Genomic DNA, 143,464 nt, shown 5'->3' with positions numbered 1-143,464 from the left:
CCTGGCTGCAGAAAGCACTTCCCAGCTACACTTCATTTTCCCAAAGATTTTACGTGCCAGCTGTAAAGTGAGGATTATCCTTGCTTTGGTGAGGCAATAAGCTCCTGGAGGTCAGACTGTCCGTGCAGCACCTGTGGTGTGTGAGACCCGGGCCTTTGCAGGACTGCGGGGGAGGAGGCTTCCTCACCTCTGCCTGACATCACCACTTCCATGTGTTTTGTTCCCACCAGGTCTCTGGAAGTCCGTTACTTCACATATGGGATCCTCTTTGGCTGTGGCAGCTCCTTCGCCTTCCAGCCCTCGCTGGTCATCCTCGGTCACTACTTCAAGCGCCGCCTGGGTCTGGCCAACGGCATCGTGGCCGGGGGCAGCTGCCTCATCTCTGTGCCACTCCCCTTCTTCCTGAAGATGGTTGGGGGTGCCATCGGGCTGGCACACACTTTCCAAGTACTCAGTGCCTTAATGCTCATCCAGATCTTCTTGTCCATGACCTACCGGCCCATCCTGCCACCTTCTTGTGACTCTCAGCACGACGGGCAGGACAAGCTGGGCAGCCGGAGCATGAGGCAGCAGTGCTGGGCCCAGACCCGCAAGTATTTCAACCTGAGGGTTTTCCGGAGAAAGACCTATCGGATTTGGGCCTTTGGGATCGCTACTGCTGTCCTGGGATACCTCGTACCTTACATGAACCTGGTAAGGGCCGTGGCTGGGACTGGAAGGGAAGAGAGATCCTGGAGTGAGGAGGCGGGGATGGGCAGTAGGGACAGAGGCACCAAAAGCCTCAAAGCCAAGAAAGTGCTGCACATCCTGTAAATGGGAATAGTGGTGGATATGGTTTTGTGTGTCCTCTCTGTGCCAGGGTGGGCCAGGGTCACTTCCCAGCACTCCTAAGGACCAGCACTGGTAGCAGGAGAGGAAGGGCCTGTTGGGTTTGGGGTGGGTGGAGGGTGCAGGTCAGTGTGGTGTGGACACGAGGGTCACACAACCACCCCAAATCCACTCTGCAGGAAGTCTCGTCCCTTTTGGGGAGATGAGAGGGATCGACTTACTGTGGCTTCATGTCCTTGTGTCCTTCCGTGCATCCTAGGTCAAATACGTGGAGAAGCGATTTCAGGAAACCAAAAAGGACTGGATCCTCCTGGTTTGCCTCGGGGCCATGTCGGGGCTGGGGCGCTTGGTTTCGGGCCGCATTGGCGACTGCATTCCCGGGCTGAAGAAGATTTACCTGCAGGTACGGTGTGTCCAGCCCTCCGTGGAGGTGCTGGCCAACCACAGCAGGGCAGGGGTGGTGTCTCTGCATTGGTGTCCACACTCTGCTTAAAACTGTCAGTCACAAAGCCTTTACCAACCACTGTCTGCTGTGAGGGAAGATAATTTACTACAGAAATGTGTAAGAGGAGTTACACACATGACCTGAGGGATCGGTGTCCAGCAATCAAACTCCATAGTAGCAACCCTTCCCAAACTACCTACACCCTTTCACCTCCTTGTGGTTTTTGAAGAACAAACTGCTGAAATCTAGCAGCTAATCCAGCAGCTAATCCTTCTTAACCCTTCTTAAAAGGTTATTCTTAAGGGCCTCTCCGAGACAGGAGCAGCAGCTGGGTGGCTTTGCTGGGTCCAGAGCAGGGAGCAGTGACACTGACCTGTTCAGTGTCATCTCCATGACTCTGCCTGCTGCCCATCCCCACTCTCACGCCCACTTTTATCTCCCCAGGTTGCGTCCTTCATGCTGTTGGGCCTCCTGTGCATGATGATCCCCCAGTGCCGAGGCTTCGAGGGCGTCATTGTCATCTGCCTCTTCCTCGGCCTCTGCGACGGCTTCTTCACCACCATCATGGCCCCCATCGCCTTCGAGCTGGTGGGGCCCATGCAGGCGTCCCAGGCCATAGGGTACCTCATGGGGCTGATGGCCGTGCCCATGACCGCAGGCACGCCCATAGCAGGTTGGTAACACCACAGTGCTGGACCAGGACCCAGCGGTTGGGAGGGAGATGCTGGTGGCAGCTTTCACCCATGGTGGTGTTTTGGTGTGAGACCAGACGTGCTGGTTTGAGCTTTCTGCCTTATCAGGTCATGTGGGTGTTGAAGAGCAGGTGTGGCATCACCCCATGCTATGTCCTGTGGCATCTCAGGCCCTTTCTCCAGGCTGATGAAAGGTGACCATTGGGGGAACAGTGACCCAAGACCTTGTGAAGTGATTTCTGTTTGAAGCTGAGCTAAAAATTGGCAGACATTAATTTTCTAAAAGTCCTTTTAGATGGAATTGAAGTTGGAGGTGGAGGCACCTGAGCCTCCACAACACCTGGGCATGTGTTCCAGCACAGCAATAACCCCAACGTCCTTAACAGCGAGGGCTTGGCCAGAGCTGCCCCTGAGCTGCAGGACCTCTGCATCAGCAGCACTAAGCCAAAGCTGGATAAGCACCTCCGATCTCTCTGCTTCCGGCAGCAAAGTTCACTTTAACACCCTCAGGAAGGAGCATGGGGGTCACAGACCTCCCACTGGGAGGGTGCTGCCCCAGGACCCCCTGAGCGGGACTTGCTGGGTGAATTTGCACTGGCCTAATTCCCAGGGAAGTGTCCACGCAGGAGGCACTCAGAGGGATTTTCCAGTGCTGATCAATGGCCATGTGCTATTCTCCAAGGAGGCCTGGCTGTGTTGGAACTTGCCAGACAAATGCAGAACCTTGCTGGGTTTTAAGGGCTTGGCTATTGTTTGTAACTGGCAGCGTGTATTTCACAGCTGGAGATAAAACATCCATATGGGCAGGGCTTCCAAATGGAGACAATCAGTAGAGGGACAGCCCCATCCCACTTTTCCCATTGCCTCCTGGCTGGCAAGCCTCTGGGAAGAAGAGCTGGGTTTAACACGTCTCAGCTCGCATTTGGGATTGTCTGGGATGTGTCCGACTGTGTCCTGCTCTGGTGAAACAGGAAGGATGGCTGAGGCTTTCCTTCTCCGCTCCCTTGGTACACAATGTTGGCTGCACACATCCTTTAATCCAGGGCATAAAAACTCCAAGAAATTCAATGGAAAAAAAAAGATTATTTTAAAAACCCAAATCTCCCCAAATCTGGTAGGTGACGCAAGCTGCACTCGAAGGAGGGAACAAGCAGCTCATTAGACTAACGAGCTCATTAGACTGACTCAGCCCTAACCCCCATCGCTCTTCTCTTCCAGGATACCTCAATGATTATTTCGAGAATTACGACGCAGCCTTTTACTTTGCCGGGGTGCCCCCCATCATCGGCGGCCTGGTGCTCTCCGTGGTGCCGCTGGTCCATCAGAGGATGCTGAAGAAGCAGCGCCTGGATTCTGGCAAAGACAAGATGCTGGTGTCGGAGGCGGTGGTGAACGGGGAGCTGCTGCCGGGCTGCCCAGCCTCCGAAGCACACATGTGACGCCGCCGCCGGCTCTCCCCGGGACACCAGCAGCCTCTCCACAGTCCCAGCAAGGCCCTTCCCTAGACGGACCGTAATTCCCAGTGATTGCAGATGCACTATGTTTGTAAAGGAGAAAACACAAAAAGTTCTTCTGGTTAAAGGCTTTTAACTAGCAGAAACGCTCTTTTTTTGGGGGGGGGACAGTTTTGATTTCAAAGCCACCTGGTTCCCCCCCCCCACCCGTTTTTCTAAGGAGAACTTTCACCAGGATTCAAACTTGATCGAGCTCCCGCTCCTCTCCCCAGTTTTCTATACGTCACGACAGAGGTTTACAGCTAATAAATGCCTTTTCCAAGCAGGCCACGGATGGAACTTGTTGAACTTTGCAGCTGTTCATCCTTCTCCTTCTCCAGTGTCACTCGGGTGTCACATCCAAGTGAGACAGCCCCTTCCCCGTCCAGCACCTGGGGCTGTTTTGGAGCCAGAGATCCAAAGGAGGAAATGCTGCTTTAGTCTGATGCACAAACCAAATAAATGTCAGCGAGTCCCGCTTTCATCTTCTTCTTTCCTCCTTTCCCGCTGCTCTCCCACACCCCCAGGGAGCTGCAGCTGGGATGACTGGGAGCTCGGCTGGCTCCAGCCATCGGAGTCACGCAGGAGCACACCCTTCCTGCAAAATATGCCTTAAAAAATGCATGGATGAGACCAGCAGGTCCCTTGGCCACTTTCCACCTCCGTTTCCTCACCCAGCAATTAATGATTGGGCTTTTGAGCTGCAAAACAGAGGGGCAGCTCCTGGCACAGCCCACGGTGCCTGGCTCTGTGGGGCCAAATCCATGGGATCACCACCAAGACGAGCATTTTGGTGGCTTTGAGGCACACAGGGTTGGGACAGAGCCCCTGTGTCATGGAGCAGCTCTGTGCTGGGAGGTGGCTTGCCTGCTGGGCACAGGGGCACCCACGGGTGTGGGGATGCTGCTGGCTCAGGGCACAGGGTGCCACTGCTCGTTTTGGGGCCCAGTTGTGTATTATGCAGCAATAAGCACGAGTCAGCATTGGTGGGGAATCCTGATTTTCCAAAGGGTTTGACAGCCCCAGTAGCATTTAACTCGTAGCCTGTGTGTTGTCACTGAGCTGGTGCAGGGTCAGTGCTGATCCGGGGGGAGAGGGAGAGAGCGCAAGGAAGTCACGCAGCCAGTGGGTGCCCACCACGCTGAGTGGCAGGAATCTGTCACTGCCCACAGAAAATTGTAGAAATTCAAATTGCCCAGAGAAGCTGTGGCTACCTCTGGGTCCCTGGAAGTGTTCCAGGCCAGGCTGGACACGGCTGGGAGCAACTTGGGGTAGTGGAAGGTGTCCCTGCCCACAGCAAGGGGTTGGAATGAGATAAGCTTTAAGATCCATTCCAACCCAAACCATTCCATGATTGTATGATCATCTCCAGGGATTGCTAACAAGTGTGGCTAATGAGTGAGAAGGGAAGTTCTCCTGCCCTGGTGGGTCCCTGTGTGAACAAGGAGCCAGCTGGGACTGGGGTACCTTTTCCTGGGAGAGGGCAAGAAACAAAACTCACATTTATCCTGACTGCAAACCCATCCTTCATCAGATATTCATTATTTTCTCCTGCCATTTAAAAACTGAGATGTTCCAAGAGGGACGTGTGTCATGGGAACCATCCCTTGGTCTCTGGGCGAGTGTCGGGGTTTGTAACACCAGGATGTGTCTTTGCTGTGGAAATTTGGGTTCAGTGGAGGCCCCCTCCCACAGGCAGTGGTGGGATTTTTGTATATAATAGGCTCAGGACCCTGCATGTCCCTCTGGCCCTGTTTTTAACCCATGTTGGCTGATGCATTGTAAGGTCTTGTGGTCTTGTGGCCCTTCTGTCCCCATACGAGCTGGAAAATTACCTGGTGTGTTGTGACGTGTCTGTTTATGATATAAAATGAGATGTCTGCTTGTCTCTTTCTTGGATACGCTTTTCCATGACTGTTCTTACCCTTCATGGCCCTTACAGCATCGTCTGCTGTGGCTCTGCTGAGCCATCGCTGAGTTTTGGGAGCCATGGGAGGCAGATGAAGCTGCAGGAGGAGGCAGGGCTTGGACCACAGAACCCTGGCTCCAGCTGGGATCTACCAGACTTAGCCTAGGGCAGGGTGTTAATGTGATGCTTCTTGGGTGGGACCATTGGCAGTGGTGCAGCTTCAAAGCCCTCTGACAGCGGAAGAAAATAAAAAACTCCTCATTGGTACTCCCTCTGCAAGTTTTGGGGCATTAATTCACATCAGAGTTGGATGAAGTTCATTAAATCATATTTTGGACCTTAATGCCCCCAAAGGAGAGCTTATGAGGAATTTAAATTCCAGAAGTAGCTTCTTCAGAGCAAGCAGAGGGTGAGCAGAGCTGTCTCCAAACCCCATCTGGGCTGAGGGAGCGGCTGCACGGCAGAGCCCCACTGATGGCTGTGCCCAGACTTTGTGTGGCAAAGCCTCCCCGGCTCATAAGGTGATTTATGGTTCAAATCCCAAATTTCTACAGAATTCCTCTTGCTTTAACTGCTCCACATGCCTGCAAAGGTCCTTGCCCTGGGAGAAGCCTGCATTCATTGCAAGGGGTGCTTAGCACTGCACATCAGAGCAGCTGTGTCAGCCAGGAGCTCTGCCCAGGAGGGGTGCTGCTACCCACATCTGTCCCCCCTAAATTCTGATCGTCCCTCATGGCTTTTATTATTGACCCTCTAGGAGATTTGGAGAGATGAGGTGCTTCCTTGACCACCCCAGTTTGGTCAGAGGAAGCCACTCCTCATCCTATCCCAGACCCAAGTGTGGTACCAGCCTCCCAAAACCACACTCGGTGTGTTTGTCTGGTCCAAATCCTGCCCTTGGTGGACACAAGGGCAAATTCTGCAGCGGGGAAGGCAGCTTTGGCCAACAGCAATGAGGGGTCTCCTCATCAGCAAACACAGGTGGGAATGGGGAGGGCAAAGGTTGGAGCAGTGTCAACATACAGGGAGTATTTGGGGCTTGTTTGTCAGATTGCTGCTGCTGCTGCTGCAGCTCTCATTTGGCCCTTTTGAATACCAGGCAGTTTGCAAGAATTTCTGCGGACTGGTGGCGTGTGTGATTGTGTGATTGGAGCATCTGTGAACAGGGAGGAGTTGCACTGCTCTCTGAAAATCCGTTTAGCCTGTGGTGGTCTGGTGGTGTGATGCCAAATGGGTCCCTACCTGTTGCAAAAAGCTTCATCCCAAAGCCCCTCCTGTTCCATCAGGATCATCTTGTCCTAGCCCAGCACATCCCCATCCTCCTTGGGGCTGCCTTTTACTCAGCTTTCTAATTAAAAACCCAACCTTCTCCCTCCCCTGCGAGTGCCAGGCTGTGATTCCTGCCCCTCTCCCTTGCTCTGGGAAGGGAAGGGGGAGCCCAGCACTCCAGACTCGGCCAGCTTTGGGAGCCAGCAAGGGGAGGGAGGTGGGTTGAGCCCCTTGGGTGGGAAAAGGGTGGAAGGGAGTGGGGAGGGCCCCACTTCACCCTGTGGCCGGGGTGTTTGCAGAGCTGCAGAGCCTTATGTAAGTGTGCAGTGAGCCCAGGACGTGTCCCAGCAGCGCCTGCTCGGGGCTGGGCTGGGGCTGCCTCTTAAATCTTTACCTTGAGGGTGTTCAAAACCAACTTGTTGTCTTTTCTTCTTTTTTTTTTTTTTTTTTTTTTTTTTTTTTTTTTTTTTTTTGTTATTCTACTGCAGAGTGAGGCATCGGATTTAACTCCTCTCACTCTGGCTGAGAGATGGAGCGGGACAGCCAAGCTGGAAGGGCTGGAGGGCTGGTTGTATTTGTGATGGGAAGGGTAGCAGGGCTTTGGGAGCTGCCTGGGAAGTGCCATGATTCATGGCTTAGAGCTTTTTTTCAGTTCTGAAACAATATGCAGGAGCTGCTTCACTGCAGCTTGCCCTGCCCTGAGGTCCTGCAGCCAGGCAAACACAAGTTTGGAAGTCACAGAGCTTAAATTTAACAAATTCTGGCCTCTCTCCGGCTGGGGTTGAGGTTTCCTAACATTTCCCTGCTGTGGGAGCTGTGGGAAGGCCACATCCTAATTGCCAGCCAAGTCTGAGGGCTTTTTCAGATCTGCTGTGGTACCGTGGGGTTTGGGGACCCCCAATTTCAGGAGGTTTTGGCTCTGCCTCCCACCATGGTGGTGCTTTGGGGCTGCCACTTGAGGAGGAGTCTCATCACGCCCTGGGCTGAGCTGCCTGGAGGAGCCAGCAGGGAGGTGGTCAGCGGCTGGGCAAGGACATTGCTGCCCTTGCCTGGCAGTGCCATGGGAATGTTCTGCATGGCAGCAGAGGGTCTCTTTGGTACGTGGGTGCCAAGAGCAATTTGCTCTGGACAGCCTGATTTGGAGCTGAGGATCTCACCTGCTCTGGGTTTGAACCCTGGCTGACACTTGCCTCTATAAGTGGCCATATAATCCTCACCTGAGTAAAGGTGAACTTGGATCAAATCCTCTGCATGCAGGGGGACAGATCCAGCTGAGACCTTTGCTGTCCCTCCATCCTTCACTGCAAACCATTCCCGGCTTTTGTGTGCTCCTGCACCCCAGAGTTTTGTTTGGGGGCACCTAACTTTATTTAGTTATTTCCACGCTGGCAGAGTCTGCTTCTCCCTTTCCAGCTGGAAGCAGAAAATTGGAATGACTTTGAAAGCCAAGGCAAGCAGAGCAGCCCCCTGCCTCCACCTTTATGCCATGGACTTGAGCAGCTCTTTTGGGTGCTTACAAGCCACCCTTGTAACTTCTGGGGACGATGACGTGATTGACAAGTGCTCCTTAAATCCTCCTCCAGGGTGCTCTGAGTAACGCCAGGCGTGGAACTGGCACAGAGAGGGGTTCCGTGGGCAAGTAACAAACCAACATAAAGCTGTACCCCTTCTTTTGGAGAGCCCTTGGCAGGAAAGCAAACACAGGGGTGGATGGAGCTCTGAGAGGGCTTTGGAGCCCTGGGGGTGTCGCAGGGGTGACCCTGTGCTCCAGGTCCTTTATCTGCCTGGCACGGCCACTGCACGGACTTTAGCCCTGGTGACAGGGAGCTTATCGCTGGGCTTTGGTGGAACCACCTGCACAGCCCCTGCCGGGGGGTCTTTGTAGCTTTATTTCTGCAAATATTTTGCCATGCCCTCGGTGCTCCCCTCTCAAGGCCAGACACCGCGAGTGTCCCCGCGTCCCCTCTTCCCACGCACCGCGGTGGCGAAACCCTGCAGGTGCAGGGCTGGGATCCGCCTTCCCAGCAGAGAGGAAAGACACAAGAAACCCCCTCCTGTTCTCTGCAAAGCATGGCTTTGGGGGAGGATTTGTACCTCCAAAGTTTCTCCTCTTTTTGTACCCTATTCCCCAAGGCGTACCCTGCACCCTCCTCCGCCCAGCCCAGCAAGCGCAGGCCCTCCCGTGGCGTTAGAGACAAGATTTAGGCTCTGTTTTACCAAGGAATTCAGCTCTTTTTTTGTCCTTTTTGTACACTTTGAAGCGTGGTGTGTAAGATGAGCTGTTTACTGGAGCAGGTTTCAGCACCGAGGTGATGCTCCCCTTCCGGTGGGTGATGGCCAAATTGCCTGAACCCGGTTGGGATTTGGCTGCTGAGCGCGTTCAACCCAATCCTTTCGGGAAAGAGCTCGACTTCCCCAGGCCTGAACTTTCCCAGCATATCCTGTTTCAGCCATGTGAACCCGTTAGAGCCAGAGGCAGGATTTTTCTGGGGAGGCTGAGGGCAATTAGGAAATTACCCCGCTCCCCCTCGCCTGCCCTGAAATCCAGCAGGATGAAGCCAAATATTTGCTTTCGGATGGGTGGATTTTGGAGCTGGCTCCACATAAGAGCTTGAATTTTGGCCGTTTTGGGTAATTGTTTTTGAAGCAGGACCTCCAAGCTTGCTGCCATCACACTGCTCAGCAGATTCCAGTGCCATGGCCTGCCACAGCTGCCATTTGCTCTGCTGTTGATGGAAAACAGCCTGCCCGTGGATTTTGGGGGTGGATTGCACCCTCTCCATGTCTGTACCCACTAGAAAGGCTCAATAAAAAGCTGCAGCACTGTTGGTAGCTTTGAAAATCCCATTTTTTTTCCTCTGTGCTCCAGGCTCTGGCTCAGCAGGAGCTGTGTGTGGCTCCCAGATTGATCCTGGGAGGTGCCCAGGCCTGCTGGGCATCCTGGGCAGAGCAGCAGAGCCAGTGGTCCAAATGCAGCTGCTCAATTCAATGCTGAAATCAGATTCTGAAGCTTAAAATTATTCCTTTTTTTCTTTTTTTTTGCCATCTGCCCCTTGTAAGTGATTTATAACCCCTCAAAATTTTGTATCTGGAAGTAAAGTGAATGTGTCTCTTAAAAGTATGCCTATCCTTTCAAAATGTGAATTTCTGACTGTTGGAATAAAAAAAAAAAGAAAAAAAGAAAGAAACCTACCCCATATTAGCACATTTTTGTAATTAATGTTTTATGAATGTTGTTAAAAAGATTTGTGTAGAATAAACCAGTTAAAAAAGAAAAGGCATCTGTGCCTTGTGTTTTGCCAGGTGTCTCCTTATGGCTGGTCGTGGGCACTGGCTCTCAGCAGCTTTCCCAGATGCTGCCAACTCTCCAGAGGGGCTGGAGAGGCAAGGGTTTATCCTGGGAATTATTTTTATGAAGTGTTTGATGCACCTTGAGGAAAGGATGTTCCAAGGTCCTGAAAGCTATCAGGGAAGATGTTCCCACGAGCTGGTGAAGGGTGACAGCTGGAAGTGGATGGTCCTTGTCCCACTGAGGCATTCAGAAGTAAAAACGATTTAAAAATCCACCCATGAGAGCATCTGGGTGCCCAGAGGGGTGTCAGTGCTCAGGATGAGCTTCCTGGATGTTTTCCACTCCCCTGGGGGCAGCTTTGGGTCTGGATTTTACCCACCCAGCACCTTCAGGGACTGCAGCATCTTCACCCCGTGGGGGCTCTCCCACAGCCACAGCACCAGGGCTGGTTTTAGGCAGCATTACTATTATTTCTTTGACTTGGCAGTGGTTGAGGGGTACGACGAGGCCTTCCAGGTACCTCCTGGTCACAGGAGAATTCATCTTTTCTTGTCAATAAGAGCAGTTATGGGAGAGTTGGGAAAGATCAGGGATGGTAGTTCATGAGCAAGGTTACAGAGGCCGTGAGACACTGAAACACAGCTTTTATCCAGGGTTTTCTATTAATGTTTTGTTTATGTGAGGTGCTTTAATTGCCATTAGATGAAAGCTGACACGTGCATCAATTTGATATAACTCGGGCTTTTTTTTTTTTTAATGTGCACCTCAACCCTTTTTCAAGTTGGGGGTATTTACTGCAAATAGTGTTTAAAAAAAACCCCCATCAGGAGATAAGAGATGGTAAACAGAGATTCAAAGGGAATGAGAGTGCAGCAGTGAGCTCCTCCAGAGGACTCCGTGCTGTGCATGCAGGGAGAGAGCAAGGAGAGGGAAGCACAGCCCTTCACTTACAGGCAGCAAAAAAAATGGCAACTTTAGCTTGATACCAAAATGTCTTCTTGGCATGGCTGGAAAGTTGGGGGGGAATTGGGAGGGTGCTGGGGTGTAGGGTAAAAGTGGGCTGTGCATCCGTGGGGACACCCCGAGAGGTGATGGAGGGGACACCCTGCCCTGCTTCCCCAGCACCCCCAGGAGCAGCAGCTCATCACAGTCCATCCCCACAAATTCCATATAAATAAATAAATATATACATACGTACACATGTGTATTTATATATATAAATATATTTGTGTGTGTGTCTCCAAAGGTGTGTTTGTGCACGGGCCCGCTGGAAATCCCCTCTCAGCTTGGCTGAGCACAGGGCATGGAGCACCAGCCACCTCCTCCTGCTCTGCCAGGCTGCTGGATCTGGCCCCAATTCATGGAAAAAATGGGGCAAAAAGCATTTTACATCGGACAAAACTCTGGATTTTTCCACAAAAAGAGTGAGAAAAAAACGAACCAAACCACAACACATTAAAAGGATGTTTTCACTACTATAACACAGTGGTTCAGCATTTAGATATCTATTCGTACATTTAAATTGAAATATCATGGATTAAACCAAGTTAATTAGATATAATAGCTGATATTTGTGCTACAGAACGCATGTGTGTTTTATAATATGAAATATATATCATGACAAGTATGTTTTATATATCAAATATGAGCCACATGCCAATGGTTTGTATTAATTGAATCGTTTTAAATGACATATAATTTAGACCAATATGTGCAAACAGCATTTATCTATTGATTTTTTTTTAATTTACATATATATACACGCACAAATATGTCTGTCTACAGATGTGCAGTGTGTACACGAGCTGGGCACTGCTGCGCCCGGCCACTCCGCTCCTCTCCCCGCGGCCTCTGGGCTGGCCTTGTTTTCTTTCATTGTCTTCTTCTCCATCTGTTTTCTTTTTGCAGGACTTAAATATTATAATCCTTGAGGGGGAAAAAAAAAAAAAAAGGCAACAAAACCCCCATTTGCAAGCGCCTTTGAAGGACTTGAAGGATGCACTGAGGAGTGGCAGGAGATTTTCTTTTTAATCATCTCCGCGTTGAAATGCAAATCTTCCCTAGAGCCGTTGCCTCGCTGTCGTTATTTAAAGCAAAAATTTGGGAAAGATCTTTTCCCGGGGCTGTTCCAGCCGCACCCAGGCTCGGCAGGGTGGATGGGCTGGGGGTGTCGGGGTCCCTCTAGGCCGGGACGGGGGTACCCGGCCCCCGAAAGCATCGCCCGAGGGGGAGGAGAGCGCACGGGGAGCGCTGCGCTGAGCTCGGGATGCGCCGCTTTCCTTCGCCTTGGGACTGGGGGCTTTTTAAATGCCAGGGAAAAACCGCTTCGTCCCGGCAGCGGGGCAAAGCCAGGCAGGAAAAGGAGATACAGACTGAGATCTAAGGCAAACACGGCACAGGGGAGGGGAAAAGGAGGGGGGAATGAGAGCGAGGAGAGACACCCCAAAGCATCAGTAGCCCTGGGCTGGGGGCAGCCCCAGATCGTCCCGGAGCGGGAGCAGAAATCCCTTGGGATGCGAGGAGCTCGGACTGCCTTTGGAGTGGAGCGCTGTCCCTGCCGAGGCTCGGGGCTGTGCTGCCTTTAGCCGTGTGTCCTCTTCTGGCACAGGAGCCGCGCTGAGCTCCCCATCACCTGCAGCCCGCCCGGGAAAGGCGAGGAGCGTGGGGGGATTTTGGGCAGGGTTGTGCGAACAGCCCCTCCCGGGCCCCAGCGATTGTTCTGGCACGCACCTCTTCCGCCCGGCATCGGGATTCGGTGCTTCTAAATCTGTTCTCGTCTCATCTGGAGCATCGCTCAGCCCGCCCCGGCCCCGGTGTACGTGGCCGACTCTGCATCGCCCCAGCAGCGCCTGGCGCCCTCCTGCTCGGCCCCTCCTGCTCGGACCCAGACGGTGCCCCCGAGTCTCTCCTGGACCTGCTCTGCGTCCTCACAACCACCGGCATCTCCGTGGGTTTGCTCCCACCTGTTCTCTTCCATCAACACGTTACTGTGTTGATGTTTTAGTCCCACTCAGACGAGCACAGTTCAAAAGCCTTTTTATTTTACCCTTCAGTCTTCCTTCGGTTTAATTCCCCTCCTCTTTGCCTTCCCATCTTCTGTCCCTCACCCCTTTCCATCATTCTCCACTCCCACCTTTCCCTCCTGGCCATGTCACACGTGCAGGGAAGATGGACAACCAGCACTGCCGGACGCCAGCTGGCAGCGAGTGGCTCTCAGGGCATTTCCCAGCCTCTTCCTTCCCATAAATATTTCAATTTATTTAGATGCGTCTTTACAAATTAACACACAACCATCCCAAAGGTGCCAGCAGCAAAGGCTGAGTCATTTCCAAGTTTATTTAGGATTTATTTAGTTTAGTTTAGCAGTACCCAGAGAGATTAACCTATTTCTTCCATAGCATCTTTTCCAGCCCTTCACTTGCATGGTGAGCAGTGAATGATGCTCAGGACAGGCATGCACTGGTCCCACCTCCACTCCATAAATCCCTGCTCTGGAGAGGAACCTTATAGGCTCCTGAAATGAAGCCATTTCGAGTTGTTGCCCCTATAAACCCTCTGGTACCTCCAAACCCACTGGCCAGCCAAGGTCTGGCTCTGCAGACACAGGGCAAACCCTGGGGTGTGGGTCTGGGGCAGTGCCAGGGCTGTTCCACTGCTGTGAAAGGAAAGATTAGAGCAGGTATTAAAGCCAAGAAACCAAACCAGGCACTTTGTCCTTCATGGCATTTTCTGCAGGAAACAACGGGCAAAGCTGCTGCTCCAGAGCTAAAATCCACTGGCCTCAAACTTTCAACCTGGAGAAATCACATTCTGCAAATGCATCCTGAGAAGTTAAACCAGTGTAAACACATCCCTGCTGGACACCAGGAGCCTGGCTGGCTCCTCTCCTGGCTCTGCCAGAGCCACAGGGAGCGTGCTGCAGCCCAGCATCCCCAACACCAGCACGAGGGTACCACCTGGCAACCCTTTTCCTTGAAATCCCAGGACCCTGCTGGCACAGCGTGCCAGAGCTCAAGGAACCCTCAGCAAATGTGGGATGACTCCTGTTGGATGAAGTAATCATTGTTGAGGGGACCTGACGCCTGGATTTTCACATGCTCGGCTTAGCAGGGGATTTATTCAGGGGAACAGTTGGAGCATGTGGCAGCAGCATCTCATTAGTGTCACAGACAATGCCCCGCCAGTCTAAGGCTAAAAAGTGGGGTTAGTTTTCCCTATATAAATTTATTTTAAGAGTTTAGGGAGCCACAGCACAGCTGAGTTTAGATTTATTATGTTAAAAGTCCCAGAACAGGTTCAATCACACTTGAAACAGCTGGGGAGAGCAAGGTGGAGCAGCCAGCCTGTGCTGCTCTCCCCACCCCTCTCTTTCCAAACACTTCATCCCACTCCTCAGTGGTCAAAAAAGGGGAGGGGCCCCCAAAAGGATGGCTATTCCTGCCCCCCCCCATTGCTCTGGGATGCACAAGGTCACCAAACACAACCTTTCTCCTCCCAGCCAGCAGCAGGACCAGCAAAGCAGCCAAACACACTCCCCTGAGAAGGTCTGGATATGCCATGGAAATATATCCTGAAGGGAGGAGTAAGACAGAGTAAAAGGTTACAGAGTTTAAGCTCCAGGAGGGAGGAACAAGGTTATATAAAGTTTTACAGGTCAGGACAAAGACCTCAAATGTATTAAAGAAAATAAACAGAGGGATGAAGTCAGCCACACATGAGTGCCAAGGCTGGCTTGGGCTCTTCAAGCAATTCGGGGGTTGATCAGGAGTTTTTGAGGAACAAATCCAGGGTTACCCAAACTGAATTCCTACAGGGAGATGAGGGGCTGGAGACAGAGACCAGGCAAAGAGCTCCTGATACACAAAGTGTGGGAGTCACTTCATGAATAAAGACACTGAAATCAAAGCTAACACCTGTGTTAAACACCCAGTTTCAGACTGAACTGAACACTCGAAGAGCAAGAAGCATGTGGGAATGGGGAAAAAAACCCTTTCTCCAAGAGCTCTCCCTGTGGAGAGTGAAGCTGGAGCAGAATCCTGACCCCACGCATCCCTGGAGCAGCCCACAACCCCTCCTTGCTGGAGAGGAGCATCAGTGGCAGTGCTGAGGAGCTGTGACACAGAGCCCCTGCCCTGGCACCCAGAATGTCTCTTCAGGGACACAACCCCTTCCTGTCCCTCCTCTTGTACCGATGCCATCACCCTCCTCTCAGCGAGCAGCTCCCACTTCCCACCCAAGGAACAGGATTGAGGTGAGGGAAGCACAGATAATAAATACAGCTCCCCACACCCTAAAAAACTTCCTTCCCACTCAAGTGTTTGCACATACCTCAGCTGCTAATTTTAGGATGGAGCTTTTAGCCAGATGTGAGATTCTCCTGGAATCCTGACTGGATTTGCAGGGAGGTTCAGCCCTGACAGCCCTGCATGGAGCCCTGGTTCCTATGGGCACCTGGAGTCACAGCTGTTCCTTGGAAGACACCTTGGAGATTCTGCTTTTGTATCCTACATTATCCACTGCCAGATTTACAAAGTCTGGGACACAGCATGATTTATTGCTTCAGTTTTATGTCCTAATGCAATAAATTAAATAAATTCTTCCGAGAAGTTAATTCTGTACCATTCCAGCTCCCTCCTATCTGCCCAGCCTCAAGGGGAAAGGTGTATGGAGAAATAAATTCCTGCCACATCCACCACTGTGTATTCCAGTGCATTCCCACCGTAAGAACAAACCCGAGGAGTGATGATGCAGCACAAAATGAACACTTCATGCATTTTATTGAGTCTAGTTAAATTTGCATTATAACATCTTACATAGGGAACAAACTCCTCCTTAAGTGTTAGCTGGCAAACCTGGTCAAACTGTGTCCAACAACCTCCGAGTACCAGTTCGTATTAAACAAGTCCAGTATAAACAAATGTAAAGCACTGTACAAAAAAAAAAAAAAAAAAAAAAGGAAAAAATAATAAAGAAAAGTGTTACATTCACAGTGGAATTCAGGGCTTCCCAACCAACTGCCTTACCAGCAGAGTGAAATTCTGGAAAGGGGCTCAAATATTTTAGTTAAAGGGAATAAAGCCAGATATAAATCAAATAAAATTCAATGGTATTCTTTCCCCACAAGAAAAAGGAGATACAGTCTGAGAGGTTGGGAAGCCCTGGGATAACAGATGCAAACCTCTTTTTTTAACACACCACCACTTATTTGTACTTTGGGTACGTTACCATTGATTGTATCTTTTCAGCCTCCTGCTTCCCCCCCCCAGCCGAGGGTAAACAAAAAGCCTACTGTACAGAAGGGCTGGAAATATTTCTGAAGTTGTTATAAATCCCCTCCATGTGGCTCCAAGCCAACCTTCATCCAAAGCTCCTCCTCCTGGGAGAGGGCAGAGGAGCAGGCAGACATTTCCGCCAGCACTGGGCTCCTCACCTGCTCACACAGACCCTTTCCCAAACCAGGACAGTGCTTCCACGGACACAACGATCCCAAATTAGGGATGAGACGAGGGATGGAGGCTTGTACTGCAGTGTGAAGGGGAAGATCACTCCGGGAGGTTCAGAACCCCCCTGACCTTTACCTCCATCTCTTCTCACCCTCACATTCTCCATCCCCTCATTGTTAGGATGAGAGCACTGGGTTGTGCGGGCAACTGTTTATCCACTGCGGATCCACCCGGGAAAGGGGCCCTTGGACTCCCACATTTGCATAACCCAGACAAGTGACAGGAAACTGGGATGACAGTCATTATGGGCCATTGTGCCAGCTCTGGTGGGAAACCCCTTCGTCTGCAAGTCGACACAATGGACAATTACGGCTCCTTCAAACCCGGTGGGCGTCGTGTCCTGCAGCTGCTGTGCCTGCACGGCAGCGCTTCCTACAAAAGGCCTTTAAAATTCCCTGATTTCTATGCATGAAGTACCTACACAATCAAATCGTTTTTGAAACAACTCAACTGCCCCCAAGTTCTCTGCAAAAAACCCAACTTGTTCGAGGAAATAAAAAATATGCACGTGAAAGGGAAATCCAACCGGCACCAGGAATTCTGTCTTCTGACAGATAAAGCCCCAAATAAAAAAAAAAAAATTAAGTGAGCACCCACAAATCTGTGAATTAAACCAACAGTAACTCGTAACTGATGTAATTATTAAAAGTGTGCGCTTGTCACACGGGTTTGGCCCGGTGACCGCTGTCATTGCTGTGGGTAGGGGTCTCTGCTGTCTGAAAGGAAAGCTCACGCACCAGACACTCGCAGCAGGAATTTGGATGTTTGGAAAAAAAACCCCATGGTAACCACTGGGCTGGGCAATGACGAGGAGAATCCTTCGAAACCAAAATAAAAGCTGCTGGTCCCGCAAGGAATCCCGCTGGTGCTGAAGGCAGATCCCACACGGTGGCACTGTGACCCAGGCCACCGGCGCTCGGGGCTCTGCCTCTCCAAAGCCATCACTCCTGCAGATCAGGCCTGGGAACGTGCCAAAATTCGCCCTTTTAACCCTTCCTACCCCTCCAGGCACGAGTGAAGATGCTGTGTCCCTCCAAAAATACCAAAAAACTGAGCGAAGCGCTAAATACACATGTTCACTATCAAAATAATTCATTACATGTAAATTAGTCTAATTATTAAAGTGTTTCATATTTTGTAAGCAACTGAAATGTTAATATTGGCTTTTCCTAACTCCAATCTAAATTTAGATAAACAGAAATTCAATTACCCTAATTAACTGAGCTACATAAGGAAGTTTTTGCCGCAGACAATGAGCCCCCAGCCCCTTTAGCACACTCAGCGTTGTGAAAGGCAGAGAAACCACAGAGAACATTCATCGTCTCCCAAACTGAGATTAAATTATTTGTTCTTGGTACCGTTTGGGAAACCTCCAAGATTTTATTAGTTGCTCTTGCTACAGAAAGATAAAATGTTAAGACATGCTATAAGCTGTAACAGAACTGTGAGGGCAGTTCTACCAAGGTGGAAATTCCATGGAAAAGGTGGGGTGACAGGTACCAGAGCCATGCTTCGCGTGGGTTTGGGATAGTGGGCTCCCTTCCTGGTGGTCACCAGCTCTAGTCTGAGATGAACATCTCTGACTTCCAACATCTAACATGGTACTACTCATGTTTTTCCCTTCTAATTCTACGCTCTGTGAAATTCAGAAGTGTTATTTTGCTGTGAAATTTTGGCACAGAAAGCCCAGTACCCAGAATCAACAGCCAACTTCAATTTTACACTGATGCGTGTCCAAGGAAAAACCAAACCCATGAGCTTACTGATTGTTCTGTTCCCAAAGAACCCTCGTGTTCCCTCTGCCACAATGGCGTGTCCCACCAGGAGGAAAGCGAGCTCAACAGCCAGTCAGGGTTTCCCGCTGAACCAACAACACAAAATGCACATGGAGAAAAAAAAATAGAATTTTGGGATGCTGTGGAATCGTTAACTAGCTGTTGAGATGTTAAAATGGCTTAGAGCAGCAATTATAGTTTATGCACCCACCACTATAAAACACCAAAAATGTGTTTTAATTAGGAAAAAAGAGATAGGGCAGCTTTGGCTTTGTCATCTGAGGAACAAGCAACACTTCCCCTACAGCCAGCAAGAGCAGCTCATACCCCTTCAGAACTACTGCCCTGGAGTAATAAATAAAAACCACTTTCCCTTTGCACATGTAAACCAGGAAAAACCCAAAACCTTAGAGAATAAAACAAAGAAGGGGTCAGTGAGGGTGAAGGATGTTTCCCCACACACACACTCTGATGAGAGTTGAGGTACATTCTCCAATTCTCATTTGCAACACGTCATGTACAGAGTTTCAAAAGTAAATTCATTTTCATTCTGTGCAATAGGAATATAAAGAGCTTGTTGGGTTTTTACTGTTACTCTCAAGAATCTGCTGCACATTTAAGTGCACTCATTTTTAAATGGAACCCAATATTAACGATGTGCTTCCCAGTTAGTACAGTTAGTCCCTGTGGCACTTGCACCACAGGCTACCAACACTGGACCACTCAACACATCCAGAGGTCACCAATACAGTTGAAGCTCGTGAAGAACTGAAAACCAACCTATCCACAGTTGTTTGCTGAAGCTACAGCATTGCCTCAAAAATTGAGAGCAAAAGCTGATAGAAAAATTGGGCACAAACCTCAGTGAATGAGCCAGTACACACGGGTTTGTATTATTCCATATCTGCAACCATACCAAGAAATAACCAGCCATTAGAACAGTTTCTAATTTTTATCTTTTTTTTTTTTTTTGGTGGCATTACTGAGCCAAAACACTGCAATTATAACATTTAATTTCCTTTTTTTTTAATGCAATTAAATGTCTAATCCAACTGTTTTTATGTTACAGTAGCTGTTCACATAAATAGTACAGATATGCACTGCTCTTGACAGGTACACAGTCACAAAAGCAGCTCTCCCATGTTCAGTTTGCTCTCTGTGTGGTGGGGTCTGTATGAAAAGCATTCTTGATTTCTAAGCATGGTACAATTTTAATTCTTAATGCGTTAGTACAACAGTGCATTGGAAAAGTACTGAGCTTCTACAAAAAAGCTTTACAGTTTTAAAACAGATTTTTTTTTTTATTTAAACAAGCATAGGCAATTCTTATATTTCCACAACAAGATAAATATCCCAATTAAGCTAACAGCTCATCCTACAGCGTGCCATAGTGATGGGGAAAGGGCTAACATTAGTGTTATTTACACAGACATGTCCAATATTAACCCAGGAGAAAAATTAAAAGTATGTTCAAGTGTGCAATTAAATTCATGTTATTTTTTCAGAGAGCTGGATTTCTTGCAAAAATTCCTCTATGACTCATGGACATTGAGCTGGATAACTTCTCAAAGAACTCCTCAGAAGCACAATCTTGAGGAAAAACTGTTTATTGGACTGGGATGGCAAGGGCTGGGTAGGAGAAAGAACTTAATACTCTTCACAAAGAAAAAAATATTTTGAAGTGGGAAGATCTCTTTGGACAAGTGAAATTGAACACCCAAACTGACTAGAACTCGAAAAACCTAATTAAAGAAATTTTCCAATTCCCAAAGCTTGAATCCAGAGAGAATGCTTTAATGAGGGAAGATTCACTCCGAGTCATTACTATACATTGAGGTACCACTCAAAAAGTGGCCATAAAGGAAGTGACTTCTTTGCCCATCACTATCACACCGGCTGCCTGGCCATGGACTCAGCTCTCCTTTAGACAACGCTCTCTCTGTTCCCAGAAGCTAAGACTGCTCTGCGGCAGATGGGGCAGGTGGAGTTCTCCGACAGCCAGCGGTCGATGCAGTGCACGTGGTACTCGTGCGAGCACGGCAGCTTGCGGAGCTTGTTGCCCTCCGTGTACTCTGTGATGCACACGCTGCAGGTTTTCAGAGCGTCGCTCTCACCAAAATTCCTCATGGCTAGGTTGTCAATTTGTTCTTTGGTGAGTCCTCTTGGTTGGTCGTCATCATCTTCGTTGAGTAGGAAAAATTGTGCAAGGCTAAGGAATGGTAGAGAACCGCTTTCTTCAAAAGTGACCGATCCCCTCGTATTCCGGCCTTCCCGCCTGGCACCAGATGTTGAGCTAGCCTCGTGCCCACCCTCGTACACCTCCCCCGAGCTAACATCTGCATTCTCACTGCCCGAGGTGCCCCCACCTCCACTCTGCGGCTCAGAAGTCTCCACGTTCTGATTGGGAGCTGGCCCACTGGGATCTGCATCGCTATCACTGTACATGAAGTAACTGAGCTCCCCGAAGCCTGTCATGATCTGCCTCAGCATGGTCTGGATGGCGACTGACGTAGTCTCGCTCAGGCCTGTGTTTAAGATCCTGCGGATGGGAATCCTAATGGTGCTGACGTAAGTTCTCACTCCAGCCCGCTCCGAGCGGGAGAACGTGCGCCGGAAGCCTCCGCGCTCGCTCTCGTAGGTGACCGTGTTGTTGGGGGTCTGGGACCGGGAGCGGGTCCTGTTGGCTATGCTGTCCCTTTGCCGGTACTCTCCCGGGCGAACTCTTCTCACCTGGAGGTCAAGCACTATGGTGGGAGGCCTCTGCCCAGGAGCCGCGGACTCACTGGTGCCGGTACTTTCTGAAGAACCTGCTGCTTGAGGAGCAGGCCTCGTTTCAGGGGGGGAAAACAGAACTGCATTTTCACTTGGCACCTCAGTCCCCACTGTGTGCTGCCTTAACGTCACGTGCTGCCTAGTTCTAGAGCTGCCCTCAGCCTCGCTCGCTGAGGAGTGGTCAAGTGTTTGAGATGATGTGTTGTGATGAGACCTGCGAGGGGCCTCACTCACTGCATTGATAGGTGACCTACTTCTATCAGTCCTAGCCCGCGTCCGCCGCTGTTCTGGACTCCTACTCCTGGCTCTCCTCTGCCCTCTAGGAGGGGAAGCCTCCTCAGCCGTCAGCTCCTCCGCACTGCTCCTTTCTGATCCAGGCTGCCTTACAGATGGTGATTCAGACCTTGGAATTTCAGAGTCACTTTGGCTGTTTTCCAAATCCTCCCCATTGGAAGGCTCTACAGATGGCTCATTCTCAGTTTCTGGATTCGTGTTCCCATTATTACGGTTGACATTTATTTCCAAACTGAATCTGAAGTCGCCACTATTTGGGTTAGTCCGGCTCACTGCTCTCCAGGACTGGTTTCCTCGCTGCCCACTTCGTGTTGTATTTCCAGTCTGTCGGACTGAATTAAGCCAGTCTATTATAGAATCTCCATTTGAAACATCTTCTGCGGACTCTGCACCTGTGAAAAAGACAGGGAACTACCAAAATTAGAGTACTGAGCTAATTTTGGAGCCATCTTTTCCAAGAACATAATTGCTTAACAAGTGACAATTTAGAAGTGCTGAATCCTACCAAGTGCTACTGCAGTTTCATAGGCAGCGAGACAATTCTGTAACTACCAGAGCTCTTCTAAGGGAGCAGGAGTGGACATTGCTCTAATATGGACAGATAGGCTGCAGCCACCACAGAGCAAACAGGTCATCAAAAGAACACGTATTTTCTATCGTAAGTAAATGGAAAGTCACATGTCAGGCATCATAACACATCAATATTCTGTGTTTTCCTTTCCAAACAATTAAGTGATCTATCGACCATGAAACAGAGAATCAAGTTTGTCCTGAGCCTTCACCTGCAGAGCTTTATAGCAACTCTGTCTCACAGAAGAATGAACCCCACTGGTCAGCTCCGAGCATCCCCCACCAATTTCTACAGAAGGGTGACAACAAAAGCAATGCAGCATCTTTGGAAGAATGGTGAATTAAAAAAGAGGGATTGCCAAAAAGCATCCCAGAAGGGAGCAGACAGGAAGGTAATCTTTAAAAAAATGAAATAAAAAAAGAAATAAACCTAAATGAAACTTTGTTTTGATAGAAGTAAGAGATGTGTTATGAACGAAATCTGTCCCAAACTGACCTCTGCAGCAGATATCAGACATAAGGTTCACTGAGTTTTGAAACAAAGCTCACCTTGCACCTGCCTAGGCTTAACTTGTTCCACTCCTGCACTCAAGTTAAGGTCCGTACGGGGTGCTAAAGTTAAGAGTTTTCACAAATACTGTATATACCTCTATTCTCATCACTGTTTTGCTGTGGCGGACCTTCTTTAACTTGGTGTAGCCTTCTCAGCAACTCTTCTTCAGTAATTTCACCTTAGAAAATAAGCAAAATTTTCCAAAAATATTTCCAAATCATATGTATGGCAATCATTATCAAAAGCTTCTAAAGAAGGTACAAGCCACTGCTTGTGTTCTAATTAAATCCTGCCACAATGGCACTGCCAAGCAGGTTGCTAAGGGGAAGTTCAGACACTTTAGCACTGTTGTCCCAAGTTTTGCTGAAGCTGAAATATCCAACAGTTCCATCCTATTCAACAGAGATGTGCTCTCTGGTTCTGTAACCTCTACAACTGAGCAGCAATTTTTGTCATCCTACACCCATTAAACGGCTGTCCAGAGTGAAATATTTGAGGTTAACACTTCCACAAGCAGGAAAAGAAGGTTTAAATTAGTTGAGTCATGGTTTGAATTAGGTATGAACCTATAAAGAGGAAATTTAACAAGTTGATTGAGAACTGACATCAAAATGCCCATGCAAAATCTCATACCAGACTACTTACCCTGGTTACAAACTCTTAACCTCACCAGCACAAAATCTACGCACAGATGCTTAAAGGAGATTTTTTTTCCATCTAAGGGTTCATAAGTGGAACTGGGTCAAATCTGGGTGTTCCTGCCAAGCTGTGCAAACACCAGACTTTTAGATCTGATGAATCCACACCATCCTAACTATGTCTCCACAAGTCAAGGGACCACTCGAATTTGAGTGTGCACAAATCAACAAGAAGCTACTTCCTACCATGGAACACAACTGCAGCACACAAACTGGTGAAAGGGCTTCAGGAGAACAGAAAATGACACAAACTGCAAGCAACTCTAGCAGGATGGACATAGGCAAGCATTACCTACCTGGTGTTCCTAGCAAATTGTTATCTCTCATAAGCCTGTAGTCCTCTTCACTCAGGTTGTTCACAAACTGATAGAAAGCTTCTTCTCGATCTAACCGATCCAGCTGGCTCTGACGTTGGGCTTCTGATTGATCAATACTTCCTTTATCACTAGAATCTGAGCTTTCCATCTTGATGAGTGGAAGAGTACCTAAAAAAGGAGAGAACAAACCCTTCACAGAGAGCAGTGAAATACTGCATGAAATTTAGGCATGTTTACAATGGAGAGTGAAGCACAGGTTAAAGCAGTTTGCTAATGAAGCTTTAGCTAAGATCAGGTTCATCACCACGGGGATCAAAAACAAAGCATGAACCTCCTCAAGAAGTACAAACAAAACTGATGCCCATCATTACCAAATACTCAACAAAGCAGCAGGCATGAACACAAGGGATATCATCTGCCATAAGCCTTAGCCCATCTTTACACTCACATAGTTAACTAGGTGTCTGTGATTATCTGCTTTTTGCATAAAATATTCCTAATGTCACAACTGTCTCTCCAAGCAGCCTCACAGTAGTGTAGTACAAGGCACAAGCCATCCTTGAGCACGCTCTCTGAGCACAGGATTATATGTTCCTTGCTTTTTCCTGCCTGCTACAGAAACACCCTCTTCACCATCCAAGTGAATTTTAACAGAACGAAGTCGTTATGAAGAACTCAAATAAAGAAGATGCTGCAGAACACTGTGTGCACAAAAAAAAAAGAGGAAAGCTTCTCATTCCCTCAGAAAAGGAAAAGGGTTTGTAAAATCAACTTTATAGTCTTACATCAAGAAAGGAATTTGCTTTCAAGTTTCAGCATTTACTGAATTACTGATGTTGATGAGCAAAATTTCCAAGACAAAACTCCAGCATATACCAGGTACACCACTGCTTTAAAGAGCTGTCTTTCATGCTGCATATTTTTAAATATAACCTTCTCATATTGTTTTTCATATTTGGATGAAGTACTTGACAACGTCTCTCTTTCAAGGAAAATAATCGATGAATGCCGTGTCTGTATCTGATAAATATTATAAGGAACACATGCAAATGCAGGAGACATTCTGGCACTGGCTGTGCCATGCAAATACATCAAATGAAGATAAAATAACCAGTTTCCTTGATCACTCTGCCTCACTATTCACAGCATCAAGAATTTTCCTGTACAACTGGTAGAATCTAGTTACTCAGAGAGGTGATTAACAAGCTAATCCTCTGCATGCTAAAAAGCTCTGCAATACCATTCCCCATCAGAAAACATTCCTTTCATTTAAACCATACTTCATGTGACATGGAAATACTGGAAGAATAAAGCTTTTCTGCTTCTCACTGGAAAATTTCCAACACTTAGACATCTGTCTAGTGCAAAAACCATCTTTTTTTGGTTTGTCAGCACAGCTGTCAAGTCAAGACTGCCCACAGTTTACATTAGTGCTTCTCCAGAAGAGCAGCACTGCATGATCTCCACGGGCACTTTATTTCAGCTGCTATGGTGAAAATTAAAGTGCACCAACGACCTCAGTGTGTAGCACCAGAAAAACTCCACAGGACAGGATATCCCATCACTGCAGACCTGCCAATTATGGAATTGCTGTTCTGACCCTCTTTGTCTTCAGTTCTGATGCAGTGGAACTCGACTTTAAGTTAGTGATATTAACTAATAATAGCCACTCAGAGCTACGGGTGCTGTTGGGTTCTGTGAAGTTCTGCCATTTTACCAAAGCAATTACACCTTTTTTTTGGGTAATCAGGAAGCAGCAGCAATCACCAGGGTCACTACTGAGTCAGATGGAAGCCTATCAGCTTTCTCTGCATTTCTAAATCCCTGGTGCAATCTAAAGACTGCAGACTGGCATGTGACGTGCTGCGTTCTGTGACTGTGCTGTTAAACACCGATCAATGACCCCGTTCACAGGACAGTTGAGCAATAGTTTCTGCAGGTGTGTTCAGCTCTGACCCGGCTCACTTAGGAAATCTGTGCCCTTTACATGCTAGGCACGTATTTCTAATGAGAACACAGCTTCAATCAACTTTTTTTACGGGCTTTCTGTAGCAGAATTATTACTCCAAGTAGCATTACTTAAAGACATGTTGGAGAAGATACTTTTAAAAGCAGCTGTCGTTAGTTCTGGTAATATCTGAATAAAAGCCTCGAGTAGAACAAGAGACTTGCATCCTAAATAAAACCTTGAAAGATGCATTAGTTCTTTGGGAATACATATCAAACTCTAACCAGCATTCCCTTTTTCAGGATAACAATGAAACAAAGTCAACAACAGGATTAAAAAAGTAAAGACAAGTAATAAGATGCTAAAGGACAGGAGCAGCACAAGTTTTGTAAAATATTTTACCCGAAATGACTGCCATGGGATTTACTGACTTCAAAACACATGGAACGTCTTCAGAAAGATGGCAGTATTAACACCTTTGTAAGCATTAGACTAATTCTTCAACAGCTTCTAAAAAGAAAGCTGCACTACACATGCAAAACATAACATTTATTTACGACTTTCCTTTTAACTGAAAATTCCAGTGCTTGCAGGCATCTTGGCTATATAATGCCTACATATTTGCCTATTCCATTTCAGAAAATGAAGGGGCACCGTTCTTGGTCAGAGAAAAAGGGAGAGTCAAAACAAGTCAAATGGGGGGAAAATTTTTTTTAAATCTCTTCTTTACCAATAGGCTGATGTACAGTTCAAATGTTGATTCTTTAGGAAATGCTTGGAATAAGTCAGTACTACTTATTTCCAGGTTTGCTCCTCTTTTCTCCTCCATCACCTCTTATCTTCCCTCCTAAATTATAAAATAAGCTAATGGTCAAGGCTGAATAGTTTACTGCCAAGAAAAAAGCCACAGACGTGGGATCTTGAATGAAGAATTTAATTTACATGAGGACTATTTCTGCTAGTGACAAACTCGCTGTATTTTCCTATTGGAAGCTACTAACAGGTTACTTCAGTCCCCCGTATCCCAATTTCACGACCCCAGAAATGCTGTGAAATCTCTATTGGATGCTTACACTGATGGAAATACAGATGGCACAGAAACACAGCAACAACACATTCTCCCTACCTGACTGCTGACAGCATATGGGATGATACTCTTCAAACCAGAGCTCTGGTATTAAAACCAGCAAATGAAAACCAGGATTTCTACCCCAAGGCTTCTGCTACTTTCTGTCTCCTCCCTGTCCACATTGTGGACTCACTGTGCACATTGTCCAGCGTAAGCCTCACCTCCCAGCCTGCTGCAGAGCTCTCCATGGCCAGGCTGAACTTACTGGAATGTTTAGACTACTCCTGCCTTAGCACAGCTCCATAGGGCCCATCTGGCGGGACAGCAGGATTTCCATGGTAGGAGTTAGCACCACCTCGCGCTCCTGCCACGGCAGGGCAGAGAGGCAGAAATAACTTCAAAATCTGCCCTCAGGATGCTGCTCTCAGCTCACACCCCGCAGACAATTAAGACTGGCTTAAGGAAGCCAGTAATACAGGCAAACCTGATGAGGGAAAACCAACAGGTGTACTATTAACTCACAACAAAATAACCAACATTTGGTTATCTAATAAGCAGGTACGCTTCAACTCTGCTGCTTTCTTCCAGTGTAAAACTTTGCTCTTACCCAAGCTAAAAGATTCAGAATTTCCTCCTTTAGTGTCCTTCCTTGTCAGCACTGAGTTGACACAAGGTGGGGAAGGTCACAACTACGAGCAGGAAGTTCAGATCTGCTGGTTATCGCCAGCTTCAGCTGAGATATCCAGACATGAAAATCTCTTTATGGCGAAGTGAGGGGGTGACCACCTAAAGATTGCACAAAGCAAGAGAACCAGAGATAGGATAAACAATTTTCTCCTTAACAAAAAAAAAATATTCTTCAGCAGCTGAATATCCAGACACAGTAACTACAGTGAATTCTTAATTGGCGTTCCCATCCTGCCACAAATCAGAAAAGTATCTTCCCTGCAGTTACGCTTCAACAACCTCAGAGATTTCCAAGCACAAATGACTGCCTGTCTCTCCACTGCTGCTCCAAACTGCAGTAAGCCCACAAAAGCTATTGTTTGTTACATTCTTTTATTCAAGAAGAAGTAATACTATGTTCTTTTGGATAGGAACAGTTTAAGAGTACTGGATATTCCCTCAATAATGCAAAGTTATCATTCTTACAGCGTAAGAAATATTTTATGTTTTCTTTTATGCCAGGTTGTGTGTAAACTAAATCCAGTAAGGAATGTGCTACTGCCTCAAATCTGGACGAACAGCTAAACAGGGATAACATTTGTGTTTCACTCATCTACCTTCAACAGTAACACAGTCTATCTCCATACTGCTTAGCACTTGTGGACTACAGAATTCTTCCCATAAAAAGTACTAATGGACCACAAGGCACAGCAATGAATCTCTACTTCTTCCTCCTTCAATAATGTGCAATATCTCCTGACATTAGTTATCCGTATTGAACACCAAGACACTACCTTAGCCTGCATTCCTGGGTTTTTTATATTTAAAAGAAATCCCATAAAACATTAGAACTTAATTAAACCAACCAGTCAGAACTTAGAAAATCTGACAAAGCCTGGAATCACTCATTGGCAGGGTTAAATGAAAAAGCGATACCTTAAAATTAAAATCTTCGTTAGATTTATGGGGCAAGCCTTAAATTTTAACAGGACAAGACATGGAATTTAATTAAACTGAAGAAACAACTCAGCTGCTCATGAGTCAGGTGTGCAACAAGAAGTTCCTCTAGAACTCCCCCATGTCGGTGCTACCGGTATTTCAACCTCACCTGAGAATCTCTCGTGCCCTGTATGGCAGGAATGTTTCCTGAGTTACCTCACGTCCCAGCAACACAGTTAATACCTCTGTATAAACAAAAAAGAGGATGGCAGTGTGGGTGTTCCAGAGATGTCCTCAGCAGAAGGCCAACTTCTCATTTATGATTCATACCCTCATTTTAATTAGGTATTTCAACCGGTAGAGCACCTTGCTTACTTCCAGTCTGCAGAAATGATCAAACCCTTGGACTAAAGGAGTGACTCAGGTTGGAAGCCAGAAATACTAATTTGTTTGCTTTGGGTCGTTAGAGGCTATTTTTCCTGCCCAGCTTGCAGTGAACATGCCTCAAAGACACTTCAGCTCGAGAGAAGCACAGCACAGCTGCATGTCCAAGCGCTTTCCACGAACTGTGACTTCAGCAGCTCTGACGTGCCATGGCAGCACAGCCCCAGCCAGCCCTCTCTCCAATTCCATGTCTCAAATGACACAGGAACAGCAGCTAGAACAGGCAGTCCTGTTACCCCAGCTTCTTCAAGCACAAACAGAAGCCACTTCACACACAGCACTCATCCAACCCACCACACCTCATTTTCCTAGAAGAATTCAAAGTTGAAAAACAGTTTCCATGCCAGTCAGTATCCAATTTCTCAATACTCAAAACTAGCTGGAAGTAAGACATAACAGAAACTACATTTTCATCTTAAATATTTCATCACTCAAGTCTGCAAGCTCAAAAGCAGAAGCAAAAACTGTCAGTGAATCCCATCATTAAAGGAAAAAGACACCCTAAGACAGTGGACTGAAGTCATCTATTTGCATTATACATGGAGCTTCATTATGTCAAGCTTGTTTGGCTTTCTCCTTCCGTGCAGGTGCACAAGTTCCCTTTTGTGATCACACCAAAGGCTTTGATACCACAGGTCCAACACACTCATCTCCATCTTAGAAACAGTAAAACACAACAAACTTTTCTAGTTTTCAAAGCTGCATCATGAATTTTATGGGGTTTTTTTTCCTGCTATTCTGGCTTTTTATTTCCACTGTGATGAATAGCAGATTTAGGTTCTTATTAGATTTTTATTAAACCTACCACAAGTTTTAAAATCAAGAACTCCCTGTGTCCTCTTTAACTCAAAAATTATCATGGAATATGCACCACTCTTGGAAAGCTGGAAGAAAGTTTTGTATTCTATGGAAGTGTTCTGTGAAAAGTGCTGTAAAATTTAAATGCCAGTTTAACAAGGAGTGTTAAACATCGATTCAGCTTTTTCACTACCCCAGTGTGTTTCAAAGCAAAGGCCCTAAAACAAGATGTCATTCTGAACATACATTTTAAACAATAGAAAGCAAATGAATACTTTTGCAGAACAGTGGCAGAAAGTTCCACAGAATTAAAAAAAAAAAAAAAAAAACAAACCAGAGAGGAAAAACACTTCAGCTGAACCAACTGTTGAGATAAAGAAGAGAAACACTAACAACTCCTGATAAGTCAGAAAGAAGTGAGGAAATCAGGGCAGAGCTTAGCAATTCCAGAACACTGAGAGCATGTGGAACCAAGATGGAGCTCTGAAAATAAACTGTGGTAACAACTGCCAAAATGCTGGGCTTTGCCTTTTATCATCTGCACTTACTAAAACAACACTTTTCACATACAAGTGGAAAATAAAATTAAGATAACACTGCATTTGCCATCAAATTCAGATAGCACAGAAGAGAAAGCTTGGTGTATATGAGGTGCAGCAAGTTTCCAGCACTGCAGGCTCATGAAATGATGCTCTTTTTGCCCAGAAATGAGCTTCCTGCTGGGTCAGCAGCAGAAGGCCCAGTCTGAACCCAAAAGAAGAAGTAAATCTGCACACAAGTAATCAGTGCTGACCCTGGCAGACTATGAACAGGACTGATATCAAGGACAAGTCTAGTTTCGACTCTAGAAGAAACACAACCTGTGGTTAGTGAAAGCACTAAGCCAATCAAAACTCACTGAATTTCAACTGAAAAAGAAAAACCCATCTTTAAATTCACTGCTGAGTCTTGCTGTCTCCACACAACTGCTGCTAATAGAGGCACTGCTAATAGTAAAAGGGCAACAACCAGAGAATCACTGCAACCACAACCCACAGAGGAATTCCGATACGTGCATTCCTGTTCTTGTTGATATCCGGTGCCCATGGAACACAGAAGTGGGAAATAAAATGAAGGCAAATTTATTTGGATTTAAATAGGTATCTGTACCATGAGAATTCCATTTCTGATGCCATCCCAAGGCAGGCAAGCTCCAGCATTTTAACAGGATTATTTGCACGTACACCTTGCACATCGAAACCCAGAGTGCTCTGAGCAAAGTGATTTTAAATTACTGAACCAAGATAAAATGTGTGCTGGCTTTTCTTACATTCCATAATCATTAGGTGGCTTTACGAGACAGCACAACTCCGCAGACCTCCTGGAGTCAAAAGCTGAGCTTCAACACTGCACACCAGCCAAAAGCTGCTAACGAGTACCTCGTTAATACAAACCTGAGCAGTCTAAAGGAGACACAGGCTTGTGTTTATGATATTACCTGCAGCCAGAACTTGTGCAAAGGCAAAACCAGTCCCTGGGATGCTCCTGGCTATCCCTACTCACCACACAAAGCTCCTGACTAAGTTATGACACCGCTACGCTCTTTAGAAGTTTTGGTTTTGAGAAGCACAAGACTCTCATAAAAATATCTTGAAGACAGAAATGTTCACATTTGGTTTTATCCCTTTTTACGACTAATATTTGCAAGCTCAGTAGATGGTAAGTTTTCACCAAGACTGAGAGATTAAACCACAAAACCTTGGATAAACGCCCAATAATGATGTTTGGATTCAAGTGTTTTAATACATGGAAACTGAAGTTCTCTATTAAAAAAAAAAAAAAAAATTAGGACAGTCCAGTAATGTGTTAAGCCACATTAGGCTGGACTTAAATGCAACCTTTAGACTCAAGTATATGAGGTCATAACGTTATATTATGCTATGATTGTTTAAAAAATAGTACAACACGTCCACTGCAACTGGAATCATTCTGCTAAGATCAAGAGATTTATTTTGATATATTCCCACAGGGAAAAGGAATAAAGGAACATGCAAAGCAGGTATATTGATACTGAGGTGTTTTGAAAACATTTCCATCTAAGGATCTACCCCTTCCTCTAAAAAAACCCACACACTGGAGACCAGACACTTGTAACACTCTTGTCCAGTACACCCTGGCATATCCAGGAACTCAGTAATAGGAAAAATAAATATGATATAGATGGCAACCACTACAGGCTTGAAAAATACCGGCGTGGTTATTTCAGTGACAAACATTTACCCAGTCAGAGCTGCTGATGAAGGGAACACTGCAGTTGTTGTGCCTTAGTGGTCTAGCATAACAAGAAACCCTTAATTTTATAATGTGTGGTATGATTTCCCTTTCCAAGACGTAATTCCAAGGTATCATTATTTTAATTCCAAAATGGTAAACCTGTAGAGGGAACAGAGTCAGTTTAAGTGCCAGCTGACCACTACAAGAAAACTAAATATCTGATCCTCAATTAAAATAATTAACTGCCCAACTGTTTATTTGTTTTAGAAAGACTTGACAAGTCACTGCAATTAAAATTCAGGGACAAATTAGTGTCAGAACTTCTTCTGAACATTTTGACAACTATTTTCAAGTTGAAATTACCCAATACTGTCAATATGGACGGGAAAATAAATGGGATGTGTGATGATACTGTTGGGTATTATCAAGTTTGTATTCTTGCTTAGGAGCTTCTCTGTATCAAGGCTCCACCTTCCTGAGAAACAGCAAAATTAAGACTACTATTATTTTAAAAGCTCAGTGTTTTTTGCTGGGAAACCTTTTGTCAGGCTCCTACTGCACACTAAAATCAAGACACATAACAAATCTTATAAACAAACCTTAACCATCACTACATTTTATACATATATATATATATACACACACTATTATACACAACCTGATATTGCTCCTCAATTAAAACAGATCACTCAAGATAAACACATACATCCAGCTGGACTCGACAAGGGTTTTGAAACAGAGAACCAGAAACCTTAAATGCCAACAAACAGCATTAAAAGGGGCAGGGAAAAACTTGCACAGGAAGCTAAGGTGACAGAGCAAAGATGACGTGATTAACTGGGGAGAAGCTCAGCACAGGAACAGCAAGCACCACAGGTATGAACAGGTCACAGGCTGATCCAGAGCCTTACACAGCGGGATAGGAAGAGTTGCTCTCGCCTGTCTCCCACAACAAGACTTCTTGCCTCAACTCACGGGAAGCACGGCCTGAAAACAGGGCCCTGAAAAGCTGCGATTCCTTCAGCAGACACTGAATTGTGGACGAGGCCCAGGATAGCAGCTACAACCACCCCCCTCCCTCCACCCCTCCCAAAAGGAGCTTGTTCCAAATCCTCCCCAGGCCCAGCCGGACACCCGGAGGGTGCCGGGCCCGCCTGCCCTCCCCGGGGAGAGCGCAAACCCAGCTCCAGCCCCCAGTGGAAGGTGAGGGTCGCGGCGGGAGGCCCCGCGGGGAGAATCCCCGGGGTGACGGAGCGCGGCCCATCCGGGCACACCCGCGCTCGGACCGCCATCACCGCCCCCCGCTCCCTCACGGCAGCGCGGATGGAGCCTCCCGCGCTCCGCCGAGCCGCCCCGCCGTGCCCGAGCGAGGACTGAGAGGCCCCACGCCCGCTCCCCGCTCCGGGCGGAGGCCGCCACCGCCTCCCCCGGGCCTGGGCCTCTCCCTTCCCCGGGCCATTTTGAGAGCCCGCCCCCGCGCCGGTGCTCACCGCCCGCCGCCGCCGCCCGCCGCCGTCCCCCCGGCTGTGGGTGCGCCGCTTCCCGCGCCGCTCCGGGCTGGCTGCCGGCTCTCCGCGTTCCGCCCGTGCCGCTCCGCCGCCGCGCCGCCTCCTGCCCGCTCAGGCGGCCATTTTCTGCTCCATTGTTACCAAGGAACGGGGGGCCGGAAGCGGCCGCCGGCAGCCGGAAGTGGAGACGCGCGCGCCCCCGCGCAGGCGCGGCCCGGGAGGGCAGCCCCGCCCAGCGCGCGCGGTCCCGGCCCTCAGGGGCCGGCGCCATTTTGGTGCGGGGCAAAGGGTGAGGGTGGGGTGGCGTGCGGGGTTGCTATGGCCACCCCTCAGCCCCCCCACTGCCCCCGGAGAATATGGAGGGGACCGGGGGTCAGCGGTGTCCGCCCGTGGTGCGGCGCAGCAGGAGTGTCTGTGTTCCCACGGTGCCCTGAGTGGGGCTGTTTCCTGTCAGCTCAGGAGTGTGCGTGCTGGGCAGAGGTGACTCTTGTGCAAGGCCGATGGTGGTCAACAGTGCCAAAAACCAAATAAATATTGGCAGTACTTGTGTCTGTAGGTGGAGATATTCACCCTCCTCTCCCTTCTAACCATGGGCATTCCTTCCTCTCCAGCCACGGACATTCGTCCCCTCTAACCATGGACAATCCTCCTCTCTGACCATGGCCATTCCTGCCCGCTAACCATGGCAGGGTCTCCCCTCTCATCTGGTGTTGTGTACTACATACAGATGGCATGCCCTATGAAAACTAAGATATTCCTGTTTTCTGATATGTGCCTTACTTAATTGAATGCCAGACTTGCCATGTTATGTAGGGTTAAGCACTTCTGCAGTTGTTCCCCTCACCACTGAAATTATCAAGAGCAGCTGAGCTTTGAAAGATCCCATTTGAATGCCCGAAAAGTCGTATCTTGCAACCGTCTTGCAAGGAAGTCATCTTCATAATACCTGATACATAGGGGAAAAACCCCATATTCCTGAGGATTTACACAATTTCAGGGAGCCCACGAGACACCTTTGTTTCTCCTTTTGGCAGTTCATTATAAAAATAGCACTGTCAAGTTGAGGGGGGTGTTGCATTTAAAGGTTGTGGGAACTGTTGAGTTTCTACTCAACAATATAAGCCCAACTTTTAATGTAAATGAAGTGTTTTTATATACTCACAGTTTAAATTTCCGCTGTCAGACTGAGAACCTGAAGGCAGCCACAGTGTCTGGGCGAGAGAAGAGGGAAGGGACAGGTACAGGCCATATTTCTCAGCAGTTTTACCAGGAGACGACAAAATCTTTAGTAGAGGAGTCCCACTTTCATCTGGAGCAGGTGTAGGTTGCCAACTCTTTGTGTTCAAATAACTAGTACATGAAGCAGTTGAGTTTATTACAGCTGCAGATGGACAGGTGATACCCCACACAGTTGGAGTGATGGAGAGGTAACACCTAACACAGCATTAAACTTACTTGCAGAATGTTCACCTTTCAGGTTTTTAAAAGTAAATTGGGGTTGAGAGAGTGAGTTTAAATCAGATCAGTCCTTTGCATCGTTGCTGCAACTGGAGTTAGATTTACTGCAGGGTCAAACCATGCCCTAACAGTTCTGCTTTGACTGTTCAATGTAAGTAGAATTAAACAAACAAACAAACAAGTAAATTTAATGTCACGAAGCAGTTTTGCTGTTCTAATGCACCAAAATATTTGTTATGGGGAAAAGTTGCCTTGCTCCTGACGCATGACAAATGGATCTTTTTATGTAGGCAGTGCTCCAACCCCTACAGATTCCAGTGGCTGGAGAAACTGTATCCCCCAAACAGAGACGCCTTGGCTGAGTGTGTGGGCACACTTTTATATTTGACAGGCACCTTTGAAGCTGGCAAAAAATCCATTCCGTTGTCAAACGTGGATAATTCAGGGAGCAGATGATGGGCACACAATTGATCCAGTTTATCGTGGAAAGCCTTGTGCCCACAATTGATAAGGCAGCCACCAGCGTGAGTATTGGCAATTAGCACAGCAGCAGGACATTCCTCAGTGTCACCTCAAAGGAAATCAGAGGTGAGGGGACTGCCACAGACTGATTATGCCTGAAAGAGAATCCTGCCTTTTCTCCCCACCTTTTCTGGATACCAGGCAAGGTCAGAGCAGGATAAAAGTGGCTTTGTTAGACACCAGTAACCTAAGCAGCGAAATATTAGGGATTATTGAGCAAACAGGACATGGAGCATATTCTGTTTGGATGGAGGAATAAGATGATGGTTTATGCTCCTGGAACAGTCTCCTCACGTCTGACACGTCATTTTGTTTGTTTGTTTCCCCCTCAACAAAATATGTTTACTTGATTAACCTTAACAAAAGTTTTGAAAATCATCAAATGGCAAAGCAACAGAGGAATAAAACATTATTCTTCATGTCTGTGGGTGAGCTCAGGCTCTTCAGGTAGACATTTGCCAGTTTGCTGGGAGATGAACACCGCGAGGAGCAGAGATGGCAGCTGGATCCTGCTGATTCACACCTTCCTTAGCTGTAAAAACGTGGAGCTGAGGTCCAGGGCAGACAGCTGAGGAAAGCTCTCTCCCACACAGCTGAGGGAAAGTCTCTCCCTCGGTGTGATTTGGTGGATTCATTTGCAAATGCCCTCACACAGTTGATCAGGTACAGAATAAGCTCTGATTTTTTAAAACCACTTAATGGATTTCAGTATCCACTTGACATTAATAACAATTAATGACCTGTGCACACACATCTCCTTAGCAGCTTTGACAAAATTAGGATCGGTGTAGCAGCATATTTCAAAAAGCTTGTAGGGGAAAATATATTTACATAGAGAACTTTGCAGTATAGGGAAAAATCCAAAATCTACAGCAAAAGCATGGTGTAATTCCTACCTAAGTGTTTTCAATTTGCTACTGTATGTATAGCAACAGAGAATTGCAGTACTTTTCCATGGTAAGTTTAATGTCATTTCCTTCAATGAGGGTAAATAAATTTGCTTTAAATCCCCCAGGGTTTTAAAAACTGCTTATTAGGTATGTAGTGATAGATGAAAAAAATGGTGTTTTTTTTTTTTTTCTAAAAAGATAGTAAAATAACTTGTTCATAATATAGCTAAGTAATAATCCAAATGCAGTGAGGTGAGGAAAAGCTGAATCTCTTGGGAGCTTCTAAACCTGAGCAAAAAAATTAAAAATAAAAGACCCACCAAACTCAGATCCTTGTATACTCGAAGTAGAGGCAGAGGCAGGAACTGAGCAGGCAGATTAAGCCAGCTGGGCGGTGTAAACGCAGGAATTCTGATTTTCTCCAGCTACCTGGGCTTACAGCTGGGCTGCTGTTTACTCTTTAAATTGACTTTGTCTTTCTGTAGCTTCTGACAGAGTTACCTACAAAGTCTTCAATAAATGCAGGATGTGTGAACTTCTGCTGAATGTGTTTAATCCCAAAGGATTTCTCTCGTGTTTACTGTCAGTACCTAGTTAGGTGCTATAAATCCAGTTGCAGCCAAAAAATTCAGGCTATAGAAGATGAGGTAGTTAATGCAGAGTGTTGCAATTTATACAACCCCGACATGGAGGTGCTTGTTCATGTCACCAGAGTGCTTTGTCACTGCACCTGAGCCCTGTTCAGGCCAGAACTAACCAAAGCCGAGTGGGAAAAAGTGAGATTTTATTTTTCCTTCTAGTTGACAAAATTGTCCCAGGCCGTCCAAGAATATCCACGTGCAATTGAATGGTGATTCTGTCCTTCCTCTCTGGAAAACTCTCACCTCTGCAGGTACCAGGTGTAGAAAACTTGTCTCCTGATGAAGGAACTTCATCTCTATTCTGAAAAAGCCAACTCTGCAAGATTTTAAGCACAGAAGTTGGTGGATTTTATTAAAACCCTGAGGCAAGAAAGCTCATCTAAAATAGTCAAATGGAAATTAAAAGCTCTGTAGGTAGGACAGAATAAAATCCTAGGCTGGAAAAGTTACCTCATCTCGACAAACTCCTTACTGTGCTTACCAGATTAACTTTCTTTTTGGCTAGCATTAACTTTATTTAATTTTAAAATAACTTGCTTCTAGGACTACAATATTAGTCCAAACCCATATTTTTGTGTGTGAGAAAAACACTGTTTGAGTCTTTTCTCATGGCAAAACTTTAAAAATTCAGTTTATATCCAGTCTTAATCTGGGCCTTTCTCCCAAACGCAGCCATGCCCAAAGGATTTGCTCTGCATTCACACTGGTGCAGCTGAGTAATGTGTGCCCTGGCACAGCCTGATAAATTCCCTCCTCTGTCACCTAAACCAAGCAGAAAACCCAATCAAAGCCCCTGAAATGTGGAAATTTTCCTTTCAGTGCGGGCACTCGGCGTTCAGAGGAGGCTGGCTGTCCGTGCTGGTGGCAGACACTCACTCAGGATTGGGTACATGAGCAGCACTTTCCTCCTGTAGATGTCTGGGGGGAACTTGGCGTAGTACACTTTGGCTCGCTGGGTCTCCTCGTCGCTCTGGATCAGGATTTTCCCGATGCGGATGGATCTGCAGCAGTCCCGCAGGCCCTGTTCCATCGCCTCCCCTCCAAGGAGCAGCACAAACACAGCACCAGGTGGTGACACACTGACAAAGGGCTCAGGGGCGAGGGGCTGCAGTGGAAGGGACAGTCCCAAAGGGACAGTCCCAAAGGGACAGGCCCACCCCCGTGCAGGTGAACACTTGTAAGCACTAAAACACTTGAAGCTCTTTCCCTTTTTCCTCTGTTCACAGCAAACCGAGTCTGTTGGTGTTGCCGAGCCCCTGGGTTTGGTGCTCCCACCCAGCTGTGCTGAGCTCTCACAGGAGAGAGCTGGAAATCAGAACGGGCGGGTGGGGTTTGGGGACATCCCGGTGGCAGAGTGTGGGGCAGAGTGTGGGGCTGCTGGATTTGACACCACAGATCCAAAGGTTTGCCCAGCCCTGGACAATAACAGGGACTCTGCCCCCACGGAGCGTGGCTGGGGTGCAGCCCTGGGCACAGCCGGGAAACAGGAGAGGGCACTTGGCCCCTCACAGGGGACAGCTGCCAGGGAAGAGGCCACAGGAAATCTGTTCCAGCCGTTTGTCTCCTAAAAGGTTAATGGCAGATATTCCTGGACATTCTGTTAGCTAGGACACCTAAGAAAGAATAACAAATAATAAGCCAATAAGTAATTTCAAGGAGATACTGTAATATTATGAAAAGTAGGCTTTGTCCTGTTAACCAGATATTTTCCTTAATGTCATAGTTTACAGTAGTAAAGAAACCTTCCATCAGTAAGACACCTGATCGTGTCTTTCCCTGAGAAAAAGAAACGATGTGTCAATATGACAAACATTAATTGGACTGAAAACTAACTGATAGGTCTCCAAGTGTAATTGTAAGCAGAACACTGAACACAGCAGAGCTCCCTTCCTGTTGGATCTTGACCCCACACCACTTAATGTGTGATCGCTGACCTGCAGGAAAATGCCAAATCATTACTGGTGATCTGCAGCTGCACAGAAGTTGGGGCAGGTCGACAATACCAAACCTAATCTGGATCACTTAATGAGCTGAGTTTAAATAAACAACATGTTTTTCGTGCCACCAGATGTAAAGTCGTTAGCCTAAGAATAGAGCAGCAGCTGGACTAAGAGGTAGGTGACAAAGTCATGGAAAGCAGTGACTCAGAAGAGGAATAATCAGCTGAAGATGAACTCCTAATGAGATGCTCTGCCAAGAGGAGCCAATGCTTCCAAGGAACCACAAACGGAGGCACCAAGGAAGACAAGAAAGGTTTTATTACCTCTGTGTGGGCTCCAGGAAGACTTCCCTGAGGGCTGGAAAACACACCTTGGTGAGAAAACACCCAAGGAACATAGTTTACTAAGAAATAAAAGGTGAAGGGACATTTAAAGTGCAGTCTCTGGGAAGGCACATGGCAGTTTTAACTCTAAAGGGTGGTGAGGCCCTGGCACAGCCTGAGAGCTTGTGGCTGCCCTGGAATTGTTCAGGGCCAGGTTGGATGGGGCTTGAAGCAACCTGGGATACTGGATGGTGTCCCTGCCCATGGCAGGGGGATTGGAATGAAATGATCTTTACAGTCCCTTCCAACCCAAACCATTCTGTGATTCTGTGATTTATCTGGCAGAGTGGTGTTTGGTAGCTGGACATCAATACAGGTCACTGTGTGTTTTTAGGACTGGGGAAAGCTGTCCACTGGAACAATCCACACGCAGTTTGCCGACTGTGGCAGAGTGCCTGTCACTGAAGAATCGCTGGAAATACTTAATGAGATAATTTTCTTTTCCAGAGGAAACACTCTAGTTTGAACAAGCATTAATTCAGTGGAATCCGGCGGCCTTCATTAGGCAGGAATTGGGAGCAGGTTATGAGAACAGCTCCTGCTAGATTCGTTCTGAATAAATACAGAAACCCTGTGGCTGCAGGCTGGGGTGAAGGGAGGGGTGAACCAGGCAGCACAACCTGCACATGCCTTGGCTGTGCTGCCTGTATGCTCCCAGGGAGGTGAAAAGGCTATTTTTACCTAACCTACCCCCCCTTCCCAGGACCAACCCATATTCAACACTTTTTTTTTACATTATTAGCATTATCAGTGTGAATCCTGGCTGCCCTCAGCAGCACCAGCTGCAGGGCTATCAGTGTTTGCAAACAGCCACCAAAACCTGCCTCAGACAATTCATTTCTCTTTAACTCTGGCCGGTAAGAGCACCATCAGCCACAGGGAAACTTAAACACATTGCAGATCGAGAACACAATCAAGCAGCATTGGCTTTATTGCTGTCGCTTGGCATTTGGAAAGTGTCGGGTGCCCACTGGGTCTTGGTGTTTAGGGGAAGCAAGGACTCTGGGCAGGGTTTATTGCTTCATTCATTTGTGTGGAGAAACCAGAATGGAGTTAAAATCCTTAAGTGAAAAATTCGGGAAAGAAAAAGTGGGTAACACAGAATGGAGCTGGACGAAGAGAGAGATTTCCAAGATTTTTTTCTTATTCAGTGTTGATGGTCACCCTCTTACATCCCAAACAGAGTTCTGATGGTCCCTTATCAATCCTTATCTTGGGGCGTGATTTCTGACGCCTCCTGTGAGGTTTGAGAGTGTGTCAGTGACGGGGTACTGGTGCCTGGTTAATCCCAGGGATAGCAGGGGGGACCCGGAGTGCCTTCTGCCTGTTCTGTTTGGCAGCTGTTTCAACGGCAAATGCTAATTCCTCTCTCAATGTTTTGCTCTTTCTGGGAATTTAAAAATAACTTGCCTAATGAAGCAGTGCTGAGCAGCTCATATGTCCAGACAGATAGGAGTGAAATGCTTCTGTTCAGAAAGCAAAGTCGTCCGTGGTGGCAGTGCCTTTGAACAAGTCCCCCAAGGCCCTTTTTCAAATAATCCCAGGACTGGCTGAAATTAATGCTGGAAGAAATTCAGAGAAAGGGGGGAGAATCACGTCAAAGAGCCTGAGACTTGGGAAGACATTTCTGGGTGAGCTGTAATCAGGCCCATCATATGATATCCCTTTAGCAGTGCCATTTAATTACTCCTTTACAGACAGGGTTTGATGTATGTGTGCTGCAGCAGGGACATCCAGAACATGAAAGAAAAACGTAGCACTTACTGAAGGCTTTTCAAAGATCAGTCGAGTTCCTTGTCCCTTGTTAGAGCAACGAGAAACTGAGCAGAGTGACAAAACTGCCTGTCCAAAGGCTGCCACCAGATAATTACAGGCTATGGCAATCTTCAGTTTCTCCCTCAAAAACACCTTGTTTTGTTGCACATCTTTGATTTTCTATCTTCTGGACCTGGAGATCACCATCCTCATTTAAGTTTACCCTGCAATGAGCTCATCTGCCTCAACGGGACAGGACACATGAGAACCATGAAGGGTGGACATCCAACAGGAGCTGGAGGAATGGTTACAAAAGGAGCTGGACATGATACGCTGGGAGGCAAAATTGCTATGGAAAAGCAGGCATGGAAGCCAGGGAGATACGTGGCTTCTTCCTTTGGACCAAGACTGGAGTCAGAATGTCTCTCCCTGCCCACTTGGAGCAGCCTTAGCCTCTTGCATGGATTTGCAACATTATTGTTTTCTTATTCTTTAGAATTAAATAATTTGTGGTGCCATAATACTTATCAGAGTATAAATGCTGCTCTTTCTAATAGTTCAGTAATAAAATCCTATTTTTTCACCAGCTAGATGAAATCATTACATTCTTCAAATCAATTCTTATTTTTCTTTAATTGCTTCTGATGCCCTTGGCACTGTTGAGTGACAGGGTCTGCTCTCCATCCTTGGAGGCTGCTAGGGGAACTCAGCAATGTCCTCATCTCCACAAGAGGAGATTATTGATCCTAAAAAACTGGTGGTTTTATCTGGGGCAGAAAGGATGGGGAAAGCATCTTTCAGAAGAGTTTTCCAGCCAGAGACTAATGGTACAACCCTGTGTTAACCCTACAAAGACTGTAAGATCTGTATCATATACAGCATGTCCGTAAGTTTTTATTGAATTGTTCTTATAGTGCAATTCATCATTCCCTTGAGCCCTGCATCAAATATGCCATGCTGCAAAAGGATGCAATGAAGCCAAAACACAAGGATCATGGGTTACTTTGCTCTGTGCCAGGGAAATGAAGGACTTCCACCACTGGGATTCACCTGCTAAAACCCAGGACCTTCTGTCCCTCTGTACAGAATAACAAATTTCAGCATCATCCTTCATCCTGCAACCAAGAACGTGGCCTGTGTGATATCCACAGCAGTCCAGGCAATGGCACATTTCCTTTTTTGTGCTGGAATCATGACCTAATTCAAAACCATAGCCCAAAAATTAAACTGGTGATTGCTCCCTGCTTGGGCACCCAGCCACTATTCCCCATAACCAGCACAAGTCTCCACCTCAGCATGTTCACCGTAGGACAGCAGACTTCACACACCTGGCAATAATTGAGAGATCTGCACCTTTCTGTTCTCAAACCCCAGCCCTAACTTCAACCAACCTCGGCCAAAGCTGTGCAGTGGCTCTTGCTTGCACCAGGAGCTCCGTGGAGCTCTTGGATTCAGTAAGAAGAGTGACTCTTCAGCTCTTGGTTTCAATCATCTTGGTGTCATAACCCCAGCAGAGACTGGAAGCATTGCAGAGGGGTCCTGTGATGGAACACATCTTGAAACACAGCCAGGGCCAAATCCAGTGGGGGCCTCAAGCCCAGGATCCACTGTGTAGCCATCACCAGACTGTGTCCTCAAGGGACTTGGGGTAATGCTAGATCCTTCTGGGCACAGGGACAACTCTGGGCACTGCTGGACAGGTTTCCCTCACTGAACACCACACCAGGGGCTCATTTTAGCAAGAAAGATCCTAAACAATCTCCACAGCCAATGCCAGCATTTTGCAGTGTTAGCCGATGGGAGATGAAGGAGGGATACATTCCTTAAAAATAATCCTCCTGGTGTTAAATAATGTGAGTAAGCAGGATGCCTAATTCTGCCCCTCAGTATTGAACTGTCCTGTTTATCCCTGGCTGCAGCTCTGCCCCTGTCCCTGGCCTGGCCTGTGCCCCCTTCTCTGCTACAGCAGGGGCTGGTGTGACATAGCCCTGTTTTAGCAGCTGCCTGCTGTAAAAATGTGCCCTTATCTCTCAGACTGCAGTTTATGCTCAGTCTCTTTATTTCCCTTCATGTAATCATCAGACATTTCTGCGTTTCATCGTGATAAATACCAGACTGTTGAATCTCTGGGGCTGCCAAGAAATGCATCTCAGCACAGCACAAATAGAGCTGCTATTTTTTTTTTTTTCATTCCTTCCTTTAGTTTAACATTTATTCCTGCTGTTGTTGTCCTTAGAAGGATAAAGAGGGCTGCATCTCACTAGCCAGTTGCTCCAAATACATTAGATTAAAGATTAAATAACATGATAACCGAAGGCTATGAAGACTATATTAATATATTATATTGAGATAGTCAAGCAAAGATGTGATAATGTGCTATTCATTATACAGGTGCGCCAGTGCTCACTACAGGATAAAATTAGATTGACTCATCTGCAGGTCATGTACCTTCTACGGCTCAGAACTGGCAGAGCTTTGCTTCTCTCTGCACTGAGGCAGGAGCACGTCAGTCACAGCCCTGCCCTGCACAGAGAGGTGTCTGTGCTCACACCACACTGCACAGTGCAAGGCACGAAGGATCCTGGTCACCACAGCCTTGGCAGCACGGCTCAGGACATCTTTCCCATTCCCACTCTTTAAATGCCATAGGTTTCTCTTCCCCCCTGCTCTCAGAGAGGAGAAGATGTGCGACATGCAAAGAGATCCTGGTGCTGAGCGCCTCTCTGAAGTGGTGATACTGAGAGGCAGACCGAGCTCACACAAACAGTCACTGCCGGGCTGAACAGGCAGCACGGCTCCGTGTTCCCTGTTTTCCTTGATATCCACATCCCAGCTTCCAGCCACGCTTCTTGAGGCACGTCTGCCACACACCTGAGCTGTGAAATGCCTCGTGCTCCTGAGAGAGTTAAGTACTTTTCTCTCAGCGAGTGGATTTGCTGTCTGGAACTGCCTTTATCGCCACTCACCCCTATTGTTATTTCCATTAAAAGGTTGGAAGCCTAATACTGCATAATCATGTAGTCTGAGATCTCTAAATGAAATCTGAGGGTAAAGAAAAAAGAGGTGCAGGTATAGATGAGAAGTAGAAGTGTCTCTGATGCTTCTTGTGGAAAACAAAGAGATGCAAGATGTAAAATTCCACAGAAACTCACTTGTGTTTGTTAAAGGAATCAGTAAGTGCTTGCACTGTCATTTTGGCTGCCTGGGTTATCTCCCTGGGTGACTGGTCTGCAGGAAATGATCTCAGATGGTTGCCCTGTAGGTGTATCAGCTGGCTGGTCTCTCTGGATAACAATCACTTCCCCTTCTGCATTTTAAGATGGCTCAATACATACATTTTAAAAGAAAAATCCAGTCAGGGGTTATAATACCTTGTGGTATCACACAAAAAGACAAAAACCATTCAATTTTAGCACTGTCAATAAAATGAACTCCATCCCACCCAAAACCAGCACACTGTCCCAGTTCTGGGATGGGGAAGGCTCTCCAGTGACAGCAAATGCTGTCAGAGAAACAGAAACCCAGACACTTCTTTTGCATTCAACTTGTTGGAGCTTGATATTTTTGGAATCCTTTTTTTTGTTGGTTTTTTTTTTTTTTTTTCCCCCTCAATTAGATGAAATTTGTCACAGAGTTCAAAAGTTATGGAAATGGTCCAAAAGACAGGCTGGTGATGCAATTGCAGAAACTCTCTTTTCTTAGCAAATCAACTTAAACCTCCCTAATGACTGGAGAAATGATGCCACAGCCCATTAGTTGGTGGCCATTTACATTCCAAGGTCGCTGTCACTGATGAGAGGGAGACGATGGCTGAATCCTTCCTTTCTCATAATTAAAGCTCATGAGCTGGAGACTCATTTTTAAGGTGCTCCTTTCTATTGATCTGTAATGCCACTTTAGAGATTCTAACTAATAATATTAGATTTTCATCAACCCAGATTTGGTCGTAGATGCTGCTTTCAGCTGAAAGAATTGAGTTAACTGCCTCTTGCCTTTTTCCTATTTATATTTTAACTGCATTGTGTGAGAATAATGTAACACCTTCATTCAGAGAGAATTAGTCACTGACTTTATGTCGAAATCTTCAGCTTGTAGTAATCTCACCCACATTCAGCCAAGCAGGTAAGCACATACTGAAGTCTACAATTAAAATCCTTAATTAAATCCTTAAATTAAGAACATACTTAAATGCTTTGCTAAAGAGGGATATAATCTCCAACATGCTTAAGATAAAGTGTATGTTTAAGTGCTTTATTGAACCAGCGCTTTTGCTGCAACACCAAGTACGTTTGCCAAGCAAAAGCTACTCCTATAGGTGTAATTCCATAAAAACGGGGGGGTGGGGGAGCCTGTGGGCATTTATCAACATAAACCACATGGCTCCTGTCCTGACAGATCACACCTGGAATGCTGTGAGGTGTAAGAAACTTCTGGGATGGGGCGTTGCCAGTGCATCAGCTGTGCTGGGGCCGTGGCAACATCAACAGCAGCTGGACTGCGCTGCACGAAGGACAAGCCCAGCTTGGATGGCTGCTGGGGGCTGCATGGCTGAGATTTGGGGCAGGTTTGGGCTCTGTGTTGACTTGGGGGGAGTTAAATATATTTCTCAGTTTGCAATATATTTAAGAGAAGCACTTATGAATACCCCAGACAAAGAAATTCCCTTTTTTTTTTCCTACTGACTTCCTTGCACGAAGAGAGACAAATACATCCCCCATTTAAGCCATTACCCGACACCTTCTAGATGCCTCCAGCCTGCAAATGCTGCAGGTGTTCTGAGCTGTCCTATGGAATTGTCTGCAAAATTCTGTTGCTGATTTGGGGTACGCTGAAGGCCACTCACCAAGCCCAGGGACACTGAGGAAAGGCTGGTGTCACCCAGGGCAGGTTTGTCCCCAGCCAAACTCTCCCCAGAGACAGCAGCTCCCGCTGGCAGGACAGAGAAGCTGGTGATATTAAATTACATCCCAATTAAAATCAGACTCTGCTTTCACTCACAAGGAGAAGCCACCAGGCCATGCGCAGAGATGGATGAAGGTTCATCCAGAAGTTATGAGTGTTTTGATTACATGTGCTTTTATATAATTTAAATACAGTAGATAAACAAAAACCCATTGAACAGGCCCTGTCTGGAGGATTACTCTGGTGGATGAAGGCTCTGCTTGTTTCATTAAATGTGTTTTGGCACCACTCATGCCGAACATGGACCGGCCAGCGCGGGATTGTGTCAGCTCTTGAGAAAACACAAGATTGAACAGGGCCCCCAAAACAAGTTTTTGAGCAACACAACCCTGATTTTGGAGAAAATGTGCAATAATATCTCAGAGAAACAGCAGCCTTCCAGGTTGCTCCAAGCCCCATCCAACCTGGCCTTGGACACTTCCAGGGACTGGGGCAGCCTCAGCTTCTCTGGGCAAACCTGTGCCAGGGCCTCCCCACCCTCCATGTAAAAAATTTCTTCCCTACATTTAGTCTGAATCTACCTTCTTTCACTTAAAGCCATCACCCCATGTCCTGTGGCAACAGGACCCGCTAAAAAGTCTGTCTCCAAGACTTGCACTAAGGAGCTGGAACTATTTCCAGTCCGTGGGTCACGGGATTGATCCCACATAGGACAGACCTGATGGTTTTGGTGGCCGTGGGCTTGGCCCAGCATCTCTGCATGTTTTCTTTACTGAAGAGCAAACCCTTCTAGTGCCAGACTGAGCTCAGCCCTTCTCAAAGCTGAGCTGCTGATGGGCTTCCCTCGACCATGGCCCTGCTCCAGCCCTGCCCTGCTCCCTGCTCTGGGCTGCTGGCACCAGGATCCACATGACCAGCAGAAGCACTGAAATCGTGTGCCCCATTTTACTCATCTGAAACCTCTCTGTGAACACAGGCAGCTTGTGGAGCTACCAGCTCTGCTTTTAGGGATAATTTCCCAGCCCCTTGCCAAGGGATGCAGTTGCTGAACAAAGTGTTCATGTCCTGCTTTCTGCTGGCAGGGCTGGGAATGACCCAGCCTGAATTAATGCCTCCCTCCTTCATTGTTCCTATCAAGTGCTAATAACAGGAATTGTCATTTTTAAACCAAGTAAGTTTTATTCCTTTTCCACAAGACATTGAAGACAGTGGCATTTCACTGCATGCACCTGCTCCTTCCCAGGAAAAGGCCAGTCTGGCAGCGTGCTGGGACACTGCTGGCACAGGGACCCTGCCCAGGGACAGGGGGCTGTGAAGAGGCTCCGCTCCCTCCCGGCAAGCCCGGCCCCACCTCTGCACCCGCGGAAGGCAAAGTGTGAACTCTGTGTTGACTTGGTGAAGTTTCCATTTCTCAATTAAAAGCGGCCCCACTTTGCAGCAGCAGTGATCCAAGCCTTTTCCTCCACTTTTCCCCATCCACAGCCACACCTCCGTCCCTGATGCGCTTCACACTAACGAGCATCAGCCCAATTAAGCCACGGGCTGGGCCTGGAGATGCACTGGGAGGAAGCAGCTGGACAGATCCTCATCTATAGCAGCGATTTGGTTAAAGAAACGATTCCTAATATTCAATAAATGGCAGTTTTAATTTCTTCTTCATACATGATCTTAAAATGAGATTTTAAATTTTTTTATTTATTCCATAAACAATATAACAAAACTCAGCAAGTTAACAATATGACGTTTTCACCATACAGAGTCAGTCACAAATATTTAAAACCTTTGCAACAAGAACAACAAAACCCAAAATATTACAAGAATAATTTACAAGAGGATCTATAAAACAGCAAAGCGCTCACAAATTTTCCAGTTTCCTTTACACAATATCACTACACTCTTTCACAACATTTCTTTTTATTACAAAATTCCCAACAAAAGTTTAATTTTTTTCTTTGTATTTTGGTTTTTAAAACCAGAAACTTTTAAGTATACATCCTTTTATTAACACCCGAAGGTGCAAAAAAAGGGAAACCTCACACATACAAACACTTCACAGCACTTTTCTAAGAAAAATATACACTTACAAAATATTTTACAAATTGGCACACTTAAAAATATACAAGATTTTGTAGGCGTCTTAGAGTGATCCTTAAGAATTATACTTCAATTGACTCTACAGAATATTTATAAAGCTTATTCTAAAAGAAAAAAGGCAAATCATTTCCAAACATGTTAAAATTGCAGTGTAAAATGTGGAACAGAAATGGATATGTTACATTCATAAAAAGGGCCATTTAATAGTTCTTAAATGCTCAAGGGGAGGATAAAAGTTTTCTTTAGCACCATAAAACAGGAGCAACTTCCTAACGAGGTGCCTCTAGTTCTATGGAAGGGAACTCAAGGAGCAGTACATTCACATCTCTGGAGGCAGCAGTCGAAGCGCCCGGCCGGCGCCGGGGGCAGCGGAACAGAGAAGCTCCTTGGATTTCTACCCTGCTTCCCACCGGGAGTAAGAGACAAAAGGAGTTTCACTGGTACCTTGGTTTTGTGTGTGTGTGGTTTAGTCTAGGTTTAAGTCTTCCCTTTGTGCTTTAGAAATGGACGTCTGTCTGTCTGTCTGTCTGTCTAGCTAGCGAAGGGTAGTGAAAAGACCAATTTTATTTCTCGTTTCCTTTTGCACCAAGTGTTTAAAGGCTCAGTAAACGTGTCTGGCAACCCAAGCATCCTGCGAGATGGAGGGAATCCTCCTGCTTCAGATCCCAATTCCCTTAGATGGCTGTTACTCCACTGTCATTAGTGTCACTTGTTTACCTGAGAAACAGATTTGAAAAGCCTTGCTTCTACCACAGACATTGTACTTGGTTTATTTTATATATATTTTTTCTTTTTTTTTTTTTCTTTTTTTTTTTGCATTATTTCACACGCTGAAGAGATAAAGAGGCACATTCTCCAATAGATGTCAGCGGTTTGAACCATGCAACCTCCACCGGACCCCCTGGGAGCTGCACAGGCAAAGTCCAACACACCAAGTTGAGAAAGTAAAGACCGAGGGCCTGATCCTGCACCAACCCAAGTCCACGCACCTGATCCTCTTCCCACTTACACTGACTTCAAGGGAGTTTTTCTTGGGACTTGACATCACTGGCTGGGAAGCACTTGGGGCACGGGAGCCTCTGGGAGCGAGCTCCCACCTAAGTGCTTTGCTATATTGGTAGCTTAGGGAAAGAACATGGTCCAGCAGGTAAAGGATGACAATGCTTAAAACATCTTTATTTTGGTTCGTGGCTTGTTCGGGCCAAAATGCCAAAAAAATTAACAGCAATCCTGATTTTTTAAAAGAGCAAACAGTGCAGCAATGGTTTCTCCAAGCAACCACCAGCCAGCCTTGGCTTCTCCTCTCCGAGCAGACCCAGCCTCAGCAGGACAGCACAGCGTGGCAAGGACAGCCCTGTGGCTGCCCCTGCCCTCCTCCTCCTCCTCCTCCTCCCAAAACACCTGGCTACCTCTGGTCCACCAAGTCATTATTCTCAAGACATTTTTCAAAAACATCCACCCTCCTATGCTTAAAACAAAGAAAAGCAAGATGTAAACCTGGTAAGATTTATTTTGTAATAAAAACGCAGTAGATTTTTATTGGATCCCCATCACTGATATTTTTGTATTTACAAAACCTCTAAATGCAAGTGTCTCCAGCAAACTATGGCCGTGGGGTGGGCTGGCTCCTGCTGGGTTGCTGCAGGATTCCTTTCTGCAGGACATCTCTCCTATCCCTGTGCCACAGGAGACCCCTGCTCCTGTGGGAGAGTAGCGAGTGCCACCTTGCCCTGTGTAATTCTCCTCTCAGAGGGATTTTATGGCCTTTGGAAGTGGCCAGTCCCTGCTTTCTAACGCCAATGCCAATTCTAAGTCACCCAGACTGTGGTGACCCCACGGCTCAGCAGCACTGCTGGCACCATCCTCCCATCCCACACTGGAGTAGGAGTGAAACGAGATGAAGCAGAAAAGACATTTTAAGGGATGCTGCAGAATAAACAACTTTTGTGTGGCTTGGCTTCATCGCTCCCAAGAGCCAGGAGCCCAACGAGAAGATGCGAGAGGAGGATGGGAGTTGCACTGGGACTGGGCAAGAGGATAGGCTGAGGTGGGAGCCAGCACAAGCAGGTGCAGGGAGCCCCGGCGGGGTGGGTGGCGGGCAGGGATGGGTGGGACCTACATCCCAGTCCTCCCACAGCTGTGAGCAGTGCCACAGAAAACAAAAATGCAAATGGAGAACAAGAGCTTGTATGGTGAGGGATGAGGCAAAGGTGAGAAGTGAAAACCTTGAGGTAGTGATAGGCAGGTGGAGATGAATCCTAGGAAAGTAAAGTGCCAGCTCTTCAAGGAGTTAGTCAACAGGATCCCTGGGAAACTGCCCTCAGGGACGAGGGAGCAGAACAGAGCTGGCAGATCTTTCAGGATGCTTTTCACAGAGAGCAAAAGCTCTCGATCCCCAGGAGTAAGAAGTCAGGCAAGGAAGGCAAGAGATTGGCATGGCTGAGTCAGGACCTGCTGGTCAGGCTGAAGGGCAAGAGGAGATGCACAGGCAGCGGGAGTGGGGACAGGTATCCTGGGAAGAGTACTGGGATACTGTCAGGTTGTGTAGGGATGGGGTGAGGAAGGCCAAGATGCAGATGGAACTGAACTTGGCAGGAGACATAAAGAGTAACAAGAAGGGCCTCTCCAGGTGTGTCAGCATGAAAAGGAAGGGTCAAAGCAGGTGTGACACAATTGGCAGACTGGTAAGAACAGATGAGAAGGTTGAGGCAGCCTCTCTTTCCATCTCCCTTGAGTGGATGAATCACAGGACTCAACTAGGGACTGGAGGAGCAAAGTCCCTCTCACTGTAAGAAAAATCAACTTTGTGACCACCTGAGGAACCTGAACATGCATAAATCTATGGAACCTGATGAGATGCATCCCAGAGCCCAGAGGGAATTGGCTGATGTAGTTGCCAAGTCACTCTCCACGGTATCTGAAAAGTCCTGGCAGTCAGCTGAAGTCCTGAATGACTGGGAAAATTAAAACCCTGGCAGCCTCCCCTCTGTGCCTGGGAATACCATGGAACAGACCCTCCTAGAAACTCTGCTGGGGCTCATGTGGGACAGGGGGGTGGGTGACTCAGGGCAGCCGGCACAGTTTCACCAAGGGCAAGTCCTGCCTGGCCAACCCCGTAGCCTTCTAGGATGGAGTGACTACATCTGTGGACAAGGGAAGGGCTACAGGTGTCATTTGTCTGGACTTCTGCAAAGCCTTTGACACAGTCCCCCACCACACCCTTCTTTCTAAACTGAAGAGAGATGGATTTGAAGGATGGACCGTTCAGCAGATGAGGAAGTGGTTGGACAGTCACATCCAGAGGGTAGCAGTCAACAGCTCACTGTCCAGATGGACATCAGTGGTGAGTGCTGTCCCTCAGGGGTCCGTACTGGGACCAGCACTATGGAATACCTTCTCCAATGATGCAGACACTGGGATCAAGTCCCCTCAGCAGGTTTGCAGATGACACCAAACTGAGTGGTGAGGTTGACACACCTGAGGGACAGAGTGACATCCACAGGGACATGGACATGCTCGAGAAGTGAGCCCAGGGGAACCTCATAAGGTTCAACAAGGCCAAATGCGAGGTGCTGCACCTGGGATGGGGCAATCCCTGGGATCCACAGGCCAGGGAATGAAGGGATTGAGAACAGCCCTGCCGAGAAGGACTTGAGAAAGAAATTTTTTATGAGGGTGGTGAAACACTGTCACAGGTTGCCCACCCAGAGAGGTGGTGGCTGTCCCATCCCTGGAAACATTCAAAGTCAGGTCAGACAGGGCTCTGAGCAACTTGGTCTAGTAGAAGATGCCCCTGCTCATTGCAGGGGAGTTGGACTAGATGGCCTTCAAAGGTCCCTTCCAACCCAACTACTCTATATATAAAGATCAAAAAGGAGGAGGGTTGGCTCAAGGCAATTTTTGACTTTTGGGGTCAAGCAGCAGAGCGATAACCTTTTCAGACACAGGGAAGGGCCAGCGGCACACCATGAGGGACGCAGGCTCTTTAACATCTCCCCAGTCAGAGATTTTTGGAGGACATGGGATGACCGCCAAAGCTGTCAGCAACTGGAATGGTAGGACTAAAGGAGAGCAACAAGGCAGCTGGAATTTGTGATTAACACTGTTCTGAAACACCCAGCTGGGTATTCATGGATAAAACAGTTGATATGTTTTATGCCTGATCTTCATGCCCTATTGCACATTCCTCAAATGCAATTAAGTATTGCTATCCCATCCAGTACAAGGGGTTTTATTATGAGTCCCATATTCATAACATTAAGCATAAGGAGCACAGTGCAGGCCAGGTGAAATGTGCTTTCAAATGATGGTTCTGGGTCAGAAAGAAGGTCTGTGCCACATCCCAGCCCTGGGCCTGACTTGTCTCTGTAAGAGCAGCAGCCAGAACATCCAAAAGAAGGGAGCTGCCAGCCCCTCTCCTGCAGCACGTGGGGGGAGCTTGTAGTATCTGATGAGCCTATGAATAGAAAAGAGAGCTGCTGGGGAAGTGGGGAGAGCGTGGTGGCTGCAGGGATGCCCAGGGATGGAGCCCTACCACAGCTCTTCCCTCCAGAGTAAATCCTGAGCATCTTCTGGATCTCCCTCCTGGAGCCAGAGCTGGGGTGGGACGCTGCATCCGGCGGGGCACTGGGGACCACTCTCATCCAGAGCAACTCACTCTGGGCAACGCCAGCATTTATTCCATGAAAAAATGAACTTACAGGATGTTTTTATAATTACTATTTTTTTTTTCAGAGTTCGTCCTTTTATCTGTCAAATAGAACACAATGCAACTACCGAGCTGTTCTCTCTGGGATCGCAGAGCCGAGCTAAGCTGCACCTCAAGATCTGTAAGAGCTGAAAACATTACTCTAAACTAACACTCTGCATCTCCACTTTGATTTTAAGTGATCGCTCTGCTTTTCTGCTAAATTAACTTAAACCAATTCTGCTGCTTTGCCTGGCGCGTGGGTGGAAAAAAAACGACTTGGGAGGAAACCCGAGCCCAGTCCTGCCCTCTGTGTGACACCACATCTACAACTGTGGCCGTATCAGCAACGTGATCTGTCCACTGCTAGAAAGGCTCCTCTTCCTCAGCGCCTGCTATTGTGTAACGTGTCCAAGCCTCCATCCCTCTGCTCCCAATCACTCCCAGGGCTCTTGCATATCAAGGTTTTTCATGAGAAATCAGCAGCAAAACGCACAGGCTCTCAGTTGCACAAGGAAAATAGATCTTTGTTGGGTTTGTTATTCTCGTGGAGGGCGAGGGTGTGGTGAGGAGGGTTACAAATAAGGCCTTTTGAGAATACATTTAGCATTCAATACTTAACGCTGTCTTAATAAAGTCCAGTCATGATCCGGCCCTGATCGGTGAGATCACAAATAGCTCCGTTGGTTGTATTTGTTTCATGAACTGAATAAAAGAAAAGGTTCAGAGTTGTATTTAAAATGAATGATTCTGCTTTTGAAAGTTCAAACTATATTGGCATCGCAAGGTTAGACATGGAGGAAACACCAAAGCTATGATGGGAGAGCGCTTCTGACAGGCTCTGCATTGAAAATGTTTTAAGAAACTACTCAAAGGAAAAGTAAATAGCACTCAATGTATGAAATGTATTAGTTCTGGTTTTATACCTATTTCGGAATTTATCCCAGGTTCTTATAAAATATATAAAACTGAGATACAAAGAATTAGCAATGTAACTTTGCATTTCAAATGATCTTCAGCTACAGGTTTTGCTTTAAGAAAACAGACACTTGAAAAGCAGCTGTTCTGTAGTCTCTAGATGCAGACACTTGAGTTCCTGGCAAACTTACCGTCAGTGGTTTTCTGAACTCCTCCACCATTGCAACTCTCTCCTATAATGAAACTCAACATTTCACCATTAAATTTTTCTGCTCGTGGTTTCAAAGAGAGGACGTTACCATTTCCCAGCATCGGTTTCAAAGTTCCTTTTTTTTTCTTTTTTTTTTCCCCCCTTTTTTTTTTTCCTTTTTCTCTTTTTTTTTTTTTTTTTTTTCCCTTTTATGAGCTTTAAACCACAGGGTGAATCCATGAAATGAGGTAAGTAAATTTGGCACACTTTTAGTCATGTCCATAAAACTTTTGGTAAGTTGTATCAGTGAACAATATCGTTTTCATCGTGAGTTACAGGTGCTTTCGAAGGGGGGTGGTTAGTACTTAACAACTGGAATGTTTCTAGTAAAACCAAAAGGCATAGCTGCAGAAAACACTCACAACCCAATGTTGATAGAGAAGTAAAAATATATACAATACAGTCACTTGTTCATAGTTTGGCACAATTTTTTGTTGTTGTGGGTAATAGTGCATAAACTACTGTACAACAGTATGACTTTTAAAACAGTCTTTCACAGAGAATACCAGATTAGGTTTGCTTTCAAATAATAAAATTCCCACAATTTCAAACTCTTCATTTCAGCACTTACATTTCAACAGACCACAAGGCAGATTTCGAAAAGGAACCGATGGGGAAAAAAAAAGAAAAAACAACCGAAAAAAAAATGGTAAGAAAAGAACCAAACATCAACTGTCTTTCTAGAAAAGGGAGTCTCTTCTTCAAATACAGGAAAACCCAAAAATGCTGTTTCTGCTTTAAGAAGAATGGAGTCTGATTCCCTGCAGGAAAAAATCAAACATTTGATGCCATCTTAGTTAGCTCGTCTGGAGTCACCACGACGGAGCGAACGTGCTAAAGGCGGGCGGGTAGAGAAGATGCAGCTTTAGATGATGCAGGTTAGGAGACACAACAGCAGAGGGGGCCAGAAAGCACTCAAAAATTGCCACGTGAAGCTCAATTAGGAACGAGTTCTCATTTGCAAAGTAAATAAGTTTCGAGATCTTGGCTTTTGGATGCAGAACCTCTTTTTTTTTTTTTTGTGGTTTATTTTTTACAAAATGTTCCAAAAAAAAAAAAAAGTCTTTCCTTGTCAAAATCATTAAAAAGAGCGTGTAATCATGGTTTGTTTTGTTTTTTTTTTTAGTTTTTGTTTTTGTTTTTCCCCCAATAAATAAGTAATTAAAAACTGAAGAAGCCAAACAGCAGAAAAGAGTAGCCTTGTTAGTTTTTTTAACCCCAGCCAAGCCAGAAAATTGGTCATTCTTTTAGGTAGCTTGCAAGTCATAAGTATTTTCATGCATTTAAAAATAATAATTAAAAAAACCAAACAAACAAAAAAAGAAACCAACCCCAAAACCAAAACCAACCAAAACTGTAAAAGGGGAATGTCTTTTTTTTTTTTTTTTTTTTTTTCATGCAAACTTTTGCTTTCAGGAAGGAAAAACTGAGGAACAGCGGGCCTAGCAGGTGGGAGGGAGGTTAGGGGCATTCCAGCCAGTTTGGTGCAGCATTACCTCAGTTTCTCAAAAGCAGCTGTCACGGGTGGGTCCTTGTGGGGCTGTTCACGGTCCGTCCGCTTGATTTTACAGTTCTCATCCCTCAGTGATTTCGAACTGGATTTATGACGGTAGAGTTTTTTATGGGTAGGTCCATTATTGCCTAAAGTGCTCAGGTTACTATAGTTTTTATCAAAAAAGGGAGCATGAATGTCCGTGGTGAAGCCGGTGGAGCAGTTGGGGCGACCGGGGTCGCAGGTCACGGCTTTGCTGTTTTTGCTTGAGCCCTTGTTGTTTGACTTGTGGCTCTTCGCCGCCCCCGGCGAGCCACCGTTCGCCTTCTTCTTCGACTCTTGGGACGTCCCTGCCAAAATTTTAAGAGTTTTCAGTTTCAGGCTGTTGGACTCCGGTGACCGGAATATGTCGGGAACGCTGTTGTGGCCGACGGGCCCCCACAGGGGCTCGATGGAGGCCATCATAAACCTCTGGACATCGGCCATTCCTGACGCGATGTTGGACAGGATGTTGGAAGGCTCCTCGAACTCCCTCTGGTCGTCGTCCAGGAGGCTGGTGGCGTTGCCCAGGCTGGCTTCCGACCAGCCCGTGCCCCCCTCTTTTCCCAGCGCCCACTCTCCGGAGAGCCCGTTGTGCTTGCCCAGCTTCACCCCGGCCGGGCCGCAGTGCTGAGTGCCCTCAGTCACGCCCTTGGTGGCCGTGGCCACGGTGCCCAGCTGCGTGACCGCCCTGCCACCAACAGCCGGAGCCTTCTCGCCGTTGACTCCCGCTGCATTTTTCCCTTTCCTGGTGGATTTGGGTGCCTGCCTGGAGTTTTTCCCTTGCGGCTTATCGGTTCCTTTGTTGGTTTTGGGCGATTTTTTCCGGGTGGCTTTCTGGGAAGAGCTTTGGTTTGTACCCACATTCTTGCTGGATGAACTTTTCCTCTTCGATTTTGACACTTTGCTATTGGTGCTAATTTGACCAGATGGCTCATTAAATGTTGACAAGCATGGACTCTTTTCGAGAAGGCTGACAGAATCTTCATCGTTGAACATATGGAACTGGAACTGGTGATTATTTAAAGCAAACCCATTATCTGCCTGATCCTCGGTCTGCAGGACCCCACAGTTCCACTTGACCTTCTCAGAGCTGTTGAGGGTGGCCTGGGGGCTCTCCTGAAAGCCCTTCAGGGTGCCCAGAGGCTTGGCATCAGAGCCAGCTATCTGCGGGGACAGGTTGGGAGTGTCTGGAGGGGACATCTCCGAAAGCGACGACTGGCGGAACCTATCAGGCGTGAAGTTGGAAATGTCTAAAAGGTCCGTGGACTCCTTCAAAGGGGTGATTTCATCTATGCTCTGCTGGATCACTAGCTTGGGACTGCAGTGGGCCAAGAAATCATCATTAATATCATCCTCGCCGTCCTTTTCACAAGACTTTAAACTTAAAGAACTGTAATTGCTAGAACTAACTGACAATGAACCCACTGAATCAAAACTAATGAGCCTGCCATCATCCGTACTGAGTGTACCTCGTTGGAAATGAAAGCGCCCCTCTCCATTATTGAAATGACATGACTGATAAGAATCATCAGACTGCACTTGTTGGCTATCCGGCATGTAATTTTTTTGGTATAGCAATTTGCCGCTATTCAGATTGACTTGAGTGTATCCAGAGGCGGGGAGGCCGTCCGTGCCCGGGGCAAACTCGCTCGGCATTCCGGCCGCCTCCGGCATGTCCCCGGCGAAGTCCTGGCGCTCGCTGCCCTTGCTGGCCGGCCACATGCTGCCGAAGCCGCCCTGCTTCATCTCCAAGTGGCCGGGCGACTGCTGCAGCTCCGACTCGGAGGGCGGGGAGAGCACGCAGCTCTGCGCCGGCTGCAGGGACGGGAAGGGCTTCTCCGGCGGGACGATGCTGGGGAGCGGGTGCTGCTGCTGCTCGGAGGGGTGCTGGGCGAAGTACGGGATACCGGTGTTGCTCGACAGATCCGAAGCATCTAACAACGTCTGCAGATACCCTCCGGGGATCAGGGGTACATTGGTGGTGATATTAGCAGATGGCAGAGGCTTGTCTGAAGAGGAGGTGGATGGTAGGAAAGGAGAATTTTTAGCAACCTTATCCTCGTGGCACTCTGGGAGATGGGAGCTGTCTGAAGCACAGGGACTGTTTTCGTCCTTCAGACGCGCTGCAGAGTCCTGGTTTTCCAGTGCTGGGGAGTCCTCTGCCGTACTGGTGGCAGCTTTGATCTTCTTGCACTTCAACCTGGCTTCACTTTTGAATTTGATTCTGCGGAGCACTTTCCGCTCCGTCCCCTTGTGCTCCCGCTCCTGCGGTTTGCATTTCACGGCGATGCCCGCGATGTCGTGGACGTGTAATCCGTTGGCACAGCTGGGGGTGGCGATGGCTAACGCCGGCAGCCCTTTCAGGCCCACGTCCTCCTTACTGCTGCAAGGCTGCTTGTGATCAGAGGAGCAAGAGCCCAGCTTGTTCACTGATTGCTCGATGGCTTTAATTCTTTGAATCCGGTGCCTGTTTGCTAGCTTGCATTTTCGCTTCCGTGGGTGAGGGAGGAACGAAGCATCTGAGCCGTTAAGATAGAAATTCTGCTTGTGGTAGAGAGACGATCTGAGCAAATCCAGCCGGCTCTGCTGCCTCTCCTGCCAGAAGCCCTTCAGTGGGGCCAGCTTCTTGTATTTGCTGAGCAGCTCCTCGTTCAGAGTAACAGTTGTCTCGTTGGCATCCACTTTGCTGAGCTTCACCAGCATATGCTTCTCCCCTTTAAACCTGTTAATGATGATGTACTTGATGATCACGGGGGGCTCCTTGCGAGAGACTTTTCGCCGTTTCTTGGGGCACCACTCGTCGTCGTCCTCCTCCTTGGGCCCGTCCGGGAGCCACTCCTTCTTGTCCAGGATCTTCTCATTCTCGATGGAGTCCACATCGTACAGGTAGTCGTCGCTGTATCGCACTTTCCTCTTCGCCCGCAACCCATAGTTCTGCTGGATGAAGGAGCCGGAGTGGTCCCGGGCCAGGTACCGGCTGCAGTCCTTGATATCCCGCAGCACGTCGTAGGAGGACTCCGTGCAAGTGCTGTCGTCGCTGAACTCCCCGGAGTCCTCCGTGGAATTCACTGAGTCCAAGAAGTGGCTCCTCTTGGAGCCCACGTACTGCACCATCTCTGTGCTGTTGCAAGATTTATTTAAGGCAGCTTTCTCCTCCTCCTCGCCGTCCTCTTCCTCGCCGTCCTCCTCCTCCTCCCCCCAGATGATGCCTTCCTCGGATTTGAACTGAGAAGGGTCGGTGGCACCGCTGGGCCCCCTTTTCAGGGTGCTCCTGCTGTCCCTTTTGGTGCAGTTGCTGAACACACTGGGGAAGAAGTTGAACTGGGCGTCCTCTTGTAGGGTGGTGGTCTTCTCCCGCACATTGTCCTGGAAAGATTCGTATCTAATCTTTAGGGAGCAGACATCACTTCCCAAGGTGGAATCGTCATCATCGAACATGTAATTATCCACGTCTTCCTCAGAAAACAGATTTACAGAAAGCTCATTTTTGGAGCAGAGGTCAAGCAGCTCAATTTTACTTTCACTAATGAAAGATTCAAAATAGCCCCATTCCTGGTTGGGATTTGTTAGTAAAGGTTCCTCACCATTGCACTTGTCTAATAGTAATCCCTCGTAATAATTTTTCTGAGTGGGGTCCTCTGAATCACTGTCAGATTTTTCTGCATCTCTTTTGTCCGCTGCCCTCGATTTATGCATAGGGAAGCTTAAAAGCTGGTCTGAAAGCAGTTGATCCCCATATCTCATGGTTTCTCCTGTGCTCATGCAGTGAATCCCTATATCAGAGACCGAACAGGTATCATAATCCCTATTTATATCCCCCACTTTCAAGCTTATTCCCGGCTCCGCATCAATGCCGTCCTTGGATTCAATAAAGCAGCCCAGACAGGTCCGGCTCGGCTGCATCAGGCAGTCTCCCGTCAGCGCCGACATCCCCCCGGGCTCCATCATGGTGAAAGGAGCCTTCTCGCAGTCGCCTGGCAGCGACCAGGAGCTCATGCCCTTGGTCACGCAGGACGTGAGGGAGATGGCGTGGGCGGAGGAGTCGTCCGAGGCGTGCTCGGGGACATCCGTGAGGCGCAGCGGCGACGGGGGGCTCAGCAGGCAGGGCTTCTTGGCCGTGGCGGCGCGGTGGCACGCGGGGCTCTCCTTGGGAGCCGCGCTCAGCGCCGGGAACGGCACCGCGGCCTCGGCGGCGCTGCAGGGCCTCTCATCGCCGTCCAGGGCGTGCGACTCTGCGGGGAACAGGGAAAGGGAGCGAGGAAAGGAACAAAAAGAGACAGGGGTTACCACCCTTGTAGGTCTCCTCAGGCTCGCCACCCCGCTCCCCTTCTCCCAGGGCTTGGTGGTGACTTTTCCCAACTGCTCCTTTGGGAAGCCCTTCCCAGCAATCCTTCCCTCCTGGATCATATTAACGTGGTGATGTGCGTGGAAGGCAGAGGTAAACATGCTGCTCCCTGCAGCCAGCTGGAAGAGGTACGAGAGTACGTTTAAAACACACAACCCATCCGCTCTTCCCTCCTCATATCCATACGGTTACCTGGAAACTGCCTCTCAAACCTCACAATGTTATTAAAAAAACAAAACAAGCCTAATAAAAATGTTCTCATTAACATTGAAAAAATTAACGGAAAAATAAGATTCTTAAAGAAACAAAGCACCCCCCCCTGCGGGGTCTGAGCTTGCACACACCTGAGCTGCTTTACTGCTCCGGAGTCAGGAAGTGATGGCTGATTTTAAAAACCCAGCGGTCTTTTTGTCACTGTCCACGCCAAGGGAAGGCAGAAGATAACACAGAGTTTAAAGCAATTATTGTTAGAATTATTGTGGGGTTTGCCATTCTTCCCTAATCGCTAAAAATGCCTTTTTAGTCATGTAAGGATTTTTTAACCTAAGGATTTTTTTAGTTTTACCTCGTTGCGCTTCTTTTATGGCAGAATAAAGTTATGAATGTACTTTTATCTGACTCCTGGCTCAACGGACGATATGACCCTTGAAATTTAAATACGATGTCTTTTCATCCATGAACACGCTCTGATATCTCTGTATTAAAAAAAAATATATTCCAATGAGTGCATTCATCCCAGCCAGAGAGCTCTGCCAACTCGGAGCCCGGTGCTTTTGTCATGGCTCAGGTCTTTCTTTTTTGGTGGCTCCACTGAAGGCAGAGGGGCGAGAGCCAAAGCTTTCCAAGAAGGGACAAGTGCTCTAAAACACAACTGGAACACCAGGCTGGGGCATGCAAAGGGATTTATTTGGCTGCTGCAACCCTCCACGAGTGCTCTTATTCCGAACTGATAGAGGAAAGTGAGTGTCCTGCATCCTTGGCAGCCTGGGAAGGGGAGGTTTGTGCTGGCACAGGTACCACTGGCACGCTGGAAAACCCCCCAGGGCTGCCACCAGGCAGGTGAGCAGGATGGAAAGGAACAGGATGCTGTGGAAGGAGTGGGATGCCTGCCTGTGCCAAGCAGGAGGTCAAAACCCCCCTAATTTCATCCCAAACACTCCCATCAGCTTTGTGCTACAAGGGCCTCAGGGATGGAGCCATCAGTGAAGTCTGAACAAAGCACAAACTGCAGTTGGAGCCTCGCAGCGCTCCCAGGATTCCAAACCTTTTCCCAAAGACTCCCTCACTCCAACCTGAAGTGCAGAGCAATGCCTGTCAGCATCTTCAACATGCATGACTCGGAAAAGACCAGACTGGCTTGCTTGAAAAGGGTTAAAAAAAGGAAATAAATAAAAAAGCTGATTTTTGAGTCCCTCCCACCAGTCTTCAGATCAGAAATGCAGAGGTGGTATCTTTTTCCTTAAGCACCAAAACAAATTAACCAGTGCAGTTCCACTTCAGAAGTAAAATAAAATAAAAATCAGCTTGGAGCTGACAGGAAGCATGGAAAATTTGAGGATAAAAGAAGAATGTGTGTGAATGCTGTAAGACTCAAAGAAGGGGGAGGCAGAAAGCTGAAATTCAATCTCAAAAGCTGCATTCAATAGGCAAAGCTGCTATTATATAAAACAAACTGTCTCTGGGCGTTTCTTTAGGTTTGTACTTGTGTGAGTGAACTTAACTCTTGTGAAATACAAATGCCAAAACCTGATTTTCTGGGGCTCTGTATCAGCCTAAAATCAGGCCTGTGTTCAACTGATGCTCCAAGGGAATACAGTTCACACAGAAAATGCTGGAGAAGCAAAACCGCTTTTCCCAGTTTCACTCAGCATCCACCCAACAGCACATGGGCAAGGGGAGGTGGCAGCTCCAGAGTTTTGTGCTGCCTCCTGGCCTTGGATTCAGCAGCAACTCCCACACACCAGTGTTCAAACTGAAAGTTTAAACTGACAGAGGGGAGGCTGAGATGGGGTATGGGGAAGGAATTCTTGGCTCTAAGGGTGGGCAGGCCCTGGCACAGGGTGCCCAGAGAAGCTGTGGCTGCCCCTGGATCCCTGGAAGTGTCCAAGGTTGGATGGAGCTTGGAGCAACCTGGGATAATGGAAGGCGTCCCTGCCCATGGCAGAGGAGGGAACTGGATGGGCTTTAGGGTCTTTTCTACCATAAACCACTCTATAATGTTTTATCTAATTAAAGCACTTTTTAGGCCCTGTTTAATTGAATTCCATGGAAGTGGTAAGAGGTTCTAAAGATCTCCCTCCTTACTGATCAGGATGACAGCACTGATGGTGCTGTCCACTGGAGCAGACAAGGGGACCATGGCTACAAAATCCCCTTGCAGCTCCAGCAGCTGCAGCTTCACCCTGGAGTCAGGAAGGAGATGTGCTGACAGGACAGATACCTCCCAAATTACATCCCAGGAGCGAGTGTGAGCGTGTGCCTCACCTGCCACCAGCACGAGCTGCGGGGTCCTCATGGGCACCCACGTGGCTGGAGTTGCTCCAAGGTTTTGGTAAAGAACAAGAACATTTGTCTCTACCAACTTGTTTAGATCTGAATGCGTCAGAGGACCAAGTCCTTGATATCTAACAGGATCAAATTTATATATAAATAAAATATATCTATCTGTCTGAAGATTTATGGGCCAATACAAACTGTAAAAAGCCATGAAATGAAACATAAAACACATTGAAGAATGAAAGCATCAGGCTCTGCCTCCCTCTGCATTTACTGTGGTCAGAGACTACAGTCCAAATGACCTCAGAAAAGGCTCAGAGGCTTATTTATTTCAATCAGGGCTCCAGACAGCTGAGCACTGTTACTCCTAATTAGTTATTCTGAAAGCAAGTATGGAATCGATGAAACAGATACAGACAAAGTTGGGCATTTTGGGAGGCTGCTGGAAGGGGCTGATCCTTCCCCACCCACATTGGTGGCAGCTGGAATGACCTGGTGGCCCCCAGGAGCACGACCTGTCTGCACAGACAAGGGATTACAGGACAGGGAATCCCATGTGCTGGGTGATGGGACACAGGCAAGAACAAGCTCACAAATCCAACCTTCCCTTGCCACCAATCCTGATTTCTCTCTCCTACCCAATTTCTCATTTTCTCCCAGTTTGTAGGGACTAAGTATCCTTCAGCCAAATTTTGCTAACATTGGCTAATGGGATCATAATGCTGAGAGAGGGAAAGATTCCCATCAGACAGAGGGGGCTACAAAGTCCTGGATGACTTTTTTTTCCCCAAGAAACCAATCTAAAATCTCTAATTCGAACTGCACGTGCACATAAACATTCCCAGCCATGCCCACGCACAGGCAAAAGAAGTTCTTGTTAAGGCCTTAAAAGGTGTAGATTTATGGCTGGAGTGATTCCTGTGCAGAAAACACCCATTTACTCCCCTGCTCCACACTGCAGAGATACCCACAAACTGCTAGTATTAAGTGCACAAAAGGAATTAGGAAAATAAGTTGGCTTCCAAGTTGTCGCTGCTCCCTCATGTACCATAATTAAGTTCCTTACCATTTTCTTTCACCCCATTAATCAGGATAGTTTCTTGGTCTTCTGAGGCACAATCCTGCTCTTGTTGGTCATCCATCAATTTAACCTCTTTCTGCTCACTCCATGCCTCACTGCATCTGGCCAACCTGCACATTTCCAGAAACACAACCACAGTCAGTGCAATCCCCAGGATCAGCTCAAGGAACCGTGAATAAAAAATAACAACAATAAAACACCCCCGCACCGCCTCACACGCTGCCTGCACCCTCCTTAAGAGGACAAATCCAATTTATTTAGGCTCTCAGCTTGTCACTTTTCCACTCCAAAAGCCAAGTCCTATGTATTTTCAGCAAGGTGAAAATGTTGTGTATCAGCATTTCCTTCCCCAAAGTCCTGCTCTGGCAGCTGGAGAGGTGCTCAGCACCTCTGCAGGACCCTCCACATCTCCCAAAATTGCCATGCAAAGGCAGGTTACTCATGTCCAGCCAGGAAAGCCCACCCATCTCCAGATGGATCAGTGGAGAGATGAAGGAGAGGATTCATCCCAGTTCATCAACAGCAACTCTATGATGGAGCTGGAAAAAAGCAGGGATACTGGAGTGACAGCTGCTCACCCTCACTATCAGCTACTGCCCTTCCAAGCAGTGGCAGGTATGAAAAACTTCCCAAAAAAGCAGGTTTTTGTGGAAAAGTATCTCTAGGCCCACTGTTCACCACAAGAGCTCCATCCTGGGAAGCCTCATTCCCCAGAGCCCTACGACTGCCCACTCTGTCCCCACCGGGTGAAGCTTCACCTCCAGTGAACGATGAGTGGTCCAGGCTGACTGGGCTTGGTGAGGCCTCACCAGAGCAACGAACCCGAGACCAGGATCCAGCCCAGACCTTCTCCCTCCCTCCACTGAGGTCCCCCCACCCTTCAAAGCCACCAGGGGCCTACGGAGAGGGAGTAGGAGCAACGGAGTGATGTGGCTGAAACCTGGGCATGGCTGGCACTGGAGAACCCTCATCAGTGCTCCTGATTGACAGAATTTCACTTCTTTGACTGCAAATTCAAGTCAAAATCTATTTTATGCCCTTCTGGCAACTCGAACTCAATTTTTTCTCTCTCACAGAACAGGTACTGGATTGCAGCATTGGTTTAGGTGTTTTTCTGGGTTTGGGGGCTTTTTGTTTGGCTTTTTATTTTTCACATCAACATTTGTCAAGTGTCTGTTGTTCCCACAGTACTCACTGCCCTGGGGTTCAGCAGCCAAACTTCATTCATATTCAGATTTGCAGTGGAGTCCTCTTAATTAATGTGAAATCTTTACAACCGCCTTAGTAAGTGAAACCTTCACCCAACTTAAAGATGTTGTGACACCGAGAGGAAGATAAGAATAACAAGCATCAGTAACTCCATTCCTTTGCATATTTAGAGGAATATTTAACTAACCCCACGAGTTTTTCTGTGATGCAAATCCCCATCTCAAAGCTCTCCAACGCCAGCTGGTTTGCTGTGGTAAGACCCCTCTCCTGCCAGCACCCTCCCCACACCCTGAGCTCCCTCCGTGGCCTTTCATCACTGACATGTTGGAGCAGGAGAGACTCCAAAAGCCAGAGCAGAGATCAGAGTTATTTTTCCATGAAGGAGATTAATGTCTGAGTGTAGAAGCTGCTCTGTGTCTGCCAGTGACAGGCTGCAGCTTTGTGCCTCCTTGATAATATCTCCTGCCTGTTACATGTGCCTTAATTAATAGAAATATTAATAAATTAAGTTTTTAGAATATCCATTAATGAAAATATTAATAAAATATCTGCAGCCTCGGGAGAACCAGAGGGGTCTCAGGAGACCAGAGAGGCACCACTGGCTCCACACACTGGGCTGCTGGGGAGGTGCTGAGGTGCCACAGAATGGTTTGGGTAGGAAGGACCTTAAAGCTCATCTCATTCCACCCCTTGCCACAGGCAGGGACACCTCCCACTGTCCCAGGCTGCTCCAAGCCCCAATGTCCAGCCTGGCCTTGGGCACTGCCAGGGATCCAGGGGCAGCCCCAGCTGCTCTGGGCACCCTGTGCCAGGGCCTCCCAGCCTCCCAGGGAACAATTCCTTCTCAATATCCCATCCAGGCCTGCCCTCTGGCACTGGGAAGCCAGTGCCCCTTGTCCTGCCACTCCAGACCTCTTTCCAAAGTCCCTCTCCAGCTTATTTGGAGCCCCTTTAGGCCCTGGAAAGGGCTCCAAAGTCCCCCTGGAGCCATGCAATTAAAAGGGGAAAGGCCCTGCCAGGAGAACAGCCTCAGTCCTTGAAAGGACTTGGAGTATGATCATCCTTTAAGTATTTAATTAGTTTTATATTCACAGGAGAATCATGGCAGCATTTCAAGGTATCCAAGTACATAACCCAAACAGGGACACTATGGAAATTTTCCTCCCTGTTCAATGTTTAACCCCCAGGCTGCAGGGTGAGGGGTAAGAGCTGGTCCAGGGTTCTGTGGGAAGGTTCATCCTGCAAGCCAAGTCTCTGTTTATGGGTGTGATGAGCTGAGACCTGCAGCTCTGAGCTCAGGAGCACCAGCAGCATCTTTGCTGACCCAAATTTCCTTGGATGTCCTGGTGGACAGGGATTTGGTGTAAAATGCCACAGGTGGCCTGTTTTCACCCCAGAACATCATCACACCGTGTTCCAGTAATGGCCTGCAATGAGTAAAACACCAGACAAAAGCAGGAACAGCAATTCCCCAATACTGTAAATTTGTCACTTCCAGCACACGAAACATCTCCAGGGAGGAAACAACAACGAGCTCCCCAAGGAAGAGCCCAAGCATCTCAAAGGACAGGATGGTGCCAGCCAAGTCCTGCTGGGATTTCCAACGGGGGAGGAAGGAGCAGGATCCCACCCGTGGGCTCCATGTGTCTGCCTGCTCATGTCAGTGGTTTGACTGGTTTGCAAACAGGTCCATGAGGAAGGAGTCTGTCTTTCCTTGATTCTGATGGATACTCAAGGGCCAACCTTCATGGAGAGTGCAGGGAACAGACAGGGGGGCAAGCAACAGGCATGCTGGCAGCCAAGCAAACAGGCACAAAGGGAGAGTTTATAGACCCTTAATCTCGTAGTATTATGATTTTTTGGGATGTGTGTGCACAAGGGGGAGGGAAGCACACAAGGGATGCTGCTGGTGGATGAGATCTAAAGGCTGGAGGAGACAATGAAGACAATGAAATGCAACAACAAAGGGGATGTGCTTGGGCAAAACTCTTTTCCTTGACTGCAGTGACCCAGAGAGCAGAGCTGAGCTCCAGAAACCAGCTGCAAGGAACTGAGGAGGGTCCAGATGGGGCATCCTCCTCTAGGGCCAGACAGAGGTGAAGTACAAATGGGACAGACAATCCAGGTTTGCTGAGAGCTGCTGAACATTGGGACCTTTGGGACCAGTGTGACCAGGAAAGGTGAGACCCCAAAAGGGACAGGGAGAAACAGCAGCAACTGGGGAAGAAAAGCTGACAACGGGGCAGAACAGGAAGAAACAGAAGGCTGGGGATAACAAAGAGGAGGAGTGTCCCAGGGAAGAAAAACTAAACCAGGAGAGGTCTGGGGGATAATGGCAGTGGGCAGAGAATACACTGGGTAGCAGGAGAGCACAGAACACATCCGCAGACTGAAGTATAAAAAGGAGAGAATATAGATTTCAGTGGTGTCAGGCCAATGAGGAGAGGCACGGCTGGGGTCACGCTATTATGAAGAGCTGGCAGGAGGAAAATCAGGCACCAGCTTGAAGTTTATGAACTTGACTGGAGCCAGAGTGGATGGAGGAAGAGGATGGCGGGGGGAAGGCGACGGGCAAAGACGAGGGGTCGGATGAACTCCAGGTCTCTGGAGGAGGAGGACGGGAGCACAACGGGGCTGGCTGTGCTTCAAGGACACGTTCAGTCGCAGGGAAGAATTCAGAAGGGCTTTTGCTGATTGCACCATGGACTTCAGGGCATCGGCCTGCTAAGATCACAGCTGGCACCACAGAAAGTCACTGGCTAAACAAGGAGATGGAGAGGGGAAGAAGCCACAGAAAGCAAGCAGTGGAGCTGAACAAGAATCCAACTAGTTTTAAGCACAAGATGGACAAATTAATGGACAGAAGGACAGGGTGCAGAGCTGTGGTAGCAATACACAGGGCTCAGTGACCTGGAGAAATCCCTTTCAGCCCTATGACTCAGGTCAGGTGAAAGATTGCAAGTGCCTCTAAAAACCCTCAGCATCACAGCTGAGGAAATTCCCCATTCCTCACGATTCCTGTCAATTTTCCCATTTCTAGTGGTAATGGGACTGTACAAAACCTGTTAGTGACCAGCCCACGTGCACACATCTGGGAGAACACAAACACAGCACCACAATGGACCCTCTGCCACAAAGCTCCTGCTGCCTTCGTGCAGGTCCTTCAGCCCAGGGGGCCAAGAAACCCAAAGGATGTTTTTGTTCTCTTTTAAAAAACCTCCTGAGACACTCGAGAAGTTTTATGGGTGTTGGTGTTACTGGAATGGAGGCAAACGTGCCTGGAAAATGATGTCCCAGGTGAGGCCCCACCAGCTCCCTCTGCTCCCAACACAGAGCAAGATCCTGGTGGAATGTCCCTTCAGCAGTCCCTTGGAGTAAAACCAGATTATTTCTTGTTCTAGAAATTCCTAGAATCACAGAATCCCAGAATGATCAAGGTCGGAAGGAACCCTTGAACAGAGAAGGAAACACCTGAATTGCAAAGCTAAAAATCCTGGACACGTTCCCTCATCCACCTCCATTCACATAAATGATGGACTTGATGTTCACTTAAACCCACCCAAACGTTTGGATTTAAGCATGTTCCTATTAACACTAATTTTACAAAGACAAAAGGGGAAATGCCACCCTTTTATGCAACCAAAACAATGCATCTGCTGCATGGCTGCCCTCTACAAAGAGAGCAACAAATTGCTTTGCTTCTCTGTCAGCCAGAAAATGCCCATTTCCCCCCAGACTGGTGCAGTTTTTCTGAGTGGATGTTTACAAAGGGCACAGGTGCCGTGGGGAGATGACATCTCCTTCAGCCTCCCCAGCTCCACAGATGCCAACCCAAGGAGAAACTGTGCCAAGGGACCTGCTGGAGAGGTTTCCTCCCCCTGAGGACTCCCTGCAGACCCTTCCTTGAGAAGCAGCAGTGATTTGGCTCGTGGTATTTTCCAGCAGAATCAGGGATGGTCACAGTGATGCCCTGGATGCCACTTACAGGGGATAAAGCAAACGAGCTGGCCATGATTGCCACAGAATCCAGTGCTTGGCCACTTAAATCTGTGTATCTCTATATCTCTATAAATACAGAGATTTACCACTGCTGGTTAAACATCACCTCATTTATATTTCCTGGGCACCACCATTACACCACAGAGCTCAATACTCTCCTCCCAGGCAGAGGAGCGGAAAAAAATCTACCAGGTAAAAATAAAAAACCAGCCCAGGAACCTGACTGAAAGCCCAGCTGCACACGTGGGAATTCTGAGAGGTGGACGAGATTCTGAGCTGGTGGTGGCTGCTCTGGAATTAAAGTTGCAAGAGTGTTTCAGCTTCAAGCTGAATTAACAAAAGGTCACTCGCACCCAGACAAAACACAATGTGCCAGCTCCTATTTACACACAGCTTCCACATCCTGAGTGTTGTAGCTCACGAGGGTAGAGGGAGAGGGAGTATCCAAAGTGAAGGAGAATCTTTTTATGGAGAAGTGGGGGAAGAAAGCGAAGAAGAAGGAGCTGTGGCTTTTTTTCCTGCAGAATTGTGAATAAGTGCAGGTGTTCTATATAGGCAGTTGTATCTTTCAAAAAAAAGAGCTTTAGAGAAATTAATTACATGTCAGAGCCTCTGACAGGTCTTTTAAGAATTGTGATACTTTTGAATGAAAACATTATATACTTAAAAAGAAATACCATGTAAATGTCTCCGAGATATTTACAGTCAGTGGAGTAACAGTAGGAGAGGATTCAGCTCTCCCCGTGGATGGGGGATGCTGAGCACACCATGCTCCTCCCAACCGAGTCTCCTGCCCCTGCAGGACTTCAGCAACTGCTGCAGCAGCTCAGAGCCGAGTTCAGGGCCAGGAACTGGCTGGGAACAGAACCCAGGCCCTCCCCAAAATGCTGAGCCACCTCTCTCTCCCCTCCAGGCTCCATCCCCAAGCACCCAGCTCCCCTCAGCAGCAAGGACATCACACACACCCCTCCTCCTGTGCTGGCATGGGCAGCTGGACCTCTGCAGAGGACAAGAGCCAGGTGGTTTTCTGCTTGGTTGGTTTTTTCTTGGGTTCTTTTCCCCCATTTTTTTTCCCTTTAGTCCCACAGGACAGAACTTCCCATGGAGAAATTGTGGTGAGGCAGCATCAGCAGCCACAGCAATGCCAGGCTGGTCATTCCCTGACCTGAAGGATGCTGTTTTCCTACCAGATTCTGAAACTCCCTGATCCTTTTCATTCCAGGGATTCCATTTGATCCTTGTCTTTCCACTGTAATTTCATAACTAGTGGATGAAGTGCTCAAAATTGTCACTTGCCAGCAAATGGGGGTGTATTTCAATACTAACAGCACCTCTCTGAGCAAAGCTCTGTTTCCCTCCATTTACATTTCTACCTAGGCCAAGGGTGTCTGAATTTTGCCCGTGATAAGGAAAAAATTCAGAATCCCCAAGGTTTCCAGAACTGACAGGGTCAGAAAGGTGAAGTTCCTAAGGAAAGGAACAGGGTGAAACCATCCTCCCACTCTGCTCCACTCCACGAAAAGGATGTTGGACTTGAGGGTTCTGCTTTCAAAGCTATTTTCCCAGGAAAACCTCACAAGGAAATTGCATCTCCCAGCAGTTCCCTGGGCTTTTCCTATCAATGATGGTGAGTACATGGGAGAAAAGGCCAAGTGAAGGAGAAATAGGAAACAAAGAAACAAAGAAGGGCTTTGAGTCAATGCCAGCAGTGAGACATCTAAAACCCTACAAGAAGGCAAGGCCTGATAGAGCCAATGTTAGCTGAGAATAGGTTCAGGTATAAATACAGATAAAAGCCTCCAATTAGGAATAAATCTGGGGGGGAAATAAAGTTGATTTAAAAAAAAGGAGCTTGCAGAGGAAATGGAGACCACAAAAACCATGAAAAGAGGAAACAATTTCCGAACTGGTATGTTCCCAGAAGGTGTAAAGGATGGATGAGTTGTTAATATTCATAGCAACCCTCCACTTTTCCCCAGCTGAAAGCAGATGCAACAATTACTGCAGAGCCCAAGCCTCAACTCCAGCAGACCCCCAGATATGATATTAAGAACAGGTTATTTAAAGCCAGCTCTGAAATAAATGACAGTTTCTGACCTTACTCTGGGAGGACATAAGGTGTGAGTGTTTCAAGACCTGTCACAAACAACTTTAAGGCAAAAGGAAGGAAGTGAACAAAATTACAGCCTTCCTGACAAAGCACACGTTAAATACCAAAGGAGCTTTCTCTGTAAATGTATTCTCAGACATCAAGAGCAGCAGCGTATCACAAAGGGAAAAAGGTGGCAATTAAAATCCTGGAGGAGCTGAAACGCATGAGGGAACGTCTGAAATGCAGAGGGTTTCAGCATAATACTGTCCTGGGTTAGAGAAGGGAGAGCTGCCAAACCCGAGAGAGGAGAGCTGCAAAATGCAGAGCAAGAAAGGGAAGAGTCAGGGAAGAACCACTGGAGAGAAGGGGAAGCTCGTGGGGAAACGGAGAACAGAGAGACTGAGAAAATGGAAGGGAAAAGGATGGCCCAGGGTCACAAACAAAGGTTGTTGGCCTCAGATGAGCACAGCTCCACTCCACAGCCCCACAGCCAGCGATGGAGAACCTGAGAAAGCCTTGACGATTCAGGTAAGGAAGAAACAAATATCCCTTTTTTCCAAATGAGGGATGAATTTGCACATGGGGCTGGGTGAATATTCCCCTGGGAATAATGAGGGTGAGGAGATGCAGGAACCCAGGTGGACTCATGAGGGTTTCAATGAGTGCACCTGATTTTGAGGACAAGAAGCATAAAGAGAATTCCTGCCTACCAAGAGCAAGGGATGATGATTAAGAAAAGTTGCTGGGTTTTTTTTGGTCATTCTCTCATATTTTATAGAAGTGGAAGGAAATGAAGCAATAATTAGTGTCAGCAGCTGCATAGTTTTGAAAAGCACTGGCAAGCGAGGGGGAGATTTTCATCTCCTGAAAATGAGTAAGAACACAAACTTTGGTTTAGCTGTGATGGCCAGAAGTAAAAACATTTCTAATTAATAGAATCACACAATGGCTTGGATTGGAAGGGACCTTAAAGATCCTCCCACCCCTTGCCACAGGCAGGGACACCTCCCACTGTCCCAGGCTGCTCCAAGCCCCAATGTCCAGCCTGGCCTTGGGCACTGCCAGGGATCCAGGGGCAGCCCCAGCTGCTCTGGGCACCCTGTGCCAGGGCCTGCCCACCCCCCCAGGGAAGAGTTTCCTCCTCACACCTCATCTAAATCTCCCCTCTGGCAGTTTAAAAGTGTTGCCCCTTGTCCTGTCTGCCTGTCTGAAGCCTCTCTCCCTCTTTTTTTGAAGCTCCCTTTAAGTACCAAAGATGCCCAAAGGCAGCCCATGATGTTGCTTTTTGCCTTTCCTCCTTAAGAGCAACTGTATTCCAAACATGTCATTTTCACTCCATCTCTGGATATAAAGTTAAGATAAATCAGAAATGTAAAGGGCCTGGATTTCTGAGAAAATCAGAATGGAATGATTAAAAACTCCAACTCTCATAAATCTGCAAAGGTTGAAAATTCAGCAGGATCCTGGGGTATTAACCTCACAAAAACATGAGGACTCTCCAAAGCTAATTATACATCAGTCTGCTCTAAAATAACAAAAGCCATTAAAGAACAGTTTGGGATGGAGATTTCTTGATGGGCAGAATTGCTTCATTTAAATGAACTTACTACCCAGATTCTCTTTCTGCTGCTGTATTTATGGATCCATTGACAAACCAGTGTCTGAAAAGCTTAACAAACTCTTCCTATGAACCTCATCAGGAAATAGGAGAGGCCAAGGTCAGGTGCATTAAGATTACAGAAGCTGATGAAGAAAGGGGATGCTTCAGAGTCCCTCACACACTAGGTATTATGAAATAGCTGAAGAAGGGTGTGTAAAATTTGGTTTAGAGATAGGGATTAATGCAGAGCCAAAACAGCACAAAGAGTTGGATTTCACAGGGATATGCTGAAGAAAAATCTCAGGCCTAAACTTTACCACTGCCTCTTTCTTGATGAGAAATATTCTCTTCTTTTCCCTGTTAAAAGAGGAACACCAGGTTTAAAAAAAGGATGAAAAGAGGAATTTTTTTTTTCTGTACGAATTTGTAATATATTAAAGTTTGGACTAAGGAGGGTAATTAGGCTGGTGCTGGAGGAGGATGTGAAAGCTCATCAGGATATTTGCAGTAACCCTAGTGGGGTAAACATTCCTCTTTTCTAATATCTTCAAATTAGAAATTTTATAGGAAAAAAAGAAATTTTAACAAATCTCGTTCGTCTCTTATTAGCAATTAGCCGACGTGGACTCCGGATAAAAAGTGTTAATTTCTAAAGTACACATAATTTTCATAAAAGCACAGATAGGAAACCAAACAACGGAGTGCTTGGCTTAGGCTCAGGAAGGAATTGAGCTGGAGCAAGGGGAGGAAGGGCTCATTCCTCCCCTGTTTTACAAAAAGAACTGGTTCAGGGAGCGCTCGCTGCTGTTCCCTTACTATGGGACATGGAATCCCAGAATCCCAGAACTGTTTGGGTTGGAAGGGACTTTAAAGCTCATCTCGTTCCCATGGGCAGGGCCATGCCATGTGCTGAATTCCAGGCCATCATCAGCTTCGAGAAACTGAGGATTGCCAGGAAAGAGGCAACGGTGAGAAATCCCCCAAAAAAGGGTGATGTTCCACAGTGATGTGGAAGACAAAATCCCCTCAGACATTATATCCCAGTTTCTAGCCAGATCCTTTGAATATTCCTGAACAACTCCCAAGTTTCATAAGGATTTTTCCTTTCTATGTACATATAAATGACTGCACTGATAGCAGATGGGCCCTTCCATACGATTTCCTTTTTAAACTTCCAACTTCATGCAATTCCTGCATATTCCTTGTGCTTGCAGAGGAACGCCAGTGCTTTTAGCTCCAGAGCACAAAGCTGAGGCTACTTCAGCTCATTTGCTTTTGCTTTTAAAACCTTTAATTACACAAGCAGCTAGCAACTCTTAAATACATCACCATCATCATCATCATTTTTCCCTGAGACCACCTCAGTGCAGTGGCTCTGCCTGGCAAGGTGACCCTAAAAGTGACCCACGCTTAGGGAAAACAAGCAGCACCTACTGACTCGGGTTTATTTTCCTGAGTAGTTTCCTACAGCTGACACAGCTGGGCCACAGATTTTATAGGGACAACAGCTTTCCAGTCTCATCCTGTGATGTGCATCCGAAGGAGAGAATGCTTCTGACTAGAAAGGGAATCAGGGGAGGTAGGAAAAGGAAATGATCAAAACACTTATCACACCGAGAAAAGAACTTATTAGGCCCAATAAGGAGTTGGAATTGATGACAATTATAAGATACCATCCATTTTTAGCTAATAATTCAGAAAATGGATGAATTATTTGAGGAATAATATGTGATCATTTATTTAAAGACTTATACTAATGTATACGCTGGAGGAAGCGGAGCTGAGGGTGTAGGAACACTTTAACACTTACATTCCTGGATGGTTCTTCCTTTCCACTCAAATGCAGGGATTTAATAGCACTGGGTTTAGTTTTAGGGTTACAGGGCCCCTACAGAAAACATCAAGCCATTTTCCAAGGCTGTTTTATACACAACCTACTTTTCCTCCACTCTCCTCCTCACGTTTACGAAATGCCCCAGCATTTTGCCTTTGAGAACTGGTTCGTTTATTCAAAATTCCCAAATAACCCCATCCCCACTCCACAAGCCTTAGCAGATCACAAGATTAGATGGAAGCAACAATTCAGTCGACAGCCACATCTCTTAATTTTACTTGGAAAGATTTTGGGTTCTGCCGAAAGTCGGAGGCGATTTCTGAAGGCAAAATCCCGCATTAGGAGAGATTGCATCTCCTAAGATATCAGTCCAAATCTCCATCCGTATCCAGGTAACAATCTGGAATGCTGATATTTAAGAGGAAAAATATCTGGACAGCTGCCCCAGCTCCCTGGGAAGCAATGTTTAGTTAAAGTCTTGGATATCACTGAAAGAAGATGTGGAGATGTCACACTGAGGCTGAAGCATTTTTTCAAGTGCTGAATTATTCACCCGTGAACCTCAGATGTGAAATCCAAATGCTCCGGTACTGCCCCGGCTTTAGACAATGGCTAATTCCTTTCTGTGCCACTGCAGGGTCTCTTCATCAGCTTTCTTTCATCTATAATCACAGCCAGGTCATGGATTATTAGTCATATTCAGTGCAGAATTCAAACCCTGCTACACCAATCAGTCAGCCCGGGACTCCCCCAGCGTTAACGCCGCAGCTCTCGGCCGCACCGCAGGATCCGACTGCTCCTGGCACGGCCTCACAGGGGCACAGAGAGGGACCAATGCAGCAGCCATTTGCCCAAGGCAAGAGGGATGAAGCCCTGAGCTGGGAGAGGACACAGAACAACCTGGGCCTGCCAGGGATCTGCCCCAACATCCCACCTGCAGCATCAGGCACGGCACAGGGGAGCACAAATCAAGGCACGCTTTGGGTTGGAAAGGATCATAAAGCTCATCTCATTCCACCCCTGCCATGGGCAGGGACACCTTCCACCATCCTAGGTTGCTCCAAGCCCCATCCAACCTGGCTTTGGACACTGCCAGGGATCCAGGGACAGCCCCAGCTGCTCTGGGCACCCTGTGCCAGGGCCTGCCCACCCTCCCAGGGAACAATTCCTTCCCAATATCCCATCCATCCCTGCCCTCTGGCAGTGGGAAGCCGTTCCCAGTGTCCTGTCCCTCCGTCCCTTGTCCCCAGTCCCTCTCCAGCTTATTTGGAGCCCCTTTAGGCCCTGGAAGGGGCTTCAAAGTCTCCATGGAGCCTTCTCCTCTCCAGGCTGAGCACCCCTAGCTCTCCCAGCCTGGCACCAGAGCAGAGGAAGTCAATACATCTCCCCTCCACATGAATGTAGTGGGAAGAAAAAAATCATAAAGACGGGCATTTATCAGCCCTTGCTGGAGGTGTTACTTTGCATATCAAGCCACGAGGATGCAATTGTTTCATTAGGACTTCACTGATGTTTGTAACGTTTAACAAGTCTTGGAGAACAGAGGAAGAAAATACTGCGGGCGCTGCCGCAGCCAAGATAAAGAGGTAAACATCCCCTGCCTGACATCAGCGAAGACATCACAGCTCTGCTCACTTAGGGCAGCCATGAAATCAATTCTTCAGTAAAAATAAAAAACTCGTACCCAAATCTGTGCTCACAACGTGAGCGAGGCAAGGGACGATGTGACGGGAGGGAAACCTCGGCTTGGCTGGATGCTCCAGGCCTCTCTTTGTCTCCACCTCATGCCAAGCCCTGCTGAGGGCTTTGCTTTCCACAAAATAAGGGTTTTGTCATTTTCCCTCAAAATAATCAATCTGGCTTTATAAAAACTTTCTCAGGAGTCAGCAGCGATGTGTTCCCAGCCTCTCAAGGACACTTCATTGTCAGTTCCAAAGTACCCCCGATAAATTGAGTGCAATGATGGAACTGCTGAGAAAAAGTAGAGCCAAACAAAAAAACCCAACTTCTCCTTGGCAAAGCTAAAAAACATTTTATATCGCTTCAAATCCCATCTTATTTCTGGCTATACTTCTGAGCCGCCCACTGTAAAGAGTAAGACTTCAACGGTCAAAACCCAACCGAAACCAGATTAATAAATGCCAGCTGAAGGATGAATTCATGGTTCTGTACCAATTGCCCTGAAAAACCAAGACCAGACAGCGCACCTCGAGGTTTTCCCCTTGGGTGGGCTTTGCTCATGTCCCCTCTGTCACCCACCTGTGTCACCCTGACCCCCAAACACACACCAATATTTAAGGGATGACCACCCTTGTGGGGGTCCCTGGCCCCAAGGGCAGCACACCTCAATTTCCAAGGGAATGATGGATGTGATGGATGGGCACCCAGAGCTCCCCAACCCAAAATCTCTACCCCCCTCACAGAATGCTGGCTGACATTCTTCCCAGACCCCAGCAAACAGCAAGGAGAGGGGAAATACAAAGGAAAATGGAGCCCATGGGCTCTGGCTTGGCAGTAGAAACACCATGAGGGAGGAACAGTGTCATGGACGTGGCTGCACAGTGCCATCTGTACCCTGTGGTGCTCCAGCAGCTGCTGCCAATGCTATTGGCCTGAGCTGGACAAAATCCAGCTAATTCCATCCTCCACGTCAGTGCCAGTGGATGACCAGGGTGCACATTTATCTCTAAAGGAGGAGAAAGTTGCTCCTCTTCTAAACCTTACCTCTAAACCTCCTAAATCCAGCCCTGCTGCTGGGATAAAAGGAGGTGGGAAGGATGTGACCTCCACATCCTGTGGCAGCACAAGGAGACACAGCCACCTCCAAGGGATTTAACAAAATCCCTACCACTCCTCGTTCCCTTTTAGCCTCAACAATCTTGCTCTCCACTCTGCAATTAGAAGGGGTGCAAGGCAGGAGCTTGGGGATCCTGCACGTCACAGAGGCGCCTCGAGTCCTGCTCAGACTTTACAAACCATTCAGGGCTTTTTTGGGCAGCAGCCGTCAATCCCACAGCAGCTTCCGTCTATTTTGGGCTCGAATTGATTGGCAATTTTGAAGAACGCGCTGCAAATTGCTCTGCTAATCACAGCAACTCCAGCCATGGAACTGTATTAAAATAACATCAGTGCTGAGACACAAAGCTGAGATCAGCCAGGGAATGCTGAGCTGAGGTTGCCTGCTCTGGAGCCATCATCTTGCCTGCATGGAACACTGCAGTCTCCTCAGTTTTTCCCTGCCCTGCAGCAATTCCAGATTCCAGATGGCTGCTCGCATCAATTCGACAATAACAACACTTGGGATTTCAGTGTTTTCAGAAAAGCAAGTGGTTTTGTGGTGGCCATGGCCTTTCCCAGGCTGCAGGTGCCTTCCCAATGCCACCCACACTAGCACACACGGATCACACTGTAGCTCTGCATCTTTGACATGCTGAGCGTCAACCATATCCGGGAAAGGCCATTCATCCAGCTGAAAAATAAGGTATCTCTCCAAGGAAACACTGACAGACACAAAAGAAGATTTAAAATTCCTCTTATGCCAAGTTGCCTCTAAATCCTTTTAGTGGAGACAGGGCTTTGCGACAAGGGGGGAAGGGTCTGCTCTGAACACTGTCTGACCTCAAACCCTCTCAGCTCTGCCTTCCCCCAGCTCTAAACCAACAGAGCCTTAGGGAGCGTCCTCTGTTTCCTAACAGCCTGCAAGGACAGTCCAGGTCTCCATCCCCTGAGCTGAAGACGGATGGATCCCTCCCTTCTGCACCACAGGTGAGATCCCAGCATCTCCCACCAGGGTCTGGAGAACTCGGGGCATCAACTCCCACTCCAAGACAAGGAATCTCCCATGATGGAGACACCATGAGACTGTGACACTGTGTTGTCTTCTTTTCCAACTCATCACTTCAGCTTTATAATAAGACAAAATTTAAACTTTCAGTCGGATAAAGCAAAAATCATCCTTCAGACTCCAAGCAGGGACACGCACGCGAGGCTGGTCCCGGTCGCTGCCAAGGGTCAACCAAGCCGTGGCTGTTGGGATTCAGTGTGTGGTGCAGAGGGCAGGATCCTCTTGGGAAGGGGCCGTGCTGCACCCACATGGGACAGACACCAGCAGGCGTGGGGGAAACAGCTCTCCAGGAGATGTGGATTTAAAACCTTCCGGCAGAAGAATGAGCCTCCCGTGTGCCGAAGGATGTTCCCACCACCGACTGTCCCAGACAACTGATCCAGAGGGAAGGGGAGCAATGCCCTCTCTGCTGGCTGGCAAACACAAAGGTGGAGATGGAAGGATAAACCACGCAGCTCCCACTCCCACCATTTCCCTTACACTGGTGAAATATCCTCCACAATGGATGGAATCGAAGTCCATCACCAAGTTCAAGAACACATTTAATGCAGATCTATTCATTTCAAGGAGTGTCTGCACAATGGAGAGCTTTCCCCTTCAAAAATTATTCCAAACTGCACGCTTTCTTTTCATTCTTCTGCATCTTCACATTTAAAAAATACAGTATATTTCTAACGAAGACACGCGTTGTATAAGCCACAGCCTGCTCTAAAAAGTAGATTTCACAAAGACTTGCCATGGTACAGGGACAAGGACCACTCGTTGATAAATTACTTTCACTCAGAGAGTGGAAAAGTCATATTTGTACACACCGTAAGTGGTGCTATTGTTGAGCAACTTGATGGAAGTCCAGCAAAACACGTTGTGCAGGCTTTTATTTAACCTCATTTAAATCAAATTAACCAACAGGGATGGTGTCTAGGGACAAAGCAGAGTCCTGTACATGTACGAACCAAATGTATCACTGAGTGCCACATCCAGTCTTTCCCTCAACACCTCCAGGGATGGGGACTCCACCACCTCCCTGGGCAGCCCCTTCCAATTTCTAATCACCCTGACTGTGAACAATTTTTCCTAATGTCCAACCTGAACGAGATGAGCTTGGAACCAGGTAAGCTTTATGGTTCCTCCCAACCCAAACCATTCTGTGATTCCATGATCTGCTGATGGAGAGATGTGGTACGGCTGCAAGAGCTGCAGAGTGACACACGTGCAAAAAAAAGGGAAATAACAACAAAAACCCTCTGACCATAAAGCCAGTGTAGGAACAGAGCTGAAAGTGAAGACATTCAAACCACACAAGAGACTTTTAAAGTTAAAGAGGGGTAAAAAGTGCACGGGGTAACTGCTGCCCAGGGAGAAGAGCCTGGGGCTTGCTCCTCCCGAGCCCCAGGGATCCGTGCCAGGGAAACGCCACATCCACCCCAAAATGAGGAAGTTCATTTGGAAGATTTAAACTCCTGGAAACTAGTGCAGAGCTCCAGATCACAGAGATAACAGGCTGCCTAAAACTGACCTGGGATTTCATTAGAGCTGATAACGGTGGGAAATAAACCTTCCCAAATGTGCATTACAAATTCAGTCTGTAGAAACTCTTTCAAAGGTATCTCGGTTAAAGCAAATGATGGGCAGGCGTTTGATTTGCAGAAAATCAGGGATTCTGCCTCTGGGAGCAGTGGCAGGAGCAGCAGCTGGTGGGGATGGAGGCTGCAGGGAAAGTGGGGCTGAGCCTCTGCTGGGAGCAACAGGAAGGAACCAAAATCTTTGTCCTGGCCCTGGACCTCTGGTGAACTCTACCTGCAAAATCCCAAAGCAGAATTGATCAAATCTTGTCTTTGCTGAAAAAAATACAGCTGGAACATGGGAGCTTGTGAACTCCTCCAGCATGGAGGGTGACCATGGTGGGATGAAGAATGGCAGGCAGTGGGCCATTCCCTGTGTCCCGTCCCTCCATCCCTTGTCCCAAGTCCCTCTCCAGGTCTCCTGGAGTCTCTTTAGGCACTGGAAGGGGCTCTGAAGTCTCCCCGAGCCTTTCCTCACAGGATAGGAGTTACATCACTTCCATCACCTTTCTGGCCTCCTCTGGACTCGCTCCAGCAGCTCCATGGCCTTCCTGTGCTGGGGACTCCAGAGCTGGGGGCAGCTCTGCAGGTGGGGCCTCACATGAGCTACCACTGTGAAAAATCCATCCTTTGTCTCAGCAAGAAAGACAAGACCAACAACCCACTGAATAAACTTCAGAGCAATGCATAAATTAAGTCCTAAAGCAGCCCTCTAGCTGTGTCCATGGCTCTTGTTGAAGGAAAAGGCATTAGCACAGCATCTTAAAGTCACTTAGAGGATTCCTGGATATTACCCTGGCGAGGTGACGCCACGAATGATGCTGCAGGCAGAGCCTGTTTTCCCAGCCTGGATCTTAAAAATGGGGATTGGCATGTCCAAGTATATTTAAAGCGCAGGGGACAGGCTGCTTTCCCAGCAGGACAAGGCCTGCAGCAATCCAAAGCGATGGCTTTTGGCTCGCCACGCTGGAGAGGTTAATGGGGAAGGTGCCGGATGGCGTCTCCCGGCCTGTTTGCTAAACCCACATGATGTCCCTGCTAAACACCTCTGAGCAGGAGCTGATAAATGGGCTGTGCTGAGCTCAGGGCTGTGCAGCTCACACTGCACCCCAAGAAATGTGAGTGGTTTCAAAAAGAGCCAATTTAGCCTGGGCATGGCGAGGTGGAAGCTGTCACTGCCTGAGTGAGAACAGGAGCTGTCAGCTCGGCCAGCCCCTGGCGCAGTTTCCCAGGGCTTGGGCTCTGCTCTGAAAGGTTTATTTGCAAGTTTGTAGACATATAAAAATATTTTGGGGCTGGAGCATGTCCAGAGAAAGGAAGGAAGCTGCGGAAGGGGCTGGAGAGTTCCTGAGGGAGCTGGGAAAGGGGCTCAGGCTGGAGCAAAGGAGGCTCAGGGGGGACCTTGTGGCTCTGCACAACTCCCTGACAGGAGGGGGCAGCCGGGGGGTCGGGCTCTGCTCCCAGGAACAGGGACAGGAGGAGAGGGAACGGCCTCAGGCTGGGCCAGGGGAGGCTCAGGGTGGATACTGGGGAAATTCCTTCACCCAAAGGGCTGTCCAGCCCTGGCACAGCTGCCCAGGGCAGAGGTGGAGTCCCCATTCCTGGAGAGATGTAAAAGCCACGTGTATGTGGAACCTGGGGACATGGGTGAGTGGTGGCCTTGGCAGTGCTGAGGGAGTGGTTGGACCTGACATTCTCAGAGGGATTTTCCAGCCTGAATGATCCTGTGATTCCATGACTGTGTAGGAAAACCAGAGCTCTTCCAGTGGCAAGCAGCACCCTGAGAGCTACAGCCTGGCTCACTCCTGGTTTAACACAATTTATGGGATGGGTGAGGAGTTTTAGGGCTTCTGCTTTGGGTTCATCCTCACCTGAAAAACACAAAGGTCTTGCCAGAGGAGTGACTTATCCCAGCAAGAATTAAGTGCTGTAGAAAAGAAGCAATTAAACCACTCACAGTCATTCAGTCCATAAAACATTTTCACTGCTATTTGTCTGGGAAGAACTTGCTTGAAATGACAGACCCCACTTAGGTGTAATGGGTTTTGGAAGAGCTGGGAATCCCCTGGGACAAGACACCCAGGCATCCTGGAGTGCTCTGATTCTGCACCCAACCCCAGCCACGGCCCATAGAGGTTGTGCTGTCACCCTGGCTGCCAAACCACCAGGAAAACCCCATCCAAGGGAGAAAGCAAAGCACCTGTGTGCAGGAGAATGACCGTGCCCAGAAAAAGATGTCTGGAAGAGTGGAAACCTGGGCTGGATGACTGACACAGCTCAGCTTCCCTGCACACACTTACAGGGGTTGGGCCAAGTGTTGCAGCAAGGATTGTCCTCTCCAGCTGACAGGAGGCTGCTCATGTTGCCTCAAGTTACACCAGAGGAAGCTGCTGTTGGGTGTTAGGATAAATTTCTTCATGGAAAGGGTTGCCAAGCATTGGGAAAGGTTGTCTGGGGAAGTGGAGGAGTCACCATCCCTGGTAGTGTTCAAAAAATGAGTGGATGTGGCACCTGGGGATGTGGTTTAGTGGTGGGTTGATGGCTGGACTTGGACCTCAGAGGTCTTTTCCAATCTTAATGATTCTGTGATTCTGTGAAAAAACCCCAGATCCAAGGAAGCAAGGGAGTAACTGAAAAGCACAGCTCAAGGTGGAGACCTCCCAGGCTCACATCAACTGAAGACATCTTTAAAATCTGAGAATATTAAACACTTCCTGGCCTTTTCTCTTTAACAGAGAAGCCTGTATCAAGGAGATAACCCCTCACAAGCTGCTCTGGTACCTGAAGTGGCCCAGAGAAGAGGGGCCAGGCTGGGGGTGCAGAGGATGCTCCCCAGCCCCAGGGCTCACCCTGCATCCCTGAGCAGGGAATGCCCACGAGCTGCCACTCAAACACCCGGACAACAAACCACCAGGGCGGGGAGGAACAGGGCAAAAACATCCCCCAGTGGTGATTCTGACTCCCCACCCAGCTTTCAGCTCCACACTGCTGCTCCAGGTGCAGCCAGGCTCCCTCAGGAATCCATCAGCCCACGGAAAGGCAAGAAATTTCCATGTGCAAGCCCTGCAAGGTTTATCCAGTCCGGTTCCGTGCCTCAGTCTGCCAGATGACAAATGTCCTTGGCTCCCATTTACTTCAAGATGTGCTGAGAGCCTTTCAGAAACGAAACCTCTTTATTCTGAGGTAAATGACGCATGTTTTGCTGCACAAGCTCGCTCCCTATTATCCCCCGTGCCCAGCACTGAATGCAGGTGTCGCAGATGGTGCGACTCCATCCCACTAAAGGGTTTTTGCTCTCCTTTCTTGGAGCCAGGAATGTTTTCTCTCAACAGCAACCAGATCTCTGGGCTGAATTGGCTCAGTCGTGTCAGGTCACTGCTGCAACTCCCCTGTCTACCAGCACAGATTTCTCTTCCTGTTGCTTCTCCTGGCATGGATCTGCCAGTATTTCATTAACAGATCCCTGATATCTGTTCTTTGGATAGATTTGGGGAGGAAAATGACAGCGTTCCTCTCACTCTTTGGGCCTGATTGTGGGAGGGAGGTGAAGCGCCACGGAATTTGTGCTGGGATTTAAAAGGATGCGATCAATTTGGAGCTCAAAGTACTTCCATGGTTTTTTCACCTCAGTTAACAATCCAGCAGCGCTGCAGAGGGGAAGGATTTTAAATCATCTAAATTTAGTGCTTCCAGCTCGCCCTGTATGATCAGCTCTGACTGTTTGGTGTCTTTCCCAATGCTTGAGCTCCTGGAGTTGAGACCTGACAGTCTCACCTGAACCAAAAGCCTGTGCCTGGCCCACCAAAGTGCAAAGAAATGCTTGGAAATATGAACCAGGTACGACTTAGAAGCTCAAAAACCCAGCACACACACAAAAGAAATCAGGATTTGCTTTATGAATTGCATGGTTTAAGCCAGTCTCTCAGTTTCTGAGCATTTAAGGACTCACCGTGTTCCTTATCTTTTACCATTTATCCAATCTGGCCGTATTTTCCCCTGAGTCCACCCTTACACATTCACAGCTGCTACAGCTCCTGCTCTGATTTACCTGCATGATGTCACCATCGCATTAAATGGTGTTGATTTGCTTGGAAATGCAAAGCTACAAGACACTGCATTGTTCCCCTCTTTTTACAGAGGTTCAAAACAAGCAAAAAACCCGTTCTGAGTGGCAAATTGAACTGGACTTAAAATAGTCTGCAAAGAGCAGTTGTGTTTGGTACCAATTCCCCATCAAAGGTCCCCTTAACAGGCATGAGCACCTTCTCACATGACAAACTAAAGAAAAACTGAAGATGTACAAGAGATTCTTCTTGAAAATCTTACACCACCTAGATGCATATCCATAAAAATATTCCCCAGCAAGTTAGAATCTACTTTTTAAAACCACAGCTCTAAAATGGCTCAATGGATGAAAACCATTTTCGGCTTTCTGTTATTTTTTTGGGTTTTGTTTTTTGTTGGGTTTTTTTTTTTTTATTTTAAATTGCATCTGGGCTGACAGCTTGAACACTGAGCTGCAGCCTGTGAGACAGAAATACCAACTCACTCGTAGCAGCAGTGCTGCTCCCAGTTGCTGTAATGATCTTAATCAAAGAGTATTGTGATAAAAAACGGGATTCTGGTCTGCCCGCCTTTGGCATATCCCAAATATCAGTGTCCACATCCCACATGATGCAGTTGGAAAAGAGAAATTCCCTCTATAGCAAACCACAGAATCACAGAATGGTTTGGACTGGAAGGGACCTGGAAGATCACTTTGTTCCACCCCTGCCACGGGCAGGGACACCTTCCACTACCCCAGGGTGCTCCGAGCCCCAATGTCCAGCCTGGCTTTGGACACTTCCAGGGATCCAGGGGCAGCCACAGCTGCTCTGGCCTCACCACCCTCCCAGGGAAAGATTTTTTCCCAATATCCCATCCAGCCCTGCCCTCTGGCAGTGGGAAGCCATTCCCTGTGTCCTGTCCCTCCATCTCTTGTCCCCAGTCCTTCTCCATCTCTCCTGGAGCCCCTTTAGGCTCTGGAAAGGGCTCTCAGGCTTCCCTGGAGCCTTCTCCTCTCCAGGCTGGACACCCCCAGCTCTCCCAGCCTGGCTCCAGAGCAGAGGGGCTGTGTGTGGCAGACTCAATATTCCCACAACTCCAGGCTACTCCTCTGTGCCCCAAAGCCAATGGGAAGTCAGTGGAAGAGATGCTCCCCCCTCCTGCCATCCCTGCCCCAGAATCGCTCCTGCTGTCGGAAGAAAAGGATGCCCTGGGCAAAAGAGATGTCAAATATCTTTTAACACACACTGGCCTCATGTTTTCCAAAGCCAGAGTGCTGGCACTGGGTGACCAGGTGGGATTCCCATGCCATGTTACACCAAGCACCAGCAACTCCACCAGGATCACAGGCAGGAGCATCCCAGCAGGAATGACCCCACCTAAACAGCATTTCAGGAACCAAAGCAACAACTTTTTGATGCTGCTGATGGTGCCTCATAATGTTGTTAATTACGCAGTCTCACCTGTTAATCCAGGTTTAAAAGAACAGCCACCTGTGACCACCTGAGCTCGCCAGACCCCTGCCATCACCTTCCCCAGCATCACTCAAGGTACCCTCAGACCCCAGGCAGGACCCAGCCCTGCAATGCTCAGAGCCCCACAGGAGCCATTTCATCCCTGCTGTGAAAATGTCACGGTCTAATTTGTGGCAGAACACACCAGGTGCCACAACACAGGCAGGAAAACAAGAGGAGGAGGAGGAGCAGAGTAACACCAAGGGGAACAAACACCTGGATAGGCAAGCCGTGCCCAGGGAGATGCTCCACTTAAATCCCGTGTCAGGTCCAAGGGAAGCAAACAAGGTGAGGAAACAAACATCGTCCTCCTGCCTCCCACCGACTGAAATAGGCAGAAATAGGCAGAAATAGGTCGTGCAGGTTCAGGTGATGAAAGCACATTGTGCAGTTCTATTCCTGCCACACACAGCCCCACGTGGCTGAGGAGCTGCTGGGCACAGGCTGTGTCTGCAGCAATGCTGGGAAGAGGTTTTCCCTCTGCCAGGTAGGCTGTGGAGGAAGAGCTGCAATGCTGTGTCGCCCGTGGGTGACAGCGCTGTCGCAGAAAACGTTTGAAAACTTTACAAGCTCCTGGGGAATCTGTGCCACTGGGAAAAAGCAGGAGGAACAGGGTTTGGAAGGCAGCCGAGGAGGCAGCAGGCTGGAATCTGGGGTTGAGCCAATGGAGAAACCAGAGAATCACAGGATCATCAGGGTTGGAAAAAGACCTCCAAGATCACCAAGTCCAGCCTTCACCTGGACACCACCATGACAAATAAAGAATATCATGAAGTGCCACATCCTCTCAGATTTTGGACACTTTCAAGGATGGGGACTCCACCACTGTCCTGGGCAGCCTGTTCCAATGGTTAACCACTCTTCCAGTGAAGAAATTTTCCTCAATATCCACCCTGAGCCTCCCCTGGCCCAGCCTGAGGCCGTTCCCTCTCCTCCTGGCCCTGTTCCCTTCGAGCAGAGCCCGACCCCCCCGGCTGCCCCCTCCTGTCAGGGACTTGTGCAGAGCCACAAGGTCCCCCCTGATCCCCCTTTGCTCCAGGTTGAGCCCCTTTCCAGCTCCCTCAGCCCCTCCTGGTGCTCCAGCCCCTTCCCCAGCTCCATTCCCTCCTCTCCAGCCCCTCCATGTCTTTCTTGTCCTGAGGAGAGGAGCTGTGGCAGAGGCACTTTGTCCTGAAAAGCCTGGAACGCCGATGCTAATAATAACAACCTCCAAAAGCCTGACCGTATTTATCCCGGGAAAAACAAAGAGTGAGCATCTGTCACCAGCCCTCGCTTGCCAAGATGCAGCTTCCAAAGTACTCCGTGGAGTCCAGATTGGCAACTCTGGGCAAGCCTGGCCGGAGCAGCTCGAGTACGTGAGCCACACGTGTGTCACCAGGCTGGACATGGTCCCCGTGTCCCCAGCACCTCCTCAGGTGATGAGTCCATGGATGGTGTGCCTGGGATCAACAAGTCCCGACTTCAACTGCTGGGGTCTGTTTTTCTAAAATTGTTTTTCACCAGGAAGAGCCTGTCTTAGCTCCACAAAGGCATTCACAGAGTCCTGCTGGAGAATCCGTGATGAAAAGCAGAAGAAATTACAGAAGTTCAGCTCATGGTATCTCTGTGCAGTTTAGATCATAACAACAGTTCTGTGGCTCCTGGGCAGTGTCTGTCATCTGTTCCATGGGCTGGTGACAGACATGGCTGAGACTGCAGTAAATCCACCTCAGATTTCCTCCCTACCAAGCCTCAAACTCTCCATCACTTCCCAATTTTCTACTCCTGTCCTTAAAGCTGACGCTTACACACCGTATGGACCACGGGTGACTTTCCTTCTGGGTGTCATTGCTGAAATAATCACCACTGACTGCAGCACTACTGCAAACAAAACAACATTTGCATTCCACTCCACAAAAGTGGCTTTGCTAGGCAGGAATGTTCCTACCCTTGCACCCCGCCTGTGTTTTGGGGAAGCAGAGCACAAACAGAAATTGGAACAAATGTTCACATGGAAACACAAGAAGATCTAGGTGCAGCTTCAGGCTTAAGAAAAGCACAACATAGATATGAGCAAAACAAACATTTCCTCTTTATTAGCTTCAATTAAAGAGCTATTTTGTTTGAACTTCCCTCTTCTGTGTTTAAGCTGCACCAAATTAGCATCATTGTTTGAAGCCATGAAATCAGAGAATCATGGAATCACTTCAGGAAGGAAAAGCCTTCTAAGATCTTTGAGTCCAACCATTCCCACAGCACTGCCAAGGCCACCACTCACCCATGTCCCCAGGTGCCACAGATTTTAAATCCCTTCAGGGACAATGTCTGGGACTGGACAGCCCTTTCCTTAACATCCAACCTAAACCTCCCCTGGCCCAGCCTGAGGCCGTTCCCTCTCCTCCTGTCCCTGTTCCCTTCGAGCAGAGCCCGACCCCCCCGGCTGCCCCCTCCTGTCAGGGACTTGTGCAGAGCCACAAGGTCCCCCCTGAGCCTCCTTTGCTCCAGCCTGAGCCCCTTTCCCAGCTCCCTCAGGAACTCTCCAGCCCCTTCCCAGCTCCCTCAGCTGTATGAGTGGGAAAGAAATCACTGGAAAAGTAACCAAACTTGGAAGTGGGACCAGTGGATATTCACTGTCCACATCCATCAGTGGTGAAGAGAGAACTGAATTTTAAATTCCTTTGTGATGCCACAGTGGCCACGCTGAGCAGAGATGGTAAAAGCTGACAAAATTCCCCCCCAAAATTCCCTCTTTCCACCATGTGCTGGGCAGAGGACGAGGCTCGCTGGAGCAATCCCTGTGGATAAAGATCCTGATGTTAAACCAGCAGGCAGCACTGCCCTGCACTCCCTGACCCTGGGACAGACAGGGATCATTCCTCACCACCCCAGGGCTCAGCAACACAGCTGGGTGAAGTTCTGCCGACAGGGGAAAACCAGGAATGGTGGTGATGATGGCAATGATGATGAGGGAAAAGAATAGGGATGATGATGATAATAGCAATAATAACAGTCATAATAATAATTACCCCATTAATTTCCTTAAGGTATCATTAATTTTATGTGACTTCTAAATACATAATATAAATAGATAAATATGTGATAGATATCTAGTATGCACTGTATATAAAATATAAAATATAGAAATATACGTAAAATATAATAGAAATATATAATTTAAAATAATTTTAATTTTAAAAGCCACATCCACGTAACTAACTAACTAAATTTCAAATGGTGCCTCAAAGCCTTTTTGGCCAGGTAGGGATGGATGTAGCCAGGGCTGAGGTGCTGCAGATGGGCCCAGCGTGTACCAGGGGCTGGGGGGCCAAGAGGGATCCAGCAGGGATGGGTCCAGCAGGGATGGCTCTGGCACATCCAGGGCCTCTGCTCGCTTGCAGAACTGGAGCCAGGATCCAAACCCATCCCTGTCCTGCTGCCAGCCTCCAGTAACTCTGCTGAGAGTGGAATCACTGAGCTCTCACTGCTAAAAAGCCCCTTTGAACGTGCTGGAGTGTCTTACAGAAGATCGCAATAAACTGGCACCAAAAAAGAAAGCAAGTAATTACACTACTGCCTTGTAAGCTTTGATTCTGGGCTGTTTGGAAACAATCTGAGGATTTTTTTTGTTAGGCTTATGAGGATAATGCCGAGAACAGCAAAGGTTTGGAGGTGGGGTGTCCAGCTTTCAAGCTCCCATGTAAAACGCAGGTTTCCTTAGAATTGCACAGCCTGACAGGCACGACCAGAGAGAAGCAGGAGACATTTCTGCCCTCTCCTAGCAGCTTATGTATTATTCCTTAAAAAATAAAAAAATAAAAAAGGAAACGAAAAGAAAAATTTTCAGAGAAATGCGGCGCCTTTATTCCCTTGTGTTGTTTAAACTGTTTTTCATGGCACTACACAATGAGCTTTCTTCGGGAAGTAGAACAGTGGCTTTTCCTCAGACCACAGTAAAGCAGTTCCAGCTTCAGTGCCTTGAGAAGGTAGTGGATAAAATAAAAAAAAAAAAGGAGGAGAAGCTAAAAGGAAGAGAGAATGAATGGGGAACTTGAATCAGGAAGAAAAAGAAGGGGGGAAAAAAGAAGGAACAGGCATTAAATGCAGGGATAATTGCAAAGCACCACCACACTCCTGGCCAGGGAAAAAAAGGAATTGTAGATGAATCGTGAGCATGACAAAGAATCCCTTCAACAAGTTGTCTTTTATCACAACTTTGCTGCTCTACAGCTACACTGCAAGCAGGAGAAATTGCATCATGTCAACAGCAAGTTTATAGAGATAAACTGACTGGAGCAGGGGAAAGATGCTGCAGTCCCTTGTGTTTCCCTGCCAGGCTGCAATGGATTCCCTGAGAACGGCACACACAGGGTATGAGAATCAAAACACACCCCTGAAAGGGGCAGCTCCAAAATATCCCTTGAGGGAACCTCCCAAAAATCATCCCAACCAACCCCGCTGCTCTGAGCGGGGGCATCTTTCACTAGATCGGGTTATTCAAAGCCATAACCTTTTGTTGAGGTTTAGATTGGATTTGAGGAGAAATTTCTTTGCCCAAAGGGCTGTCCAGCCGTGGCACAGCTGCCCAGGGCAGTGCTGGAGTCTCGATCCCTGCAGGGATTTAACAGCTGTGTGGATGTGGCACTTGGGATCACGGGGCAGTGGTGGCCTTGGCAGCGCTGAGGGAGCGGCTGGACTCGGTCTGACAGGGCTTTTCCACCCTCAACAATTCCATGTTTCTATTTGGTGATTCCCTGCCTCTCTCTGATCCTTCCCCAGAAGCACTGAAGGGCTTCTCCTGCTTCCTTCCATGGGCTCCATGCCCTCCTCCCCGGCCTCTCCCCTCCCGGAGAATGGCTGCTGGTTTAAATGCAAATAGTGCACATGCAGGCACAGGAGCTTTTTTTAAATTCTGAAAGCTGAGACTTCTAAGTTTATCTCAGAAGGACACTGGAAAGATGAATAGAGAGAAATTATGCAGAGAAAGAGAAAATATTCAAAGAGTGGAATTATGTATGCATAATTGCCTGGCTCCCTGGGGTGCACGGGCGAGTACACCAAGTCACTTTGTGAAATCATTCCCCACAACTCCTGTATCCTAATTATAGTGCAGCAAGTGGGGAGAAGCTAATTTTTAAACAGTCCTGATGGGGTAACTGGAAGAACCACGAGGATGCTGTTTAACCCCTTGCCTACTGAGAGGCTTCAAGCAAAGAAGCCAACACAGGAGGAATGAATGAAATGCTGGTGAAGGCAGTGCGTTGCTCTCTGGTTGATTTAAAGGTGGCCAGCAGGAGAACCAAGCAAGCCTCCAGACTAGAGGGGGGAAAAAAGGGGCAGACCTGAAGAAATAAGCCAAAATTTAAAAAAACCACCAGTAAACATGACCTCTGCCCAGACTTCGAAGGAGACTGGAGGCAGCATTATGGTGTTTTGTTGTCCCTTTGCCCTGCACAGCAAATTCTCAGCCAAAAGCTTTGTAAGTCCTAAATATGCCCGTGCAGGAACCTCTTTATCCATGCAGAAACTGCAACCACAGCTGCCTGGTACCTCAGCACATTCCCCAGTGCAGCACGAGTACCTGCAGCAAAAAGAGCCCTATTTAGTGCTCCCTGGAATCTCCTGGTTGGCATGGGAAGGATGTGGTTCCAGCAGGGATCTGCTGATCCAACACCTTCTCAACCACTCACAGGTCACAGACATCGATGAGATTGCAAGAAAGGACAAAACTAGGTGGTTTTGCTGCATTATCTATGTATGCAATGCTCAAACCTGACTTCTCTACAGGAAAATAAAAGGCAGTAGCAGGACAACCCTGCCCTCAAGTTGTGCCAGGGGACGTTTAGGTTGGATATTAGGGAAAATTTCTTCCCCCAAAGGGCTGTCCAGCCCTGGCACAGCTGTCCAGGGCACTGGTGGAGTCCCCATCCTTGGAGGGATTTAAAAGCTGTGTGGATGTGGCACTTGGGGACATGGGTGAGAGGTGGCCTTGGCAGCGCAGGAGGAACAGCGCTCAAAGATCTTAAAATCTTTGGACTCAAAGATCTTAAAGGGCTTTTCCAACCTAAACGATTCCATGATCCAACCCACGCTCTCACACTGCCCTAATGCAGAAATCAGCCATCAAAGGCCTTTTATTCTCACCACGCTCAAGTTCAAGCCAACTAAAACCACTCCTGGAGAAGTGCTTAAACTCAGGTATTTTGACTAAAAGTGCCACTAGTATTTTGACCAAACTCCCTTTAAATTTCTCAGCCTGGTAATGTTTGTTCTCATTTATTCCAAACCCCTTCCAACGTTCCAATTAGCATTGTTCTTCCCCTATCGGAACAGATGCAGGCACACAGTATTAAAAAAGAAAGAAAGAAAAAAAAAAAAGATAAAATACACCATTTACCCATCCTAGATAGGCAAAGAATGCTTTTGTCCCTCAGCCATGCCTTGCACAATATCACTGAAAACATGAAAACACCACTTAGGACTCCCAGGGATGCAGCACATGGCCGGGGCTGTGGCTGCTGCAGCCCTCTCCGTGCAAAACACCTGCATTCCAACATCTGCTGCCAAGAGAGAGACAGAGAGAGAGGGAAAAGCGAAGGCTTTCACTCCAGGTTGCATTATTTTGAATCCCCTGGTTGTTTGGGGTTCTGTATTTCCACCACGCCCTTTGGAGGGCACGGATCCCTGGAGATGGATCCCCTGAAGCGGAGCTCTTAGTCTGGGAAAAGGGAGGCAGACACTTGCAGGCCCCCTCTCTGAGAAAAGCCACCTCCAAAATGTTACAGATATCCACAGGATTTAAGACCAGAAGACCGTTTAAGAGGACCTCCTACAAAAATAAGCAATTAAATCTTCCCCAGTCTCCTCTTTGCTGAGGCCAATTATTTGTTCGGAGGAGAATTTCCAGAAAGTTGTGCCTGACTCCCAGCCTTGATCTCAGATCTCAGCACGTGAAGAACTCTCAGTGCAGTCTTACAAATGATGAACTCTGCCAAGCCCACATTAATATCTAACCCTCATGCTTGGAAAATTATATATTCTACTCAAATTGAATAGGGTTTTTTGGGGTTTTTTTGGCCAAAGTAATAGACACAATTTTGCTACTTAATCCTCTCCCATTGTCTCAAGCTCACTCAAATTACAGCCATTTGAGCTGTGATCTGAGCTCCCCTGTGCTTAAGGAACTAATTAGACCAAGGACAGTCAAACTTCCCAACTTCCTGAATACTAAATTCCTTGTCTGGCCAAGAGCCACAGGACGAGCACTGGGTGGTGTGGGAAGGGGAAGGGGAAGGGAAAGGAGAGGAGGGAAGAGCAGCAGCAGGTCCCAGGTGGGTGATGGCTCCAGGGACAGCCCAGTGCCTCCCTGTCAGCTCCAGGGCAGGGGAACAACCACCAGGAGCTGGCAAAAAAATCAGTACTGAGTGGGAGAAACAGTTCATGTTTCCTCCATTTCCTTGGAAAGAAATGTTCTGTTCCACCTGAAAAAAAAGAGGAAAACCTGAGAGAGAGCCTCAAAACATTGTTCTTTGGGGCACTTGTCCCAGAAGAGGAGATTCTGGTTTATAATCTCATTTTGGGGTGGGATTCCATCTCTCTCCTTTGAAAATCTCAATGAGGAGCACTCAGTTTGCCCGAGTACAGAGGCCCCTCAGGCGAGGGGTTTCAGGCTGCACCTGGTGTCATTCCCTGTCCTGTCCTCTCCAGCAAGGGCAGGACAGCACAGCCAAGCAAACCTAAGCAGATCTGGGGTGGCATCTGGTTGTGGCACATGAGGTCAGTGCCGTAGAACACGGACACACAACATTTTCAACACAAATTTCCTTCTCTTTTTTCTTGGGAGAAGAGAGGAAATCAGGCACATGGGGTAATAATATTTCAAAAGAGATGTAAAGGAAGAGTCTGAGGATGAGAAGTAGGGCTGAGACCACAACATGTTGGTAGCAGTGCCAATCTGGCCCCAGAGCAGGAGTAAACCAGGGATTTCCTGATGGAAGGTTTATTGCTGAGCCCGGTTTGAGCCTGACACAGGCATCAGCAGCACGGCCACCTCCTGCCTGACAGTACAACAGGAACAACAACACCTAAGTGGAAACTGAAATTGCTGTCTGCACTTGAAGATGGCCCTGTCTGAACTAAAATGTGCAAATAAATTTGCACCACCGGTGTTAGGTTCTCTAGGTGAGCTTCAGGGCTGTCAATAAGACTCACAGAATTGTTTGGGCTGGCAGGGACCTTAAAGCTCATCTCATTCCATCCCCCTGCCATGGGCAGAGACACCTTCCACCATCCCAGGCTGCTCCAAGCCCCATCCAACCTGGCCTTGGACACTGCCAGGGATCCAGGGGCAGCCACAGCTGCTCTGTGCCAGGGCCTCACCACCATTAACCACATTAATTTCATACCATCATTATCATATGAGAAAGACCTAAAGAAGAACCATGAACAGGTGTCATGACACAGAAAAATTGACTGGATGCAGCAGCACCGTGTTTGCCATCAACACACAAGGGTGGAGGAGCCACAGCAGGCAGAGAGGTCACAGGGTGAGGGCACAATGAGGCTTCACAATGCCAGATGTGTCTGCTGTCCCTTCATGCCATCATCCCCTGCAGACAAGACGTTAGAGAGGAGTTTAGGGAGGATCTGTAGGCATGGGAAGTATTCCTGCAGGAGCTTGTTCAAACCACTTTCAGGGTAACGCAAGAGGAAACCTGCAAGTGTTGGGAAGGCACAGCCAGGATATTCCCCAGGAGATGCAAGGGGTGTTCCAGAGGCAGAGACTGCAGGACCAAGAGCCCCTGGGGAAGGGCAGGAAGGAGGAATCCTAGGAGAAGACTGAATTGAAGCAGATTTCCACCAGGATTTGCAAGCTGGCTGAGAGGGTGCCAGAGGACTGAGGCTTAGCTGGGTCCTGGGCACCTCCTGGAGAGAGATGATCCCGTTGGGCTGGGCCCCTCCACGACAGGGATGCTCTGGGATGGGTCACCCCCTCACCAAGCAAGTCCCACCCCGAGCCAGCCTCTCAGCAGCACCAAAGACCAGGCCCAGAGGAGCAGAGAGCTCATGTCACTCTTCCACCCTTGGAGCTTCGACTGGGTGCAGATGATCTTAGGACAAGGTCGATGGATCCTGATATAGCAGCACTCGAGATAAACGTTGCTGCAGAAGGGCTCTTGTGAGCGTATTTGGAGTGAAGAGGAGTTTGGAGGGAAGGATGGTGAATGAGGAACAATGGAACATCACCAGCTGCTGGGAGCACTGTGCCACCTTTTGTACACACACCTTTTCGGGGTGACTCTCAGAACTGCCTGCAAAACCATTTCTTATTTCCAAGCCTTCTGCCCACAGTCCTTACAAAAGCTTTCTGGCATCAGCACAGATGGGTTTGGATGTGTCTGATACAGAGGGTTCCTGTGTCACTGGCTCAGAGTGCTCCTGCAGCCCCAGGCAGAGGCATCCACACCTCTGTAGGTGAGCACATCTCCTCAGCTCCAGGGATGAAGCACGGGCTCACCTCCCCTCCCTGCAATCCCCAGGTGCTTTGGAGTGATGTGCTCCAAAATCCTGGGCATCATCACCATGCCTCTGTGGACCTGCTGTACCCCAGGGTGTTACACCAGTAAACACCTCCAAAATCCCACAACTCCGTATCTCCAGACCGCCTCTGGTCACACCACAACCACGTCAGCAGGGAAACAATGATCCTGGTGCCTCAAAGCTGCTGGAGCACTGCCCAGCATGAGCACTGGAGCTCTCACCTCAGAGGGGCTGGTGGCACATGGCACAGAGTGAATCCTAATCCCTGCAAAGCCAAGAGGAGCTGAGGCACACCAGGACATCCTTTGAGCAGGATATACCACCTTGGAGGCAGATCCATAGACAGCAGCATCTGCAGAGACCCAATTCCTATAATCACGCCAGTTTTAATTTTTCACTGGCTTTAATTTAAAAAAAACACCCACACAAACACACACACAAAATTGGGTATCTTGCCCCACCCCTTAGCCAGGTAAAATCACAAGACAGCTCCAGCCCTGGCTGGTGCAGTGGCCAGGATCAGGAAGGGGAGGGAATGTTTATGAAATGGTTTTAACCAATTCAATTTTAAGGCAATTTGTGCGCAGCAGCAGAAGCAGCCCTGACTGCAGCAAACAGGGAGTGGGCTGGATCAATGGCAGGGTGGAGGTGGGGGCAGGAAAAGCAGGAGCAGCGGACTGTGGCATTGAGGCTAATGGCTTTGGAGCGATTTATTCCATGAGAAACACTGCACAGAGCCACACGGGGTCTGTGCCGGAGTACGGCAGTGCCTCGGAGGGACAGCCCCAACTCCAGGGAGGATCAATACCAAACACTCCAGGAAAAGCAGGAAACTTCTTCTCTTACAAGAATAAATAAATGACAATGAATGGATCCAATCAGGCCATCTGATTTTAGGCGAAACCCAAAAATGTTGCTTAAAAAAACCCAACCCAGCAAGGTAAAAGCTCCAGCGCTGTCCCAGCATCACTCCTGGGACAGCCCTTCCTCACAGCCACACCCTGGCCCTGCCACCTCACCCTCAACAAAACCCTGCTGCCAGAAATGGGGATGGGCTCTTCATTTTCTGTACCAACAAGGGGAATCCCATGGAAAGACTTCCAACCCTTTCCCCAGCTGGGTCCCACAGCGCCTCAGCAGCAAAGCGTCACCTGGAGACACCACTTCCCCTCTCCCTGGTGGCCTTCATCCATGCTTTGGATGAATATTCAAGAAGTGGACAGGGAGAGCTGGTTTGGGGATAGAACAAAGGGAAATGGCTTTCTGGAACCTGGTTTTGACAAATGAGGGGAGAAATCGCCTCCGATAGCTCGGCGTGCCCTGCGACGTGGGATCGGCAGCTCTGGATCTCTGCGCCGGCAAAATTTGCTGGGAATTGCTCCTGATGGTGTTTGCAGCCCAAGGATAATGTGCTGCTCTTTCCACATCCCACTATCTCCATGCCCAAGCACATATGGTCTGGCTAAACAAGAAGCCTTGGAAAGGCTGTCAACAAGACTAGAGGAAGGTGGGCATCTGTGCAGAAACATATGCACGTCCCAGCGCTGCGCTGCGAGCACGGAGAGATGCCCAGAATCCCACCAAAACCTGCCTGGGTCCAGCAGAACTGGACCAGGGACACTGTGGCTGCCACTTCCCTTTGTGCTGTGGGACTGGAAACCCATCATTCCGCATCCAAGGAGCCTCCTGCCAGGACATCTGAGATGTTCCCTACTCTGGCCCAGCATTTCAGGGCATTGCTGCTGCAGCCCTCGTTTATAGACCCACTTATGTGCTTCAAAGTCTTGTGTGTAGCTTTATGTTCATCTGTAAGAATCTCCCCCACGGTACTAAAGGCAGTGGAATAATCTACTATTTCAACCCGCATCCCTCAGAGAATTCTGCAGTTTAGAAAAAAAAAAAAAAAAAGGAAAAAAAAAAAGAAAAAGGGGAAAAAAAACCTGGTTGAATTTGATTAAACCTTTGGAATCTCTCCAATATTTCCAGTTATTCCATCTGTAGAAACACTCTACTGGCACTTGGCACATTCAGAGCTTTAACTGCCTTCTAAATCAGCAGCAGTTCTGCCTAACAATTTGGCATTTGCACAGTGCCTTGTAAATCACCCACCTTACATCTCTGGGTACGAGGCCCAAACCCTCCAAAAAGCCCATTACTGCCTCAGAGAAACTCTTCAGGAAGAAAACACCTTCTTATGGGCTTGTCTCTTGACAAAAAGAGGGGGGCACTGGCATTCAGTGGGCACGGTACTGACATCGAGGCTCCTGGTGTTACTATGGCAGTAAAATGAAACCCAACGCAGCCAGCTGGTTGCTACACTGCTATTAGAGCTTCTTCGCTGTTTCTGACCTTTCTAGAACTCTCCAAAAGGCACTAATCTGCACCAAATCCACCCAGGACCTAAGGTTGATGCAAGGTGAAGGTGTTGGTGACCTGGTCCTCCCAGCGGGCACCACGGAGGGAACGATTCCGATTCCGTCGGCTGGGATTTGTTTGGTTGGTTGGGGGGTTTTTTTGTGGCTTTTTTGGAAGTCAGGAACCAGGCTCAGAACGGCTGCAGCTCCAAATCAAGCCACAAAGCAGCAGGAAAGCACTCAGCAATACCAGCAGTGATTTGTGCATTTCTTGCAAACAAAGAGCGGAGAAGGTCGGCGTTGTTACGTCCCTGCTTCCACCTCTTTTGTCTGCCCAAATCCTTGGAGGCTAAAAATCTCCCCTTCCCAAACTGCTCCTGGCTCCAAGCTCTTTGGAAAACCCTATCCCCTTATCTTTATCCACACCTGACCCTCTTTTATGCCTCCCCATCAACAAAGTGTAAGAAAATCATCAATTTAAGTGCCTGGCTCCTGCCTTCCCCCTCGCCTGTGCCTCAGATGTTGTTTTCTGTGGGTCCTTCCCAGCATGGATTTGGGCTCTGAACTGTATGGGGGGGATAAAAAAACAAGGAAGAAGAGGATGTGGCAAAAAAGAAAAGAAACACATGGAGTTAACTCTCCTCCTCCTGCCCTTTGCTTCTAAAATCTCACTGATTTTCACACGCACTGTGACCCTGCAGCATCAGAACCCCAGGGTCACCTGAGGACTCTGAGATGGTCACTGGGCCATGCAGGGTGACCACTTGGAATCTGACAGCAGGACAGAGGTCAGAGATTTGTGATTAAAAAGGGCTGGCCACGACACTCAGGGGTGGGAGGGAGTTTCTGACTCCTTGTTTTGCAGCTGGAGATCCAACATGCGGAGTTGAAGCGTGCTGGGCCTGTCCCACTACGAGAGGTGGTGACTCCAACTGGTTTACTCATTAATGTTCTTTAGGAATTAGTGGCTTAATTGATGCTTCCCATGCTAACTTTTTAAAAAAATTGCATTCTGCCCATCCTTTTGTATCCTCTGCTCTTGCCCTGCTTGGTGTCTTTTTTCTTTTAGCTCCAAGGAGGAATAATTTCCCTTGGCTGCATTCAGCTGCACTGAGAGACCTGCAGCAGTGAGCACCCACAGTGTCCTTCACCCGTTTTTAATCAGTTCATCGAGCAGAACGAGGTCCCATCCTGCATCCCACCGTGTGTCAGCAGGATCCTGGGCCACATCCACGAGCCTGGGGTTTGGGTTCCCCAGCAAACAGCTTCACCCCCACTCTGCAAGGAGCTGCTGGGGACTGGGTGTCACTGGGACACCCAAGGATGCCGTTGCCCCAGCGTGTCCCTCTTGCCTCCAGCGCTGCCCTGGATGAGGTGCAGGGGCTCCAGCACTGCCCTGGCACGAGGGGCTGGAGCAGAAGGGATCCTCCCCGGGAGGTTTGGAGAAAGAGAGCTGAGCTCAGCTAAATGCTCCCCACCAGGGCTGGGAGAGCACCGGATTTGTGGCCACTCAGCTGCGCGGCCGCTCTGCACATGATGAAAATGTCTGTTCCCTCCCAGCCAAAAACCCAGAAAATATTAACTAAGCAGAGCTGTGCCTGCAGCCAGCGATGCATACGAGATGACGGCCTTCTCAACACGAGAGCAAAAGGGCAAATGAATCACATTACACTCCATGAATAAAAACAGAGGCTCAATGCACAGCGACTTAATGATTCCCTTCTGGATGCATGAGACAGTCTGGCCTCGCTTGCAGAGGTGCTGAGCATTCCCAAGTCCCACTCAGCTCCCAGGGACAGCCAGGACTCTGCACCTCGGGACTCTCCCAAGACCCATCCACTCTGAGGAAGTCCCTCCAGCTGGCAGGGAGGCTTTCCCTGAGGTTTGTGAAATTAAAAGCTCTCAGCAGCTGGCCTGGGCTTAAAGACCTCGTATCCCAACCTGCTGCACCCAAATCCATCCCTGGGAAGGTGGGATCAGGGTTTGCAGCTCTGTTTGAACTGTGCTTTTCTCTCATGCAAAGTGAAGAGGAACAAGCCCTGCCCATGATGGTGCCCCTGGAGCCCAGAGAGAGCCCTGCACTCCCTGGGATGTTTCTCACTGGCACCAGGCGTTTTCCCAGCCCACCGTGGCACATTCCCTGTGCACAAGTGGAAGGGGATGGTGGTATGAGGCACATGAAATGGAGAAAAGAGCATTTCCAAATGACCTCCTTAGCCAGGTGCTCACGGAGCTGTTATGGAAAGGCACATTATGGAGAGATGGCAGAACAAAACCAAATCCCAGTGTCGTGGCATTATTGGGAAGGCGCTTCTGCACAGGACAGCACTCAGGGAGAGTGGGAATCACCTCCACTCAGACCCTGCTGGGGTGCTGAACACGCCACCGCCCCTTTCGGGGCCTTCTGGACTCCCTGTGGCATTTAAACCCAATCCTGTTCCCGTTTTGTTTGGTAAACCTTGCTGTTCTCTTCTAAACATCCCCCTGCACAGGGGGGATTCCCCACAGCAGCTCCAGTGTCACATCCTGTCACATCCAACACGCTGGCAGTGCGAGCTGCACCCCGGCCTGGCACCAGCTCTCTTGGGAGGGACTGAAAACCCTCCACACCTTCACTGTTTTCCTACATCTGCTTGGAAAATACACCCCAGGACAACCTCTCCCAAACAACATCAGTCCTCTGGCAAACAAAAGAAAGTCAAAGGCAAACTATTTATTGCCAAACCCTCTTCCTTCGTTGTAAAATACTGCTTAATTTTATCCCTCAGGCATCTATTATCTCGTAGCCCATATTATTTTTCCAGCTATTACTGCTTAATTTTCCCCATCCAGAAAGTCCGTACAGACACCAGCCAATTTCCGCCTCGGCACAATTGTTTAGGAGAAACAAGCAGCTGTTTCACTGGGGTCCTAAAGAATTGATGGGGAACCAATGCTTCTCCTTTCTCTGTCCATGAGAAACCTTGGAGGAAGGTCCCATGTCCTCTGCCACCGGCGTTGTCACCCTGCCAGGGGACCCTCTCTAATCAGGGGGGACCCTGCAGAGGGAGGAGAAGCTGAGGGGGATCCACCAAACCCCTCATTTACAACCCCACTCTGGTGGAAATAAGGGTGAGCATGAAGCTCACCTTCATTTACTTTAAATAAAAGCTGCTGATTTTAATCAAAGCTTAAAATAAAGAGTAAAACCTGTGGCTAATGGAATCTGCTTATCAAAATGCCTGGACTGCCTCTGCTTTCAATTTCTCACAGGATTTGTTTTACCTCTTGTTGGTTTGTTTGGGTTTTTTTACCAGCAGAGCTTCTGTGGGGGCTCAAAGTATTTCACAAAATGCCAGCATTGGCCATGCAGGTAAGCACAGGACCTTCTCCAGGCACAAAGTCCTTGTTTTATGGAGACTTTGGAAGAGTGATTGCCAGCATCAGCTGGCACAGGAGGGGCCAGCACACACCTGACAGAGGTGGAGGTTTGCTGAAGAGCCCCTAGGAAACCATCTCTGCTTCCCAGACTAGCAGGGGGCAGATGAAGAATGGCAAACAAGCTCAGAAACCCTCACCAAACAAAAATGATCAAGGCAGTTAAGAAATATACAAAATTGCAAAATATTGTAAAGGCACACAAGGAGCGAGCAAGTGACTGGCAAATCTGTGAACGCCCAGGTGTGTCTGTGTGGGTGAGATGGACAGAGAGCCAGGAGCCCATCTGGCCTGAATTCCCACCAGCATTTTCCATGCAGAGAATCACGGAATATCCTGAGCTGGAAGGGAACCAACAAGATCATTAAATCCGACTTCGGGCCCTGCACAGGCACCCCAACAATCCCACCCTGTCCCTCAGAGTGTTGTCCAAACACTCCTGGAGCTCTGGCAGGCTCAGGGCTGTGCCCATTCCCTGGGGAACCTGTTCAGTGCCCCACCATCCTCTGGGGGAAGAACTTTTTCCTGACATCCAACCTAAACCTCCCCTGGCACAGCTCCAGCCCTTCCCTGGGTGCTGTCCCTGGGACAGGGATGTATTTCAGCCTGATTCCAATTTGGGTTGAACATTTGCTGAACCACTGCTGACAGCCTTTTTCCTTCAGACACAGCTATTTACGCATGCTTGTGGGATTTTTTGTGTCATGAAGCACCTGCACATCCAAGGGTTCCCTGATGAGTGGGCAGGAGGGGGATTTGTGATAATGGAGGGAATGGGAAAACCTTTCTTAGGGACTGTGCAAGAGCCTCGATGGGCTCAGCATCTGGCTACAGAACAGCATCCCCCACATCCTCCTTCATTTTAACACTTTCCTGCTGCTCCTGACAAAAGGCATTTTCCTTTCCTGCTCTGGCTTTAGCCATTCAATTAAAAAAGAAGCTCCCAAGGCAATGGGAAGCATCAGGGCTTTGCCACGCTCCAGCCTTGTCCAGTGGGTGTTCCCAGAGCAAAGAGGAGCTGCAAGCAGAGGCCGGGTGGCAATGAGTCAGGGAGGCAGAAAGGCGTGAAAACAGGATGAATGGGAAGGCAATAAACCCGCAATATTTCACTGTGGGACTCAGCTCCTGGATCACCTCCATCCATCAGCGGGAGCAGAGCTGGCCAGGGCCGTGCTCACATCAGTGGCACCGGCACAGGAGGGGCTGTGGCCACGTGGGAGCATCACCGAGCCACGGGCTGAGGCCACCGTGAGCTGTGGCAAGGGCTGAGGCCACCCAACATGCACCACCTCGGATCATCCTCCAGAACAACGGGGAAAACACTCAGGCTTTTACCAGCATCTCACATGAGGCATGGGAGAAAACTGATGGGGCAAATCCCAGGGCCAGGAAAAGGAGTGATCCAGCAAAGGGATTGATGGTGGATGCAGTATTGCAACGCTGTCCAGGAAGGATGAAAAGGGCTCACACATCTTGGGTCTCACCTGCTTCAGGAAGAGGAACCTGAGAAATATGTTTAAAAAGGAAAGTTGCTCCCTGCAGAAATCTGGGAAACAATTCAAAGAATCCACTCAGAAAAAGGTCACCCCCAGAACTCCCAGTGTCCCTTCATCCCCCATTTCTCCTGGAGGCACAAAGCGTGGCAGCTCCTTTTCGGGGCCAAGATGGGAAACCTCCCCTTTCCTTTCTCTGTATCTACCAAGAAATTACAAAAACATCACCAGGAAAGACAGGATGGGAACTACCTCAGTGCTTTATTTTCTGGAGCACAAGTCCAAAATACCCCCCAGTCCATTTCAGAAAGAGTCACTTCTTTTCCAGAAGGATCTTGACCGGTTCCTGCACCTCCTGCCACTGCTGCCCATCTCTTGCTCCAGAGATCCAGCCACAATTCCACAGCAAAAACAGTCAGGCACGAGCTTTGCCTGCACATCAGGCTCACGGCATTGCACAGAGAGCTGGCACTCCCCAAAACACAGAGCTCTGCACCCTCCTCAGTGACCTACAGCTTGGACACAGGCTGGGGTAACCTGCCCAGGCTATGAATAAAACCCACTGCTCTCTCCCCAAAAAGAAGCGAATTCCCCATTAGAGCTGCAGCAAACTCAGGCAGTGAGCAAGAAGAAAGCTTTTTAAAGAGATATAACCCAGGATTTCTGTGTTGAAACACACGCCACAGATGGTGGAGCAGACGAGGATTAATTCATGAATCATATTTCTTAAACGATACAATCTCTCTTTTCACTTCCATACTTTCCCTTTTTGACTCAGAAGCAGCGATCTAAGATGCCCTTCCCAGATATGAATTTTGCATGAACAAACATTGCAGGGGTGAAAAAAAACCCAACAAACCCACAACAACCCAAAAAAAACCCAAAAAACCCAGATGTTTAAAGAGAAGTTCTCAAACGCAAGCGAAGGCATATCCTGTCCATCCACACCAGGACATGTGTGGAAATACAATATATGCAAGCACAGAGCTGGGAATGGGGTGGGAAAATGAGCTCCTTACCATTTGGAGCTCACTAATGCTTCAGCCAGGGTTCTGAATTTCACAAAAGCTGCTTTTCTATCTCCTCCTATCTCATTCGCCACCCTCGCAGCAAAAGGAAAGCCTGAAGGCAAACACTTCCAGGGAGAGGCCTCCTTGCTCTGCCAGTCAGCTTGTTCCTCCTCCAGCCCCCATCGACGCTTCCCTTCGGAAAATCCCGGCACAGGCACCGCCAGGTTGCTCTCCAGGAAAAGGGATTGCAGAGAGCAGGAGCAAGGCTAAACATCCTGCCCCACGCACACAGCTCACCACCCCAGCTGAGAGGGGTTTGAAGTGGGGAAGAGAGAAGGAAATGACACAAGAGCTCTTCAGCAGCGGGAGACTCCGATATCCCGGCTCCCTCCCAGCTGGGAAGCTCCTTCAGACCAGCCAAAGCCATGCCAGCCTGTGCAGAGCCTCTGCTCCCGCCCAGGCAGGAGCAGACACGGATCCAGGGCGAGCAGAACCAGCACCAACACTCCAAATTGGCCCTCCTGGGTACTTTCTCACCTTTCTTTGATCAGCAAAGCAGGATTTCAGTCATTTTTTCCACTTTGCACACAGAGCAGCTGTGTGTGTGCTTAACAGCTTCTTTACACAGTCTTGCACTTCCTATTGTAGCTTTACACACAGAATAAGAGGGAAAAGAAAAAAAATCACTTACCCTTCAATTATTTCAACCTTTCCCTGCCCTGTGTGTGACGTAGGCTTCTCTTTTGGTTACTATTTCCAGATTTGGTCTTTGGGTAGGTGAATGGAAGAGGAGAATGACAGGAGTTGTATTTGATGACGATGGAGACTGGAAAATAAAGAGAAGCATTTTCAGTGCAGAGCAGTCCTCCCCTATACATACAGATCAGATTATATTAAATTAAATTAGTGACACCTACATAAATGCTTCCTACTGTTTTTATGCACACATACAAATATCACAACTGTCAAGGAGAACGCGGCTGTCAGCGATACGGCAGGGGGGAAAAAAAGAGCAATTTCTAAAATGGAAGGGGAAAAAAGGGAATCTAGGCTACCAACCAGCGTTCCAGCAGCAGCAAAGGGACTGCTGCTGGTCTGCAGGAGGGCCAGGAGGCAGCTGGAACTGCTGTGGGAGCACGGGGAAGGGCTGGAGCAGAGGACAGCATGGAAGGAGCACGGGTAGAGGAACTGCAGCAACGACCCTGACAAACGCTCCTCTGCTTCCCAAAATACCACATCAGCTTGTGAGGAAGCGAGGAAGGAGCTGAGAGCTTCAGGAAACACAATTCCCCCATCCCCTGGAACGACGGAAGGACTCCTAGCACGGGAAGGAATTAATAACGTGGTCATCGTACCAGCAAGTGCCCCCCTAAAAACCAGATTAATCTCCCACCATCTGCTTTAATAGCAGAATCTCTGCTAAGTGGTTTTCCCCTACACAGCCCCACAGATCCATGTAAACAGACAAACAAACCATTTGGCTTCCCGCAGTCCCGGGGAACGCAGCTGCTCCGAGCAGGGCTCACTGCCTTTGACACGGTGCCAGGGTTGAATTCCTGCCATCCCACTTACTCCTACACCTCTCCCCGCCACCAACTCTGTGCCCTGCTCCTGTGCAGGCTCCTTAAGGCTTCGGGTACCCCCCAGATCACTGCCCATCGAACATGGCAGCCTGGGATCCTTAAAATATCGTTTCATCGTAGCTGAGAGGAACAAGGAAGGTGAGGAATGAGAGGAATGGACTTCCATGCTATTATTTTCCTCACGGCAACTCTCCCATCCACTGTATGCAACTGGCACCTCCAGCACCGTGAGTCCCAGCCCAAACACTGAAAACACCCCAAAAAAAGCGTATTTACAAAATCGTTCCGAAGATGCCACGGCAGGCAGTGGAAAAAACCAACCCCCTGAGTCAAGGAGATTGTCTGCTTGGTTGGAAAAACACAAAGGTCACCGCAAGGAGTATATAAAAATACATGCTAACATTGAAGAGGTATAAACATAACACTAAACAACGCTTTTTATACCCAGCTCAGCATTTAACACTTGCCCAGAGGCCTTTGATAAATCCCAGGTGCCTGAACAAAGCAAGGAAGCTTTTTCACTGCTATTTAGCAAAACAGGGAAAGTAAAGCACAAGAGAATAAAACTGTTCAAGACATCAAGGACCAAGTCAGAAAGAAACAGCCAGGTCTCCACATCCAGCTCTTCCATCACCAAATGCCCTGCCAGGCTGCTGGATGGAAATAGAAATACTATTGTTAGCCCCAAGCCATGCAGACTCATTAACATTTATTTTAGTGCTTTAAAATATATTTTTAAATCCTCGAAGAAATAATCTGGAGGAAGTGCTAAGAGCTCGGAGCAGATTTTCAATATGTCCCAGCTTTTCCAGGGAGATTTCAGACCTCCTGGAAAGACACCGACTGTCTCGGGGGCTGTGGGTGCGTGAGGGTACCTCCACCTACCCAGCACCCGCAATTCCCTGCCCTCGCTTCTGCTCCCAGATTGTTCAGTAAGAGGGAAATCTAAAAACGTCCTTGATTTCAATTACTCGTGGACAGCAGAATCCCCAAAGTATCGTTTCCCACGTTTTCAATGCCCATGGGTGTTTATTATGTGAATAACACTTGGAAACAGAGGAACCTGATGCCTGTGGGGTCACCTCCTTGCCAGCAGAAACCCTCCAGCAGGGACAAATCCTGCTGAACACCTTCCACAGAGCCCCAGGTCCCAACATCTCATCCCAAAAGTTCATGGAGACAAAGCACATTAGAATTATCAGGAGCATCTCCCCATCCCTGTGAAGAGCAGCAGCCCCACCAATCCCCCAGCTCTTAGGACAGGGGTTTGGGGTTGGTTGGGAGGAGCAGTGGCTGTTCCAGTGGTATCCATAAGCACATCCAGAGGAAACCGTGGTGTGGAAGGAAACCAAGCCACAGTGGCAGCAGAGATTCAGCAAAAAGTAGGATCCAGAGGTACATAGGGACACACAGAGCACAGTGCCCTGTTTCTGTCAACCTCAAATGGATCAAGCATATGGAGGATCCATTTTATCTCAAATAAACACTTCATAGCACAACTCCAGTTTTCCATCTGACCCAGCCAGCCTTGGATAACATACAATGGGAGGAGTCACAGAGGAAGAAACAGTTCTCTCCCTTTTCCTCGTCAAAATGTTGGTGCACAGTTCGAGTCTCACAGGCTCCCCATGATTCTGGAGGGGTCTTTCATCACTGTTTTGGTGGGGGAAACAAAGGATCAAGACCATTTGTGCAGTTCCAGAGCAGGTTCAACAGATGCCCACTGTGATTTGTCATGCCAAGCTTGGAGATGAGCATCAAGAGGCCGCCCTGGCACAGGGCACTGGCCATGGCACGGCACAGTGGAGCTGGAGGAGCAAATGCTCCAAGATTTCAAGGCACTGTTTTTTCCCCGTGCTCTGGAGCTCAGCAGATGGCAGCGGTTTGGGTGCCCGTCCCTCAACAACACCCGCATGAGCTGCAGCAGGCACCAAGTTCAAAGTCAAAAGGAACATTTGTTCTACAAGAAAACACATTGCAAACGACCCCTAACAAATTGTGGCTGCTGGAAGAGTCAGCTCAGAGCACAGCAGCATTTCTCAGCCCCGTTGCTCCTGCGGGCTCTGCCACTGGAAGTGTGAGTGGCAATGCGGGCACAGCCACAGTTTGTGCTGCAGCACAAATGACAGAGCAGCACCACAGACCTGGAGAGGCAGCTCTGCTCTTCCCTGCATTGCTTCCCTCACGTTTTGAAGCCCGTTAAATTCCTCCCCGTTTAGTTGCTTTATTTCAGCTCCTCGCTGCATAAAATCGTTCCGCGGGCGCCGGGGCCGAATAAATAATGGCAAAAGTTTCCCTGCAAAAACTCTGAGAGCTGTTATGTAAAGCAGGGAGGGTATCAGCAGATAGAGACAACTCGGAGGCAACCTGAGGGTTGGGATTCTGTGTCAGCTCGACACACAGGGGAAATAACCCTTTAATCCAGTGCAGTGTATTTCATTTACTGTAGTGTTATCCAGTTCGAAGATGTTATGAAAGGAATCCCTGGAGAGACTTAAGACTTCAAAACCAGCCTGAGTTTGAACTTAATTCCACTGTTGCAAAAGGCTGGAGCTGTGGAAGATGACCTTTTCCATACCTTGGATGCCGGGAGCCATCCTGCCTCATAATGTCACGCCAAATTAGAATATTCTCTTTTTGTTTTACTCGGGATTTTGTTTTGCCTTCTCTTTTTAATTAAAAGCATCTGTCACTGTTAATGAAACGGGGGGAAAGAGAAGAAAAAATATCAGTAACAAAAAAATTTAAAGCTGGTGGCGTCCAGAGAGATGGAGACAGTCAAAAAGCTGGGTAATTAACAGAGGAACTTTCACCTCCCTGTGAGCTCATCACCAGAGTCCAGGTCAGGACCAAAGGATCTACCAGTGCCATCTCCTTGCTGCTCATCACCTGAACAAAACAAAGGGGTGCTCCCCACATCCATCCCCCAGGTGCCACTGGCAGCAGGACCTTGGGTGGTCTCCTCTCCAGTAGGAAATGAGAGGGAAAATGAAAATACTTTTGAAGTGCAAATCCCAAAGTTGTTCAGGTCTTGCCAAGGTTATCCTGAATAAAAGTTCAGAAATACTTGAAAAAGCCAACCCATAAATCCACGTTAGTGAATCAGAAGCTGGTGGAACACCAGGCATGAAGGTGTGTGGTCTCATCTTTCACCAGCTGCAGGAGCTTCACTGCTCAGGGGGTATTTTTAAGGAACCCTGCAGGAAATTCATTGAACAAGTCCTGGAAATCCCAATTAAAGTTGTTCACTACTGTTAACTGCCTCCATGGACTTTACTATTTGGAGGTGAACCATAAAAGGCCAGTTTTCACTCGCTGCATCTTCCAAGTCAGATTGTGAGTGCAATTAAATGTAAATTTGTATTTTCCAAAAATAGGGTTCCCCCACAAAATACTAAATTAATTTCAAAATGTATTCCTAATGTGAAATTATTTTGCCTGTTAAAGCGGTACAAACAGCTTTATTGGATCATTAATGGCTAGAAACGTTCAGTCAGCACAGTTGGAAAAAATGTAAACTAAATATGTCAAGGATACATTGCTTTCTCTTCTCACTATTTTTTTAATGTCTTATTTCATGGTAGATAAGTGAAAAATCTTTTTACCTGACTTAGTAAGAGGCTCATTTACTCATGCAAATTTAAAATCAAATGTCATAATACAATGAAATTATAAAAACATATCAAAAAGGAGTTAGTGAGTCACTAAATTTAGCTCCTAACGGAGTTCAAGCTGATTTATACAGTTGTATGTTAATGGGAAGAGCTCTGCTGGTCTGTAAACATCCGAGCAGAGCTCAGCAACCATCCCACGTGCCCGGGGTTTCTGGAGAAGCCCTTTGGGTTTCCAGAACTCGGATTTTGATCCCAGCCAAGGTGAGGAATACACCCAGCACCAAATAAATTAAAATCCGTTGTGATGAGCTCTGGGCAAGCCCCGGGTTCTGCAGAGCTGCATCCCAAGCTCTGCTACCAGACCCGGAGTGATCTGCAGGCGTGATCCTCAACATCCACAGGGATTTCCCTAATCCATACAACACATTAGGGCTGACACAGGGAAGCACTGACTTTGTGGGCTGGAAGATACTGAGCAACACAAGGGCTTGGCTGGGAATCTGGGTAGATCCAAGTAACAAATTAAAGTGCTGCCTCTGAAACAGCGGCAGCAATCCAGGTGCCAGGGCAGGAGCAGGATCCTGGCTGGACTTTTTTCGCTCACAGACAGTCCAAGGACAGCACTAACATGAAGTCATTACGTTCTCAAACAATTTCATGCCAGGAGTTAAAAAGATGTTGTAAGAGAAGGAAAAGGGAGGGCCAAGGTTAAGAAGTCCACCCAAGAGAGCTCCAGTGTTCATCAAAACCAAAGCACCTTGTGGGCAGGGTGGGAAGAAGAGGCCTCTGCAGAGAAACTGGCTTAAGATACAGGGAGGCAACTTCTGAAAGGTGATAATGTCCTTGTAACACCTTCCAGTGCCTAAAGGAGCTCCAGAAGAGCTAGAGAGGGACTTGGGACAAGGGCATGGAGGGACAGGACACAGGGAATGGCTCCACACTGGCAGGGGGGAGGCTTAAATGCAATATTGGGCAGGAATTGTTCCCTGGGAGGGTGGGCAGGCCCTGGCACAGGGTGCCCAGAGCAGCTGGGGCTGCCCCTGGATCCCTGGCAGTGCCCAAGGCCAGGCTGGACATTGGGGCTTGGAGCAACCTGGGACAGTGGGAGGTGTCCCTGCCCTTGGCAGAGGGGGTGGAACTGGATGGGTTTTAAGGTCCCTTCCAACCCAGCCCATTCTGGGATTCTCTGACGTCCCTGTCCATGCGGGCAGGCTTGGGTTTGGGTCCCTGCCCAGCAGGATGGGGTGGCTGCAGCAGAGGGGACGGAGGGTGTGGCCTCATGCAGCTCCCTTCAGCTGCTGAAGGGAAAAACTGGGGCCCAACACACCACGAAAGGAAGAAACAAATATTCCCAGTGCTTCCTGACCTGGCAGAAAATTGTGGAGAATAAGGCCCTGTAAGGAGAAAAGGCAAGGGAACTAATGGGAAAACATCTCATTGCATTAAGGGCTGTGTTAAAGGTTTACAGCATCATCTCCAGACAAGTCCACTGATGTTCCTGAACCTTCATCGATCCACAGGTCAAACCAGGAATGAAAAATATCAATTTTAGAAAATATCACTGGCTGAGATACAATAAACCTACCCTGTCCCTATGCACAGGTAAACAGAGAGACCTTTCCATGTGAGAGCAAAATCTGCCACAGAGCTTGGCCGTAACTACAAAATCCCTGACCTGTCCCCCACCTGGAACACTCACAGGCTGACACAAGGAATTAGGGAGATGTCCTACATAACTGCTTTAATTAATTTGTGAAACTTTGCACCCTTCTTGGAGGCGGGCGACGTGGCACTCTGTGCTCCCTTGGATTGCCACCGCTCTCAATTTTATTTTTATCCCGAGTTTGATGTGAATCAGGCTTTGCAAAAGACAAAACAACCCACTGTAATCATCCAGCATGCCAATTAAACTAAAAGATACCCTGGAAATTAAAATTAAATGCCGTATCTATGAAAAGCAGCAGACAGCTTCCTCAGAAACAACAAAAAAAGCCCATATTATAGGAACACGACCGTGGCAGCCCAAAATCGGCGCCGAAGCACTTACATAACTTACTACCATCCTTCACATCTGCATACTGGAGATCTTCATCAAACTGGGTATGTTTTTGCACATTTATCATCAAGATTTATTGAAGTTGATTCCATAAATTTCATTGACTTGTACACTGCTGCTATTTGTTTCCAAGGCAACAAATGCACTTTGCCCAAGCCGCACAGTACATCACGATTGTTTGGAATTTGGGGGTCCCTGCCCCTGGTGCTGCACAGCGCCAGCACCTCCTGATGCCAGCCCGCCAGCACTAAGAATGAACAAATCTGAGGGGCATTTCTGGAAAAAATAATCCCTATTAGGGGAGAAAAATGTGAAATGAAGCAGGCAGGGAGCAGGCTGCTGGCAAGAAGGTGGGATTTGTGCAAAGCCCCCGCTCCCATCTCATTTACACCTCGGACGGCTGGAGGTTGAGAAATCCATTTGCGGGTTCAGGAGGAGTCGGAAGGTTCTTTCTGCACAAAATAATGACAGAAAGTCACCTTTTTGTCATCGTGGAGAAAGGGACAACAGAAGTAGTGAGGGCAATGGAGAAGAGGATTTACAAACACTGCACAGGCTTCTCCCCGTCGGCAGAACCCGGGAGCCAGAGCCTGTGGCACTGAGAACTTGCAGGCAACCTTGGAAAAATTCGGCTTGGGATAAGAAAAACCAAGCACCATCTCAAAGGAAGCATCATTGCCCAATTTCATAGTGCTTGAAAAGTGGCATCAATGATGTCCCGGCCCCATCAGCGTTGGAAAAGCTCAGGAACCACCCGGGAGCTTCCTGTGCACCACAGCCCTGTGGCACAAGACACAGTGTTGATCCACACAGGATCACCAGAGTATCTTGGAAATAAGGGGCAGTGACAGAGGCAACCTCAGCTGCAGGAAGGCAAAATTCAAATGCAGGAGACCAAGGTAAACCAGGTTCTGCTCCTGGAGACTCCTCTGGGACAAGCCTTCCACAAAAAGCCATTCCTTCACATTTCTAAAAACAAAATCAATCTCGGACACACCGATGATGTTTTAACAGGACACAGCATTTTTCCGAAGATAATGAAGAGATTTTCATTTATCTGTCATAAGCAAATATCCACGACTGCACAAAGGGGTGGCTGCCAAACTCAGCACACCAGTGCCAGCCGGTATAAACTGAACTGGAAACTTCATGGTGTTGAGTCAGGGAAACCTGAAAACCATTCAACTTCCAAACCCAGTCACTGGAGTGCCGTGGAGCTGCAGAGGAGACAGCCCCAATTATCCAGAGCACAGGAAGCTGCAATCCCTTCCCTTTTCCCCCCCTTTTTTTTTTTCTTAACAAAATTGCTCTTTGTTGGGTAGCACATTCCCTTGGATTCCCAGAGCGATCAAAAAAGACAGCATCCCTGATGACAAAAGCCACTCATTTTTCTGCTTTCAGCCTCAGAAATGTTAAAGGATTGTTTGCTTTCTAAGTGCAAGTCCACATTTAAGAGGAATAAAGAATTTCTCTGGCAGGCTGGATCAATGATGCAGCAAGCCAAGCATGCGACCTCCCGCAGGGAGCCTGGGTCCGGCGCTCCTGGAAACAATAAAATAACCTTACACTGCTCCTGATCGACTGCACGATGTGGGAAAGGGGGGAAAAACTTACTCCTGACCCTTGATGCAACAAGCCACCCCCCCCAGCTGTATGAACTGATGGCTTTCATTAACACTGCTATGATCAGGCATTTTACCCCCTTCTCCCCTTCATCAGATTGGCATCCACGATGCCAACCCTGCTTTCAGAGCTGTGGCAGTGGCTGCAGCCCATGAATCGCCCTCTTCTTCCAGGAATGATGTTGGAAACAGACGGTCCTGCAGTCGGGCGACGGCTGAAGAACATCCCACGCTGCCGAAAACATCTAATGTAAGGATTTTCTCCAGCCAGCAGCACAAAAGCAGGGGAAGGGTATAAATAGCCTTTGAGGAGGGTGTATAAATAGCTGTAGGTAACATTTGTACACTATAAAAACCCCTCATTTTTGGCCCAGCTTCGCAGGAGCGAGTTTCCTTTCGCAGCACTTTGCAGACCGGCTTTCCCTTGCCTTGCAGTTGGCACAGCAGGGAAAGGGCAGGGACTGCTCCAAATCCACTGCATTATCCCTGGGAGAATGGCAGGAGTGAATTTCCCTTGCTGTTTAAAAGAGATCCTATCAAGGCCTATCCTGGTATGAGACCAAAAATAGGATATATTGGACCAGATCCTTCTGTGGGTGACAGGCATGGGGTGGCGTGGGGCTGGAGGGGGGTGGTGACTTCCATGTGCCTTCCTTCGACATAAAACCCAAGTCATTATGTGGTCACACACACATCTCACACTCTCCCTCTCCAAAACAAATCCTCTCTGCCCCCTGAAGTGGGAATGGGGAGCTGCCAGCTCCAGGCTGGGTGAGCACACCCCGGGAGCACGTGTGCAGTGACAGCGGCATCTGCACATCATGCCACCCCTCTGCCTCCCTCCTGCCCGCCAGGGCCATTCTTACCAACCAGCAGAAGATAAAAATGCTCTTTAAAAGGCCTTATTTTCCTCCCTGGCTATTTGCTGGCAGTGCAGCCTGTGGGTTTACACAGCCAAAGCAGTGGGAATTTCACATGGTGACTGGCTCAGCTCAGCTGTCCTCTCTCCTCTGCCGCAGCATCAGCAGCCCCAAAGATGCTGCAGCCCAACCCCATCGCTCTCAACACTCCCCCGTGGTTCTCCCCCTGACGAAGCAGGGTCCTGGCACATCCACACAGCCACGATCCCACCTCACATCCCTCTCAAAATCCCTGCTGAGGGCAGGGAGAAGCCAGGGAGGGAGCAGCCCCCTCCCGCGCCGCCTCCCTGGGAAGCGGGGCTGGAGAACAAGGCTCGGCGATGAGCGCTGGCACCGCTCGCCTGCCACCCGGTGAGCGGCTCCCCGTGGCGTGCAGGTGGCTCCTTTGATTCCTGATTACTTGTCAGCCTTCCTTCGGGCTGGCACCGTGCCTGGGTCAAACTTTGCAGCGAGTGGGTCACCCCACGGAACAGCCGCTCCAGAGGGGCTCTCGGAGCTCGTGTTGGGAAGGGAACGTCGAGCCCACGCAGGGAGGCTCGGCTGCACCCCGGATCACCCCACAGAGGATGGGACACTCACCAGCCTTTATCAAGTGATGCCCCAGGCAAAACCTGGCACAGCATGAGAGCTGCAGTGTGGAGCTATTCGAAAAATTCCTGTTGAGTTTGTCCATCAATTCATCGAGGCCAAAATGTTGTGTCAGAATACGCCAGGTTTAGCAGAAATCACACCAGGAACGTCATGGAAAGCCCCAGACATCCAGAGCAGCTCACAGCATCATCTCCCAGGCAGGGAGACCTGGGCCCAGGACCCTGCTGCATCCAGTTCCCACCAAGCATTGCCTCCCAAACCTCCAGGGGCAAAGCCCATGGAGCAAAATCACTGGAGCAAAACCATCCAAGGGTGTGGAGCAAAACCATCCAAGGATGTGGAGCAAAACCATCCAAGGGTGTGGAGCACCACAAAAAGGCCCAAGTGTCTGGACAAGCCTTTACAGAGCAAAAAAACCACCGTGTCAAATCTGCAGCTCCATGGGCTGGTAACAGCAGCTCTCCCAGTCCCACATTCTTCAATAAAGCTGGGAAGCACAGGATTCCTCTGGAGAATCCCAGCATCCTCCAGACCAGGCAGGCAGATGGGTAGTTTGGCCTTTTTTAACTTTGCCCAAACCCTGCTTTAATTCATTTTGGGCACAGGATGCTTCCCAATCTGGATTTGACCCTTCAGCTGAAGCTCTCCATGCGTTTGAACGCCTGTACCAGCAGGGACTGTGTGTATTTGTGAGAGAATGAAGGAGCTAATTCAGGGCTTTGGTGAGATGAAAGGAAAAACCTTAATTAAAATAAGTTTTAAAGCCCATCAAGATTTTTTTTTTAATCTTATTCAGATTAGCAGCCATCCTAAAATCCCACTCAGACTCTAAAAGCGCTGCTTCCCTTCTGCCCCTGTGGGCTTTACACACAAAGCCCTTAAGACATCACACCCCACGCCAACCTAAGGAAATAGAAATAGGGGGGAAAGTACATCTGACAGTAACTAAAGTTACACAGACTTCTCCAAGAATGCAAGTAATGCCCTTCTTTTGTAAAAAACTTCCTCCCATCCAACCCAGCTCACGACGAGCTACTGTGAGCACACCACTATCCAGAGAGGGTCCAAGCAGCTTTCCTTCTTCACAGAATCACGGAATGGTTTGGAAAGGGACCTTGAACAGCATCCAGTGCCACCCCCTGCCATGGGCAGGGACACCTTAAACCATCCCAGGCTGCTCCAAGCCCCATCCAGCCTGGCCTTGGACACTTCCAGGGATCCAGGGGCAGCCACAGCTCCTCCGGGCACCCTGTGCCAGGGCCTGCCCACCCTCCCAGGGAAAAAAAACCTGGTTCACACAAGGGTTTGGATGACAAAGACACTGATTCCCCTGTGCATTCTCCAGAGTCAGCAGACATTGAGAGGAGCAACTCGACTGAGCAACTCCAACCACCCAGGCACAAGTTCTCATCTCAGCTCAGGCAACTTTGTCCCAGGGCAAAAGTAGAGGTGGGACAAGGATCCATTTCCACAACAAGCTGATTTTAAAAGAAAAATCCCAAACCAGAGCCACAGAACCTCTGCATGTTCACAACACTCACACTGATCCTGACAGAGACGGAGCAACGAGTGACCAAGAGCGCATGAGAAATGCAATTTAACATTACAGTTCCCCAATCCCTGACTCTGCTTCCACCACCGTTTGTAACCCCCAGGCACCCCCCAGCACCTCCAGGAGAGAAATTTTTGAGGAACACCTGCAGAGTTACAGCAACAGCCTCACACAAACATGTTTTACAATGAGGACCGAGCACAGAGAGTCTCCCTACCATAATTCCAACTAAAAAAACTCTATCAAAGATCACGAAAATCCTTTGTGTTCAGAGGTTTCTCCAGTAACACCAGTCCTTACCTTCCTGTCACCCAACGGCCCTCCAGCCCCAGAGTACAGGACAGGATTTGGATGCTTGCTGTGATATACAGCAAGGCAGGGAAGAGGAAAACCAGCATTTCCAGGCAAACCATTTGACAGCTATTTGCTCTCCACTCCACAGCAGCCCGAGCCAGGGCATTACCTGTATTGCATCCCAGGTACCATCAGTTTGATATTGAGTTTGCTTTAAGAAAAAGAAGAACCAAATTGATTTCTTGGGAGGATAAACTCGCAGCTAAAGGGAAAAACTACAGTTACACTTTTCAGCCATGAAAAGTAAATCAGATGGTGCTGAAATCCCAGCAGAAAACACAGATTAATTAAAGTCTGCACTTTCTAAATCTGTTATTCAACTAAACACAGCTGTTAAAAAAATGATGCCTTTGCTGTAATTTCCATGTACATTCATACCCCCGAAATACCGCAAAAAAACATTATTAAGTGTGTTCAGTGGCTTCTGGAGTTGAACAGGAAAAGAAAGCACACATATATCTTTAATTATGACAAGGACTGCTTTCTTTAAAGGAATAAATTTTACTTGGGAGCTCAAATGCTGCCTCCACGGATGGGATGGAATTGATTCCAACGGGAGCAAGGCAGGATTGGGACCTTGAGGTGGAGCAAACCAGCACCACCTCAGCAGGGTGGGAGCTCAGGGTGCTCCCTCCTCCTGCCTCACCAGTCCATGCCCACGGCACGTGGCATCCGTCAGCCAGATCCCGGCTCTCCTTCTGGTGCAAACCCACTCGTACTTCCAAGTGCTTTTGGCCATCTGTCCGTCACAGGCAGCGCTTCCCAATTGCACTGATTTCATTAACCCTAATATATTTTAAGATCTTGCACAGATTAAAAAAAAACCCCAACCCACCATCAGTTGTCCTGCAGGGCCTCATCTGAAACCCATCGAGGCAAGGAGAGGCTCCTGCTGACCCCTGTGGATCCAGCCCTGCTTCCACATGGAGCCAATTTATTCATCAGGAGACGGCGCCGTTACCGACGCAGGGAAATCCTCCAGGACACACATCCTGGTCCCCCTGCACATCCCAGCCCCTGCCAGGCTCCATGGGGGCTCTGGCAGGGTGAGGAAGAGCACAGAGCTGGCAGAGCACAGCTACACTGCCACCCCGTCAGGTGGGGACAGTGCAACACGCCTCAAACAAAAGCTTCCCTTCTTTTTCCCTTCCTTTTCCACCAAGTCTCCATCGAGGCTCAAAGTAGAGAGCTCCTTGGAGAAATTGGGAAAATGCAGTGATTTGAGTGAGCCCTCAAAGGCACTCTGCACTTCAGCCCAGTCAGGAGAAACTTCCCTCCCAGCCCCACCGCAGCTGTGCCTCCCCTATGGAAGAGAAAGCAACACTTGAACCTTGCCTCCTCTGCAAGGGGAGAAGGCATGGGAGAGCCCTTGCTGCCTCCCAATGCTTCTGAAATCATTCCAGCTCGAAATATAATTAGGATGATCTAATGCAGTCATATATTAATGTTGGCAAGAGCTCCTCGCCTTAATACCAGCCCGGAAAGCCTCCCGTAATCCGGACCCGCCGGCGCTCCGGGCCCTGGCGAGGTGACAGCGGTGCCACCAACACACACTCACAGGTATTGACATCAGGGGGGGCTCACCTGTGACCCTGGAGAGGGGAAAATCCAGCAGCTGGATTGCCAGTGCTGAATCACAGGAGCTCTGTGAGACATCAGCCACCGTTGGGGTCATCCAACAACACACCTGGAGCTGCTGTCACAGCAGGGAGGGCAAGCAGTCACCAGCATCCCCAAGTGCAATGAGGTTATTTGCATTTAACCTCAATAAAAATCACCATATTTTCATTTCATTCCCCTGCATTTCTTTTTTTTCTCTTTTTTTAAGGAACGCAAAATTGGATGGGAAAAAAAAATACATTCGAATGTAAGGAGGCTGTAAAGAAAACCATTTTTAGGTCCAGGGAGACCCCTGAGTGTCCCCCCAGCAATGGTCAGTCAGCTGAGACAAGGAATGTGTTGAACAAACTGGGCTAAGCAACTCCTGCACAGCTCTACAGAAGAAGACACTTTTCAGAAGGTTTTACTGTCGCCGGCTTTTGCATAAAACACCTCACTGCATCTACTTATTATTACTGCTTTACCTAATCAACCCAACCACATCAATTGTGCACCTTCTGAGAGCTCCCAAAATATGGTCAACTTGGAGAAAAAACAATTAAAACCCAGAAAGTATTGGTACAAAAGAGGAGCTGCATTTTTCAGGGATGAGCAAGATGCACTGGTAGCAAAGTACTTCCTATAATCTTCCATTACAGGGTGAAGGTTTTAATAAAGTGCAATAAAAAAAGCTCACATTTTGATCTTTTCCCAGAGCTAGACATGGTTTAATTAGCTTGATCTCATTATGTAAACTGGAGAGGAAAAAAGAACACCATTAAAGCAATATCCCACCGGCAAATGAGACAACCTTGACATCAACTATGATGTTTTCTTGGAGAACTCTCCCCTGCCTTTGATGCAGCTTCCACACCTCTTCCTCATCACCAGATCTTCATCATCCCACCTTTTCCAGCTGCCCTGCTCAATCCAGTGGCATTTCTTGTTCTCTGCTTTCCCCCAAGCAGCCTGGAAAATGCTATTAGGGAAAAAAAAAAATTAAAAAATCCAGCTAGATGTTGTCTTGGTTGTATTTAGCCCGAGATCATTCAGCGTGCTCTTTAGAAAAGATCAACTGGAACTAAACGTTGCCATGATATACTCCATCTGTTAAAGTACATACTTTTGTAATAACACATTCAGAATTCAATAAGAAAAGCCAGAATTACAAACAAGGTGTCCATAATGAGCCTCAATATAATTATTAAAGCAGATAAAGCAAGCCTGGGTTTCAACACAAGGAAGTTATTTGGACCTTAATGATAATGAAAAGTAAAAAAGCATCTGTAATTTCCGCTGAAATGTATTTCAGAAAGTCAGCTAAGTGCACGTCACTTTGTTAAGACTATTCTTATTATTGTGTTTGCACTGACAGCAAAATGCTTCTTAGTTCCAACTCCTGGGATATATAAAAATATGATTAGAGCACTATAACAATACAACAATGGATTAATTTGCCCAAGCATTACATTTGGATCTGAAAGACTTCGATAATTTATTTTACCAACTGAAAGGTGGTTATTTTGGGATCCTGGCTCAGAACTAAGCAGTTCAGTGCAGCATTTTGAAATGTTTTTTTTTATATTCCAGCACTGGCAACACTGTGAGGTTCCAGTGATTTTCTCCTGTTTGCCTGTAACCCTGAGCTTTTGTGCCAAGCCTTATCCTGGGATTTAGCTTGGGCTGCCTGCTCCAAAGGGCACCCCACATCCCACAGCCTGCAAAATAACCAGGCAGCAGTGATTTATCTGGTAAAACTGCTACCCAAGGAAAAGAAAACGATGCTTTTTGGGGATGCTGAACAATCTTACCTACGACAGGCAAGGAGAGCAGAGAGAACTAAACCACGTTGAACAGTGAAGGTGACAAAGATGGACCAGAAGCTGTTGGGATGTCTGGCCTGGAGGGCAGATAATAAAAAGGAAAATAATTAACTCATCTGCTGAGTGTCCAGCAGAGCCATCCTCTACAATGGCAGGATTAGCATGGAATAATCACAGATTATCAGCAAATTCAGGTGCTCCCTCTCAAATTAGAAGGGGATTAGAAAGAAGTGGAAGTTGACATTTTGGCCAAAAATGGGGACTTAGAATGATGTTTTTTCAACAAAGCAAAAGCCCCCAGGAGCTCAGTTATGGGGCAGTTCCAAAGGCATTGGGTCTGTGGAGGCAGCAACAGCCCAAGGATCAGAAATAAAGAACAAACCAGAAATACCCAACACCACCTGACAGCACAGACAGGATGAGCACAGCTCTGACCCCAAGCTCTTAAAATCATGGAATCACAGCATTGTTTAGGCTGGAAAATCCCTCTGAGATTATCCAGTCCAACCATCTCCCCAGCACTGCCAAGGCCACCACTGACCCCTGTCCCCAAGTGCCACATCCACAGGGCTTTTAAACCCTTCCAGGGACGGGGACTCCACCACTGCCCTGGACAGCTGTGCCAGGGCTGGACAAACCTTTCCACCAAGAAATTTTTCCTAATATCCAACTCAAACCTCTCCTGGCACAACCAGAGCCTGTTCCCTCTCCTCCTGTCCCTGTTCCCTTCGAGCAGAGCCCGACCCTCCCCGGCTGCCCCCTCCTGTCAGGGACTTGTGCAGAGCCACAAGGTCCCCCCTGAGCCTCCTCTGCTCCAAGCTGAGCCCCCCAAGCTCTGGATTATTGTTTCAGGAATATCTTCAACTCTTAGGCAATGAGACTTATCTTGCAAGAGACTTTTTTTTATCCTAAAAGAGATTTTTAGGAAGACTGAAATTTCCCTGCTCTTCATCTTCCTCCCTACCTCTAGTTATTCTGCAGTTAATTTTTGTGCTTATTTTTGGGTTTTACAAACTAAAATCTGGTCAAGTATAACATCCCACATACCCTTTTTTTTCACTTGAGAAGTAAATCTTCCTTTTTTTTTTTCTTTCCAGAAGAGAGGAAAGACAACAACAGGGTCAGGGCCCAGTGATGTGGCTCTTTAAAAGTGCCAGTGAATTTTTCTGGAAGGTCTCATTCTCCAAGGTTTAATTAAAGTCATAAAGCTTATAAATGTTCTTTGTCAGATTTTCTTCCCTGGAGAGTTTGGGGCAGAAGCTCCTGGGTCAGGATTACAAACAGGACGTGCAATTGGCCTCTCCAAACGGGCACCAGGCAAGAAGGATGGGTCTGAAAAGCCTGGAATTTTGTGAGGATTTGAGCAGCCTGAAACACTGTCTGGAATTCATATGCAGTGTTTTGTATGGGGTTTGCCCCTTCCCCAGTCTACAGCAAGACTGATTTACCAGCTCGATGGTGGGATAGCACGGATTTGGGAAAGGAAGAGGAGGATAAAGGGCAACTGGAGGCCTGTCTACCTCCACACAGAGTCATCTTAGAACTGTTCCTGCCCTGCTTTCCATATGGAACCACGTGAGCTTCCCATTCATTGCTATCAGTGCCTTGCTGGATTTGGATGATTGCCCAATGCTACTGTTGCCAGAAATCCGAAACATCACAGGGGTGATTCATCTGATGCCTTGACAGCTCTGGAGCTGGGCTGGAGTTGGGGGGGAGACCCAAAAACCCAAATACCAGCATGGAGGGATCTCGAATCCTGCTGGAGCCACAAACAGAGCAAAACTCTATTCCCATCTGGAGACAGGCTGAGAAAAAGCTGGGGCTGTGCAGCCTGGAGAAGGCTCCAGGGAGACCTCACAGACCCTTCCAGTACCTAAAGGGGCTACAGGAGAGCTGGGGAGGGACTCTACATCAGGAACTGTTGTGACAGGACAAAGAGTAATGGGTTCAAACTGAAAGATGGGATAATTTAGGTTAAATATTAGATAGAAACTCTTCTCTGTGAGGGTGTACAGGCCCTGGCACAGGTTGCCCAGAGAAGCTGTGGCTGCCCCTGGATCCCTGGAAGTGTCCAAGGACGGGCCTTGGAGCAACCTGGGATAGTGCAAAGTGTCCCTGCCCACAGCAGGGATGGAGCAGGATGAGCTTTAAGGTCCCCTCTGACCCAAACCATTCCACAATTCTATCCTGGCAAAGCCCTTCCCCCTTGATGCCGTTTAAGTCTTGTTTAGACAGTGCTCGCTCATCCAAAGAGTTCACAACTGGAGAATAAGGGAGGCTTTGTACCTCCTTGCTCTGCTATGTTAAAAATTGATTTAGCATAATGGTTTCAAAGAGATTAAAATCCAATTTTGTAAATCAAAGCAGGAACTGCACTGACTCATTCCACAGCAGCAGAAAGGAACCTGCTGAATTCTGAAAACGACAGTCGCAGCCCCGAGCCTCTGTTAACACACACGCACAAAAAGTGATGAACCAAACAAACCCACAGTTTAATAAGCTGCTTCTTATCGAGTGCATCTGCTCTCCACATCTCTAAGAAGGGATTTTTGAATCCCACAATGGTTTAGGTTGGAAGGGACCATAAAGATCATGTAGTTCCAACTCCCCTGCCATGGGCAGGGACACTTTGTGCTAGACCAGGTTGTTCCATGATGATGATGATGGTCATCATCATCATCATCATCTCCAGATCTTCTCCAGATGATTTCCATCTGGAGAAGAAGAGCAGGCAGCATCTGGGTCAGCCACAGCTTCTCAGGTAGCATCATCCTGCTGGTCCTGCTCCGTGTGGGGCACTCGTGGCTAAACCAACATGAGATCCTTTCTCCTCCAAGCATTTATCATCATTCAGGAGTCAGCTTTGCATTATTCCAGCTCTATAAATGGCTTTCAGCATTAAACCCGATTTACAAAGAAAACAACCCGTAAACAAACACAAATGGGCAAAATAAGATAAATTGAGATAAAACAAATGCGCTCTGCACATGTTCTAAGAACTCCAACATACAAACTACCTCCTCCAAGGAAAACACATTTCCTTTAATATCCTGGATATGCAGAAATAGCTGTAAAGCAAAAAATCCGCACATTCAGAATCATTTATAGTGAGTACCTTTGATGGTGACGGCATCTCTTGAAGCAAACACAGCCACAGCTGACAGAGCCTGATTCCAGGCAGGACAGAGATGTTCTGCTGGCTGCAGACAGCCCAGCACTCATTAGATCTTTGAAACAAATTCTGCCTCATTTCTTACAAGCAGTACAGAAATCCCATCACTAATTCACATGTAAACAAGCAATCTGAGCTTTAAAGAGCACCTGAAGCTCTGCACAGGCACAGAAGAAATTGTGGCTATTCCAGCTCAGTACTCACAAAGATAAGGTGGGGTCTGGTGGGGTGTTTTAATTTTGTTTTCTTTCAGAGAGAAGATAGTGACATTTTCCCTGGCTTTCTTTTCAATTCAACACTTAACCTTGCTTATGCTACTTATTTCTCACCTAAATCAAGATCTCTGTGCTACTACACAGAAATATTTTGTGTTTATCCTCAGTTCCCCAGCTCTACCCAATCTATTCTACAAAATTCCTGTGGAAAGGTAAGGGCTTGTCCTAGGGACTCATTTAGGGGGATTTGGAGGCATGGAAGCAGGAGGTGTGGAGGAAGCCCTCACATCACAGACATTATCCCAGTGAATGTTTTAGAGCTGGGAGCAGTGAGGAGGAGGCAGTCACAAACTCCCCACTGAGAAAAGTGAGATTAAAGAAATTTGTACAGAGAATGGCGCACGTGGGGTTGGTGGGGAGGAATCAGATCCACTCCCTGGGAAATTGGGAAAACCCTGGTCAAGGCCAGATCCCTGACAACAACTGAGATGTTTGAGACAAAGTGGGTGAAGTTCTTCTGGTGTCACTCCAAGCCCCCACCACAGCAGGCACCAAGCACTGCTGACTTCGCATCCTTCTAATCCACCTGGAAGACTCCCCCTTCCCCCTCGGATGGGAGCACATCCCAGCACCACAGCAGCTCCAGGGACAGGCATCTCAAGCACAGCAGCTTTGCCAACTCTGCCTGTGGGCTGGCATGTGCCACCAGAGCCATTCCCAGGAGCATGGGACCTGTCCTGGTGTGGCTCAGATAGGGATTAGGGAAGGAGAAAAGGAAGGAAGAAATCGTTCCTTCTTCTCCTGCTGACAACATGTGAACCAAATACAAACATCCCTTAATTAGCAACACCCTCCAAATCCCCAGCAGCTGCAGTTTTGATGGGCATTTCATCTAATCCAGCAATTCTTTGCATGGAAAACAACCACCTTAGCCCCACTTGGAGGATTATGGATTCCCATGGATTTCTGTGGGTGCTGAGTTAACTCCCGGTGCTTCGAGCACCAGGCACTGCGAGACACTCGGCTCGTCCCAGAGAACACATGAGCTGTCTCAGCTCCAGCCAGGGCTTCCAGCCCAACTCCAGAATTCCCTAACTGGGAGAGATCGCACCGGTACAGCCAGAAAGAAGAAAAAGACTTCTTTTTTCCCCTGAAAAACGGTGAGGAATATTTTGGAAGTGCATCCATCTCTCTTCCGCTCTGTCATCATCATCACCATCATCAAGAACCTTCAGCGCACAGCAGCAGCTCTCACCTCGCAAGGTTTCTGTCCCTTTTGTTGCTTTTATCTCACATGAAGTGAGAGGAAAAATGGTGGGCTCCTATTTCAAGGAGAAAATGATCTTTCCCAACTTCCATGCCCATGGGAAGGCTCCGTCCTGGGAGCCACCACAGACCCAGGACAGCTGGAGATCCTCATGGATGAGGACTCAGGAAAAGGTACTGTACTGAGAGGCGGCCTGGAGCAAGGAATTAATGCAAATGAGGAAAATGAATATTTAAATAAAACATTTATTAAGGACAGATTAACTCTGTCAATCAACTCCTCACTTTTGTTTTGCTGCGCGTGCATTCGGAGCGGCTGCACAAAAACCAGTTTCGGTTTTTCCAGGGTATATTTAGCTCTGTATTTAGAAGTGCAGCATCCTCTGAGATTTTATTTTGTTATTAAAAATGAAGTGCATTTCCTTGTGCAAAGGACTACAAATTGCTACTTAAACTTTCTTCCTTTGTCTATTTGCCTGCAATTTCCACCTCATTTACAGCCTTTTTGTGTCTGCCCTTTTGTTTAGTTTTTACCTTTGACATTCTCTTAATTTCTCTTCAGAGATACCTGACACCTTTACATTAAACTCACAATACCCATAATTCGGCAGTTTTTGGAGAAAGGCTGCTCAGCAGCAGCAGCAGCTCCCAGCCAGGCTGAGAGTCCTGGTGTCTGCCAGGAGGTTTGGAAAACCATTTCCAAAAGGAATTTTCATTTCTCATCTCCGAAGTTTGTATGGAGAGGAAGGAGCGCTGGCACGCTGTGATGGGTTGACCTCGGCTGGACCCCAGGTGGCCACTCAGCCACTCCATCCCTGTCCTTCTCAGCTGGGCACAGGAGAGAAAATGTAACAAAAGGCCCATGGGTTGAGGTAAGGACAGGGCGAGATCATTCAGCAATTACTGTCATGGCCAAAACTTGGGGAAATACCTTTATTTTATTACCAATCAAATCAGAAAGAAGAACTACATCTGAAAAGCACCTTCGCCCCACCCCTCCCTTCTTCCCAGACTCGACCTCACTCCTGATTTCTCCACCTCCTCGCCCCCAGCAGCACAGAGGAACTGGGAGTGGGGGCTGTGGTCAGTTCCCAGGGATCCTGCAGCCAGACCAGGGGCCCAGCACAGCACCCACCCCGTCCCTGGGCACAGCAAAGGAGGATGACCATGAACCACAACTGCCCAAGCTCCAAGGCTGTGCAAAGACATCCCCTCACCTCCACAACTCCCTCCTCCTCCTCCTCCTCCCAGTTGTTTGTTACAATGACCTTGGTGCCACTACACATGCCCAGGGCTGCCCGGTGCCCAGCTCCCCACTGATATTTGGGAAGCAGGAGCTCTACAACCATCCAAGGGTCTCCATCTCCTTCAGAAATGTCACAGATTAAAAGATTCTACCCATCACTCAGGCTGGCTGGACACACCAGGGCAGGGATACAATCCTACCTCAGAATGATCCCACCGGCAGAGACCCCCACTCATCCCTCCCCTATCTCAGTTGAGTCCCATAGCCACCAGCGACCTCAATCCCACTGTCTCCTGCAGCCCCAAGCCTCCCACCCACTGCAGCAGGGGTGGAGCAGGACCTACCCGAGCTGGCCCCTGCTCAGGGGCAGCTTTTGCTCCTCAGCCATCCCTTGCCAAGGCTTCTCCAGGTTTGCAGAGGAAGCACAGCGCCCATCTGCAGCTCCCCATCCTCCTCACAGGCCCCCCAAACTGAACTCAGCCAAAGCATTTTTGCTTCATCTTGGTCCTTTTCAATCTTGATTTCCTTTCAACGAGTGCTCCAGTGCAGCACTGCTGATAACAATGGGGTTATAATATCTTGCTGTTAGAAGAAATAATGAGAATCTCCTCCACCTCAGCATCTCCCGGAGCCCGCCAGGGCTGGAGTGGCTCTTCAGTGCACACCAGGGACAGGGCACACTTGAAATGGTTGTTCTGAAAAGCACTGAGCCCATCACCCCAGCCCTCAGCAGATCAGTCATACCCCTTCTGCTAATGCTTCCATTTTGTTTGCAGAATAAAGTGAAACTGGTTTGCCCCTAAATGTTTGCTCCCTGTCTCTCCAAGCACTTCTCTGCTCGTTTCCTCCCCTCCTGATCTCAAACCATGCCAGCTGTTTGGTTTTGTTCCCCAGGTAGGACAATCTGCCAATTCCCCTTTAATAAAGGAGAGGGGAAAGGCAAAAAAAAACCCCAAAACTCAAACCCAGCGACAGTCCGGAATTGGCATCTCCATCAAACACACTGGCATGATATTAACATAAAAAAATAAAGCAAATAAAAAGACTCTTGGCCATGATAATGTGCATTTCCCAGAATTTTCACTGTGTCCCAAGGCTGAACGGCTTCATAAAATTACAGAATGGTTTGGTTTGGGAGGGATCTTAAAAATCACCAAATTCCTACCCCTTGCCACGGGCAGGGACACCTTCCACCATCCCAGGCTGCTCCAAGCCCCAGTGTCCAACCAGGCCTTGGGCACTGCCAGGGATCCAGGGGCAGCCCCAGCTGCTCTGGGCACCCTGTGCCAGGGCCTGCCCACCCTCCCAGGGAACAATTCCTTCCCAAGATCCCATCTAACCCTGCCCCTCTGGCACTGGGAAGCCATTCCCTGTGTCCTGTCCCTCCATCCCTTGTCCCAAGTCCCTCTGCAGCTTTCTCTGCCAACACGCAGGAGCGAGGATAAAGCCCTGTGAGCTGCCAGCAGTGCAGCTCCTCCTTCCCCAACACCACAGTTTTTCCTCCTGGAAACACCACCCACCAGCGGGACCGTGGAGCGCCGGGTCGGAAATTCGGTGCGCGCTGAGATTTGATTTTCATCTACTTTGTTAAATTTCTGCTAATTGCTTTTAACGTACTTCCTCCGCCAGCGTCTTTATAGCTTAATTCCTCCTGGGCATTCGCTCCTGAGTTCCACTGAGTGCAGCAGGAAAATGAAATCTAACCACACACCAGTGATGTAATCACCCATGGCCTTTGGAAAAAAACAGAGCAGAGGTGGCTTTTTGGGGGGGATTCGGGTTTTTTTGTGACCAATGGCCATCATCAGGTTTTGTAAATTGAAGAAAACTGAGCAGCAGAAGCTGCAGTCCTATAAATACCACGAGGCTCGGTGTGATGTCATGCTGCCCAGTGTTTTATAATTGATTAGCACATTGGAAAGCGCAGCAGAAAGGCTCTGAAGTGAAAAAGTTGGCTCAGAGGTTGCCTAGAGAAGCTGTGGCTGCCCCTGAATCCCTGCAAGTGTCCAAGGCCAGGCTGGATGGGGCTTGGAGCAGCCTAGGATAGTGGAAGGTGTCCCTGTCCATGGCAGGGATGGAACAAAATCTTTAAGGTCCCTCCCAACCCAAACCATTCCAGCATTCTATGTAGTTTTAATAAAATTCACCTCTAACCTTCCTGCTTGAGACTGAGAGAAGCTGTCACTACAAACTAAGAAGCTTCAGCACATCTCGAGTCACCAGCAAGCTGCAGCCAGCGGGAATTAATGCACTAATGCTCTTTCACTACCCGACAACAAGGATGTGAGATCCATAACTCCCAAACAGTATTATGCACAGCACATACTTTTCATCATTACGCATTAATAGATTTGGGAGTGAAAGTTGGAGGGGTGGTGTTACATGTCAAAATTAATTATAATGCCAATAAGCTGAAATTCAACAGGGAAGATCAGGTTGACTAAATTATTGTGTTGAGTTATCAGCACTGAAAAAATCAACTGCAAGAGGCTGTAGCCTTTGGCTGCAAATCCAACTGTAGATTGAAAAATAATGAGAAGCACAAAAAAAAAAAAAAAAAAAAAATTCCCAGCCCAACCCATTGCAGAGGGTTTGAAGTGACTGAGAGCAGTTCCAAGTTAGGTTGATTTTATCCAGGATATAATTTTGCATTACAGCTGTTGGAGAGTTCAATTGGACCTTAACTTTTCATCACAGGCTTACTAAAATCTGGGACCAGTGCCCACGAATGATGTCAGCTCAGGTAAATCAGGCTGTTTGCTTCCTTTGCACTGTCATGGAGGAAACTCCAGCTCCATTCCTGTAAGGCTTTCCCAGTGTCTTTCCAGATGAGGCACCACCAGAATCCATAAGGATAATCAAAGGGAGACCATAAATTCCCCCCATGCTGAAAAGAGGCCAGCTGGCAACTTTGGAACACCACAGTCAATATAACATTGTTAAAATAAAACTAAACCAAGAAAACCCCCAAACCCTACAAGCAGAGACCCTCCCCAAGCCCACAGCATTTAAGCATTCACTGCTTTCCTAAGAGCTGAGTACTAAGAAAAATCTTTCTTTGCACAAGGATGAGAACAAGCAAGTGCCACACGGACATTTAATTCCTACAGAGCCAATTAAATGGGAACAATAAAATACAGTCCGAGTTAACGCTGGACAAAAGGATTAAGGAATGAGGGAGGACTGATTTATAAACATCCACACAAAAACCTGGTTAAGAAGAAGTAGGGGAATTAATAAAAGATAAAAAGGAATGATTCCAATATGGCTAAGAAGGGGAATTCCTTTATTAAATTTGTCTTCAAAAGTAAATTAAGGAAAGATGCCTGTGCTATCAGAGTGATGGTGAGTTTACAAAAATAGCTTCCACTGAAGGAGGGAAAAGGGAGTATCTGGAAAATGCAGACATGTGCCAAATCACTCAATCTGTGCAATTAACCAAGGAAATCAAGTGTTGTTATTTGCAAAGAATTATTTTTTAAAAGGGGAATCTAACAAATTCCTTCAAAACATAAGGCTAATACCTAATTCTGGAAATTACTTAAATGGATGGATGCAATTAAGTTCTATTCCTAGCAAAAGAATGGGGAGAATATCCAAAAAAAAAAAAAGGATCTCTTGCAGAGAGCAGCTCAGCAGGCTGCAAGTAGAGCCTTGCAGAGAACACCTCGTCAGTTAGCACAAACTATTTATTTAAGGAAAAGAAGAATGGAAATGTGGATTACAGGAGCGTTTTCCAGAGTCAATCCTAAAATTAAAAGCAAAAATCCTGCAAAAATCTGAGCAACCTCAATTCTCTCAACTTTAGAAGGGATTAGGATTTAGCACCTGCAAGGCCAACTGGAAACAAAGGAGCTGGAGAAAACAGCCAAGGAATCACATGGATCTGTGTTAGATTTAATTTTAACAGCTTTGGTAACAATGTGGGAGAGGAAAGAATACAGTTTATGATAAAGTTTCACCTACTACATAGTGAAATGTATTGCAGGATTTGACTGGGAAAATAAATACAAACAAGGGAAGTCTTGCTTTGATTGCCTGGGACATCACAAATTTGGGAAGGTGCCTCACTTCACTCAGGACCACCTCATGAACAGCACTCAAACAAGGAATTTCCCTGCCCTTTTCAGAAGGCCCTCCCAAACCTGCCAGATCTGAATGGACATGCCAAAATCACACAAAGAGTTTTCCTTTTGGAAAAAATAGAACTGAAACCGAGGTGATCTATCAGCAAACCACAGCCACACTTGGAGGTGGAGCTTTTGGGGATGCACCCATCCAAACAAGGAGCTGGAAAGGCAGAGGGCAAGCAGCTCGAGATGAAATTGCACAAGGATGTGGCAGCTAAAAGGAGAGTTTGGTTTCAGAGACAGAACACACACGTCTCACATAGCAGGATGTTCCAGCCTCCTCTCTCCACAGATGTAATTAATCCATAAATGGAATAATGTATTCACTTCTGGACACCTCATTACCAGAGAAGACATTGACAAATTGAACAGAGTACAAAGAAAACAACAAAAATGTTTAAGGGTTTGAAGGGAAAAATTTCTCTGGGAAGATCAAAAGATGTGAATATGTCCAGCTCAAAGCAAGAGCACAGCTTAGCTGGACAAGATGTGTATCAATATGTGCTTGAAAGGTGTAAACATCAAGCAGAAACACCAGCATGGGGGGCTTTTAGCAGGAAAAATGGAATCAAATTAATAAAAAAGAAAACTTCAGATGAAAATCTTGTTGCCCTGTTAGGATGCACAGTTAGTCTCAAGGGATGTGGTAAACGTTTGCAAGGGAACCAGACTGGAAAAATCCTTAATAAATGTACAGCAGCCAGGAGAGGGTTGGAACTTCCACGGTGATCTCTGACATCTGCTTCCCCTCTTTATCTTAGATACTGACATAATCTAGCTGTGGACTGTCTCGTAAGTACCTTACCCAAGATCTGGACCAATTTAAGAACACAGATATATGCATGGCTCCCCCAACCCCAACCGAAGGACTCAATCCAGCCATCCCTTGATCTCCCAGAGCTGCAGCAGGTCTCTAATGGTAACAAAAACTGCACAGACAGACAAAATGGAGGGGAAAAATGTGTTAGACCTGCTTTAAATAACCTAAACTGCTCTTACACCTCCCTGCCAGTGCCACCAACCTTTCCCAAGACAACACTGTCTCCAAGTCCATCAGACTTTGCCCAAGGAGATGCTGCCAGGTCAGATTAAGCCTTTGCATGAGGACATGTTCAATAGCACCACATTCCTCCTCCTCTGCTCACCTCACAGTGTACCAACTGACTCAAATCAACCTTCTATTGAAAGGAGATAATTAAAAAACTACATTAAGGCAGATGCAAGCCTACAGCATCGTTTAATGACTCCTGTCATCAAAGTCAGACTGACACTTGGTACCCGTGCCCCATCCAGCAGGTTGCTATCTGAAGGGCTCAACCATGGAATTTTCTTTAGAAAGAGCCTTTCAGAGCGGCAAGCAGGGAAAAAACAAAACCAAAACACCCAATTTGATAGGAAGCCCCACACCAAAAAGCCTGGTGTCATCCTCCCCTCTCTGCTCCAGCAGCAAGTCTCATCCAGGCAATACCTTTCCACTGGCACACGGAGCTGCCAGGCTGTCCTTGGCATGTGTTTCTGCAGTCAAGAGCACTGAGCACATGGGATGTATTTCCCTTTCCTAGGGGATGGCAGGCAGCAGCTCCTCATCCAACCCGAGAACCAGAGCCCTGGGCTGGGCTGAGCCACAGACAGACAGAGAGCCATGAAACACCTCAGGATTCCAATTCCCATTTTTTTCTTTTTAATTCCTAGGAACTTTAACAAAAGGTTAAACTGTAAAAGAAGAAAAATCTGCAAGCCAGGTCATGTAGGGGCTCTCTCCTGATACCCCCACGGGGCTGTGTTGACGGATTATTGATGTGCCTCAGCCTCGGCTGCTGCACACTCCGTGCCCAGGGTCTCTCTTTTCCTCCAAACATTCTGAAGGAGAACAAGAGGAACCTCTGCCGAGGTTGGCAGCCTGTGCTGCCCAGGCACTGCCTCATTACCATGACAAAGGGAGGTCTGAACATCCTTCAGCAAACTCGATGGCTCCCTTCTAGCTTCCCACTGAAAACCTGGCAATGAGCGTCCCCAGCTCCTGATATCCTATTTACTCAGGCAGAGGAACGGCAGCAAATACATTTTAGGTCTTTTTGCAGTTTTTAATGGAATTGTCTGTATCTACAGGATTCCTCCCAGTCTCACAGCACTGCCACAGTCCTGTGCCCACTGTTTGCAGCCCCTGTGGTAGCTCCCAATAAAGTAATGAACTTCTTAATCAATTCTTCCCTCCCCAAAACACGACAAGGAGGGCTGGCAGGCTTTTACCGTGTGAAAATACCAATGTTTGTTGCTTGCTGAGGCAGGATTTACAGGCAGCCCGAGCCAAGCAGCTTGTTTCACACCTTCACATGTCAGGGGAACAGTGCTCTCCTCTGGAAGGCGCGTCCCAGATGCTGCAATAATGCAGACACAGATCTGTCAGTCACCAGGGATGTGACGCTGGGAGAGCTTTCCAGAGGGGAAAAACTTAGATCCCAACACAGAATGGCCAACTGAGCACCCCACCCTGCTGCTCTGTGCACCATCCCTGCCCAGGGCTGCCCCACAACCCAGCCTGCAAGGAGTATCACTGGAAACTCAGGATGCACGGGAGAGAGAACAGCACAAGTGGGAAGAAGGTCCTGAGAAAGAAGAGGATTTTGGCAGCTGTATGATGATACTGTGGGCTAATATACAAATGAAAACAAGGGTATTCTAATAAAGCATCATCCAACCTAAAGACAGGGCCAGCAAGAGCCAGCTGCTGTGGTTTGTCAGGAAAACCCAGGCAGCCTTCGGAGGGCATATTCCTGAATCCTTAATTCTTCAGCTAACATGAATTTAGTGCTGACATGTGATCAGATCTGTATTACCTTTGCTGGGGAGGTAACACCACGTGAGATGATCCCACTTAAGAGGCCACTATGCTGATCCTGAGGGGTTTTGTGGGTTAGATGAGCCTGGCTAAGCTGCATCAACCTGCACACAGCACGGGCAAGAGATGCCATCTGCACAGCAGCTCTCTGACTTCCCCCCCAGCCCTAATGTCAAGGAGGGTCCTTTCAGCTGGGCTAATTCAGAAGAAACTTCAGACAACACCTTCAGATTTCTAGAGGGGTCTGCACCAGACAGGATTTCAGCAGGAGAGCAAACACACCCATCTTGCTCCCTCTCTTCTGCAAGGATTCTGCCCCACCACACTTTCTGCCACCATATGCATGTCAAACCAGTCTCTCTGTATACAAAGGCTCTGATTTCCTCCCGTGCTGCACCCAGAATGAAGCCCAAGGGTGATGTGGACCCAGAGATACTCCCCTGTTTGCCCATGTGCAGCTCACAAACTGGGCCTCCAAGCACACTCTGGGGCTATTCCTCTGTCCATCCTTCAGTACGGCCCCACAGGTGCCATCTCCTTACTCCACAAGATTTCCACAGCCATGTCCAGCTGTATTTCAGGAGGTCCCACGGCCTCTCTGGACACTCCCCTGCCTCAAGCTTCACCTCCAAGAAGGATGTGCTGTCACACAGGTTACACTGAGACATGGCTGAGCTGGAAAAGCCTCCATTGCACGTGATATCGATGCTTCTTTCCAGCGTCATTTAGGATCCTACAAAACTTGTGTGAGGGAGGATTTTACAGGGGGTTTCTGGGTACCCACAGAGCAGGAAGGCAGCCCTGGATGCTGCTCTCCCTGGATGCTGCTCTCCCTGAGCCCCTGTGCGAGGTACCTGCTCTCACACCCTGGCACTGGGTGACACCCCACACCAAGCCCTTGTCTCCCTGAGGCTGCTTCTCACCCAAGACAGGCTCGTGCCTCCATGTGAACACAGCTGACATCCTGACAAGCACAACAAGTCTGCCCCAGCTGCTAACAAGGCTCTCTGTGGTTTTTCGTTGTGTTTTTTTCTAGATACTCTGCGTGGAACAACCAAGTTTCTCTGTATGAATTGTAGGTGCTAGAAAACAAGGTGTTGAAATGACTTTGATTATGCTGGAAGAATATCCTACTGTGTCCTTAGGGAAGAGAGAGAGGAGAGAAAACACATTTTAAAAAAAAAGTATTTTCCTGGCTCCTGTATAAACCTACCCTTACACTGGGGGGATGTTCAGAAAGAAGAAATAAAAGACCTTTGTGCAAGTTCACAGAGAAGGAAGGTGAGTCCAGTGAGCAGCTCCACTCTCCTACTCATCAGATCACCAGCAAAGCCACCAAAGAGAATCCCAGAGTGGACTGGGATGGAAGGGACCTTAAAGATCATCCCATTCCACCCCCTGCCATGGGCAGGGACACCTTCCACTGTCCCAGGGTGCTCCAAGCCCCGTCCAACCTGGCCTCGGACACTTGCAGGGATCCAGGGATGGCCACAGCTGCTCTGGGCAACCTGTGCCAGGGCCTCACCTATTCAGAGGGAAGAATTCCTTCCCTATCTCCCCAGTGCAGGGCCCAAGCTGAAACTGAGCTGTGCTGGGATGCTCTGCAGCCGGAGGGATCTGGGATGCAGCAGCAGGAATGTGAAGCTCCGAGCTGCGGCTGCGCAGCTGCTCACACCCAGCACAACTCAAGCTGCCACGGGAAGAGGTCGCTTCCTTTGATTTGGGGTTTGGTTTTTTGGTTGGGTTGTTTTTTTTTTCAAAATATCTGAACATTTTGTTTTTCGAGTCCTTAATAAATTTTTGCCCTATATTTTTTCATGGAGCTGCACCAGCTCCGCTTACAACAGCGCTTGTCACCCCATCGGGAAAAGACAGCAGGCATGGATTAATTTTTGAGGAAAGCTGCTTTCATGCCAATGCACTTGGCAATAGAGAATACAAGAAGAGCTATCCCAAAAATGCAGTATTTATGAGAGGAGTAGTTTCTAAAATTGTTTTCGCTATGGATACCAAGAAACACCACCTGATTCCTGACTCTCCTTCCCGCACATGTTTTCCTGGGATTATTTTTAAGGTGATGTCTATTTCCCAGAACTGCAACCTCAGAGCAGAGCAGTTCCAGCTGGACATCCAGCATGACCCGTTTCCAAAAGTCACCGTGGAGGGTTTGCAAAGGGAAACTGCACTTTTATACCTACAGAAAAAATAAAACGTTGCCTGCAGAACCAGAAAGATTCTCTCGGTGAGGTTGTGATTCTAAGATTTAATTATCTCAGCCCAGAACTGCAGGTATCAATGCTTCAGAGATAAAGAACAAACAAGGCAATTATTCCCAGAAGTCCTCCTTTTTCCCCTCTAACAATCGCCAGGGTTACAAACATGCCAAGGTCAAAGAATGTGTAATAAAGAAATTTATTTCCAATTGGAATGCACAGAAACCTTGCACTGAAATGGTGGAAGAGCAGGGGTGTGAAGCTCAGCAGCACTGAGATTAATGCATGGCTAAAGATCATAAGGACTATCACAGAGCTGTGTCTGAAATGACAAGGAATAAAATTACCAAGCATCTTTCCAACCAACTCCAACTCCTTCCCCCTCCAGATTCCCACTGAGCCGCCCAGCCCGGAGCTCTGCCATCCATTAGCAACATTCCCTGTGTCTCTGGGATGACTCCAGGATGAGCAGGGATGCTCTGGGGCTGAACATTTGGGATTTGCCCTCTCCAGTGTGAATGAAGAGCAGAGGGGAAAAAAGCCCTTTCTGGTGGCAGCCTCGGAAAGGCCTAAAAGCCACACAGAGCAGGACTGAGACGTGTTCAATTCCCTGGATTTATTCCTCAACTGCATCATCCTGGGAGTCCACAGGGAATATCTGAGGGCAGCTACCCCAGCAGTACAGGCTGGAGCCACGCACACCACGAGGACAGGGAAGCATTAAGCACCAACCAAATCCTCCCTGGTCATTTACATGCTCAACACAGGCAAGTGACTGTCATGAGGACAGTGACACAGACACACTTTAGAATTCCAAATTTCCTTTAAAAAAACCAAGATGTTGTTTATTTGTTAAAAAGAAAAGCCAGACTGCAGACAACTACTTTGTGCTTCCACTGAGATTAAAACTACCCTTGCCCTACCTCCAACACAGCAAGACTCCAGCATCTGATTTTTTTGCAACAGCAAATCATGATATTTCCATATATAAGGGCAGGAAAAGTGTAATTTGGTCTAAAAAAGGGGGAATACTCCACGTATTCCAGTGGCCAGAAAAACTAGAGCCATCTCACTGCTACAGAAAATTGTTCATTGCTTACAGCCCGAAGTAAACTAAAAGGGATTAAGTGAAAATAATGATTTTAACAGTTTTGAGTTTTGTACTTCAGATTTCTTAAAACCCTTGTAAAAACAATACAGTTTTTCTTTCAAATAGATAAGTTTCTGTGCTATTCACCCTGCAACAACAGCATTTGACTCAGACTTTCCACGTGGTTCCCACTCCCTCTCAGCCAGAAGATTTTTGCCATCTAAGTTATATATTTGGGAAGTTTTTGAAAAGAGCAAAACTGTTCATGTGCAATTTTATGCAAAATATGCGTATTTAGGAGAACGAACACGGACGTGGTACATACCACAGACCCTATTTACAGAAACTCCAGAGCAGGAACAGCTGTCCTGCTCTGGGCACTGCTGAGGAACCTCCAGTCCTGAGGGCAGTTCTGGGACCTTCCTGACAAGAAGGACATGGAGGGGCTGGAGCAGGGAAGGGAACAGAGCTGGGGAAGGGTCTGGAGCCCCAGGAGCGGCTGAGGGAGCTGGGAAAGGGGCTCAGCCTGGGGCAAAGGAGGCTCAGGGGGGACCTTGTGGCTCTGCCCAAGTCCCTGACAGGAGTGGGCAGCCAGGGGGGGGTCAGGCTCTGCTCCCAGGGAACAAGAAACAGGATAAGAGGAAATGGTCAGGGGAGGTTTAGATTGGATATTAGGAAAAAATTTTCACTAAAGGGTTGTCCAGCCCTGGCACAGCTGTCCAGGGAAGTGGAGGTGTCCCCATCCCTGGAGGGATTTAACAGACCTGTGGATGTGGCACGTGGGGATGTGGGTCAGTGGTGGCCTGGGCAGTGCTGGGGGAAACGGTTGGACTTGATGATCCCAAAGGTCTTTTCCAACTTAAATGATTCCATGATTCTATGTGAAATCACATTAAACATTACTTTAACCCATCATTCCCCAAATCAGACGAGCACAGCTCGCTTCATTTTGTGGCTGGGCATGGATTCAGTCATGTACCAAACCGTGCAGAACAGCTCCATCCGGATATAGACACAGATATCCGAGCTTCCAGTCCTTCCAGCCAGCACACATGCCCTGAAATGATGACACTGGACCTGATGCTATACACACCACCCAAACACTTTTGCTCCCCTTTGCTAGAGACAGTCTGCTGGGCTGAGTCCTTCCAGCTGGTTTTTGTAAATGATAGAAAGGAGTGAGGGTGGGATCATTTTGATTTGGCTGTGTGCATTACAACTTGCTCACTGGCACATGCATAGCATTATGGCATGTTCTCAACTTTTTTTAAAATTGAAAAGTCTGAATTTCTTGCAAAAAATTCCACCCATTGACTGCTCTGTGCTTGGCAGGGAAGGGAAAAGGAATAAATAGAGGATGCAGCATTTAGGTTAAGGGAAAAAAATACTATCTTTGTTCCAAAGCATAACTTTACTAGAAAAATACTGCAAATTAAAAACACCCAAAATTAAATGGCAGCTCCGTGTGTTTGAACTCTGCCAGCCTTCCCCAGCACCTGCAGCCAGCTCCTAACCCTGGCTCCCAGCAGGATGGGGCTGCAGCAATCCCAGAGCCCCACCAGGCACCTTCAACCCTGCACAGCTCAGACACTAAACCCCACTAACAGCATCCTCCAAGGACTTCTCGCACGCCATGAGCAAATTCAGACAAAAAACCCGCAAGTTTTTAGCGATGAGGAAGGGAGAAAACACTGCAGTCTGTCCTAGAGCACAGGAGAGACACGGAGAGCTCAGCCAAGTCTGCTGGGGTTTGTGCATACTACGACTCTACAACACAGGCAGGCAAACCAGCAGTAGTAGCAAACCCCAACTACAAGCAAGGAGCTGGTTTTTGGTGGGAATCCACCCTCGCTGGCAGCAGCAGGGAGTTATCACCTCTCCCAGCACAGCTGCAGCGCTGCCAGGCACGGGCGCGTTCACGTCAGGCACAGCCCCACCACAGCGAGGACAAAACAAACCAGGGAAGAGAGAGAGAACATGGGGGAATGGCTTTAAACTGAAAGGGAGTAGGTTTACATCAGGCATTGGGAAAAAAACTGCTCCCTGTGAGGGTAGGGAGGCCCTGGCACAGGTTCCCAGAGAAGCTTTGGCTGCCCCTGGATTCCTGCAAGTGTCCAAGGCCAGGCTGGATGGAGCTTGGAGCAGCCTGGGATGGTGGAAGTGTCTTTGCCCATAGCAGGGGGTGGAACGGGATCACCTTCAAGGTTCCTTCCAACCCAAACCACTGAACCAACTGTGAAGGGTGGGTCTGTCGAGGAGGACGAGGAGAGCTGAAAATAACACATCAGCAAAGGATGTGCTGTACTGAACCAGTGACCAAAATCAACCCCTTCCTGGAGCCAGTCCCAAATCAACTCACTCCTGCCTCAGAGCTGGGGCACGGAATGGTGGCGTAAACCCCAGTGTGTGACTGCCTAGTGACTCACTGTCACATTAGGGTCACCAGCATCACAGACCCCCAGGCAGGAGCCTGTGGCCCCACGGGGGCAATCGCAGCGATGCCACCACCACCGCTCCCAGCGCAGTGGGAAGGGAACAGGGGGAATGCACCACGGCCTGGCTGCAGAGCTGCAGGATGAAGAGCAGCACTTCACAGCTCTCCCCAGCCACACAGTCCCTGCTGCTTCCTTTCCCGGGGAGACAGACTCACTCCTGACTGAGTCTCTCTTATTACAGTGACAATTCTCCACTTCTTCCCGGGGATCAGCCGCACGGAGCTCGCTCTCTCTCTCTCTCTCCCTCTCTCTCTCTCTCTTTTTGTTGCAGCTGCTGTCAAACTGAGCTCACTGATCGATCCATGCCTGAAAAAACTTCAGGAAGCGTGTGCTCCTGGCTGAGCCCTGCCAGGGGGAAGGACCGGCCACGTCCTGCCAAAGGAAAGCTCCTTTGACAGCCTCTCCCTACCCTATGGGACAATTCACACAACCTGCAGACCAGGGAGAGGTCAAGGGGTGGGAAAACAAGTGGAAAACCACAAATTCTCCTCATTTTCTACCAGAACTGCTGTTTGTGCAGGGATCATTTTGGGTGTGATGCCCTGGCCACGCACAACTACACCAGGTGCTGCTCATGAACCAGCATTTTCTGCTTAATTTTGCCTTTACAAACAGGCAAATATAAGAGACCACGGTTTAGGGCACTGATTTTCAGACCTTAAGTTGTAAAGGACATGTTAAGGTGCACCAGTCCACAGCCATCACCACTGACCTCCTCAGGCCACTGCAAATGCCTGAGTGGAGAACACCCTCACATCGGTGAAAGTGCCTCATCTGAGCCTTGGCTTTGCTGGGCTCCAGAGGGGCAAGGGGAGACCACCACAGGCCAGGGAACAACGAGGGAACCACGATGACCAAGTCTGGCATTGCTCCTTAACAGTTTTCTCAAGGAAAAGTCAAAGGATGCACAGAAATTAACAGCACCAGCTCACAGCAAACTCTTCCCAGGGTAAAGATGATGTACAGGCTGCTCAGAGGTACTGCAGACAGGCAGATTTTTCATACATTACCAGAGAAAGGCAGTCCCTGATAACAATAACACAGTTTCAAAAGGCCCTTCACCACCCCGGCTCCAGATGTGCGCTGGCTTCTCCAGCTGCTGCACAAACAGCAGCATTTTCGCCCTGTTCCACAGCCCTGAAAGGAGACAAGACACAAATCCAGTCTGCCTGAAACCTCCTTTCTTCAGCAAAATACCACCAGACACAGCGCTGACCTGCTGCTTCCAGCAGTGCCTGAATATCCGCGTTTATTTGTGTTTTCCGGAGGGATTCCGAGCCCGCAGCCCCCTGCAGCACACACACAAAGGAGGGAGGACCACCACGGCTTCTCCAAAGAGAACAGAGTTCCTGAGGACTGAGCCAGCGTGGCACAAAGGTCACGTCATTAGTGCAGTGGGGGGTGGCCAGGGGAGAGCAGCTACGGGTTAAAATATTTGCGAAATAAACGCATTTGCTAATTCATTTTTTGTTCCGTACGAAAATGTAAATTGGGTGCAAAAATAAAACAAACAGAAGAGGCCTAATTATTTATACAGGCATTTTAATCAAACAATGAATAGCACACAGCAACCTTCTACATCAATTAATAAAGCTGGCTTCTGCAAAACAAAAGAGTTACACCATGTGCCCTAATTATAAAATCCAGCCTGGAGATGCTGCTTTTTTTTTTCCTTTTCCCCCTCCCTCTATACACCTGGCTTAATATATCCCCACTGCATTCCTGAGCTGAGGACGCTCGTTAGCCCCACTCTCTAGTTACAAATTCATTACCGTGCTGCATTTTTCCTCCTGGCTCTGACAGTAGGAGTGGTCACACTGCAGCACTCCAGGCAAACCAGCAGCTAATTGAAGGCAGGGGCTGGTGGGGCTGAGAGGAGGGTCTGCCTCCCTTTCCCTGCGCAGGAGGCAGCTGCTTCCACTTAAGCTGAGCACATTTCAGGAGATGAGGATAAAACAGGAGCGATGAGATGTTTGCATTGGATTGCAGGGAGCCACCTCGGTGTGTGGCATTAACAAAACGCGCTTCACAACGCGCTCCTGCACGTCTTACCTTGGGCTCCACTTGATCAAACACCGCTCACCGCCCGTGACATGTGCGACCAAACTGGCTAATGATGAGCTGTCCCCTTGCTGACAAACCAGTGCTTGTGCCTTCTGAGAGCTGATCTATCAAAAGCAGCTGCGGTGCCTCGCAGCTCCGTGCACATCCCGGGGATTTCTGGGCTCAGCCTCACAAGGGCTGGGCAGGAGTCGCAGCACCTCCAGCAGACAATCCAAGCTGAACAGCCCAAGCATCGAGTGCATTTTGTCCCCAGTCCCACTGGATTTGGGGTGCAGGGGATGCTGCTTGTTCATTTTTAAGTAGCGACAACAAACGGCAACGTATAAATTCTTGTATCTGTTTAGACTTACAGCGTTAACCACAAGTTTTACGAATCAATCGCCCCAAAACTTCTCTGGGACTCAGCAACACGTGGTTAGACCCAGGGCACATGGAAAGTGGGGCCACTGAGCCAGAACAGACTCTGGCACTGGGGTCATTCTGCCCTTTAAAAAGCACAGATGAAGCTCCCCCACCCCAGTCTCATCTAAACAAACCCCTGGAAACTCAGAAAGTTCCTCAACCCCTGTTTTCAAAGAGCCTCTCCCTGCAGCTCACGGGCGGGGAAGATGCACATGCAAGAGTTTCCCTGGTGGGATGAGATCTCACCTGAGGAGCTAAAAACCTGGGAAAAGGGGGCAAGAAGGACACCTGAGCAGAGATGGGCACCTGAGCAGAGATGGGCACCTGAGCAGAGATGGGCCTCCCACAATATCCAGCCAGGCGTCACCAGCTCCATGCCTATCACAGGTAACACTGGCAGGGAAGAAGCAACAGCCCCATCCATGCTCCCAGCAGTGGCATCAACCTCCAGGGAGCCAGATCCATCTCCTGGAAGTTCATCCAGAGTTTGTGCTCCTCTCTGAGTCCATGAAACCTGTTGGCACTGCCAGGGCTCAGCAGCTTCTGCTCAACTAGGGCAAGCTGAAGGCTCTGGGCGCATCCGCTCACCCAGCTGTACAAATGGGTTACGAGTACGGAGTGTTTTGAGGACTATTTCTAAAGAGGACAGCTCATATTTTGTGTTCAGCGTTGCAGAACATCTAAAAATGGTGATGAAGTCAGACCAGCATTTATCCACACAAATGGAAAAATATGTCTGCGAAATAAATCTAAATAAGAGCGGCAGATTTGCTTTTGTCTCTTTTAGCAGCACGAGGAAAGAGACCGATAAACTAATTTAAAAGAAAAATCACGCTCAGTTAATAAATTTGGTCTAAATATTAATCTAGAGGAAGTTTTACATGCTTTAGGAATTTGGGGAAGAGGACTTCAAAACCCAGAGTGCGTGTTTACAGATGATGCTCCATTTTGCAACAGGTAGGACAGGCTGGTAAACAGCAACAAAAATGATGATTATCCTTGGCTGGCACCTCACAGAAACCATCCAGATTTACTTTGATTAAGTCCTTCATCCAGAAGTCAGGCACTGCAGTGCCAATACTGCATGTGGTACTTTCCACAAGGCAGGAAAATACAAATATAGAAATGCAATTGCAATTGAAATCAGTAAGAAAAAAAATGGATTTTTGAAACACACCAAATGTAATCAGATACTATTGAAGTTCAATTATTCCTTGTTACGTTTAAAAAATTTTGTTAATATGTATTTGATTCTCCTAGAGAATACCACTCAATTAGAAAGCTCTCCAAATTTCAGAACCGATGCTTATGCGGAGTAAATGAAAACGTTCAAAAATGTACTTGTCAGTTCCTGTTGCATAATAGGCCTCGTGGCAAAGGAAAGCAAGTTGCACATTCAGTGCCTGCAATTCCAAATTACCAACATGAGTCATGGCTGGGGTTCGGCTGCACGGAGGAGCCCTGTGCCCTGAGTTAAACAATGGAGATTTCAACAGCCCTGGCACTGACAACAACAACAGCAGAGACACGGACTGAATACCTGAGAGAGAACAGAAAACATCCTCTCCTCCCTGTTACATCTTGACACTGCAATTCCAGGAAATAACAGAAAAGCAGAAGCAGCCCCTGAGTTGTTGGCTCTGAACTCCAAATCTGGGGGTGCAACACGGGACTGTGCACCTCTGAGACTCCCTGTCCTGTCCCTGGGAATGGTCAAAGAGCTGCTCAGATACCACCAGAGAAGAGATGGAGAACCTCTGCCATGAGGAAAGGCTGAGGGAGTTGGGATGGGTCAGCCTGAAGAAAAGGCAGCTCTGAGGTCTCCCTTCCAGTGCCTAAAGGGGCTCCAGGAGAGCTGGACAGGGACTTTGAACGTGGGCATGGAGGGACAGGACAAGGGGAATGGCTTCCCAGTGCCAGAGGGCAGGGATAGATGGGAGATTGGGAAGGAATTGTTCCCTGGGAGGGTGGGCAGGCCCTGGCACAGGGTGCCCAGAGCAGCTGGGGCTGCCCCTGGATCCCTGGCAGTGCCCAAGGCCAGGCTGGACATTGGGGCTGGGAGCAGTCTGGGACAGTGGGAGGTGTCCCTGCCCATGGCAGGGGGGTGGGACTGGATGATCTTTAAGGTCCCTCCCACCCCAATCCAGTCTGTAATTCTCTGATTAAAAGCCCAGACAGCAGCAATGAGTTTCGGGTCCATTCCACCCCTAAAGGATTTCAGGGATTTGCAGTCACCAATGCACAAACTTCAGTACCAGCAACACAAACAGCCCTTCCTTATTTCTTCCCATGCCCTCAAAGTCCTCTTCAGAAGCACAGGACACTGAAGAGCATCTCTGTTAGCCAGGGAAATATTAGCACATAATCACTGTTAGATTGTACAACCTGACACCAACCTTTTCTCCTCCTCTAGACCCTGGAACTAGCTCTCCAGTAACAACATTTATAAGAGTCCTTTAACAACTCCTGTAATGATTCACTTAAAAAAGAAAATAAATCATTTTTTATTGCAGTTCCCTGCCTCTTTAGGAAGATACAGCATCCTGACAAATAAAATGTACCTACTGAACAACAAGACGTTAGCTGTGACATTGTGAGCAGTGAAATAACACTTGGAGAATAGATGTATTCCAGAACCAAATATCCCCAGGGAGCTTGGATGTTAAAAGCAACAGCACTTGCAATTTTGGACATACACATCTGAAATGTCCTTCTAGGCTACACCACAAATTTCACAGGTGAGAAAAACAGGGGAAAAAAACCCCAAACCCTAAGTGCAAACCAGAAATGTGCTTCAGAGAGGAGAGATGCTGCAAACAGGGCTGCTTTCTCAGCAAGCAGCAGGACTTCCCCTCTTTGTGATTTACAGATACTTAAAAACAAGTAGGTTAATGAAGCAACAATACACTGACTGCAGAGTGCCGATTAATACAAACTTCCCAGCACTGTGATCCATGAGCCAATTCAGCACCAGGGCAATGTCCAAGCTGTTTGGCTGGGCTTATTAAGGGAAAAAGAAAAAAAAAAAGAAAAAAAAAAGAAAAAAAAAAAAAAAAAAAAAAGCCTTGAAAAAGCAACAACAGCATTTATTTGGTGCTAACTAAATAAAATAATTCCTAAGAAATAACTGCCTGCATCTCCACTGGATGGAGACTAAAACCCCATAGTTTACAGTATTCTGCTTTCCACTCTGCATTTTGAGCTTGGCTTGCTCCAGGATTTTCACTACCAGCTTTTTAATAGTTTAATTTAGAAGAAGTTTGGCCCAACCAAGCTGACGTGCAGTGAAACCATCCGGCCTCTAAATGTGCCTCTGGCACTCCGTGAGTCTCTGCCTCATTTTCATCTTCTCTAAGGCAAAGGCAACACCCCTGGGCTGGGGATTAACCACAAACACGCTTGAGAAGCCTCTTCAACACCTAAGAAGATGTAATTTCTCTGTTAGGAAGCACAGGAGCATCCCCTCCTCACCCAGGGGACCAGGAGCCCACACAGAGCCAGCAGATGACAACAAGCTCTCTCCAGCACCTTCCCACAGCATCCTCACCAGCACCACTTGGAGATGGGGTTCAAAGAAAATAAGATGCAGGAGCATCTTTGAGTTCTTCAAGGGGTTTTTTTAGGGCGCAGTGATGACTTTGGGAGGCTCTGGAGCATCACACAGCCAGGAGCAGTGCAGGGACACATCATCTCGGCTGCTGGCACGGGCTCAGAAGGGCCAAACACACAAGCAATCCCTTACCCAGAGCTGCAGAACACCTGAAGGGGTGCCTTCCCAGCCTAAATATGCTGCTGGAGGAGAGAAACCACCCAGCTTCTGTCATCACTCCAACAACTAAAACATGCCAAGCACTGTGGTCCTTCCAGTCAACCACAAAATCCTGCAGCAGTATTTCCCATTTTCCTCTTTTTTTTTCCCCACAACAAAATGGCACAAACTTGCACATCAGCATTTCTACCTGTCACTACAATGAAGGTTTCCTGAGTCCCACCAAAAAAAAAGGGACAGGACTGAAAGGGGAGCCTTGAGTGGTTTTTTGAACCAGCTTTTCCATCCCGGGTGAGGGCGTAGCCAAGCTCAGAAGTGATCTGCACTGCATGATGGCTGTTCAGCAGTCAATGATACACTACTGGAGGTCTCAACCCAGTTCTCTGTGAACAAATGGCTGTATAAAAATAGCCATTACCTAAGACGA

At 48.0% G+C, this 143,464-nt stretch overlaps 3 protein-coding genes across 4 annotated transcripts in view; 1 reads left to right on the top strand and 2 right to left on the bottom strand.

Annotated features, from left to right (window-relative positions):
* Positions 1 to 5,357, top strand: part of SLC16A2 (solute carrier family 16 member 2) — a 36,201-nt gene extending 30,844 nt beyond the window's left edge. The window contains exons 3-6 of the mRNA XM_042039839.1: positions 231 to 693; positions 1,088 to 1,231; positions 1,718 to 1,946; positions 3,184 to 5,357. Coding sequence (XP_041895773.1) covers positions 231 to 693; positions 1,088 to 1,231; positions 1,718 to 1,946; positions 3,184 to 3,404 — 1,057 coding nt within the window. The 3' untranslated portion in view covers positions 3,405 to 5,357. The remainder of the gene's footprint in view (positions 1 to 230; positions 694 to 1,087; positions 1,232 to 1,717; positions 1,947 to 3,183) is intronic.
* A 10,331-nt stretch (positions 5,358 to 15,688) lies between these two features.
* Positions 15,689 to 33,197, bottom strand: RLIM (ring finger protein, LIM domain interacting). 2 transcript variants are annotated; one of them, XM_042039897.1, is made up of 4 exons: positions 33,018 to 33,197; positions 23,390 to 23,578; positions 22,490 to 22,573; positions 15,689 to 21,664 (listed from the first exon to the last, which is right to left on the bottom strand). In XM_042039897.1, the coding sequence occupies exons 2-4, from the start codon at positions 23,556 to 23,558 to the stop codon at positions 20,130 to 20,132; spliced, it is 1,788 nt and encodes a 595-aa protein (XP_041895831.1). In that variant the 5' UTR covers positions 23,559 to 23,578; positions 33,018 to 33,197; the 3' UTR covers positions 15,689 to 20,129. The 2 variants fall into 2 exon arrangements, with proteins under 2 accessions (XP_041895831.1, XP_041895832.1); XM_042039898.1 differs by lacking the exon at positions 33,018 to 33,197 and adding an exon at positions 32,439 to 32,525.
* A 20,292-nt stretch (positions 33,198 to 53,489) lies between these two features.
* Positions 53,490 to 118,207, bottom strand: NEXMIF (neurite extension and migration factor). The gene is given in 7 exon segments (XM_042040050.1): positions 53,490 to 54,083; positions 54,086 to 54,236; positions 54,972 to 59,241; positions 62,917 to 63,041; positions 103,111 to 103,245; positions 117,106 to 117,289; positions 118,122 to 118,207. Coding segments are annotated over 4 exon segments (4,545 nt in total). The 5' UTR covers positions 62,993 to 63,041; positions 103,111 to 103,245; positions 117,106 to 117,289; positions 118,122 to 118,207; the 3' UTR covers positions 53,490 to 54,035.
* Between the last annotated feature and the right edge of the window lie 25,257 nt (positions 118,208 to 143,464).

Source organism: Corvus kubaryi, unplaced genomic scaffold (assembly GCF_017639235.1).
Source record: "Corvus kubaryi isolate FWS band 111438036 unplaced genomic scaffold, C.kubaryi_AGA036_p1.0 37395, whole genome shotgun sequence".
In the NCBI taxonomy this organism is placed as follows: domain Eukaryota; kingdom Metazoa; phylum Chordata; class Aves; order Passeriformes; family Corvidae; genus Corvus; species Corvus kubaryi.
This window is presented reverse-complemented; position numbering and strand designations above follow the sequence as displayed.

Coding starts and splice junctions, on each gene's coding strand:
- RLIM (XM_042039897.1), bottom strand. CDS start 23,558: ATGGAAAGCTCAGATTCTAGTGATAAAGGAAGTATTGATCAATCAGAA. Junction 22,574..23,389: donor CAATTTGCTAGGAACACCAG/GTAGGTAATGCT, acceptor TTATTTTCTAAG/GTGAAATTACTGAAGAAGAG. Junction 21,665..22,489: donor AAACAGTGATGAGAATAGAG/GTATATACAGTA, acceptor TCTTTTTCACAG/GTGCAGAGTCCGCAGAAGAT.